Source organism: Nelumbo lutea, chromosome 3 (genome assembly GCF_056320005.1).
Source record: "Nelumbo lutea isolate HS-2025 chromosome 3, American lotus-T2T, whole genome shotgun sequence".
Lineage (NCBI taxonomy): Eukaryota > Viridiplantae > Streptophyta > Magnoliopsida > Proteales > Nelumbonaceae > Nelumbo > Nelumbo lutea.
The window spans coordinates 27,344,751-27,479,152 of NC_142686.1; the positions used below are offsets into that span (position 1 = coordinate 27,344,751).

Consider the following 134,402-nt stretch of genomic DNA (forward strand, 5'->3'; position numbering starts at 1 on the left):
GGTGTTCAGGCCACCAATCCATTTTGGCTATGATCAGGATAGTTACCTGGTGGAAGCCTTGATTAGTGAGGAGGACCCCGTGACTTATGCGGAAGCTATGTTGGACATAGACTCCCTTAAGTGGGTAGATGCCATGAGAGTTGAGATGGACTCAATGGAGACCAATGGAGTCTGGACTCTAGTGGATCCGCCTCCCGGGGTAAAAGCAATTGGTTGCAAATGGATCTACAAGAGGAAGAAGGCCCATGATGGCAGGATTGAGACCTACAAAGCTCGTCTAGTGGTGAAAGGGTATACTCAGAAAGAGGGCATCGATTATGAGGAAACCTTTTCGCCCGTGACCATGCTTAAATCCACTAGGATCCTGCTAGATGTAGTAGCATACCATGACTATGAGATTTGGCAAATGGATGTCAAAACTCCGTTCCTGAATGGAGATCTTATTGAAGATATCTATATGCAGCAACCACAAGGTTTCATAGCTGCGGGTCTGGAACACATGGTATGTAAACTAAAAAGATCCATATATGGACTTAAGCAATCTTCTAGGAGTTGGAACATTCGGTTTGACTCTACTGTCAAAAAGTTTGACTTTGAGCAGAATCCGGATGAACCCTGTGTTTATAGGAAGTCCAGTGGGGATAAGGTTATGTTCCTGGTTCTATATGTAGACGACATTCTACTCAATGGAAATGATATAGGAATGTTGACTACGGTGAAAGTGTGGCTTTCACAGCAATTCTTCATGAAAGATCATGGAGAAGCCTCCTATATACTGGATTTTTGACTCTATAACGATAGATCGAAGTGGATAATAGGATTATCCCAATTTGCTTACATTGACAAGATTGTCAAGAGATACAACATGAAGAACTCCAAGAAGGGAAATGTTCATTTCAGGCATGGAGTCACTCTCTCCAAAAAGATGTCTCCCAAGACCTCTGAGGAGATTGAGGACATGAAGGACGTTCCCTATGCCTCAGCCGTAGGGAGCATCATGTATGCCATGCTATGCACTCATCTTGACATTGCTCAGGTAGTGAGTGTGGTAAGCAGATTCCAAGCCAACCCAGGGCAGGAGCATTGGACTGCTGTGAAAAATATACTTAAGTACCTTCAAAGGATAAAAGAGTTTTGTCTGGTATTCGATGGTAGCTCACTACAGATCCAGGGGTATACTGATGTCAATTTCTAGTCGGATCCAAATGATAGAAAGTCTAAATTTGGGTATGTTTTCACGATAGGATCGTGTGCTGTTTGCTGGAAAAGCAACAAACAGGGGTCCACGACGGACTCCACAACCAAAGCCGAATACATTACCGCAAGTGAAGCTGCCAAGGAAGCCATGTGGATAAAGAAGTTCATTCACGAATTAGGAGTAGTTCCATCTATCACATCACCCATCTCATTGTTGTGTGACAACAATGGAGTGATTGCTCAGGCTAAGGAGCCACGAGCCCACTTGAAGTCAAAGCACATCGAGATGAAGTACCATTTACTGCGGGAGATTGTTGGTAGAGGGGATGTCTTGATTCAGAAGGCAGCATCAGCGGAGAATGTAGTAGACCCATTGACTAAGCCACTAACACAGAAAGTGTTTGAGAAACACGTGGAAAGTATGAGACTTCAGATTTTACCAGATTGGACCTAAGTGCAAGTGGGAGCTGTTAGACAGTTCTATGCCCTTAGCTCCAATCAGAATGATGTACATTATGAATTTATCGTAAATGAATAAAGTACATATTTGATTCATGTTCCTGTGGTGTGTTTCTGTGTAATACCCTTAAACTAGACACTTATGAGACTCGTGTTAGTTTAGAATGTTCACATCTATTGGGTAAGTGGGGAGATTTATCCTGCCAAGGCTGACACTCTCCAGACTGACACTGGTGTGTTGCCAAATGTTGGGGTGGCCTGTCTCAGTGCCAGGGTGAGACCCAAGGCACATGCAGTGTAGGATTAATAGAACCTTTGAACCGGACCAGATTTCCAGTATTGCCCTGGACTCGATTATGATACTGCACTAGGTGTAGGATTGGGCTGTCTTTGATATACCAATCAGTGAGATCCTTAGCGGGGGTCAAAACCTGGGTATGTTGGGACAGTCCGAGAATTCATCTGAGTGGGTGAACATAGTGATAGGATCAGCCCTTTTGTCGGACAAAGGTAATGATCGGCAGTGCACTCTCTCTGATGGAAACCAAACTACCGGTAGTTGATTTCAATCGTTGAAATTTTGTTTTGCAAAATATATTTATATAAGAATATATATATATATTATGGTTTCAAAATGTTTGCAAAAGGTTTTAATTCTCGGGATCCATCTGAGCAGAGAGTGCAACACTATTCCTTGCAGCCGAGGGAGAGGTCTTCTCTTGTCAGGCAGTGTTTGATCATTATGGGCTGAGAGGTTAAGTGTAAGACCATTGAGGGTAATACCTGATGGGCTAAACTTGCATCTACCCATAGTCCCTGGGTGTTATAAGGTGGCTTGGCCCAGGGACCACTTAGGGTAAGTGTTGGGCCCATAGAGCCCATGTGATGGGTTTCAAGGGGTGCACTGTCCATAACAGTGTATTCGGCCAGGCCTTGTAACAAACGCTGGGTTGAACCCATGTGGCTGATGTGTAAATCAATGTTTCAGTCCCACGCCATACAAGGAAGCCTAACTAGGCAGCAGTTTGGAAGGCTAAGTGAGCACATAACCTTAATGGGCCTAAAGCCCATTTTGAATTGGGCTGATTTGATCAGTTAAATAAAGGGCGGATCTAGAATTAAATCAGCTGATAGGATTGGGCCTTAACCCTATCCACTCAGAGAGTCTAGATTTGAATATGATTCAGATCTGAAAACCTCCTAATATGATTAGGAGAGGGCTGATCTAATATGTAGATAAGATAAGGGTTTACCCTTATCACTTAAAGGGAATTCTGATCCAAATATGATTTGGATCAGCAACTCCTAATGGGATTAGGAGCTGATCCTTTTAAGCTTATGAAAGAAGGAAGGGGCGGCAGCCTTTAGATACAAGAACACAACCTGTCTTCAGAGCTGAAATCACAGAAGAGAGAATTAAGCACACCTGCGAAATTTCTCTCTTGCCGCCTCCTTCTTGTCGCCGCCTCACCTGCCAGTTCGATCTCTAGTTCAGTGGGAGAAATCAAGATTGGATCTTGATATTAGTTTATTGTGAAGGGACTGATAGAAAGCTGTGCTCACGTGCCGTCCTGCTATTTCTTGTGAACGATTAGGTTCTTGGGAAGAACACTGCTAATTTTGCTCCATCCTGCACTGTGCCATCTTCAATGGGAGTAGTCTTTGGATCCTTCCTTGGACGTGAACACCTCCATTGGGAGACACTACTTCTCTGTATCAGGTATATCCCTCTCCTACTGCTTTTATTTAGATATAGTTTGGTTCTTTGTTCAAGATTGATCCTTAAAAAATATGATTTTTCTAAAAACAGGGAATATGATTCCCAATGAAAATGAGAGAAATTTTTTAAATTTGTCCATTCGGTTCCGCAAGATCCGGGCGTCTATAGGATGGATCTCCCATCCCTTTATTCGTTGATTCCTCTCGTTGGCTACTGCAGTGAGGCAGGTTTGAGTCTCATATCAAATACGGTGGTTTTGGGTTTTGGAGGTTGCATTTGGGAAAAATTGGAAATCAGGGTTTTTTTATTAGTTGGATTTTATTTTGAAAATATGATGAATAGTGAATGGTAAATTCGATATTTCATTTTTTTCCATTAGTGTTTGCCATGTATTAGTTGTGAGAAAGCTTAAATGAGACTACTCTAAAAAACCTCCACTATAAACACAATCAAGAAGATTAACTCTCATTTTTATATAAGAGGATATCTTGGTCTTACACAACCACTCAACTGTTTTTAACTCAGTGTCTCACATAAATGATGTATGGATATAGGTAGTTTATACACGTGTATGATGGTTCAGGGAGACAAGAAAGGTCAAAAGATTGAGGGAAAACCAAAGGTTACTAATAATCACGAAGTCGAATAGATAGCCAAGCCAAAGTCCTAGGAAGTCCTAATGAAATGTGGGAAAAACTTTAACTGATGGGGCCAACAGTCTATGTTGTTGAGAGAATTTCTGAGAATGCCATGTTACCATAAGAAAAGGTAAATTAATAATTATATATTAATTTATTTTTACTTAAAATTAAAGCATGGGTGTGAATAGATAAACTGCCCAGAATGTGTCCAGCCCACAAACTGTCTCAACAGCAGAGGAGGGAGGGAGGACAAATAACTTGTGAGATCCACCAATTGCGATCTCACGAACCCAATGTTGCACTTTGCACTACCCATCTTAAATATGAGGTCAGAAACTTGTCTTTGTGCCTTTACCAGATCCAACACATTTGTGGTATCCACCTCTTCATCTTCATGAGCAGCTATGGAAAAAATAACCAACGTTAACAGCCTTACGACACTTTTCCTAGCAAAAATCTATACATGTCGATGAAGAAAATTGTATGAAATTTCTCAAATTTGGTTGAAGTTCAAACACACCAAAGCAGCAAACAGAGGTTAGGAAATTTAGGTCTGTGTTCTCAGTTATGCAGGCATATTTATGCCAATAGATCAGGCTTTTTGATTAACTTGATCCCTGTAAATTGGCCTTAAATTCCAACCCAAGAATGCCAAACTAAATTAACACCTCCTGGAATTGAACGCCAATTTAATGGGCCAAGCTTGAAATCAAAAACATTCATCAAAATAGGCTTACCGTTGGACTAAACTTATGCCTCTGGTTAGTTTTTCAGCTGCAAATGAACGCAATACAGCCTGAACCAAGTTAGCCAGATCAGATTCATCTTAATGACATAACCATGTATTGAACTTGTCTCAATCAGTGTTCAAATCAAGGTAACCTTATGGAAGATTTTTGCTAAACATTAACTGACAGAGAGATAACGACTTGATATTAAGGCCTCAAATAGAGATAGGAAGAACTTGGGCCTAAACTCTTGGTGTGATTTTTGTTTTCTTGGGCCATAACCCATGAGTGCTTGCGCGCATATACTAAAGTTTCAGATTCTCCACCGTTACAAGCAAAAAAGAAAAAGTCTGCCAGTTCAAACTCAAGCAAAGCCCATCTTTTTGCTCAAGTCTTCATGGAAGGCAGTACTAAAATAAAGTCCTCAAGAAGAGTAAGCTGTAAGAGCTTTCTCTTGTCCCTTGTTGTAGCCGTGCTTTATACCTGCAATTTGGACTAGGACAACCCAAAACTTGTCTTGTTCAACAAAAGTAGGATCTACGAAGCCCATCGAAAAATCTCGGCCTGACCCAGATCCAGATTAGTACTCAAACCCCCATTCCTCCAACTCTCCACCCTCACCCAAAATGATTATATAGTTATAACCCGAAGAAACTATACTGGTTTGGGATTTAGACCTGGGATGATCATAGGCAACCCATCTCCCTCATACCCCTAACTCCTTAGTAGGATTATGTGGGCGATGGGATTCTTCAGTGAATCACTTGTACTGTGTTTGGTTTGAAAGAATAGGAAGGAAAACCTCTTACTTAATTGACTTAACTTCCCTTCCTTTCCTTTCTTTTTCTTTCAAACCAAACACAGCCCTGTGAGCTAAGCAAATTACCATCGACACCCTTCAATATCTACAACTATAGTAGACAGGACAAATTGTATTAATGTCTGAAATAGTTACTGCCACTAGAATTTAGGTAAATACTTGTTGAATTCATGGTCAATCAATTTTAGAGGAATCTTGACCTGATTCCTATCAAGTATTCAAAGTCCGTGGATGCATCAAATTGAGTGCATCCAGTGCCACTTTCCACCTCAACTTTGAACAAAAAAAAAAAAAAACTGTGAATACAGTGAACCAATTTATAAAAACGCCGTCCTTGTAGCATGTGTGGAGATTGGGGGCTAACTGGCTAAGGTCTAGAGTTGCCAAGTGAAAGGTGCAAGAAGGCCTCAGGACTTAGAGAAGCTGGATCGGCATGGACAAGACCTGGCTTGTTTTCATTTGTAATGGCCTTTTCAACAAAAGTTATGCTGTCGAACATGCTTCCATTCCATGCAAAACAGACTGACCTTCGACCTTGGGTTGGGTTGCTAAGCATTTATGTTTATCCATGTCCACATTGTTTGATTTCTAGTACACTGAAACACACGGTGTCCATCTGGGCTACGTTCTGTGGGAACCGACAACCGACCCCCCAACGAAATCTTGCACGATCGGATGAATTTAACCATTCAATCTGTTTCTTTACTTTGGATCTATTATGCCCAATAATGGCTCAAAGCCTAGTTGATGCTGATGCTATTGCATTGCAGTAGCCATTTTGATCATTGAGCCACATGTGGAGGAAGACTTTATTTAGATGCAAGAAGAGTTTAATTAGATAAGGACCTAGATGTCTTCTTCCATACATGGACAGAAATTGATGGATTGACAAGCAGATAAATCCTGAAAAAGTTTCAGAAATGTGCGTGGGGGATACTGAATTTTTTCAGGCCTTGCCCCAAAACCAATCGGATCCACCATGGAAAACATAGCTCCCAAATCTCTGTGATACCTACGCAAAAGGACCACTTAAGCATTTCAATAGGGCCCTAAATCCGCTTAGCCCTTACTCAAAAGGGAAGAAATAGGACCCAATTCCAGTGAAACACATTAACTTTAGCTTTAGTCCAGCCTGCACTTAGACACTCTTTATTAGGAAAACTACCTATTGTAATGTACCACTATTCTCTCATGTCTCTAAAGTGTTTGTGTCTATGCGTGAGAGAGAGAGAGAGAGGGAGAGAGCCAGGAAATGTGTTTTGGCATGGCTCGGTTTGTAAAGGAACCTTCATTGTAATGTCTCTTTCAACCCACCAAGGAGTCAAGGACCAAGCCATTGTTGGGCCCAGGCTCATGTCGGTGGTTCTCCCTACATGATCAAGACCCTTTTTCTTCTTTCTCTTTCTCTTTTATTTCTTTCCCTTTCTCAGTTGCTCTATTCCCCTCTCTTCTCCTTGTACTGGTTGGTTACAGCTTGTTTCTATGTATTTATTCCCATCTGAACCCAAGTGCGGAGTGCCCCCACCTACTTGGTATCCATCCAGGTCCAAATCAGAAAAATATTATATATATGATATAATATCGTGTGTGCCTGTGTCTCAAATATCAACCAACTACTACGAGTATAGACGGAGAGGGAACGAAAGCCAGAAACTCCAATATATATATATATATATATATAAAGTAAACCCTAAGGACCCCACCAGTTGAAAGTTGAAAATGATTAGGATAGGCCCACTTTGGCAATCAATCCATCACACAATTTATGAATTTCTGACACTGATTCGTTTGCATGAATTGAAGCATATTTCTATGTATGTCGTGGATGGTCCCCCTGGCAGGCTGGACTGGACTGGAGAATGGAACTAAGCGCACGAGGACATCAAAAATATGTGATTGTCTGGGCTTGCTAGTTGCTCCATCCATCCTCTTTTACCTTTTTCATCAATCATCTCCCACTGGCCACTCCACTTTCCACCTGAAAATTAGAAATTATTTATAAGGGTTACAGCAAGCCCACAATTTATAAACTGCGTCATACTTCATACTACGTTCTCTTTGTAATCTACCATATCTGACCCGGCCCATTCCATCCTTGCTTCCATATCTGATATCTGATATTACCGAAGAAATCCCAACTCCACACGCAGACGCAGCTCGATAGACTGACTAAGTGGGCCTTGTCATGCTGGGTTATCGGATAGGATATACGATAGCCCAGTGCATGAACCATTATCCGACAAAGAATTGTACATGGGCCAAGTACGATATGAATTCTTATCAGGAGGGAGAAATGAGTCACTCATCCCTTCAGCTCCAAGCCATTGGAATTTGGAGGGAGGGCTAGGTCCTAGGTCCAATCTTTCATTCTCGGATCCCTTGTCATGGCATAGACTTAACGGAAGTGGGCCTAGGGAGGCTTCAAGATTAAATGTATCAGTTGGGGGCCCACTCCAAAGCTTTTTTAAGAAACTAAAGCAGTTTCTACAAAGTTGAAAGCCCTGCCAAACATCGAGTCTCAGTGGTCATAACCCTAGCTTGGATCCTATCCTCCATGACTGTCATTCCCCACTTGCAATAATATAAACCATCTTTGGCGTGGATCACCTTTGTAGCCCTAACACCACATGGATACAGCATGGGCATTCACATGGACCAGGGGCCACCAAAAATTTGGCCACGCAAGTCCAAACATCAAGATGGGTTTTAACTAGAGCCAATTGGCCATTACCATGTGCCATCCAAGAGTCCATGCGCATACTATTGTCGTATTATCTTTATTGATAGTGAGGCATGTTGATGCATCATCAAATGGTTATTGTCCCTTTCATTTGGACAATTGGTAAGGTTGATAGAAATGGATACATCTCTGGAGGCCCAAAGCTTCCCGAGTACCCGGGGGGGAGGGGGAGGGGGGTCCTCTCTCTCTCTTTCTCTCTCTCTCTCTCTCTCTCTCTCTCTCAACAACAAATAATTGTTTTCCATTTGAATAGGTTTAAGTCTTCAAAAAAGAAAAACGTCTTCAGATATAAGTGGGCCTAATACTACTTTTTTCCATGTAGATGTCCATCACCTATTATTCCAGGCGGCAATGGCAATGGGAGTCTCACAGGACAAGAATTTCCATTTGACAGATGAAATTGAAATTATAAGCATATATAGTGATATTGTCAAGAATATTACTCTTTGCCACGTGGCAAATTTCTCCTGATGGTTCAATGAGTGTGGCAAAAAGATGCCACTTGTTCCCTTTTCTTTCAAAATCTTAGAATACTAAATGGTTGTATGTGGAGAAGAAACACAATCTAGTTGTTCCTTGTTCCTCCTCAAGACTGAGTTATGAAGGTGCGTCTTCTGGGAATTATAGTTCCAAAGAGAAGATTTGAAAAAGATAAACCTCGTTTCTATGTAACTGTTGGGCTTGCCCCTTTCATCCAGACTCATGGAGATCAGATATGGTGGACATGTGTGACCAAATCACTACCCGTTTGACGAAGGATCCTGACGTTAGGGGCAAACTAGGGTTGTAATTGAAGTGGTAATGGGCCAATTTTGGGCCATGTCGACTTCACATGGGTTAAAGAGTATGAATGCCACCTCCTGACCAGCCAAAGAATGCATAGATGTATAATGAGCCTTAGTCTAAGACCAACCTGAATTTATTAAATACATTCTTTACAATGAGGGTTAAGATTTTAGACATAGTGGGTTTTCAAATTATTGTTCATATTCCCTTCTGTTATGTAGAAATTATTGCACAGGGCTCAGTTTTGGAAGAGTACAAATATAGAGATTTTCTAAATATTTCATGCAATTAAGTGGATTCCCACCACAAGTTGTAAGTTATGAATCTAGCATCTGATCTAGGTTTTGGTAATAGTTGTACAATCTGATATAGAGATTAAAATTGATGATTATCCCAGAGGATGTTACATTTGATGGACCATTTAGGTAGTCTTTGCCAATGTGGTTGTTTTCTTGAGAAAATTGGACCCGAGTAATTAATGCATTTTCACTACTTTCACAATCTGAAAGCAGTAGAAATCCATTTCTCTGTATTGTCCAATAATTTCCAAAGAGTGGATCCCACACGTTACATCAGCAGCATAAAAAAGAGCCGTTATTCAAAGTTGGTTCCAGCTATATGGAAGGGTGGACTGAATACATATCTGACCTTTCTTCGCATTTGCTAATAATCCCGTAGTTGAGACGGTCACTTGTGTCCCTCTACTAAAATTTTAAGTTAATGACCTTAATAGCAAACAGATTTATGCATTAATGTAGTGGAAATTGGTTGCTTACACATTATACGGGAATTATGAGGTGGGGACAGAGTGGGTGCGAATGAGTCCACTGACCTTATCATAGAGGGTCCGACAGTCATTCAGGTTTAAGTATGAACCTCTATATATGGACTCTGGAGGGGCACTAAGTGACCATCTCAAATATTGGGATATCGACTAAACAAGTATTGTTTTAACAAATTCATATGTCTCTTGTTAGCATATAGGCTATTATATTATAATAAAAAATGTATAATTCATCTATGTCACTACTCACTAAAGGCAGTTTTTTTTTTTTCATGGGGCAAAGAATATTTTGACAAGGTTGAAGTAGTTTAATAATCTATATATCCGCAATCTCTTGGTTTGGAGGCCCAATTCTCATTAGATTTCATTCTGTGGGCCTCCGGTCCGATAGATTTTAGGGGTCTTTCTGATAATGACTGAAGCTGCTGAACTGAATGGTTTATTGCTTTGCCTTTTATCGATTAAAAGTCATTAAATAGGTTGTGAGTTTCATAGTTGCTGAATAGGAGGTTATTGTTGTATAACTATTTTGTCGGACAAAGCAAATAACTCATTTTTGTTGACACACATTAACCATTACCAAATTGGTTTTTGGTTTAGGGTTCTATTATACATCCTTTCTGTTTTGTTTTCTTTCTATATATAATTTGGAAATTAAATCAGTTCAACTAATTACCTTAAAAATTACTCGGAGCAATATAAGTTATATATTCTCAATTTCATACTATGCTCAAATTTGAGAAATTGGTGTGTAAAGTTATTAATACAAATTAACAAAAAATATTTTATTTGTATGTCTTTTTTTGGTATCATATGTTTGTTTTGATAAACAAAACCTTTCATTGTAGCAAACACCCCCCTTAAACATACCATTGTCTTCCATTGCATTTGAAGGAAAAAAAATCAAAATTTTCGGATATGTACAAGCAAATTTTGGATGACATTGTTCTGACAAAAAAATAAAAAAGGGTCAAAAATCATTAAACGGTTCAAACGATTTAAATGGTTCGACCACTTGAATCAATGGATTACTGACCAAATCAATGATTTTTGGCCAAAAGACAGTTTTGAGATAAAACAGAATCAATCAGGTGATTGGTTCCTGGTTTTTCCAATCCAACCATTCGGTCCAGTCCGATTTTGAAAACCATGATTATTAGATTTATATGCTGTACTAAAATGGCGATCAAGAATTAAGAAAGAGAGAGAGATATTTATTCTTGAATGTGATGTGCAAATTGCACGATCACCCTCTTTCAGCCAAACAAGTAATGACATGATGAGTCGATATCAAGTCCCAGATATGACCCCAATTTGTCCATGCATTCAACTGTTATTAGTATTAGAAGGTGAAGAAGTATTAGTTTCAGTTGTAGCTTTTAAAACTTGGAAAAGGAAATCGGAAAATGAGGGCTACCTTTTGCCACTTGGCATGTTGTTAAAAGTGAAATAATTAGCCATATGACCTGCTTGGTGCTCTTGCAAGACTTAGCCGTTTAAGGCCATAATAACGTGTGAGACTCATGGCCATATAGATCCTTCGCTACACAACCACGGATTAAACTCTATTATCATGTTTTGGTTTATTTCAGCTTTGATAGATTAAGAATATAATATAATGGCATTTACAGTATACTATATATATATATTGCAATTTTGCCTGGGAAATTTCCTAACACAGTAAGACAATAATATTTGATGCCTTTACAATTTTACAGTATATATATATATGTTTGATTCAGCTGAACTGATTTACTTATTGCTTTGGATTTTAGGTGCTAAGTTATTAAATAGGTTATGAATTGTGATAACTCCAAAATGGCCGAGTGACCTGTTGGATTGATTACTATATCATTGAATATTCTTCTATGTGGTTATTATTCACAAAAAAAAATAATAATAATAAATGGTAGGGGTGTCAATGGACCGGGTTTACATTGGACCACATTGAATCAAATTAAGTCAATTTGAACTGGTAAGGGGTCCAATAAGACATTGAATTGGATCAATCCAGATTTAATAGTCCAAAGTATTTATTAGAATGGATTGGACCATGATCTATTTGTAAAAGATTTATATTAGACTGGGTCTCAATCCAGTCCATTGACAGAAGAAAAGAATAAAGGTTACAATGTATCAGGTTTGAATTAGACACAATCTGAATTAAAACCAATTTGAACAGGTTAAACAGCATTGGTATTGAATTGGGCCAATCCAATCCAAAATATTTGTCAGATTAGATGGACCTGATCTATCTGTAATGTATTCATATTGGACCGGATTGAATTGGACCAATATCCGATCCATTGGCATCCCTAAAAAAATTTCCCCTTATTGAGTGAAGTGCATGCATACATTTGTGTTGCTCGCGGATATGGCAAGGACATGGTTATTGGATACAAAATTTACCCTAATGAGGTACTGACATGATACAACACCCTTGTAAACTTTTTGAGGTTTTACAGGTGCACACCATGAAAATAGTAAAATGTGATAGGTGGGTTCTTCCTGTGCCTCTCCATCAAATCTGGCTCCCGGGCCCATTTCATCTTAACACCCCTATGACTGTTGCTGAGTGTATATATTCAGAATTATGACTGGCATTTGGAAAACGTAGATCCCTACTTCCAAAGAAAATCTTAGATACAATCTTTGCAATTCCCAAAAATGAATGTAGTGGTAATGACATCTGGTATTGGGGTCAAAGTTAGAATGGTCAGGTTACAGTTCAATCGGCTTATAATTTTCTAGCTGAGGAAGTGAGGAGCAGCTTGAAACAATCTTAGATCCTTTGGATTTTGTAAATTACTAACATCAGCTCATTTAATTGCTCAAAATATCACCACAAATCCCAACTGCCAAATTTGTAAAAGTGCTTATGAAAATATTGAACACTTTATTTATTTGTTGCACTTTTGCTATACCTGTACATCCTTTAGGTTCTTTTGTAAGTGGTTTAAACATATGTTTACAATAACTGATCACCACTTGTTCTCTATTTTGCCTTACTTTGTGGCTAATATGGAAGAGTAAAAATGAATTTAAACATATATTCTGACAACAACCAATTCACCCTCAGTCAGTTTGGTCCAAAATTTAAAGGTATAATGAGACTTTTCTTAATACTAACAATGTTTTAAGTCTTTAACCCAGGAATTGGAAGCGTGTTAAATGATGGGAGTTTCCTCAATTGTGATGGATTAAACTTTTACCAGTATTAAGGGACAACTACCCATGGGAATTTGCTAGGGAGGATATTCTATTTACATTGAGAATATTATATTACTACTGATATAGTAGAATATCAGACTCTCTCTCCACCATTATAGCGTTGCCAAACTGGAAGTGTCCAATATGGCTGGTTGATGGACTTTTTCATAGTACTCTATAACACTTAGATCAATATTCAGCAATAATCCTTGTTATTTATTTATTTGCTCCAAGGGCTAAACAATCGGGGGTGGGGTAGCTCATCCCCCAAACCCGGGTGGAGGTGGGATTACATCCCAAGTCTCCACTACAACCAACCAACAGCATATTTTATTAATCAGTCGGTTTGTCACGGCATAATATAGGCTTAGTTTTATCTATGCTTGGTGGGTTTATGTTGAGTGGTATTAATTACTATTGTAAATATTGCTAATATGAGTTTTGGAAAAAATGATATATTTATTTGGCAGATCTTCAAAAGCTTAACATATTCTTTGAGGAGGGATGGTCGACCTCTTTCGATGCCTAACCTTGAAACTCTTATACCAACATCCCTTGTGGGGTGGCCCAAGATAAAAGCTAACTTGACTACCAGGGCTCCTCATAGGCACACACGCTTATGGGTATAGTCATGGGGCGACACTGTGCAATGCACATGAAGGGGAGGCTTTGCACATGGGATTGACCTAAGCATGCCCTTATAGTTCGCCAACCCCACAACGCATGGGTGTGTTCACGGCCCAACGGTTGCCTAAACATATCATCTGCATATTCTCCCTTTGGCATGTAAGAGGCGACTCTCATGATCTGAAAAGAGCTAACATAGAGCCCATTGTGCCACGAGGTCATGATCCAATGCCACTGACCTTGGTGGAGCCATTCAATGGGCCAACACATGACCCTTACACACAAAAGGCTTGTCCTATCTGCACATGGCCTTGATGCTACACAGGTTTCTTATGCTACCAAATCTAGCCCCGTATAACTGGTATTAGGACCATTAGTCAACTACTTTCGTAGTTGGTATTAGAGCGAACGATAGAGCTAGTTGAAGTTGTCACATTTTGAACAGCCACATCGTGGGGTATGGTCCCTTGACACTCCCACTTGGGTACAAGCATTCAACACACATCAGGCCTGGCAAGAGGCCATACATCATGTATCCAATCTAATGACTCAGAAGTAGTGCTCATGTGGGGGCAAACGCATGAGTCATCTCTTGGAAGGCATATTGTGGTGGTTTAAGTGGGGGAGTGCCATGCTTCTTTATGAGAATTAGTCACTATCCATTTTGGTGAGGTGTGGGTGGTGCGCCTACATCTTGGTTTCATGACGGATGAGCCATTGTTCTGTACCTTGTCAACGGCACTACTAAGGCAGGAATGACAATCTGAAATTGGTTGGTATCGACAGTTGGTCAAGTAATATCACTGAAATAGCAATATTTGCATAAGAATTGGCCCTCAATTGAAACCACAATATTAGAATGATAGGAATTTGGATACACTTGCTATTAGAGCATGGTGGCACAACAAGGATATTGCATTGAAGGGCATGCTCAGTACATCATAGGTGGAACATTCACAGCATCAACACACATCACACAAGTGAGTTCATGTTTGACAACATCATGGGTAAAAGTTGCCATCACTCGCACACAATGTGGTCGGATATTTGAGGCAAAACAATGGGGCCCCCTTAGAATGAAGAATGTAGCACAAACACAACAAGGTGAAGTGTAGTTTTGAAGGCCAAAAAAGCATAAGCCTTAGCTAGGTTTGATTAACCCAAACACAACAAAGTGAAGTCCGCAGGACAGCATAGTGAAAGGGTTTCCCAGGATGCAACGCCAACAACAAGTGAAGACCTATCACATAGTGTTCAGTACCACCATTGAAAAGCTACCAATAAGTCGGTTGATCCTTGAGGTAAAAAGAACATGAGGCGGACTTCCACGAGGCAACACTCACATATCTTCGAGGGCCAATTACACACACATAGGGGGCATGACCATTGCACAGTTTAACTAACTAGAACATAGCAAGTGAAGTCTAGGTAGGCCGACACGGTGAAATGGTTCCACATAAATGGACACCAACATATGCGAGACCCGGGTTGCCCAAGCGACCATGACTATGGCAACGTGTAGCTAAACTAGAACACAATTGGATTGTGCGAGACACAAACACCCATTCACAAAGGAGTTGTTGTTGGGACAACAACGAATTAAGTGGGGAGCCTATCATTGTTTAACATAGACTTAGCCTTTCCTATTTTTTGTGGGCTGACATTGAGTGGCATTATTGTAAATATTGATAGTATGATTTTTTTGAAAAAGTGATGTATCATTTTGGTAGATCTCCAAAAGCTTAATGTACTCTTTGAGGAAGAGTGGTTAACCTCCTTCGATGCCTACCCTTAGCACTCCTAGACTAACATTCCTTATGGGATGACCTTGGTTAATGTCTAGTATGGCTACCAAGGGTTCCTTATGGGCATAGGCGCTCGTGAGGATAGTGCATAGATCGGCACTATGCAATGCATATGAAGGGGAGGCTTTACACGTGGGCCTGGCCTAAGCATGCCCCTACACCTCGCCAATTTTGTATCTAAATTAATCGAGCTACCATGTTTCCTACAATGCAGAGATGTGTTCATGGCCCAATGGTTGCCTACCCTTTGGCACGTAAAAGTGCCTCCCATGGACTAGCAAGAGCCAACATAGAGCCTTGGCCATATGCCACGAGGTCATGATCCAATGCCACTAACATTGGTGGAGCCACTCAATGGGCCAACACATGGCCCTTACACACAAAAGGCTTATCCTGGCCGCAAATAGCCTAAGCGCCACATAGGTTTCTTCCACTACCAAACCTAACCCCATAAACAGGTTGGCACTAGGGGTGTCAATTGGATTGGATTTGGTCCAATCCAGTCCAATCCAATGTGAGTTCATTATAAATGGACCAGGTCCAATCCAATCCAATGAATGTTTTGGACCAAATTGGACCGGTCCAATTCAATGTCTGGATCGTCCAATCTATTCAAATTCATTTTGATTTAGATTGGTTTCAACCCAAACCCGGTCCATTGACACATACATTCTTATCTCATATCAATGGACCATATATTGGCTTAATCCAATCCAATATAAATTTGTTACAGACGGACCAGGTCCAATCCAATATAATAAATATTTTGGACCGGATTGGTCCAATCCAATATATCTTGTTGGTTTGTCCAATCTGTCCAAATTGATTTTGAATAAATGTGCTGATAAATTAACAAGTATAGCTATGATATAAGGTTGTAAATGTCATATTTCTAATGTAATATGAAATGCGAGTATATTTCTGGTTATTAGTTGACGTTTATACTATTGTTGTTATAGTTGATTTGTAGGTAATAGTGCTTAGGTGCCATTTTGATTGCATTTTTTAGAGGTTTGAATCTAAAAATGCTACTTTTCAGACATCACCCCTTGTTTGGTTGTATCTCTTAAATTGGGTTTGAAACTAATTTTTAGATCTGAAAATCATAGACCTTGGGCTAGCTCTCAACGCGCTCAGACACGTTTCAAAGTCAACCCAATGTCCAAAATATCCTTACAAATTTTCTCAAATGACCTGAGTTACCCTTGATACCCCCAAACCCAGAAAACATTCGACCTCCCTTTCTCTCTGGCTCTCTCTACCCCTGTCTTTTCTTTCTTTCTCTCTCTCTCTCTCTCTCTCTCTCTCTCTCTTCCTCTCTTCGCCATGTATTTCTGCCACCGCCACTGCAACTTGTAGTGGCGGCTCTCTCTCTCTCCCCCGTCTTCCCACCACTGCCCCCATCGTTGTCTTCTCTCTCCCCCAGTGGCAGCTCTCTCTCTCTCTCCTCTAGTGGTATTTCTCTCTCTCCCCCTGTCTTCTCACTCTTGCTCTCCCCCTGTCTTCTCACTATTGCTCTCCCCCTTTCTTCTCTCTCTCCCTCCCCTATCTTCCCACACCGTCACCGCCACCGCCACTACAACAAGCAGCAGTGGTGGTTCGATACTTCGATGAATAATAATAATGCTTTTATTAATTATTAATTATTAATTATTTTAATATTTTTTATTAAATTTACTTGTGTTATTTATCAATTATTAATTATTTTTATTAACTAGAAAATTTTAATTATTTTGTTAATTTTTAAAAATTATTTTAATTTTTATTTGTGTAAAATATTAATTAGTAATTATTAATTATTTTAATATTTTTATAATCATTAATTATTTTTTTATTTTTAATAATTTCATTTATTAATTAGTAATTATTAATTTATTATTTATTATTTGTATTGTTTCAATATTATTTAGAGGTTGAAATTTTTTTTTTGAGATAATGTAAATTGAATTCAACATTTCCAAATTGCATGTTTTAGGGGTAAAATAGTAAAATCAGTAAATTTCAAGTGGTAAAGGGTTGATACAATAGAAATAAACTTATGGATTTAGATCTTCTAAAAAGTAGAAAAGCAACTATGCCTCTTTTCAAATTTCAGACACATTTAATATCTTTTTAACTTTCAGATATGAATTTTCAGATTTATCAAATGCCACCTTAGTTTTAGTTTCTATCCAATGAATAAAAAAGACGGCAAAAGCTGTTACAAAACGTCTATTAGTTTTTGTAATAGAAGTTTGATATTATATATTCTAAGAAAGTTTGATATTATATTAATAGAAGTTTTTGTTACAACAGTCCCCTTTAGCTAAATTTAGTTCTATTAAGAAAATAACTCACACATGGACGGTTGTCGCGTTCTTTAATTTGTCTATGATCATATTGTTTCCTCCAAAGTCTAAACAATAAATGTTTTAAAAAATGACCTAGAATTGGAAACGTTCTAGCCACCGGTTTCTAGGTTGACAGTTCGACAGTTCGATCCAAACAATGGTCTATTCTAATAAAAAAACCATTAAAAACCATTGGACGGGTCAAAGGGGTTGATGGTTCAATTGCTCGGGTCAACAGGCCGTTGATCAATTTAACGGTTTTTGGCTAAAGACTGGGTTTGGGGTAAAATAGAACCAGTTGCCTAAATGGTTCCTGGGTCAAATAGTCTGACCATCCGGATCAACGACGGTTCGAAAACCATGAAAACAATGTAATTGATGCTTTGAGTTGAATGGAATTGTGCAAGGGTTAAGAAATTTTTGGAGAAATTTCAAAACATCATTTAAGCAATTTTATATTTTCCCTTATATCACTTGAAAAATAAATATACATAAATAAATCATTTAAACTTTAGGCCTCATATCTTGGGTTTAGAGGATGAGCCAAAGATCCATGGGCCATGGTCCCCCTCCCCCCCACTCCACCACCACCACCACCACCACCCACACACACACACAAGTAAAAGAGGTTAAGTGTCATAAAAAATAGGAAAGGAGGATAGAGTGTAACACCACCCAAAGTACAGGGTCCATGTGATTTATATATTAAGGCCCCATTCACTTTTCAGGAAGTTATTTATCTATCTAAATGCACATATTCAAGTTAATGTTTTTGGGAAATAAGTGTAATTTACCCATGTTCTTTTATTTTCCATGTAAATAAGGCAATGACCATTTTATCCATAAAAATCCATTATTACAAGGGGCATTTTTGTCCCTTTCAAATGTTGGCAACTTTTCCCCAAGGTGGGAAAGTTATTTACTCACTTAGGAGATGGGTATCACTTACCCGGGTAAGTAATACTCAGGAAAATAAATTTTCTCTGGTCGCCACATGAATCTGAAAAAAGAACATGAGATTTTTGGTCAAAGGGAATCAAAATCCCATTGACCAACATTCCCCCCTCTCAAAATCCAGAAAAAGAATTCCCCCAAGTGATACACAGGAAAAACAAATTTTCCATAAACCCCACATAAATCTGAAAAAAGAGCATGGACATCTTGGTCAATAAACACAAATATCCCATAATCCCATTGACCAACTTTTCTCTCTCAAAATGCAAAAAACGAACAGGCTTTAAAGGATATTTGTGCAAGCAAATAACTTTCATTCCTCTGATCTAATTACGTAAATAGGATTTTACCATATGATGTTGGTTCAAAACTTGCATAGTTTTACATTGAAAGGCTTTGTCTCAAGGGTTGGTTTGGAAAATATGGCACATTAACCAAAAAAAGAAAGAAAAAAAATGAGACTGATCTCTTATATAAGATAAAAGTTTTGAATCTAGCAATTTTATTTGGATGGTCGGTATCTTATTGTCTAATAGTCATTGTCATCACCTAGAGAGAAGTCAAGCTTAATTTGAACTGATGGCTTTGTACCTGAATCATATCCATGGACAGATGGACATACAGAAACAGATTCCTAGCTAATTAATTTAGGCCATAATCAATTTTTTTTTAAATATAGATTGTATAACCACTACCCCCTTACACGACTGTAGCTAGCCCTTGTTTGTTGTCTTCTCTACCAGGAAAAATAGCATTTCTTTCTAAATGAAATATTAATGGGTAAGAGTAATGGTATATTTTTTTTTTCCATTTATTGTCTTTTGCTTATAGTTTGCATTTTGGTTATTAAAATATTCTTGATTTCAATTATAGGTAGAACCACCTAAAAGTGGCCTCAATAGTTTGAATAAGCTTTTCTATCCTCTACCCCCATGATTTACACTCTCAACTAGTTGCAATTATCCAGACCTTTCTAAGCTATTTTTCTCTTGCACTTATCCCTATTGTCGACCAAGTATAAGTTGAAGAAAGCTACATAAAAGAACAAATGAATGTAATTGGTATCAACAATCCAGTTGGTTCTTGTATAATTTATTTAAAAAAAAATAGCTAGATGTACCAAAGTAATACCTCTAATGGCTTATTAATAAAATTAGTAATGACAGTACAATAACATTAATTATAATGTAAATGACGCCAAAAGGCCACTGTTATTGGTAATGGCCTTTTTTGAGTAATTTATTATTATATACATATTTATCTTTGTCAAATCAAAAAATGAGGAAAATTATAGTAATAGTACCATATTTATATAGTGTGGGGTGAGAAGGGATTGAGGGGATGCATGCCATCGAAAAATATATATGAACAGTGAATTCAATCACAACTCCTTCTATTTGAGAGTTAATTTATGACCTATCAATTGTTGCAAATTAAACTAAGAATATTGCTTCACTTATTGTTCTTCTTTCTCTTTATGATGTGTTTGGTTTGAAAGAAAAAGTAGGAAAAGGTAGAGAAACCTTTACAAACCTTGTATAGCCTTAGGGATATGATTTTGTGAGTGATGAATCATCAACTCCTAGGGTTTCACATTTGAACAAATGGATCAGCAAGACAATTGCAAAAAGTTTTTTGGCCAATAAGTTGATCAACATCATATATAGAGGAGATAAGGAAAGCGTGCATTTAAACTTAACCAGGCCAGGCTTTGATATTCCCAATTACATGTGGAAGAATAACATGATAGATCCACACTTTTCCCCTATTAAGACCCAATTGGCCGATCATTGGGTTGAGATTTGCCACATAATAAGGATAATAAGGATTTATATGGAGAATCACGTGTATCCATTTTGGCTTGTCTCTTTGTCCTCCAAGTGCAAAGTAGTGAAACCAAACATATATTACAATTCAGTGTTCAATATCCCTTAATCCAATATTTCAAATAGGACCGGCAATCTTGACCCCAACCCATTTCACCCACCCATTCTATTGATGGGTCAATATGGGTTGAATAACTCATTAGGGTCAATGGAAAAAGGGTCAAGGTGGGTTGGGTTAAAGTCAAGCATCTATTTATACTCACCAAATTTCTAAAAAACAACAGTTGAAGTGACTTGAACTTACAATTCCAAACCATCATGCCACGTTTAATTTTGTGATTAAAAATAAAATAAATAGATTTTATTTTCATGTTCACATGCAATTTTTACAAAAAGCACTTTTGCAAAAACAATTTTATAAAAAGTACTTTTACATGAAAGCACTTTTATAAAAGTACTTTTACAAAAGCACTTTTACACGAAATTACTTTTACGAAAACACTTTTATGAAACCACAAAAGTACTTTTATGAAAGCACTTTTACAAAGTACTTTTATGAAAGCACTTTTACAAAATACTATAATAAAAGTAATTTTATGAAAGCATAAAAGAACTTTTATAAAAAGTACTTTTACAAAAATATTTTTATGAAAACAGTTTTACAGAAGTACTTACTTCTATAAAAGTACTTTTACATGAAAACACTTTTATAAAAATACTTTTATGAAAGCACTTTTACAAAGTACTATTATAAAAGTAATTTTATGAAAGAATAAAAGAACTTTTATAAAAAGTACTTGTACAAAAGTACTTTTATGAAAACAGTTTTATAGAGGTACTTCTATAAAAGTACATTTACGAAAGCACTTTTATAAAAGTTATGCATTTTCTGCAACTTTTTCTGTTGTTTTCTACATTTTCTGTAATTTTTTGGTATTTTTCTACATTTTTTGCAATTTTCTGGTGTTTTCTACATTTTTAAAATTTTTAGTGCTTTTCTACATAATTTTCTGCATTTTTCTAGTGTTTTCATGCATTCCCTACGTTTTTTGGTATTTTTTTTTCAATTTTCTGATTTTTTCTGCAAAAGTTATACATTTTCTATCATTTTTGGTATTTTTTTCATTTTTCATAATTTTTTGGTATTTTCTGAAAAATTTTTATTGCATTTTTTGCATTTTTTTGCTGTTTTCAACATTTATCTACAATTTTTGCATTTTTGGGTATATGTGTTGACCTAACCCGTTTTTGTCACGTGGTAGTCTTGAGAAATGCTTCTCTCAAAAATGTTTTTTTGGATATAAAGGTCAACCCAACCCATTTCTGTCACGTGGCAGTCTTAAGAGAAATGATTTTCTTAAAAATGTTTTTTTTTTATATATGGGTTGGTCCGGCCCGGTTCTTTCAGGTGGCATCCTTAAGAGAGATTATTCTCTCAAAAAATTGTTATTTTTTGGGTATACAGGTTGCCTCTACCCATTTCTGCAATGTGACAATCTTGAGAGATGTTACTCTAAAAAATTTGCTATTTTCAGATATAAGAGTTGACCGATCCATTTCTACCACATGACAATCTTGAAAGAGAGAGAGAGAGAAGGATGCTCTTCTTAAAAATTATTATTTCAAGTATATGAGTGAAGGTAGTTAAGGGTAAATATGAATGAACTAAGTGGATCAAGGTTAGAGTAAATTATTACCCTTTAATAAAAATTGATGATAAGTCATGATGGATTAATATATCAATATAGGTGGATTCGTATTTCGCCCTTACCCAATCCAATTCACCCGCTTGCCACCCTAATTTCAAAAAGTTCTCTTTGTTTATTCTTCATTTCTATGAGCCACAAGAATAGGATCAGAATGGACTAAACCGGTTCTAATCTGATGGCTATCTCTGCCCTAGTCCCTAGCCGTCCGTTTTCAGGGCTCAGTATTTGAAGTTTCACAGGAATCATCCGTCCTGTTTTGGTCTTGCACAGTTGCACCTTGCAATCAGCTCCTCCACAACTTTTTTTGGCCCTATAAAAAGGCGTAAAATGAAAAAGACAAAAGAAAAGAGCGAGAATTATGTATTGTCGGTTTCTATGGGAGACGGGGAGAGCAGTGGAGATCTATTGTAATCCCCAAAATACCCCCTCCCATCATCCATTAACTTCCAAACGAAAAGGACAAAATAGTCATTGTGATATGTAATGTAAACCTGACCAAAGTCAAAAAATCTGCTCTTTTGTTTTGTAGCTAGCTCTGCTATTTTGGTAATTGAATTCCAAGCTTAAAGAGAAGCAAACCGCCTCAGAAAATCAGCATCGGATTTGCTAAAGCGAGTATGCTGGTGCGTGTGTTCCCTTCTAATCCTACATTCATCCCATAAGTTAAAAATTAACCTAAAACAACTAAAATCTGGGTAATCGGGAACCGTCGGTTTGGAAGAATGTTGTTGGTTATAGATGGCAGTCTTTATCATTGAAAATATTTTTAAACGGACAAATGAAAATAGTGATGGGATTGATGTCTTGACACGTGGCAAATCGTGACAAGGTGACAGCGTTCGGGATTGTGCCCTCCTGAGACCTGTCACATGGGAACGTCCTTCCATGTAAGACTTTATTTATTTATTTATGTTTAATAAGAAAACAGGGGGACCCTTTTCTTCAGATAGACCTTATCGATGATCCTATGACGTTATGATCTATGATCTGTCTAATCATTTGTGAAAAGTTAAAGACGAAGAGCTTTCCAGCCGCCCACCTCGTTTGGCTGTGGACCCACAACAACCGAACAACGGGAGGAGATCATCAGTACTGCCACTGCTTGGGTCTCTGCCGAGCTGAAAAATTGGGCCGTCCAACCCAGATTCTTCTCTTGGACGGTCCTGCTTTGATCCGGACTCTTGTTTTTCCACGTCCGTAGATGAATCAGAATCTGATACAGACTGCTTTTAAGAAGGTCGGTTCCTGGTTTGGTCATCAGTCCTGCTTTACTCTATTAATCTAACACCAGTAAGTCAATATGTTGACTCAGATTATTCTAACCAAACGACCAATTCTTGCCTTTCTGGTTTGATTGGATTGAATATCACTCCTTCGCCATCTCTATGGAGATGGGCATCAGATGAAAAGAGAAAAAGAGAAGCAAGAAAACCAGGTAGCTTTGACAATCACTTCTCCAATCCTGTTTAACACTTTTTAAAGGATTGCAGGAAAGGGAAAGATGGAAGAGGCTCCAAATCCGGTTGTGGAAAGACAATGTGCTTTCCTGGTGCTTGCTAATTCCTATCTTGGCGTGAAAGATACAACTCATGAGAACAAAGTAATAAACAGAAAGGAGATGCTTCATCCTGCTTGACGTGTTTTAATTCTAATTCTATTGTCCATAAGCTTGATTCACTTATTTCTTCAAAATATCTTTGTACGCGCATCTGTAAAAACATTGCAAATTTTGTACACTCCAAAATGCCAAAACTAATAAAAGGATTTCATTGTTCGGATTCTATGTTAATTTCCAAGGCTTGAAGCTGAATATTCAACTCGGGTTACACATAAACACTGAAGAAGAAGAAGAAGAAGAAGAAGAAGAAGAAAGAAAATCATTGGGTATGCCGTATGCACTCTCTTCGTTCCCTGTGTCTTGTCCCTCAGTAGTCTAGTATACAGCTCGACCAACTCTAGATTCCTCATCATCTTCTCAACTCAAAACAAGTTGGGTTCAATTTCAAAAATGGTGTTGCTATTGAGAGCATGATCTTCTTTTTATATGGGGTCCTTACTTTGCTCTCGAACAGATGCGTCAAAAGAAAACCTTGTTGTCCACCGGAAAATTGACCCCATAATCTCTCGACAGTCGACACTCTCTGGCCAGCGTCGACGCTCGTTTGTATTATCACACACACCCAAATCTTTTGTGCTTTCTTTCTTTTCTTTCAATAGTATTAAAACATCTATCTCCAACATTTTCACAACCCAAGAACAATGTAATAAACCAAAGTGATGGGCAGCGCTATTAGCATTCCAAATATCACCCTGGAATTTAAACGTAGAACAACGTCAATTTCTCAACACTGTAAATTAAAACATATCAAATCTGAATTTAGTCCTCTTTACTTACGCAGTACTGAGAATCGCCGGGTGAACATTATACTCCTTGGCGAAGACGAAAGGGACGATCCCTTGAGGGAGTGCGGCCTGTACAATTGCGATGTGGAGGAGCTGGCCTCGTAAGCCAACAGCAATGGAAGCCGCGGCCATTACTGCTGGGCCCGTCAGAAACCGCACGGCCATGGCGAACGCGGCAACGGAGTTCCCACATGCAATTATCTTCGGCTGAAGCGCCATAAACAGCCCTGCCCAATCAAAACTTAGATTAATATCTAAACGACAAATAAATAAAAATTATTTCTTTATTTCTTCCGGTAACTGAACAGGTGCAGTTTCAGTCATGGAGCCGACCAACGAAGGACCAGAGGACCACAAGCAACGTGATCGTTGGTCCCACGTGTCGGGCAATGGCCCTCGGATAATTGACACACCTCTTAATTTACCAGAAATGCCCATCTAAGGAAGTTGTCGCTTGCAGTAGTAAATGACTAACCCCATCAAGCGAGCCTCTCAGCTAGCCCACTGATCAATCTTCTTGTGGTTAGAGAAGATCACCAACCATGGCCCACAAATTGAGTGGCCATGATCTCTTTCTTTGCCATTTTCAAATGGCAGAGAAACCAACAATTGAACGTAAGGGACCGTTATTGACGCCGGTCATTCGTATCCGGCAGACTCTCAGGCTGACTCTAACACTGTAAGTGTCTGTACGCGTTGACTGAACTCACCTAAGCTGAACATGGCCATCCCAAGACCGGCGTCGGAGAGTATAGAGATCGATCCCTTTATTATTTGCGGCATCGACACATCCCACCTGAATTAACGACAAAGAAATATTCCATAAGCCAGCAATCCAACAATCATAACGACAAATAGTTAGATAGTGGAAGCTTCAAGGGAAAAAAAAAAATCAGCTTTTCTTCGCCGGGAAACTCACCGGAAGGAAATGAGGGACCAAATAACACCAACAAGGCTCGAATACGTGTTTGGGTTCCGGATGAGCTTGCGCCACACCATAATCAAAATCAGTCGGGTCATGACGCTCGTCGGTGGCATCTGTTTCCCGGCGCCTGAATCCGACGTTCCCCCGGCTTTCGGGTGTAATTCCGCTGTCGAGCTTGAGCCGAGCTTTGACAGTCCAGTTGGCCCTTCTTTCTCTCTGTCCTCTTCTCCCTCCGCCATCGTTCCTCTTCCCCCCGCGAAACTGAAGTCTTCCCCTCCAAATTCCTCTGCATTAAACAAATCAATTTTTGAAAACCAAATAAATTTGAAAAAAATAAATAAATAGATGTTTTTCCAACGACCTCTCTCTCTCTCTCTCTCTCCCTCTCTCTCTCTCTGCGCGTCCTTTATGGCTTTACCTTTGTTTCCCCCATTTTGTGGGTGATCGGCAACTAACATCCGGATCTCCTTTGCGCTCTGATCAGACCGTCCAGACTGCTCCGTCGCACCGAAATCCGTCCCACCAAAGACGTGGAGCCCACCACCTTCGGAAACAGGCGAAGCGCTGGAGCTCCAAACGAACATGTGAAGCTCCTTGGCGTCATGGTTCGCTTTACTCTGTGACTGCACCGTTTGCCCCTGCACTTGCGTCTGCTGCTGCTGGTTCTGTTCTTTCTTCGCGTTCTTGCTCCCAGTAGAAGAAATTTCCGGATTCGGAGCAGGATAAGTGCTCGCCGCCGGCACTGCTGGATAGAATCCGAAACGAGGAGAACTGATTGCCGCCGGTGCGCAATTCTCCTCGAAATTCGATGGCCTCGGCGTAGGACCTCTCGACGAATACAAGTCCCCCGGCCCAAAATTGGACTGCCTCCCAGGAAAACCCTGAAGTCCAATCATTGAATAGAAATCCGAATTGTTAAAATTCGAACCTCTCGGCGTCGGATTCCTTGACGAACTCAAGCTGTAAATCTCTGCTCCGGTTAGATTCGACGGGCGAGGAGTCAATGCCGGAAGCGATCCCGGCCCAAGCGACCTCCTTGACGCATTCGACTTCCTCACGGTCACGTGAAGCTTCCCATCCTCTCCGATCTCCGCATCCGTCTCCAAGAAATCCCGGCCATCGAGCGACACAACATCCGAGTCAACCTTGAAAGAAACGATAGACCCCGCGGTATCAGGGAACTGCTCCATGATCAGCATCTTGGCACCTCGGTATTCGAAGAGAAACAGAAGCAGTGTATACCAAATGATACACTGTAACACAACGACCTGAACCATGAGGCTGCCGGCGTTCTTGTCATACATGGCGATCAAGAGAGGAATCCCCATGACCAAGGTGTTAGGGAGTGTGGAGAGAGAGAAGATGGTGATCAACCATTCAAGGCTTCCGTTCCGGGTGAAGTTAGCCCAGATACCCAGAACAACGAGCATAATTATCTTCTGCAGAGTATCGGCAGCGATGAAATGGAAGTTCATCTTGTAAGGGTTGTTGGTAGAGATGAAGTGGAAGGAGAGAAGCGGAACTGCGAATACGGCGACGAAGCGGTTGATGCCGGAGCACTGGTCCGGCGAGAAAATCTTCCACCATCGAACTGAACCATAGGCTAAGATCATGGCCACGTAGAGAGGAACCATGGCGGCCAAGACCGTGTAGAGATCTTTCCATGAAATCATGTTTGCAAATTATCGGAACTGGTGAGAAACCAGAGATGGGTGGTTGGGTTGGGTTCAGATCTTAGTGGGGGCGAAGAACAACGGTTGATGGCATGAAGCGTAAAATTGAGGACGAGACGAAGGTTAAAATGGGGAGAAAAAACCGTTTATTAACTAACTCTCTGCTGCCGCTGCTGCTGATGAAGCCAAGAGAGATTGCTTCAACTGAAGAGGACGGCCTAGAGAAAGAGAGAGAAGGTAGATGGATAGAGATTAGAGAGAGAGAGAGAGAGAGAGAGAGGTTTGGTTTTACGAGAACGTAACTTTGGAGGGATATAAATAGGGGGAGTGAGGAGGAGAAAATGGAGTGAGGAGTTGGGAGTGTATTGTGTTGGACTGATGATGTATAGCGAGGTAAGTTGACCGCCTATTATGGTTAAGTTAACCAGGGGTTATGAATACAGGTGGCTCATGTTAGAAGAGGACATTGGATTGTAGATGACGTGTTATTAAACATTCAACTTCAATTCCATGGAAGGAGGGATGTACGGGTTACTGCTAGCATTGTTGGATTATTTTAGCCTTGAGCCAATGCAGTTTTTTTTCTTTTCTTTTTTCTTTTTTTTTCCTGCAATGAGCCAATGCAGTTTTGAGAGTATATTTAGTCAAGAAAATACAACTGTACTGTGATTTCATTTTTTTTTTTAATTTCTGATTATAAATATGAATTTGAAATCAATTTTAATTTACATGCCTGAATATAATTCTTTTTTCACTTTAATTTAACAAAAGTTAAGGCCCTTGATAAGTTATTAAGCTTTAGCCTTAAATTTGGTAAAGAGATTCCATTGAAGTAAAAGCAAGTAAACTAAGGAAGCTTTAGAATTTGTTTGTTAAAGCCCCAAAGCAGAGAGTCCAATTTTTGACTTTTATGTTCTTGGGTTTGAAAGTGTATTGGCTTTAAGTTGCAATGTTTTTTAAATGCAACTCATATGAAACGCTTAAAACACTTTTTTTTGCTCAATTTTATTTCCCACACACAAAAGCTCAAAATAAAAATTTATCCAAACAGAGGCTAAATTATGTTTGCTATATTAGGTAAATTTATTAAACAATCAATTGAGGAAATTTATCATAAAGAGACTAGACCGGGCAATTGGGTTGGATGGGCCGGGTTAAGACACTTTGGGTTGGTTCCGGGTTTTGTTGAATTTTGGGTTGGATTGGCAAATGCTAGACCTTAACCCTACGGGTTAGAATTGACCCACGGGTCAAACCCAGTCATCCCAAAAATAACTGAAATTTTATAAAATAAATAAATAACACATAAAAATACCAAAATTAAAGGAATTAATTTTAAAATTTTAAATATAAAATAAAAAACTTAAACATTCAACAATTGAAAGAATAAAAACTAAATAGTAAAGATTAAAGAGCAGAAACTATTAATAATATATAAATAGTCTTAATTAGACTTGACAATCGGATCAACGGGTTGACCCATAATTCAAACTAACCCAGTTTTTTCCAGGTAGAGCCGGGTCATTCTCAACTTCATGTAATTTAATATGAGACCATAACCCTATTTTTTTTGGATTGAATCGAATTTACGGGTGAGATCAACTTTTTACCAGGTCTAAAAGAGAGCCATGTAATCCTAGTCACCCCACAACGTTGTGTTAGCTTGTGTTGTTTAACAAGGCTGATATGGCCCATCTAATCCTACTATTTACGGGTTCAATAAGAGCCTTGGGCCCTCTAATCATCGATAATTTTTTTGTCGACTGTGATATTCAAGTTCCTCTAATAGGCAACTTTTACTGCCTACATAATTGAGTAATGCACATTCAAATCTTCGGCCATATTTAAAACTCCCTTCGAAGAGTTTGATCAATTTACAACTTTTGTCTTAGGCATTGTACAAAAGCAAAGTTAATCAAACTTTACTGAGATCTAAGGGAAGCAGTTCTTTTAACTTAAAGCTGTGTTTGGTTTGATAAAAATAAAAGATAAACAAAAAGTTGAAGGAAATTCACAAGATTTTGTTAAGAATTTTCCCTCAATTTTCTGCTTTTTCTTCTTTTTCTGTCCAACCAAAAATAGACTAAGGGAGCCATCTTAGGTGGCATTTGGAAGTTTGAAGTCTGGTACATCTCAAGTCTAATTAAATTTTAGAGCTTACCTTTGTGTCTAAACGGTATGTATATGAAATCTATTTGAAGTTGTTGAACATGCATATGAGGGGCATTATTGTCATTGAAAAAGTTTCAGCAAGTGCAAAAAGAAAAGGAAATACACACATGCCCAATTAATAGATAAGTGGTGATTCAGCAATTTATTAATCAAAGCAAAATTTCTGTTGTTTTGAAAGCCAAAAAAGAAAATTTCCATATATAAGAGGGCTTGTCAAAACTCAAAAGCATAACCAAACCACTTATTTCATTAGTTCCATATAGAAGTGGCAGTTTTCCAACCTTCCAAATGTCATTTTAATGCCATATTAGGATCTACTTCTAGCATGGGTGTTTTGGTAAAAAAATGGGGTATTTCTATCATTATATGCTTTTTACTCTAATTTTAACTTACGTCGTAGATGAGGTTTCTGAATAGTTTTTTTATTCTTTAACACGCCCTTTTATGAGAAAATTATTAGGCTTGAAATGTGGATAAATACATTGTGCTGAAATTTAATTAATTATAAATTTATGATGGAACAATGAGGATGAAACATTAGATCACTTGATCAAATGGACTCTAATATCACTTTAAGAAACTAATCAACTTAAAAGCTTAAACTATTAGGGGCAGAGAGCTAGGGGTGGCGGAGGGGACCCATGGCCATTCCCCCCCTCCCATGCCATTTTGGTTTTGACTCCTCAAGAAAAATTTAACATGTACTCGAATGCTTTGACTGCGAATTAGTTTGTTTGAGGATTTCCTTCTTAAAAATCTTAAAATGATTGCAATCTTAAAATGTTTGAGGGTTGACCCCTTTGCACCAATCCATACATTAAGATTATGTTTGGTTTGAAAGAAAATAATAGGAAAAGGAGGAAAAAGTTAGGAAAATCTATACAAAGTTTGTAAAAATCCTCTTACATGGGGTTGTTCATAAGAAGGATCAACCCGATCAAACCGACCAACCTGGACCGACTCAATCTGAGTCGTTCGGGTTTTCATCAGCACCGGTCGATTTTGGGTTGTATAAATTCATAAACCGATGGTTCGGGTCGGTTTCAGTTTTCTTGTGTGAAAACCGAAACCGATCTGAACCAAACCGACTTAGTTCCTACTTAACTAAAAACTGAAATATCTGAAAATATATATTCCAATATTTATATCTAAAAAATATATATTATGAAATATGTCAGATATATATTTCCAGAAAATATATATTCCAATATATTTGTATGTATGTATATATATATATATATACATATTTTAGTTTTAAATATATTTCCAGAAAACTAGGTGAACATGGGGGGCATGGATGAACTTAGAGCCGAAACCGACCCAAACCGACTCAAATAGACTAGATCGGTTTTGCTTAACACTGGGTCGATTTCGGTTTCCATCTCAGGTAACCCGACCAGATCATATCGGTTAGAAAATCTCAATAAACCGACCAAACCCGATTCGTGAACAGCCCTACTCTTACATTCCCTTTCCTTTCCCTATCTTTTCCTTCAAACCAAACGCAGCGTAAAGGTGGAAAAAATAGAAGGATTTTTATGCTTATTTTTATTCCTCGTATATTAATTTGTGCCTTTCCTACACCTTACCTAACCCGCTTTGTCTTATTAAAGGAATAAATTAAAATAGGGTTGGGTGAGGATTAAATTGGACAGGCCAAGTAGAGATTCCTACAAGGGTACTGTTGGGAAGAGATTTCTATAAGCACTCCCTTTTTCTTTCTCTTATTCTTATAAGCCTTATACATCCATTTTACACCATACATCTAGAATACAGTCTGTGGGCCAACTGTACTGATAGTTGGGGGAACCCATTTGAAATGAAATAGTACTATTCCAGATATGTGGTGTATAGAGCATTTGTAAGGCATATATGAAAATGCGTTTGTATGCACAGCGTTACAGATCTGTTACTTTTTTTTCTTTGGTGGGAATTCATCTTTTCCTCTTTATTTTTATTAAAAATAAAAGATAGTAATGAAAACCACTGGCTACTACTCACCTGAGAAAAGCTCAACAAATGGAAGATATAAGTTTGCATAGATGAAGAGTTTGAATAATTTATGATGTATGTTTACATCTGAAGTGACTACGGAAGAACACTAATTTTCAGAAAAAAAAAAAGTGTGCTAATTTTAGGAAAACAACATTCCTTCGAATTTTTTATATGCTATTTTGGAATAGAGATCGAGATTGATTCTCTTGGTCAAGGTTTTTAAAACTGAACTGGATAATGAACCGGTCAAGGGTCTGATTTTCAGGTCGAACAGCCTGACCGTTTGTATCGAACGAACGGTCCATTCTAATAGAAAAAATTAAAAAATAAAAATAAAAATCAACCAAACTATTAACGATTTAATTGCCCGGATCAGTAATTTATTAATCAAATGAATGGTTTTTCCGCCCGGCCAAACCATTCCTTCATTTTATATCATTACCCAAAAGTGATGTTATGAATGTTTATATTTTCCTTACCTCCACATTGCAGAAACGCTCCATCTAATCTAATATATAGTAACCGATACCCAAATTCCCCTTGCAAAATACGTTTCCATATAATGGGGTCAAATAAAAGATATTTGAACCAGGGATTGCTTGAAATCCATCAACCATAGCTTAGGCAACTCATGAACTCAAAACAAAAATTAAACAAAAAAAAAAAAAAAAAAGCAAGTAACCAGACTTTGTTTCTTCCAACCCGAGAGGTTGTCTGTTTTTCAAGAGAGGTTTAATCCACAAAGTACTAAAAGGACCACATAAACATATTGTTTCTTTTCATTTGCTTTTCTCCCTTTCATGCATGTTTACTTTTACTTTTGCTCCCCAAGAGTCTATTTCCCAAATAATTTCTCACTACTCATGATTGAGAGCTTAATACAGTAAAATTGGAATCAGGCCGCTTGGACCATTTGTTGCGCAGGATGACAAAAGATTAAAATAGAAATACAAACCTTTAAATCGAAACCGTATTCTTCATCATGTATGTGCTTCCTTCTTGACAACCAAATTTTCAAATCACCACTGATCTAGATGGTCGGACCGTTTAGTCTGAACCGTTTCTATTTTACCTTAAACTTGATCTTAAACCAAAACTACTGAATTGGTTAATAATTTATTGATTCAAACAGTCAAACAATTGACTCGTTTAATCTGTTTAACAGTTTTAGCCATTTTTTATTTTAATTATTTTTTATTATTTTTTAATTTTTTTCATTAGAACGGACCATCCATTCATTCAGACGGGACAGTCGAACTGTCAACCTGCAGAATCCGGATCAGTCTTTTACCCTTGATAATAAACTTTGTTTTTTTCCTAATGATAAAAAAAGTTTCATTGTTTAATAATGAAAATGTGTATGAAGGATCAATACAACACCTTTCCAATTTGACCCAAAGAAAATGATTAGTCATTGGTGGCGTGGAGGAAGAACTTCACTTCTGCTGTCGCTATCCACCTTTTATATGTTTACTCATTTCTTTGTTTCAATGTTAATTTGCTTATTCATTTTTGTATTTTAAATGTGTTTCAATTCTTGAGCCCACCGAAGGTTTGAAGCATCGCAACATATCGGTATATATCGTACATATGTATTATCTTTATTTATTTATTTATTTAAGCTGTAAATAAATTTATATTGATACAAAATTAAAACTATGACAGTGCAAATAATTTGAATACAAATTCTGATTTATTTTTGTTTTAAATTTTAATTTACTTTGTTTAATTGCAATGCAAGTGAAGTGAATTAAGATATGAAGCAGAATAAAGTAAAATCCAAAATAAACTTAAATAAAAAATTGCATTTTTTATATTTGTATCGGTGCAAATAAATTTGCATTGCAACCAATTAATGCGTTTCAATTCTTGATACATTTTGTATATTGAGCACATGAGTCGATCCATTAACCCACCAGTTTGTTCTCGAACTCTGATTCAATTCTCATAATTAAGAATATGTTCACACCATTTTTACAGCCATTTACAGTTATGGATTGAAAGTATCTCTTCATGGTTAAAAACATAACATACAAATAAGAAGATATTCCCAATACGTAATTGCAAGTGGTTATGAATATAGTGCGGGATGCACTTTTATTCATGTGCGGAAAAACTAAATAAAAGTTTTTCCGTTACGTTTACTTGATGTAACTTTTGAAACTAAAACAACAAAAAAAAATAAAGGAAATAAAAAATAAACCCAGATCAAGTCTTCAAGAATTTGGACTCAAACGAAATAGAGAAACTCAATCAAACCCTAGAGTTGGATGGATGCCATCAATGATCATAGCTCTCTTCTTCAAGCTTCAGCCAGGAGCGGAAGCCATTAAGGATTGCAACTTTAGAGCAGAAGTTTTACAAAGAAGAATTGATTTTTCTTCTCAAATCTTCAATGAAGAGCAGGAATCATCTGCAAATAGTAGCTAAGGCTACAAGTTTCATGTTGTTTGAAGCTAATTTTTAAACTTCAGTCAAAGAAGATTAATAGGTATTCTTCAGTTTTGGGGTACGACCAAAGCAATCTAACTTCTGCTGTTGAAAAGCACTTCCATTAATAAATGATTCTGAGCTCATTGTTAGGCCTAGAGGAGTATCCAGCGACACGACTCAGTTATTAAGAGGAGCTTCTGTTTCTTTGGTATTTGTTGTCAATAGCTATTGCATTCAATAATGGTTTGAGATCTAATTTAAATTGATATATATATATATATATATATATTGTTGAATAATGGTTTGAGATCTTGCTGAAATTTCAGGTTGTTGACAGTATTCAGTGTAGTTTTACCTTGCTGAAATCGGGTCTTCAAGTGAGAAGAAGAAGAATAAGAAGAATAAGAAAAATTATTTTTTCTTACGCAAATCATTTATCAATAATCTAACTCCCTGTTTCAAAATTTCTCTAATCTTAAGTTTTCTCTACTTATTTTTTAAAGAGATGGTATTTTTTCTCCATCAACTCGATAATCCAAACTATCTTTATTTATTTATTTAAGTTTTATATTTTAAAATAATAAAAAAATAAAACATTAACGTAGGACTGTGTCAGGACCCTCCTACCCAATTAACGTGTTATCAAATGAATAGAAATGTATATTGATATACACCATTCCGAGTGCAGGAAATCCAAATTCAATGTTAACAGTCTTATTGAGGAATAAATCCCATCTCAGAAAACTTGAGCTAGTTAACCCCATTTAATTTTGAGTTGGGCATTAATTATTTGTAAGTTTTAATCTGGGAAGAGCCATTTGCAACCATTAATATAGAAAAACTATAATTGGATGCTGCTTAATTAGAGTCAGTAATTATGCACGTTAATGATGATTAATCTGATTTTAATAAAATCCCTGCATGTCTTAATGTCTTAGATAAGTACAAAAAAAATGGTTTATCCAAATGAGGAAGAAATACAGGAGATATATTGATTAGAAAAAAATATATATTATTAAACCCACTCTACCTAATCCAAACTACCTACCATCTTCTATTCGGCCCTGAAAGAATGAATATTATTATCAAATCATTTCGTATCTAACAATATCAATTAAATAAAGGGCGGTGTGGGGGAGGGACCTTTTGGAAATGGGAGCTTGTCCACCACAAAATTCCTCTTTAGAATGAAGAAAATAAAAAAATAAATAAAAGAGAAAGTCTAAGCTTGAGTTGAGTTATCAAGTGATTATAAAAATATCTCCAAACAAATGATTAAATAGGATTTTGTGTCAATGGCTACAAATCCAAATATATACGAAGAGTTCTTTCTTAAACAGAAAAGAAAAAGAAAAGAAAAATAATTGTTTAGTGAGTTTATTTGAGATTCTAGGGTTCCGTCTTGGTTCTCTTTCTCTTAGACAACTTGGAAGGATCGTATCCATTAAAAGAGGCCCACTTTTACACCTAACCACCAAAGCATAAAGAGATCAAACAAAAATTTGCTGTGACTTGTGTTCCTTTGCCAGATATCTATGTATCAATCTCTCTCTCTCTCTAAAAACGACACAAACAAGTTGGGTAGACACGTGCTAACTTCTTAGAATTGCGACACGTGGCTTAAGGAGTGTTATTGTCATTGTGCACGTGCAGCGCCGAACCCAGATAAAAGACTAGAGAGTGGAGACTCCATTCTTCCGCTGGTTGTTTCCCTATCAAAAATCTGTTATGGGGAGCCAGCAAATCCCTTCTCATACTTGAATGTTGATCTCTGTATCGTCCAAAAGGCAAAAGCCTCATTTCTTTTTCCATCATCGTACTATATAGCTTTTCTTTCCTTTGTTCCCCCCCTTTTTTTTCTTCTTTGATTATCAAGTTTCAGTCAAATTGATGTCTTCTTATGATAATGGAGTTTCTGGTCCAAATACACCAACATGCATCTTTAATTTCCTTTATCTTGGACACACGACCTTATAAAAATATGTTTTTCAGATGAGCAATTTAACAGATCCTTGTGGGTTATGCATGTTTATGTTTATAGTATGTGTGTATAGATTGGAATGAGTTGTTGCACACTACTTTTTTGACCGGATGATCCATTCAAACTACTTGTTTTGATGAGCTTGCAATTAGATTGCATGTACAAGAAGTAGGGTTTATCTGGTGATTTGTGAAAAACTGAAAAACACTAAACATTAATCAAAGAAAAAAACAACTTAAGAACATCAAGTGGGCAATCCTAGAGAAGAGAGAATTTAGAGATTATAAGAAATCCCATTTGGAGGAGATATTGCCCTTCACGTTAATGTGTGCTTCCATTTCATTTGACCATGTTGTTGTGTGTGGTCATTGATCCATTTTGATTGCTTCTAAAATCTAAACCTACCAACTTACCTCTCTCTCTCTCTCTCATGGGGAGAAGAGAAGTGAGTCAAAAGAGGCGCGTCTGTCGGCCCAAAGGAAGCTAAGACGCGACCATCCAAGCCTTGTCACAGTGCCCAAAAAGCATGGGAGCTCCGATTTCACCCCCATATCCCTACAAATCCCCTAAGCCCACAACCCCACAAATACCCATTTCTCTTATTGGCTCCCCTAAACCTAATTCAACCATTCTAATTCTTCTTGCTTCACAAAATAACAAGTACCAAAGCCCCATCTTCATGTTTGACTCTAAACCTAAGAAATTATCATCATCATCAATAGAGAGCTCTAGATTTTTAGGGGTGGACTGACCTATAAAAACCCCTTTTCTTTACTGCCATGAAATCCAAATCACTCTTGTAACACTTTTCTATTTGGCGATGACTAGGAATGCAATGGGCTGGTCTGCAGCTTGTGAACATGGGTAGTAGGTAGGTGGGTTCGAGCCCAAAAGTTAATTGGTCTCATATGCTTCTTCTGGATCCTCCTTGTTAAAAAGTAAAATACTCTGACTCTATTATGTTTGCTACCTGCGGTGAGATCTACGGCGTTCCCATGGTCAATTTTCAGTAATCTTTTCCTTTTCGGGTTTTGGGTCTCGTGGGTGGGACCCGAGGTATGGCGGATGCCAATTCTTTTTATGTGCTCATGTTCCAATATAATACATCTGGGGACTTTAAATCCCATCTACAACTCCCTAGTTGTTGATTTTCCTTTTCCTTCATTTATTAATTGAGCTGAAACAAACATATAGCGTGATATCTCTATATTCACCCTAAATATGATCAGACAACACATTTGATGATGCTAAATATTCCATTGAAAACTAAAGAATATTGCAAATTGTGTATTTTCTTTGTTTAGAGTATCGGTGAACTAAACTGACATTAGAGTTTATGATTTTATTTGAGCTTAATTAACAAGTTGCCATGTGTCTTCAATCAGACGGGTGACTAAGAAGATTACCAATTTAACAGCGGGTTGGCACATGCCGGCCGGAATTTTTATTGAAATGGAGTTGGCTGGCTGATCCTGAACTTCAAAGTATCGATGCAGAGTATCGAATGATTCAATTCAAAATATCCAATATATTGATAATCCTAAATGCATCAATACTTTGCGATATTTTAAACCTTAACTGATACTTCAGCGATAGCCATGAAAAGAATAAAGACAAGGTGCAAACATTAATAAGGAATAAAGGACTAGTATTATAGTTACTATCAACTATGCATTGAGACCATGTTTTCTGCTTCCAGAGTTATTATTTCACTGTTTCACCAAAGCCAAGGTCCACCATGTGAAGAACATTCTTTTGAGTTGGTGTTGTGTTACTCAGTCAGAGATCAGACTCGCTCTTTCCTCGGTCCTCAAGCCTCTCCAAAATCAGGAGCAGAATTCAAAGGACAGCTAAGGTTTGTATTCGACAATCTCAATTCCTGCATTAACTACTGTTATCAAGATTCTTTAATGGGCCTGAGACAGTTGGAGTCAGTGTTGGTAGTAATTAAGAGAGAAATTAATTTAGCTCCCACTTGATTGGTGAGACTCTTAAATCTCAAATATCAATTGGGTTGTCAGTTGTCACACCAAAGTTTATTCAAGAATTAAACATGACCATTGTATTTGTAGGGTGAGGACCCATTCATTGCTCACTAGTTTCTTTATCAAGAAAGCTTAGAGGAAGCATGGCCATGTCCCATCTCCCATGTAGTAGTACTTCATGTAGCACACACTCAGCCCCTTTATCAAGGAAACTTGGAGAATATTTGGATTGTGGGCCCATTCGAGATATACGGCCACGATGAAGCTGATGCTTTAGATGGATCCGCACTTGATTGGTTGATGATAATCTACTATTGAATCAAGTGACAAGTGGTTTATCTTAAATCTTAATCCACAATGGTTTACTTTTACATAGACCCATCACCCATGTGGGAAGGAGACGATTCCTGGCTAAAAGAAACAATGTCCCTCAAAAAAAGTTGTCTTTGACATGGAGATTAGAGAATGCACTGGCCACTGTAAGATGTGGATTTCTTTCTTTCTTTCTTTTTCTTTTCAATTGAAATATATATAACAAAAAACAGACTTTGTGCATAACTTAGATATTAAAGTAATTAACAAGAAATTCTGAGAGGATGCCCCTCAGTTCCCAAAAGTATTTGATAGCCAATTAGCCATGGTTCAAAGGCTTGAGGGAGTAAATTTTATGAGGATCCTTACATAAATGTCTTCTATCTTTAGGGGGGTGTTCTCCAATATAAACTATTTTTCTTGCTGCCAGTTCGAAAAATGAATCATCAAAAACCATTTGGTTTGAAAAACAAATTGATTCTTACAACAAAAACACAAGTATCATGTTCTTGATTGGATATGTGTTTTCAAAATTCTTGATTTAAAGGGCATGTATATTACAAGATTTGTTTTGTTTTCGGAACCATCAATTTTGATTGTTTTAATTTGTTGACGTGGCAATTTTAAAACAAATGAAGATAAAAACAATTATATATGCTGTAGAACAACCCCTTAGGTAGGGGTCGGCAACATGATTGGTTTTGTTTTTGAAAACAAAAGCAGCTGCTGCCAAGACCTTATTTTTGCTGATATCGCAATTATTTTTAGTTTTAAAAATAAAACTAACCATGTTGCCAAACACTCCCTTAATATGCTCTAGAATTTATGTGGAGAAAGGATATATTTTCATTCATAAAGCTTTTACTTTTCTTTTTAAGAAAATAAATACGAACACAGTAGCCAAAGGAAATATATGATCCTCCAGTCAAACAAATACGAACATAGTAGCCATGGGAATAATTTCAAAATTTCACGTGAACCATCTTTGTTTCAAACGCTGTTGTGCTCACAGATTGAGTGGGGACTGGGGAGTAGTCGCAACTCGCAAGGGAAATGTGCTTTCTGCTATTTTAACGATTAATCTTTCTTCAGCCCAAATATCAACACACTAGCAGGACTGTCAATGCTCCCACTCCGAGTCAATCCAACACACTCAAATCAATTCGTTCCAATTACTCAGTTTCTGGGCTTGCATTTTTTTTTTTTTTATGGACCTGGGCCTTCAACTTGAGTTATTATAAGATTTATAACTGGAGTTAGGATTTGCTCCTCGGCCAAATCCAACTGTGCATTAGGAACATCTCCCATGAATAATAATATATAAGTACGGGAGATATTCCCGATGTGTGACTGGAACATATTGTGAGGTCGGTGTGAGGAGTGTTTTATGAGGAGCAGGTCCGGACTCTGATGCCTGTATTTTGAGTATATTTAAGAGGGATTAATTTTACAGTTTTATCAGCCACAAATGTCCCGAATAATTATGACCCTTTAGAGATATATACTTTTAAAATACTAGCAAATGGACATGTGCTTTGTATGTGAGAATTTTAGATAATGATGATAGTAATAATGCATTTCTATTTTTTCTGTATATTTTTATATTCCTATGTGTATAGAAAGAATTCTTATTTACCACACCTATTTTTTTTTAATACAATGAATATATGATATTAGAAATGTGTCTTGAAGTTTTTACAATTTTTTTGCAGTTTTCATTTTTTTTTTTAATGTTTTTGTCTCTTAAATCCTTATTATTTAATTATGAGATCAAGGGTTGATTCATTTGACTTAGGAGGTTGAATTGTTTAACCCACCACCAAATAGGAAGACAATTTCATTTTTGGATTAGTTTTAAATTTTTTATTTCATTTCCAACATCAATAAAAATAATTATTATTTATTATTTTTGTATTTATTTCTATTTCCATTTAAGATGGATGGTTTGAATTACTTACCCACTACTAAGACAAAAAAATGGTTTTGCTTTTAGTTTGGTATAAATAAACATGGGTTTTATATTATTAAAACTATTGGATATAGATAAAATTGATAGAATTTGTTGGTGAAAAAATAGCTTAAATATAGAACTCAAGGAGAAAAAATGGAAGTTAATACCCTAAATATAAGACTTAGGCCATGTTTGGGAGTGCTTAAAAATAAGAGCTTATTTGGACCGGGACCACACCATTAAGTAAGCCTGAAATAGGTGCTTATTTTTTAAAATAAGGGCTTATTTCCTAAGCCCAAATTTCCAGCTTTTTTTAAGTGCTTATACAATAAGCACTTGTTCAATTTTTTTCTTCCAAAATTATCCTTAATTTAATTTTAAAATACCACTTATAAAACTATCCATAGTTGAAGTGCTTTTATAAAATTACTTTCATAAAAGTGCTTTCGTGAAAATGCTTTTATAATACCTTGAATATAAGATTAAGGGGGTGTTCAACAACATGGTTAGTTTTGTTTTTGAAAATAAAAATAAGTGCAATGCAAGGTGCCAACTAATTAACTAGTTGGTAAGGCCTCCTACTGGTTGCACTGGAGACTTGGGATCAAATCCCACCTACACCAGGGTTAGATGATTATGGGTTTGAGGGATGGGCTGCTCCCTATTGTGTAGCCCCATGGAACAATAAATAAATACCATACAATGAGACCAAATTCAAAAATAAAACCAACCAAGTTGTTGAACACCCCCTTAATGAGAGAGAATTGAATGAGTTGAAAACTAAATGGTTCAAATTACATTTTCTGCCCCAGCAATTAGATAGGATTCAAATTAAAAAGTAGGATTATTTTAATCAAACAAAAATTCTACACTTATTTGATAATTTTAATAATAGTATTTAGTACAGATATAGGTATAAATAATATAAATATAGATGAAAGAAACCTAAACCAACTAATCCAAGGGGCTGCAGCTTCTTGGGTCTCGAATGAGAAGGTAATGGGCCTGAGGCCCAGTCACTTTCCACCTCTCCTACGTTCAAGAAATAGGACCCAACTACAAGAGTGGCGGTTACCCAAACGGTTTTATCTTTTTGTAAAAAGGAAAAAAGAAAAGGAAAACGCCCTTCGGCAATTCCCTTCAACAATAAAATAGTGAGAATTGCATGCTTCAGATAGTAAAACATCATTTAGATTGATTTCCACTTTCACGAATGTGAAAGATGCTGTAGAAGTTGAAATTCTCTAGAAGAGAGACCTCTTGTCAGCTATTAATTAAGCTTCTCAAAAGTCCACGGGGGGAAATGCTTAGCAGTTAGCATAGAATTAGAATATACTCTTTGACCTAAAAAAGCGAAAAACAAAGCACCAGCATCTAATCAGATGATTTAATTAAACCATTCTTTTTGGCTTTAAGAGAGAACCTTCCCCACCTTCAATTTAAAGTACAACCCTCTTTGCAATTGCAACCTTATTCTCGGCCTAGTTGACCTACTATTACTAATGCTCGAACTTTGGCAAGTCATGGAAGCTCCAAATAGAGCTGTCAATGGCAATGAGTTGGATCTACTTGATAAATAGAATTAAGGGTAAATTAGACACTTGGACTCACCTGTTAGTACTTCATCAGTTAAACATTGCATAATATCAAAAATACTCTTCTCGTGTAATTTTGAGATTATTCTACAGAATAAAATGATCACTAAAGAATGGCATCGTCAGAAAATTTAAATATATTATTTGCTGTCCATGTAAGAACGTTATTGGAGAGATGTTCGATTACTTGAGAATGATTTCAGAAATACACGATAAGGGTATTTTTTTGTATTATGTAATGTTTAACTGATGAAATACTAACAGATAGGCACCCAAGTGTTGCAATTGAAAGTTCAAGGTACCTATCTGTCACTACCCCCAAATTACAGGGTACCTATCTGTAGTTTACCCTAGAATTAAACCGACTGAATCAATTATCGTAGTTTCCGATGCATAATTGGGTTAGGATTGGTTCTTGTTATTTGGAATCAATTATATATAAAGGGTCTCGTGGATTTCTTATAAATTTTGTTATATTTTATGTATGAAATGATAAATTTTGTAGACAGAATATAAGATGGTTTTGGTTAAAAATATTTGTTTTATCAAAAAATAAACAGTTTACCATTTACTGCCATTTTTATTATAATTACATTATGAAAAATAAAGTTTCAAGTTATTATTATTTTTTTTTGATGAATAAGTTTCAAGTTAGTATTATTATCATAGATATGTAATTATTTATTATTAGTGTCAAATATAATCAGGTTATTATCCCAATTAGAAACTGGTTAGTGTCAAATACTAAACATTTCTTGCATGATTGCATCCACAATAATCAATTTTCATTCACAGTTAACATATTAAAAAATTCAGACTCCTCTAGCGTCTCCAAGTCACTTATGGTTGCCACTCAACCCCTGGGCCTAATCAAGCTTATTCTCTTCTGTCTGGAGATGGGCCAAAGCCCAACATTAGCACAGGTGGTGCAACTCTAAAAGTAATATGTACTTTTAGAGTTTAGGCTGGCTGAATCAAACCCACATTGGCTCTAGTATGATTTATGCTGGCATTACGGTCCATAACATACAGACCACGACGAGTGTATGTGCCACATACCTGACTTTGCCTGCAAAGAGCATTCGGGCAAACACTTATTTGATTAGATCACATCATTCAACTGGAGGGAGATATCATCATGTCATGTACATTGAAGACATTTGGAGACAAATCACTCTTTTAGGGGTAGGGGTCATCATGGGCTGAGTTGGGGCCGGGCTTAGCACCTATCCCAAGGGTTTTAGCCCGGGCCTGGGTTGAACTGGACCTGGATTTTTAGGGGTAGGGGTCTCATATGAATTGTTTTTCTTGTTATGAGTTCCAAAAACAAATTAAAGCCATCTGGTTTCAAAACAAATTGTTTCTTAAAACAAAATCTTTAAAACATTTTGATTGTATATTTGTTTTTGTCTCTACAATTGAATTGAAACAAACCCGCTATCCGCTTATGATGAAGTAATGTATGTAATATGATAAATTATTCGGTATGGTTGATCGCGATAGTGTAGCGGTTCTATCTTCCCCCTTCTTTTCCTCCCATCCCAAAAGAAAATTAGTGATTTGAACTTATGACCTCAAGGTTATGAGCCTTGCGAGCTACCAAGATGCTCCACCGCACGGCAAGGAAAAACTTTGGGAACTAATGGATAAATAAGAATTGGATACACCCCTATACCATATTATTACAAATAGAATAGCCCATTTACACAAAATGGTAAAGGGGGCTGCCCCCTATGATCGATAATCATAGAGATCAAGAGAGAAATGAAGGGATATTTTGATCCTTACTGATGAGGGCAGATTTGGCCCTCTAGTAGAATTGTGACACGTGGCACCTCGCATAGGCAGCTCGCCATAGGCAGCTCGTCACTGGCAGCTCGCCATAAGCATCTTGCCACAGGCAGCTCGCCATAGGCAGTTCGTCACTTGTAGAGAAGCTCGGTACATGAGTAGTTTGGCGTATCGCAGGATGATCTCCTGCCTGACGACTTAGCCCAGACACTGACCCGCCGACTGACACGGGCGCCAACCTGACAACCTGGCCTAAACATCGACCCGCCGACTGACGCAGGCGCCGCCCTGACAACCTGGCCTAGGCGCCAACCTGGTCGCCTGACACAAGTGCCAAACTGACGACCTCGAGGAGTTCACCACCATACCCCGGTTCTGACGGGATGTGATGAGTCTTACCGTTTGGAGGCTTTCACCCACCTAACCCGCGAGGACTCCGGTATATAAAGACCTCACCCCCCAAAGGGGAGGGGGGATGGGAAAAATGGAGGTAATTCCTACTCTCTAGCTCTCTCGTTTCTGCAATATTACTTTCAAAGCTCTCTACAATCAGAGTGCTAACGTAAGCGTCGAAGAGCCCCCTCGGGAAAATACCCCCGGGTCCTCTGATTCAGTTCTCGCAGGTCCCTCAGCTCCCGCCGCTTACAAAGATGAGCAGATCACCTCCTGCAAGGAGCAACTGGGTTGCACTACGCCAGGGAGCTCCACTTCAGCCCCTGAATCACATGCCACTTGGGAGTAGATGAGCTGACGAGGTACTTAGCTAAAAAAACAATACGTGACCGGAAACGGTTACATCACTTACCAACTGGATCATGTTGCCCACGGCAACAAACATGCATGAACCATTTCACGAAGTATGTGTCCGGATAACCCAAAGTCTCGATAGTTAGCTCTCGGTCTTTCAGTGGAAAAATCATATATTTTCATATACTGATTTGGTCTACTTCCAAGTGGCCGATGACTTAGAGGCCGAATTGAACTTTTGCTGGATGAGGGCTTGGGTGCCGAGCTAACCAAGCCAAGTTGGGGGAAGATTATGTGTCGAGTTAACTGGGCTGAACTAGGTAGGTTAGGTGCAGAGTGCCGAGCTGCCTATTAGGTGCCGAGCTGACCAGAGGGCCGTGTTGCCTATTAGTTGCCGAGCTTACCAGAGAGCCGAGCTGCCTATTAGTTGCTGAGTTTACCAGAGGGCCAAGTTGCCTATTAGTTGCCGAGTTGGATTGATTGTTAAGTTTCGTAGTTCTTTAGAGACCCGCAAGGAATCAATGTCAAAGGACTCGGAGTGGCTAACCCGGCGAGGTCAAGTTGATGCTTAAGTCAATACTCTTATAGTAGACTGCGAGCTAAAAATCACAAAGTATGAGAGCTAGAATATGCTTACTTGCCCCCTATGCCATTGGGGTCGGTGCCTTTATATAGGCATTGTTTGGCGTGGGCTTCATGCACCGCATTCAAGATTTCCAAGAAGTCGTTTAAGTGGTCTGAGATTCCCTAAGGCGACAACCATACACATTGACCACCCTCTGGATCGTTCGGCACGTGGGCCAAATTCCAAGGGTCATGGGAGTGTTAGGATATGCATGTCAAATTTGTCAGCGAACACGTCTCGCAGGTCGCTAGGTCGGTGCCTGGGCCAGGCTGCCAGTTCGCGCCTGTGACAGGCCGCCAAGTTGGTGCCTGGGTCAGGCCGCCCGTTCGCGCCTGGGCCAAGCCGCCAAGTCGGCGCCTGTGCCAGGCCGCCAGGTCACGCCTGGGCCAGGCCACCAGGTGGGACACCAACAACTTGGCTTAGGCAAGTTGTTGCCTAAATGGTTCCGGGTGTCACCTATTTGTTCCGATGTGCCATGTGACGCAATATCATTGGAGGGCCAAATTTGCCCTCATCACTGATCTCTCAACATCTTTCATAAATCATACGGTATCTGTACTCCATTTTTTTCTGTTTTGTTTTTCTTTTTAAACAAAATTTTAATGGTTTCAAAAATATGAATTGTTTTTTTTTTAAATAAAACCAAAATGTTTTTGCTTTTCAAAATAAAATAAATAAAATAAATAAAAACAGTTTGAGAACATGCTTTTGCTTTTTGCTGATGTGACAATTTAAAAAACAAATGAAAACAGAAAGAGTAGTCACGTTGTAGAATGCACCTCTTAATTTTTAAAGAGATTTTCCGAGTAGAAAATAAATCTATCCACAGGTAATAGAAAAGAAGAAAAACACAGAAATTTCTACCGTATAGCGAGAAGAAATGGTGCCTCATAATGGACCTGAAAGGACACTGAGCTTCAAAATCACTCCATTATAAGTTCTTACTTGGCCATAGTGTTTGGTATCTTCCTACATTAGTTAATAGTTACAGTGGGTCTGATTTGATTTGGCTGTGCTGATCAATTTCCAAGCTCTTTAGGCAAAACATATATGCAGCAAGGTTTCAATGTGTGTGGTTTGGTGTTAAAATGGGGTCGATTAGGATATGGAAGATGGGTTTTGGAACTGTGCAGAAAGTTGGATTCCTGTTAGCTTTGTCACTCCAGCAATAATTGCATGGCTTTCAGCCCCCCTTCATTCAACTGAGTATTTGAAAAGGCTGGCACTGACAAACAAGAAATAAGGGGACAAGCTAAAGAGAGTCTTGTTGGGGAGAGTATTTCCTTGTATAGAGTAGGTCTCGGTCCCAGTAGTACCGGAACTAGAACACTCTATATGCTTTAATGAGTGGAAAAAGGTTCTTTACAAATAGAAATCGCATTAGAGAGGAAACAGCCAAGCTTATTTTCGAATGGATAAGTGATGTCAACAATTAATGTGCTTTAATGGAGGCCAATGGACTATCCCACAAAATAGCTCTTCATTCAATAATGGACCCCTAAACCTAAAAATATGGCTCCTGAGCCCACCAGTAGGCGCCCCTGTTTAACAAGGTCAAACTTTTGAAAGTGTTTGTGATTTTACTTCAAAATCAGAGCTTACACCATTTCCCAAGGAGATTTAGAGCAAAAAAAAAAAAATGTACAGGATAGAAAGGAATTCTTATGAAGAGGGAACAAAAATAGATAAGAGAAAAAAAAAATGCTAAGGAAGCCATGATTGAGAGATCTCGAAGAAGTTGAAATAGCTCTTGTATTTATGCTTTCTCTTCACCAGTTACAACATTGTTGCCTACTTTGTTTTCTTTTCTTTTTGAACTTTTTTAGGAACATTACTCCCTACTTGTTGAAAGCCATCCCTTTTAGCTTGGGTTCAATTCAAGACCAAGATTGAAGGTAAACTACCTTCATTACTTGCTTTGTTCATTTTTAATGTAATCTTTGTCTCCTTTAGTTTATCATCTTTATTCTCGCAATCCTGGATTAGAGTGATATAAGTACCGGAAGAGTTTTGATGAATCACAATTCCCATGAATTTTGATGAACATGTCTTTCTAGTATCAATCATTTTTAATTATCCTTTTTGCTCTTTTTCTACTTCAACATTGGACCTTAAATGAAATCCAAATGAACAGTATGAAAAGTAGAAGTGCAAATTCAAATTGGAGTTCGTGTTCTGTGCACCCATGGGTGCACCAGACGCGTGAACCCACCAATCACGTTCAGCCACGTCATCTAGGGGAAAGAAGCATAACGTTAACGCTGTTAACATGGGTTTGGTGGTTCAACCAGAGAAAAACCAGTCACCAAACCAGCGGCCATCAGCAACGAAAACGAGAGCTCCAACAGTAAGTTTTCTGGTCTCCTCTTCTTCTTCTTCTTCTTCGTCTTTCTACTGGTAGTGATTGATCATCTACATGCATATTCTCTGAACCAATGTTAGCTGGTCCCGAAGAAGAACAAATTGCTGCTTTGAGTACCAAAATCAGCATTTGGACCCTAGATTTTTTACACCATTCTGAATGTTTAATCATTTCTCTCTTGCCTGTTTTTTTATTTATTTATTTATTTATTTTGCTCATGGACTTTGGATCTAGCTAGAAACTCTTGGCTTTCAAACCCGTCCTAGGCCTCAACACACCCTATTTTAAACCAGAGACAAATTAAAAAGGAAAAGAAAGAAACTATAAGACAGTGAGTTTGATTGATTGTAATATATACCTGCGATAAGGGAGTTCCGGCGACCTTCGCCATGGTTGGCAATGTAATTAATGTTGGGGAAGATACACTATAGTAGCATAAATGAGTGTAAAACAAATCCCAAGACAATAAGAACTTTTCCCCTAATTTTGTGTGTGAAAATGAGTGTGCCAACAACAATGATAACAAGTAAGCAATTTAGCCAAGTAATAGAAAAACAAATAATAGTCACCACACAATAGCACATCATAATTTTTACGTGAAAAACCCCAAAATCGGGAAAAAACCATGGGACCCATGGTCCGTAAAAGTCTTCCACTAATTCAAAACTTAATGGGTACAATAGTCTTCTCTAGTTGCAACTAGAGTCTTACAAACATCAAGGAAATAATCCTTAGCTCACAAATACAGCATTAACATCACCAACCCATGGTCCGTAAAAGTCTTCCACTAATTCAAAAATTAATGGGTACAATAGTCTTCTCTAGTTGCAACTAGAGTCTTACAAACATCAAGGAAATAATCCTTAGCTCACAAATACAGCATTAACATCACCAAGTGCAAGGTGGATACAACACAAGCAGAGGTTTATATCTCACCAAATTGCTATAAATTTGAACTGAGAAGTAGAAGAATGAAGAATCACCAAATCTGAACTAGAGTGGGATTCTTAACTCCAATACTTAATATCATCAAGAACGAGCTTGAACACCTCCGAGCTTAGCCTTGAATGGAGAAGAAAAACAACTATCTTCTTATCTTCTTCACAAAAAACTCAAAAAATCCAGAAACCCTTGGTTCTCTATTTTTCTCTTTACTTGTTTTCTTAGTTCGGTGGTTACGAACATATGTCGCAAAAATAGAGAACTGAGGGTTTTTGGGTTTTTTGAGTTTTTGTGAAGAATAGAAGAAGATGGTTGTTTTTCTGCTCCATTCAAGGCCAAGCTTGGAGGTGTTTCAAGCCCATTATTGATGATATTAAGTGTTGGAGTTAAGAATCCCACTCCATATCAGATTTGGTGATTCTTCCTTCTTCTACTTCTTAGTTCAAATTTATAGCAACTTGGTGAGATTTAAACCTCTATTTGTGTTGTATCCACCTTGCATTTGGTGATGTTAATGCTGTATTGTGAGCTAAGGATTATTTTCTTGATGTTTGTAAGCCTTTAATTACAACTAGAGAAGATTACTGTACCCATTAATTTCTGAATTAGTGAAGACTTTTACGGACCATAGTTCCCGTGGTTTTTCCCCGATTTTGGGGTTTTTCACGTAAAAATTCTAGTTTGCTATTGTGTGGTGATTGTTATCTGTTTTTCTATTACTTGGCTGAATTATTTACTTGTTATCATTGTTGTTGGCATACTCATTTTCACACACAAACTTAGGGGAAAAGTTCTTGCTGTCTTGGGATTGGTTTTACACTCATTTTTGCTACTATAGTGTATCTTCCCCAACAGCAGAAAAAAAAAAGGTGAAAGCCTTTTTGGCTTCCACTATACTACTCATTTTTTGGAGCAAATAAAATTGGGGTGGGCCCCTTATATGGGTTAGACCCACACCCAACAATTCTCCTCCTCCAGTTCATATGGAGGGCTTCACCAAGCCCATAGTTCTTTTGCAGAATTCAAATTTGTCTCTAGGCAAGGACTTTGTTAACATGTTTGCACCATTCTCACCAGTATGAATCTTCTCAATGTTCAACAATTTCATATCCAACACATCCCGAATCCAATGATACCTTACATCAACGTGTTTGGATCTTGAGTGGAAAGTTGGATTTTTAGAGAGATGGATAGCACTCTGTGGTGGACAATGCAACACACTTCTGAAATTTGGATTGCCATGTAATTGCTCCCCCTACAAAAGTCATTAAGTATCCCGAAGTGGACTTTCGAGATTCAACATCACCAGCCATGTCTGCATCTGTGTACCCATCCAACATGACTTTAGCATTCCCCAACAGCATGAGCAATATCTGGCCTCGTGCACACCATAATAGACATTAAATTGCCAACTGCTGAAGCATAACACACTTTCTTCATTTCTGCTTTATCTTTCTCACTTGTAGGACATTGTTTAGTGTTGAGCTTGAAATGACCTGCAAGTGGAGTAGTCACTGGTTTTGCAATGCTCATGTTGAATCTCTAAAGAACCTTCTCAATATATTTTTCTTAAGATAACCATAACTTCCCATTTTGTCTATCTCGAGAGATCTTCATACCAAGAATTTGTCTAGCCGGTCCTAAGTCTTTCATTGCAAAAGACTTGCTAAGCTCCTTTTTCAACTTGTCAATCTTGTTAGAATCATGCCCAACTATCAACATATCATCAACATAAAGCAAGAGAATAATGAAATCACCATCAGAAAATTTCTTTACAAATACACAATGATTTGAAGTGGTCCTAGTGTACCCATGATTAACCATGAAGGAGTCAAATGTGTTGTACCACTGTCTTGGTGCTTGTTTCAACCCATACAAGTTTTTCTTTAATCTGCAAACCAAATGTTTTTGCCTTTTTCTTTGAATCCTTCTGGTTGCTCCATATAAATTTCTTCTTCCAAATCACCATGAAGGAAGGCAGTCTTCACATCAAGCTATTCAAAATTTAGACTTGCAACTAGTCCAAGCATAACTTGAATCGAAGGCATTTTCACCACATGAGAGAATATTTCTTTAAAGTCAACACCCTTTTTCTGACTAAAACCCTTCACAACCAGCATTGCCTTGTATTTAAGTTGTGAGCCACTCTCATCAGATTTTAATTTATAAACCCATTTGTTTTTGAGTGCCTTTTTCCCCTTTGGTAATTTCACCAAATCATAGGTGTGATTTTCATGCAAGGATTTTAATTCCTCTTGCATTGCTTTCAGCCACTCGTCTTTCTTGTCATGTGACATAGCCTCTTGATAAGTCTCTAGCTCTCCCCAATCTATCAACATCACAAACTCATGTGGAGGATACCTAGTGGTAGGTCTTCTCTCTCTAGTTGATCTTCTAGGTTGAACTTGTGGTGAAGGAATTGAAGGTACATGTACATTTTGTACTTTCTCTGTATTTTCATTTACTATCAACATCACAAACTCATGTGGAGGATACCTAGTGGTAGTTCTTCTCTCTCTAGTTGATCTTCTAGGTTGAACTTGTGGTGAAGGAATTGAAGGTACATGTACATTTTGTACTTTCTCTGTATTTTCATTTACAGGAGTTTCATCACTAACTGTATCATCATGTTTATTTGGTACAGCTCCCCCGTGATCACCATCAACTATAGGTGGGGAAACTTGATCCAAGTTGATTTGAACATCAACGGAGGATTTTGGCTTTTCAATTTTCTCTATATCTTCAATTGTTTGATCATCAAGAAATACAATATCTTTACTTCTGATCACTTTCTTGTCCATTAGATCCCATAACCTGTACCCAAACTCTTCATGCCCATAGCCTATGAAGATGCATTGTTTAGCCTTGTCATCAAGCTTTGATCTTTCATCTCTAGGAATATGAACAAATGTCCTATAGCCAAACACTTTCAAATGACTGTATGATATGACTTTCCCTGTCTAAACTCTCTCTGGAGTATCTCCATTCAAAGGAACTGAAGGAGAAAGATTGATGAGGTCAACTGCAGTTATCATATCCTTACCCCAAAATGATTTAGGTAATTTAGCATAAGAGAGCATGCATCTGATTCTATCAATAATTGTTCTATTCATTTTCTCTACTACTCCATTGTGTTGAGGAGTCTTAGGAACACTTTTATCAAACCAGATACCATGGATCCTACAATATTCTTCAAAAGGACCCCTATATTCACCACCGATGGCCGTTGGTTTGGATCACTCGTTGTGGTATGGTTGCCAGTATGGGATAGGGTTTAGTGGCCGATTTCTGTCTAGTTGAACCGTCGAACCCATGTTAACATTGTTAACACTATGCTTCTTTCCCCCTAGACGATGTGGTCGAACTTGATTGGTGGGTTCACACGTCCAGTGCACCCATTGGTGCATAGAACATGGACTCTTCAAATTGCCTAACCTACTTTGACCCAACTAGACCTACTCGACCCTAAACAAGTTTGAGACAGGCCCAAATTGAGTACTTGTTTGAGAGGGTTTTCATGCAATGGTTTTTGTTGATGTCACATGAGTTGAGAAACCTAGAATGCCATGAAGTTGTGTTTGGAAAAAACCTATAAAGTCTAAAATAGGCTTACTAAAACCACAAAAAATCAACTTCCAGTAAAGCTATCTCAAGTAGCTTTTCCAAAACAGTTCAGTCAACACATCTCAATCAATGCAGAAGCTCTCCCAAATGGACTCTGAGTTTGGTTTAACATGGTTAGGCATAAGTTGGAAAACTCAGACTTTGACCTGAGGTAAGGTCAAGCTTTATGCTCAGGAACCTATTTTAGAATTGGGCCTAAGTTGGCATTAAACTTGGTTCAATCCAACCAAATTCATCCTTTTTTTGAACTCTATTATAAACATCCAAATTTCTTAAATTAGCATTAATTGTCTATTTAGTTTAATCAAATTAAAATCCTTTATGAACTTCTTTTGAAGTTTCCATGCTTGCTTTCCCACTATCTCCTCTCCTTTTCTTCCTAGCATTGAAAAACATTTGATTACTTGTTAATTTTCCATGTCTGAGTTGAACTTGCCAGATGGCGCTGTCCATAACTTTGATGTATGGCAACTAGGGGTGCCAATGGACCGGTTTTGGGTTGGACTCCATTCAAATCAAAATCCATTTGGATGGATTGGACGAACCAATAAGACATATTGAATTTGGACGGACTGGATGGACAAATATGACATATTGGTTTGGACCTGGTCCATCCATAATGAATTTATATTGGATTGAGCCAATATCCGGTCCATTGGTAGAAGATAAGAACATAGGTGTTAATGGACCGGGTTTGAGTTGAAACCAATCTAAATTAACAGGAATTTGAATAGATTGGATAGTCTTTGGATCGGTCCAAATTGGTCCATAATATTCATTAGACTGGATTGGACCAGGTCCATTTGTAATGGACTCACATTGGACTAGACCGGATTAGACCAAATCTAGTCCAGTTGACACCCCTAATGGCAACCACCTTTTCCACACAACAAGGCACCCTCCAATATGGTATTTCAGCAACAACCAAAAATGGCCTCTGGCCTTTATTAGCCTTAATATGTTGAATTTTAATCTCATTAGAGATTAAATCCAATGGGGTTTGATTGATCAATTACATGAAAAACACACCTATATACATGTCTTGGAAAATAGTTTTTTTTTTCTCTTACGAAAATCGGTTTTCAACTTGTCCCACATTGGAAAATTACAAAACTTGTTTTGAGTTTTTAAATAGAAGTTTATTTACACTACTTAGAAATAAAGAGGAGAGTATAGAGGCTTGTTGTTGCACAACGCACACGTGTGTACGACTCAATGAGGTGCTTTAGAGGCGCACTTTGACTTTTGGTGTGAGGCTAACCGTTGATGTTTCAACGGTCACGATTCGATCGTGTGTGATCAATAGGTTCTGTTTAATGTTATTAAATTGTGATTATTCAATGAACCTTTTTTGAAGTAGCACATTCCTTTGCTCCATGACTCTTCATAAATTATTTAAGGAGTGTGAATCAAGCAAGTGCACATACAAGTTTTCAAAATTATTTTTGTCTCTCTCAATTCAATATGTTATTGTCTCACAAAAGGTTTCTTCAGAAGCTCTTCAACTTTGTTGGTTGTAGATTCTTGCCTAAGGCTTTGTTGTATCCTGAGAATGGATTTACCTATGACCCAACAGCAAACTCAATAGTATTGAGTAGGGGCAAATAAGATTCTAAATTTTACTAACCCCAATTTTCCAACACCATTTAGACCCTCCAATACTATTCCTTTCTTTTGCTGCAATTTTATAGCATTCTACTGTAGTTTCCATAACTTTAAGGATTGAGGGAGAGGTGCCAAGCTCCTTCCTGCATGCAACTTGATTATTTATTCCCTTTTATCTTACATGTTTAAACCTTTGATAGGACCACATATATTTGATCAAATAAGTGAATGTATTATAGCACATACAACTTACTAGTTGTGTGAGTAGGATAATTACTATTTTAACCTATGAAGCTTTCATGATGACAAGAATGTCCCTCATACCCATTTTCAAAGACAAGCACTACAATATATAACTACTCTAATTAAAAAAGAAAAATTAGGCATTAAAGTCTAGTTAATTAATTATCTAATTGTTGGCATGTGCATTTGCACATACAATAGGAGAGAGTGGGGAGAGAAAAATAACTGGCGGACAAAAAAAAAGTGTTTGTTTATTAAGCCCATGGTGTGTTCTAGAACGGGCTGAGGTTGGTTTTAGAATGCAAAATATCGCTGCTGATTTTGGAATGCATAAAAATCTTGCATGTTATAGTTCGCACCACACCATAAATAGGACACTCTCTAAAACAAACACACCACTCTTGCTTGTGGCCACAATACATTACTGAACACCCTCCCATGGTAAATATAATTGAAATGGTGTATGGAACAACATCAAGATAATGTTCTATAGTGTTGGATGGACCTCAAGTTTAAAAGCAAATAACTTATATAGGTTCACATAGGATTCAACTAAACCCAAAATACAATTTTTTCACCACTAAGATAAGGGTTTTGAATCCAAAAGCATCTGCTTGTAATTAAAAGATGGGACCTCTAATATATAATGAGAATAAACGAAAGTGGTGGACCAAATCTTTTAAATGGAAAAGCCTTCTGCATGTACTACCTCCCAACAAAATCAACAAGTATATCTCCCATCCAACAAGAATGCCAACTACTCAAAAGGTTGATGCAGGTGTGAAAAGTAAGAGCTTCCATGCGACAATTAAGCATGTATTTGAAAAGATAATTCCTACATGCATGCTTTGTTCGAGTGCCCTAAAATGTTTTAGCTTAAAGAAAGTTCTGCTATATATGGTACTGAAAAAGCATGGTACCTAACAAACAGATAATTAATCCAATCAATTGATGTTTTCGTTCAAATTCGCTCGAGAATATGATTGGTAAAATTATTTTAGGTTTGGTACCATAGAAATTGCATTGAAGAAATGAGCAGCATATGGAGGGTTGAACAAACAAATTAAGAGACTTTAATATTCGATCTTCTTTGTTCTTACTGGCTAAATATTGTTTGATGAAGAAAGAAAAGTAGTCTCCACTTTGTATATTAAACAAATTGGAATCCCTTAAAAGAAGATCATGTTGTCATGTTTAATTAATACTTTTAGAGATTCAATATCGGCCAAATATTCCCAGATCGCACCTGACCTTACATGAACAAAGAACCTTCAATTTACTTATAAAGAAAGAGGAGAAAACCCAAAAGACTACATACTGCCACATATATATTTTACGGAAATATATATATTTTTTTTGTAAAAACACTTGATATTTTCTATAAAAAGGGGAAAAATCATCGAAATCAAGAAGAAAGAAAAAGAAAAGACTGCTTGTTTTTCGTTTAATACTTCAATTATTAATAGATTTACATATTTCAGTGTTTGAAATGCAAATTGATTCATTGTTGCACTCTATACAGAGTTTCACACGTTATATTTAATTTCCATATGGAAAATATGGGCTAGGTTTTGTAGGAAAGATCCCAACTTGACATGATTAATGAAGAAACCTTTTCCTTTTTTTATATTTCATAAATTTCAGACAATCAAATGCTACAAAGACAATTGCATGGCATCGATTCTTTAATAAAAGAAGATGCAACCATTGGGATGATTTTGCTTTCCTATTTTGGGAAATGATATTACCATCTGCCACTTCTCTCTCTTCATTAAGATACCAACAACAGATTTGCAACAAGTTCTAGCTAGAGTCAATATATATATAGCTAGGCTCAAAGGCCTACAACATTACTACCATAAGAATACAACTATCAATTAGATTAAAACTCAATACCCATATATAATATCTTGACTGTCTTTCTGGAGAGAGAGAGAGAGAGAGAGAGAGAGAGAGAGAGAGATTGACCGGAATTCCTTTCAAAGTCTATAATAGAAATTAAGAACACATCAATCAATAGAAAAAAAATAAATAAGATATATAAGAGATGAATGTTGTTTAGACAATCAGGCTTTATATCTTATTTATATTTATAAATGTCTCATACATGCCCATGTGATTATGCCACTATTCTCTACTTCCAAACGGTATTCATACTATATATATGGAGAGTCCAAAACTTTGACACAAATTTAAATAAAAGTTTAATAGAATTATAGAAGAGGCCAAAACCGTCCTTGTCCTTGAAGAAAAATTTTAAACCTAGCAAAAGCTAAGCTTCATCAAATGTGCTTCACTTTTTGTTGTTGTTAAATGTTAATAATAAATGATGGATTCATTTCCAGATACGACCATCACCACCACCATCTCGTCATCAAGCTCTCATTCACTACGCAGCATGGAGCCATGAATGATCCATCCCCTCCAATCATCTTCTCAATTGCGATCTCACGTCAGATAGGATTATATGAAATTAGGATAGGAGCATAGGATAAATGGGTAATGGGTGTGACGAGAGAGAGAGAGAGAGAGGAATGGTGTGTATGGAATATACAGTCATTTGTTCCAATAAGATAAAGGAAAAAAAAAAGTCAGACGACAGACCAAAAAGTAATCTCATCACTAATGAGTAATATATATAATCTAATGGCCTTTCTGAATTGTGAATCCTTCTTTCTTTTGATCTTTGTTTTCTGGTGTTACATGTAAGAACCCCAACAAACCAACCATGAGTGCTCGAGTAACTAACAAGCCGCCGACGGCTGTCGAGACTGGTGGAGCACCGGTGCTGCTTTAGAGAAGGCCAAGGTGGTGGCGGTGGGGTCAGTTGTGTTGGTAGTGGTGGCAATAGTGGGACCCTTGTCGAAGGCGCTGCTCGTCACGCGCTCGCATCTGGGGCACATGGTCAGCGTCGATGCCGGCAACGGCTCACAGCTGTGGGGCGACAACACCGTCGGTGGACCCACTCTCATCGCCCTCAGCTCCTCCACCTCCCTCTGTAGTTTCCTGTTCTCCTCCGTCAGTGACCCAAACCACCTCTTCAGGTACTCACATTCCATCTCCGTCTGCTTCAGTTTCGTCCTACATTTTTTAACAAAAAAAAAAAAAGAAAATTGGAAATCACTTAAAATGACCAAAACATCCCTCTAGCTACTGACCCAAATTCATCCACTCTTCAGAATTCTCTCACATGCTTGATGCATGCACAGTATGACGAAAGTTTAACCCCAACCGTTGGATTTATCAATTGTATTTAGCAGGGCCATGTATGATGAAACGTCAGTTTGAATTGAATGTTGAAGTTACACCACACACTGTTTCTTATGTTAACGTTATAGCCTTGATTTACAAGTAAGTAATAATAAGGGAAATACGTTTTATTAGACGGAAACAGAATCTGATTCGATTATGATATTTTATGGGTGCTGGGTAGGTAGGTAGGAACGGATACGTTATTAATTAGTGAAATTATTAGGGTTAAAATTGTCAAGAGAAAGAGAATTGATTCAACGCAGTAAAGAGGGTACGTAGTTTGCTTGCACCTGGCCCTACGGTTTTGAAACCAAACTTCGACTTGTCGTGGCCTCAGCTTCAGTTGTAAAGCCAACGCTTCCTTTTGTTTCTGCCCCCAATACAAATTATCAAAATAGGAAAATTGTCAGATAAGAAAAAATAAATAAATAAATTGCAATTGCATTGAAGATGATGATCGAAGAGGGTTATCATCTAAGAAAGAGTTACAGGATTCAAGGTCTGGTTCTGTCTGAAGCTCTCTTCCAGGAGACGAGACTGTTCTTTTGTGAGGCGGAGCTTCTTACGGGGAGGACCTTCACCACCACCCAAACCGCTCTCTTCTTCTTCTTCTTCTGCACTTCCTACTTCTTCTGTGCCCGAGGGGATTTGATTTATGTCCAGCTCTCTCGTCACACTGCCACCATCTGTAAGGAAAAAGAAGACTTGAATTAGTGTTTTTCCATGTTTATAAGCAATGAAACCCATCTGTTAGAAACCAGAAAGAAAAATAAAAAAATAAAAAAAAATAAAACACCGAAAATTTATAAGTCGACCGGACTAACTACTAAGAGAGAAAAGATTGATCCAGTAACCTCCAAAAAGCTATAAAGAGAAGAGAGAGAGAGAGAGAGAGAGAGACTCACGTGTTGGCAGAAGGCCAGAGACTCCATCTCAAAATAAACTTGATCAAAAAGGAAGAAAGAAAAGGAGACAAAACGTTACTTGGATGTGAGCAAAAAGAGAGGAAAAGAAGAAAGAAGCAAAATTAAAATGGAAGAAAACCCAGCTATAAACCAGATCCAAGACATACACAAATCGATAGACAGAAAGATTAAAAAAGAAAGGTCTAGTAAAATAGAAGGATTGAAAGAATACAAGTTTTCACATTACAAATCATAAAAGAAGTTGAAAGCCCATAAACAGAGAAGCATGAACTTGAATAAATGAACACAGTGATAAAACTCTTGAAAAACAGGAAACAAAAGCATCAAATTCTCATACCCATAACTCAGAGGTGGGAGAAAAAGGAATAATAAACAATAGATGTTATTTCTTATTTACCTGAGGGAGGAAGAGTAGAAGAAGAAGAAGAAGCTAAACCAGGAACAGATATCGTTAATTCCAAACGTGAAGTTAAATCCAAGTCCGCCATGGGAGCTGCATAAAAGAAGATTGAGATTTGAGAAGCGATTGTTGGAGACGAGAAGGGGTTGGAGTGAAATGGGCGAAAAGTTAAAAAGGTAAAATAGATAACTGAAGGAAAGAGGAGAAGGATATATAGATTGGACCTTGGACGAACCCATCGTTACTTCCCCTAGGATTTTGACCAGGGTCATCAGGTCAAAGAGTCTGACGGTCAGATGCTTGACACGTGTCCACTTCATTGGTATACTGTGGGAGAACTGCCGGCAGGTTTCCAGTTTTGTCGATGCTGAGTCAAGGTTGTCGGTTTGCAGGTCGGCTGGCGAAATGATTGGAAACCCAGACCGGGCTCAGGAGTCAGGAGTCAGGAGTCAGGAGAAGACTCAGGAGTCTCCATGTTTAACTAGAACTAGATCTAATTATGTAACGTGATTTGCCTCCATCAATCCCTATGTGCCCCACTCATGTCTCATCATCTCTTATCAATTTAACATATGTTACCGGATGAAACAAAACAAACGGTCATGATTCAACCAAATGGTTAGTTAAAGACCTGTACAATCAATCTAGAAATATGTATAATCCCCTCCCCATTCGATCTCAACCGTCAACACACTCAATGGAATGTAATGTAGTGATTTGATGAATTGGTTGTGGGCTCAAGTCTATTGGGCAAAATTCTGGAGCCCATGACACTTTTATTAACAAGGCAACGACGACATTGTATCTCCAGAAATCTTCTTATTAAGGGAAATTTTATGATGCGGAAAAGTCATGGTATTGGAAGAAATTTGATCAATCAAAATCTATTCATAAATTTTTAATAAATAACACCGATTGATTATCCCATTTATAATATCAGTTGATTGGTCAAAAAATTTTCAAATATGATATCTTTCGCATAATCATAATCGAACCCCTCTATTAAAACCCTGAACCTTAAGAACAGAAAGAAAATTGAAGATTTCAAGCCCATTACTTACCCTTAAAGTAGGTTCTCATTAATTCGGACTGTGGGCCATATAACTATGATCAGCCCAAGAACGAGGCACACAGTGTGAAAGGAAGACTGGATAAAAACTTGAAAGAATGTTCATTGACTTGTAGTCTCAATTCTTATCATTAGAAGACATGATCAAGAGCCGTTGGATTGGTTTAACTTCTTGACGGACTAAACGGTTTGTAGAGGGCCCACCAAAACTTTAGGATTCATGCTTCAGGCGAATGGACCCATGTCCATGTGAATGGTGGAGGTCGGCCCACCAACGCGAACGTATACATGCAAATCCTACCGTTGAAGAGGTTGATAGAATGTATCCGACTTGGTAGTGGCCATCATCAAATCAAATCATGAAAAGCGCGCAAAACATTTGCATCTCAAGCGACAGGAGTCCAACGTCGAGACAGTTCTGCCACGTCGATCATGTTGTCTAGTGGGGCCGAGAGGATGTACGATCAAAATTATTGTTGACTATGATAAAGCCGTATACTGAATGAACTGTATCATTTGTACGGCAAATGCTTCTCCGTTTTTGGTTTTTTTTTTTTTAATAATTGACGACATCTTTTATTTTGTCATTTCACGCATGCTTGTTGGTTTCGCAGACGTCCTTTGAGTTGGACATTCAAATAATTAACTACAATGGACGGTCAAGATCCAATAGAGCCACAGGAATTGTAGTCGCCTGATGTATGATGACGGAAGATCTACGCACGATGATTAGAAGAGAAAGTAAAAGTAAAAATATTGAAGATCCATAAAAAATAAAAATGTAAGGAAGGATGGTAAGACGGGTCCCACAAATGAACCAACGCTCCTGATTATTAGGGGAGAATGGTTTGAATTCTCGTGTTGCATTAGTCAAGAACGCGGTGGAAGCGTGGAGGGAAGCTTCTCAGAGAAGACAAAAAGGGTAAGTGGGGGGCGCAAAAAGATTGATTAATATGGGAACACTGATAAATAAAAATGGGAACCAGTGGGACCTACGTGTCGCCTTGAAGTTTCTGTACGGCTGATGTCCTTCCATCATATACCGTTTGATGCAATCCCAGTGGCGGACAGGGTGGGCCCACGCTTGTTTCTGTGCTCAATTCTCACTTCTCAGTCCAAAAAAGTTCACTGTTGGGCAATTTGTTTTGGGCTGAGATGACGATAACAGAAACAGAATAATCATAATCTGGCCTTTGACTCTCTGAGAGAAGGCTGAAGGGATGACAAATTTTCCCCGAAAAACCCGGGACGGGTTTTCCCCGATTTTAAACGAGGACGGGACGAAAGGGGAAAATATTTTTGATCTGGGGACGCCGACGGGTTTGTATATAATTTCTTTTAACTCTGTTGAACACGATGGCAAATAAATAAAATATCCAAAATTTTAATATTAATTTTTAAAATATTTCAAGTTTCTTCCAAATTATTAAAAGTTTTAAGATATTATAATCTCATTTTTAAAATATTCCTAAATTTTTATAATCCTATTTCTAAAACATTCTTGAAATTTGATGTATTTTTAAGTTGTTGACATACTTTATAGTTAAAAGTGGGAAAATTTTGGGGATTTCATAACCATAGGTGGTGCCCCTTCCTGAACTCACCCCAATGGCCGTTTTATAGCAGCTGATGGGTGAGCCGAATGAGTTGCTGCTTGGATTCACAAATTGAAAAAATGATTATTGACTTGTGGTTTCATCTTTAATCATATTTTAGAATTAATGTAGATGTTTTCTGAATAATCTGTATCAGTGTTGGTGTAAGACTTGGTTTGAACAGGACGTCCAAACCTTAAAAGCTGGCAACAAGTTGCCTTTCCATGTCCTAGTTAAAAACAACGGTATTTATGTTTTTATGCAGGTTGAATGAATGAACTGCCTATTAACCAACAAAACCGGGATCATTGGTGCATTCCGGTTTTTAGCCTGTTTCAACTCTTCCAACACTGATGTGTATATCATATTTATGAGAATAATCTACCATTATACTTAGAGAATAAGAGTTCATAAGCGTTTATGTGTGTAGATATTAAAAAAAAAAAGAATCAAAGAGACGGTAGGAGTGCAATTACTAAAATTACACAAGCTAATCAACTTTTCATGACTGTGGTAAACTCCATTGAAATTGTTTTACTTTCTTCTTACGATATTTATTTGATTAGATGCAAGGTTCAAAATATCAATATGCCTGATATACTGATAAGGGTGTATCGGGCGAATTGATACAAATTTTGCCAGTCAGACCTCTGATACACCCACTGTAGGGGCGTATTAAAGGAGTCCCGAAACGATATGTATCGGCTAATATTGATACTTTGAACTTGGCTAGATCAATTACTAAAATTTCATCTATTTATGATTCTTATATTATTGCTTATGGATTTTTTTTTGGGTAAATATATGGACTGTTAATAAATCATTTCAGGCATATATAATAAATGTAACACCATAACTGCAGCCATGTGGACTAGACTCTTTCATTAGAGAGCTATTAGAGAGCTATGGGACCAAAGTAAATTGCTCTACTTTGGTCCCATAGCAATTTACTTCTACTAATGAATTTTGTCATGTGGACTAGACCTCTACTTAGGTGGACTAGACCTGTTTGGGAGGGCTTTCAATTGGGCAGCCACTCTTGGCAGGTGGAGGTGGGCTTCATATGAAAAACACAAAAGTTATGTTTGGTGAAAAAATGATTATTGACTTGTGCACAGAACCTAAGAGTATCGATCAACCAAATGCCCAAAATACTTTGGGCTATTATGCTTTGACATAGATTTGATTTTTATAGTCCAATGGCTAATAGTAAAATGTCTATCAAAATTACCCCTAAATTATTAAAGAGGCTGTGACTGTGAGCTCTTAATTACTGTAGGTTAAGTTGGCTTGATTACTATAATCTCAAATAATTTTATTATTTAGTTATTTTATCCATTAAAATAACAAAACAAAAAGTCATTCGGTTCAGTCAATTCAGCTAGTATGGAATGGCCCCTAATTGATCATCCTCAGTGTCCTTGCTTGAGCGGAATGCCTAGTAAATAGGCCAATGAGGAAAGTGAACCCAATATATTGCAAGAAAACATAGTTATATAACCTAATGATCAAAACTGCCTATTTCTTTTTTGTAGTGCAAATGTAAACTGTCTATTTCTTTTTTGTAGTGCAAAATTTGCACCTCATTTAGGTATACATCCGTTTTGTGATTATAATATTTGCACCCCCCCCCTACCTGATACTATTGGACAGTTTTTGTATGCCCTTAACTTCAATCAGTTTTGATGTACTTTTGATATTTAATGTAAATAAATAAAATACATGTTTGATTCATGTTGTGTGGTATACTTTTGTATAAAACCCTAAAACTATATACTTAATGAGACTTGTGTTGGTTTTAAATGTTCACAGCCGTTGAATAAGTCTGAAGAAATTTATCTTGCCAAGGTTGACACTGGTGTGCTGCCAACTGTTGGGGTACCTTGTCTTAGCCGCTAGGGTGAGACCTAAGGCACATGCAATGTAGGATTAATTGAACCCTTGAACTGGACCAGATTTCCAGTATTGCCCTGAACCATGGAGATTGATGGGCAAAATTGGAAAGTTACACCCGACCCCTAGACCCGATTATGGTACTGCACTAGGTGTCGGATTGGGCATATCTTTGATATGCCAATCAGTGAGATCCTTAGCAGGGGTCAAAACCTGGGTATGTTGGGACAGTTTGACAATTCATCTGAGTGGGTGATCATAGTGACGGGATCAGCCCCTTTGTCGGACAAAGGTAATGATTGGGGATGCACTCTCTCTGATGGAAACCAAACTGCCGGCAGTTGATTTCAATCATTGGAATTTTGTTTTGCAAAATTTATATATATGATATATATTTAGTATGGTTTCAAAATTGTTTGCAAATTGTTTTAATTCCCGGGATCCATGTAAGTGGAGAGTGCAGCATTGTTTCTTGCAGCCGAGGGAGAGGTCCTCTCTTGTTGGACAGTGCTTGATCATTATGGGCTGAGAGGTTAAGTGTGAGGCCATTTGGGATAACACCTAATGGGCTAATCTTAAACCTGCCCATAGTCCCTGGATTTTTATAAGAAGGCTTGGCCTAGGGACCACTTAGTGTAAGTGTTGGGCCCATAGGGTCCATGTGATGGGCTCAAGGGGTTCACTGGGCTCTGTAGTGAATTCGGCCAGGCTTTGTAACAAAGGCTGGGCCGAACCCATATGGCTGGTGTGTAGATCAATGCTTGGGTCCCACACCATACAAAGAAGCCCAACTGGGCAGCAGTTTGGAAGACTTTTGAGCACACAACCTTATTAGGCTTAAAGCCCATTTCAAACTGGGCTGATTTAATCAGTCATTATTAAGGGGTGAATCTGAGATTAGGATGAGCCCAAAAGCCTATATGATCTGCAAATAGGATTAAGAAAAATCCTAATCCAAATACTGATTTAGATAAGGGGCAACTCCTGATATGATCAGGAAATCCTGTTCTTATTCATTAAGCAACTGGAGGAAACCCTAATCGAATTACATGAATTCGAACCCAAGGGAGACAGAATACACACCCTACAGTTTTGTGAGATGGGATATCAGAAACTTTAGAAAAAAGAAAAGCAGTTCGCTATCTATTTCTCTAGCTTCCTCCTGTTGTAGCCGTCATTCATCTGTCATAGTTCATTTTCTCTGTTAAATAAAGATCAAGAATAGTTCTTGATATCAGTTTTTGTTGAAATGTTGATTCGGTTTGGTGTTCATTGTCATCCAAAGGATTCATTTGAAGGATTCATTGTGTAGGACGTACCATGTTGGTTATGTTCCACAGTTGTTGTGTCATCTTTAGCAGGAATAGATCTTGGTTCCTTCTTTGGGCGTGAACACCAACTTTGGGAGAAATCTTTTTCTCTGGATCAGGTATAATTACTCCCTTCACTTTTGGTTCAGATCTGATTTGGTTCTGGTTCAAATAGGATCATTGAATCTTGATTCTAAAATTAGGGAATGCGATTCCCAGTTGAAAGGTAAGTAAAAAAATTTTGAAATTTGCCCACCCATTCCGCAACTGTTTTGGCGTCCATATGATGGATTCTACCATCCCTTTCAGTGGTAATATAGGTTTGTGATTATAATATTTGCACCCCCCTACCTGATACAAAATTGCACTTTTTTTCTCATTTCCATTCAGTGGTAATATAGGTTTTGCATTTCAATTTTCAAATACTGATGTGGAATTTGCACAATCTCCACCCTACCTTAAGTGTCTCTCATATTATGTGGCTCCCACATCAATGTGATTCCTATTTCACTCCCAAATAATCAACCATTCTCCTACATTCATTTTCTTTCATATAAAGTGAGGACTAGGTCATTCACACACATACATTCATATAAACATACTTTAGACATAAGCTTTCCACTTAATACAAGTGTCTATCAATCCTTTAAGTTGTGTTTGGATTGAAGGATTCTTTCCCTACTTTTTCCTTCAAAACAAACATAGCCTTAAGAAAAATATTTCTAGTGAATGGTTACTTCGACTATAAAAAAAAAAAAAAAAAAGAAGCTAGGAATACTTACCCTCGTTCTCAAAAATTCTCACTTCAAATGGTATACAATCCATATTAATATAATGACCAACCTTTCTACTCGAGTTTTATTAAAATATATCTACCAAAAAAGATCTTTATTAGAATACAAATATTTACAATAAAACTTGATTTAATCTCTTAAATCAAATAAAAAAACTTAACTAAAATTCACCATATAGATAACAAGTGCAAACAGAACACGACGATGGCCCTGTAGTAAGTACAGGGTGGTCATTATCTGAAGAAAACAGAATAAGTGAAGGTTGAAAAAGGTAAAATACCATAATTTATACTAAGCCAAACCACTACAAAACCAAACAAACGAAGCCTTAACCATGAATAAAGTACTAGTCGGGGATCAAATCATAGAATATTTGTATTGGTAGCCCAAATTCTTTATGGAGCTTGGCATAGAAGAAACCTTGTTGCTAAAAAAGGTTTACAACTAGGGGGCAGGCCAAACTGGGCCCTAGTGTTGATAATGGACCAAGCCAGCCCAATGGATTTTAGGATTGTAATGGTGCAAGTCAAATGAGGGACCGGATCTAGTAAGCACAACAAAGTAAGCACGCTAAATGAGTACTTGATAAATATTTTGACAACTTCAAACTAAAAGTGGGTATTATTTTTTTTAGGGTAGGCTAGGGATATTTTAAGGGACAGGTGTCAAAAAAATTTTTAAGTGCTCATTTAATGTGCTTTCAATGTCATGGCCACCTGAACCAAACTGGTCCAATGATTGGAGCCTATTTATTAGAGATCGCTGGAAGTTCGAGCAATTGGAGTCTATTATGAGAGATTGCATTTCTTGTGACCTAACATTTTTTCAAACTAGTAAGCATGCACGTGTTTTGCATGAGGCAATTATAAATGATGATAATGATAGTGATAATATATTCAAAATTTTCTATAAGTTTTGTGTATTTTTTATTCTACATGTTTATATTTTTTATTTTTTATTATTAATAAAATGCAAATTGCAAAATCCAAATCTAATTACATAAACACCTCATCCAAATATGTGATAATTGGATCAAGTTGTGAAGTTTCAAGTATCATTGATAGGCCTACCTACTTTGTTAGACTGTTCTTTTTGTAGTGTTTTTTTCTTTTTGGTGTATCTTTTTTATTTTGTTCATTTATAAAAAAAAAATTGTAAGATTTAAATAGAGGGAATTGAATGAGATGAAAAATAATAGTTCAATTTACAATTTAAACCTTACAATTAAATAGGGACTAAATTCAAAAATGAGTATTTTAGTAATAAGAAAATTCTACAATTTTATTCATATTTTTAAAAGTAGTGTAAATATAAAATTATGTGTGTTCAATTTTTTCTACATTTTTTTTTATTTTTCTGTCTAAAAATACATGATATTGTACATTGCTTGAATGTTTATTTTGCAAAATTTATGTATTTATGTATTTTATATTTTATATTTTATTAATTTTTATTATTTATTTACGACATTAAAGGTTAACACATTTAACCCAAAAGTTGAACTATTTATTATTAATTTTATATTTCATTTTTGGTTAGTTCTAAATTATGTATTTCATCTTCATTATCAACAAAAATAATTCTTGTTTATTATACTTATTTTTTTAATTTAAATAATAAAAATATCATAAATGTGTCTAATTTTTTGTAATCTTCTATATTTATTTATATTTAAAAAAAAATATTACCTAACAATGACTTTGTAAGTTGATCAATTTGATTCAAATTGTTGAATTGCTTACCCACCACTTGGATAAAAAAGGGTTTTGTTTTTGAGTCAATTTTAAAATATTCAGGTTTATATTGTTAAAAATATTGATATAGATCTATTTGGTACCATTTATTAGTGAAAAATAACTTAAAATATAGGATTTAATAAAAGAAAATGGGATTTAGAACCTTACGTAATATTTGAAGTTACATTTTCAATCCTTACAATTAAAAATGGATTAAATACAAAAGTATAGGCACTTTAGTAACCATTAAAACTGGCATTAAAGCTATAATAACATGACTTTTATACCCTTTCCCAAACAAAAACTTTTTTTCAATTACACATCAATGACTTTTGTTCATTTATAAAAAAAAATGTAAGATTTAAATAGAGGGAATTGAATGAGGTGAAAACTAGTAGTTCAATTTACAATGTAAACCTTACAATTAAATAGGGACCAAATTAAAAATGAGTATTTTAGTCACTTTTTTAAAAATTGTACAAAACTGAATGATCAAACCGTTTGGACTGGGAACCGGTCAGGTCACCAATTCCATTTTGGCTCTAAATCGCTATTTTACAAAAAAAAAACTATTGAAATGATCAAAGAACTACTGACCCAAATGTTTTAACCATTAAAATGCTAGACTCGATTATCATTATTGGGTTTCCTTCAAACTATTTCCAAATTTTTTATTTATTTTAAAATAAAAAGTAAACAATTTGGATCGGTTGTTAAAACTAGATAATTGAACCGTTGATCCGGAAACCGGAAGCCAAAGCAGTTCCATTTTTGGATCGGTTGTTAAAACCTTGATTTAAGTTAAAAGAAAGTTCTACAATATTATTCATATTTTTAATAGTATTGTAAATATAGAATTATAGATGTGTTCAATTTTTTCTATATATATTTTTTGTTGTTTTTTTGTGTGTAAAAATAATTCTGATATGTCACACCTGTTTTTTGTTTAATATGATAAATACATGATATTATACATGTGCCTGAATGCTTTTTTTTTGCAAAATTTGTGTTTTTTCGTTTTTGTATTTTTATATTTTATTAAATTTTATTATTTATTTATGACAATAAAGGTTAACATATTTAATCCAAAAGTTGAACTATTTATTATTAATTTTATATTTCACTTTTGGTTAGTTCTAAAATATGCATTTCATTTTCATTATCAATAAAATAATTCTTGTTTATTACATTTATTTTTTTTAGTTTGATTAATAAAAATATCAGAAATGTGGCTAATATTTATTTCTATTTTAAAAGTTTTACTACCTAACTATGACTTCATAGGTTGATCAATTTTGATTCGGATGGTTCAATAGCTTTGCCACCACTTGGATAAATAATGATTTTGTTTTTAGTGAGTTCTAAAATATATGGATTTATATTATTAAAAATATTGACATAGATCCAATTAGTAACATTTATTAATGAAAATAACTTAAAAAATATAGGACTTAATAAGAGAAAATGAGATTTAATACCTTAAGCATAAGACTTAATGAGAGGGGATTAAATGATGTGGAATGTAATAATTGAAATTACATTTTCAATCCTTACAATAATTAGAGATGGATTAAATACACAAATATGGCTATTATAGTAGCCATTAAAGCTGCCATTAAAAATATAATAAAATGACTTTTATAGCCTTTCCCAAATAAAGAAATAGAGGATAATTTTAGTCCAAACAAAGTTTCACATTGCATTCACACTTTTATATATAGCATAAACAATGATGGATCTCTTATTAAAATTATAAAATTATGAAATCCTCATGAAATTATTGAGTGAAAATGCCAGATTTGCTACCGCTTTTTTGGCATCATGTCTTTCCTGTATTATACTCAAACCCTATGTGAGTGTGTGTACATTAGTAAATATAAATAGTAGAATCGAGTTCAGGTTGCCCAATGGGTGGGATGGCAATTTTCTCCATCCGGCTGAGCATTTGTCTTCCCGATCCAATGGAGATTGCCTTGGAAAGGACGGGGATGGCTGAGCATTTGTCTTTCAATTCTAATTATATATATTAAATTTTATTTATATTAAATATATAATATCATTCATATTATATATAACAATATATGTTTAAAATAGTATTTATACCTTAAAAATTTTTCCTTTATTACAAGTAAACATATTTTTCAAAAAAATAAACACTTTTATTTGAAAATTTTTGGGGATTCAGGTCCCAATAGAGAACTCATTTATGTCGGAGATCAGAGATGAAGGCTAACTTTTATCCCTAACAAGAATCAGGATTGGGAACAGGGAAAAAAAGGGACACAAGCTTGCTGTCCTTCATCAAAAGGGAAAAAAAAAGAGAAAAGATTAGGCTTATGTTAAAACTTCTTTAATGCCTTATCCAAAGTAGCTAGAGTAGCTCAAGCAAAACATCAGCCTTCCAAAAGGCTTTGTCATATTAAAGAAAAACTTAAAACTGTTGACTACGGATATCATCTGTGAAAAGATGCAACACAGGGTGGATTCTGAACTAGAAAGATTGTTATGGACTTGGGGTTGAACAAGTGTCCAATTCATTATCATATTTAAAGGTGCACGGTTTAAATTTGCTACATTTCTTTCCATATGGAAAAAAGAAAATGGGCCATGGGTTTTAGGAGTGGCTGTGGAGTGAAGGCTAGCCGACCCAGAAATCTTTCACATGTCAAGATGGTTTGGGGCATGAAGGGCCTTGTGTGTTCCTCTGATCTGTCCAGCCTCTGCTCAGAAGGACAAGTTTCAGTTTAACTTGGTTAAACAAAAGAAGTCCTAGTTGAGGAAGAGTGATTTGAATGATGGCCCAGTATTTATGTTTAACTGTTATGGGCTGTTATTGTCTAGGTACAAACCCACTTCCACATATTAGGATGGAACATCATCATTCATTTTTGGGTTTAGTGTAGCCCAGGAAGGGGGCTTAATTTGTTAAGAGTATCTGATATAACTTGGGTCTAGATTGCTTTAAACCCGCCTAGCACTTGTAACCTTTCTGGTGTTTCGCTTGCCAAATTCCTAAGAGAATCACGACAGCACCACTCCAATCCAATATGCAGAGTACCTTAGGCTCGGTTTGGAAAGAGTACAAATACATCCAAAATAATACAAAATGCAAGGTTTTGCACTTTACATATTTGTATTTATACTCCTTCCAAACTGAGCCTTACTGAATTAGCAGAATTTGTTAATTGTATAATCAATCCTAATCAAAGCTGAGTTGTTAAACCCCCAATCCTAAACCTAACCAACATGATTTCTTCGTACGTGTTGGGTTGAGATTGGGTTTAATTGTGGTTGGCCCGGTTTACCCATACTGTTTTGTTAGACTTAAGATCAGGGTATCAAGGTTTATTTATTTTAGCATTCTCATATCTACAATAAAAAACAAAACTATATTGCTTTGGGAGTATCATACTTAATCATATCGTACCAGAAAGCTTTGCCTTCAAACATAAAATCGGTTTGCCAACTGAAAATAAGTTTTCTTTTTAAAATATGTCCCCTTCAATTATATTCCTCACCGTTCAGGTAGCCATGCATATTCCCAATCGACCACTTCATGGCCATTTTCCTAGGTCAATAAAGTTCTCGTTGGTGCATTTGTATTAAGTACTAATTAATTAAGATGACAAGAGTTTTAGGACATCAAATTATGGTGGCGTTCGATAAATCGGAAAAGTTAAAAAGATATTAAAAGTGTCTGAAACGATTTTAGAGGATCTGAATCCATAAATTTGTTTGTGTTGAATCAATCCTTTACCATCTGAAGTTTACTGATATTACTATTTTACCCCTAAAACATATTATTTGGAAATGTTGAATTCAATTTGTATTATAAAAAATAATTTTCAACCTCAAAATAATATTAAAACAATATAAATAATAAATAATAAATTAATAATTACTCATTAATAAATGAAATGATTAAAATTAAAAAAATAAGGACTATAAAAATATTAAAATAATTAATAATTAATAATTTACACAAATAAAAATTAAAATAATTTTTAAAAATTAATGAAATAATTAAAAAGTACTAGTTAATAAAAATAATTATTAATTAATAAATAACACAAAAATAAGTTTAATAAAAAATAATTAATGTTTAATAACAAAATATTAAAATAATTTATAATTAATAATTAATAAATAACATAAATAAATTTAATAAAAAATAATTAATGTTTAATAAAAATATTAAAATAATTAATAATTAATAAAAATAATTTATAATTAAGAATTAATAAAATTATTATATTATTATTATTATTGTTATTCATCGCATGTTACAACGGCAATAGCGGTGGTGGGAAGACAGGGGAGGGGGAGAGAGAGAGAGGAGAGATAGCTACGGTGGCGAGAAGACAAAGCGGAGAGAGAGAAAAAAACATAAGATGATGAACACTACGAAAGCCCTCTTAGCAGAAGCCGTGCGAGCCCACTGACGAAGCCATATGTCTTCACAAAAGATGAACCGGTGCCTTGTCCAAACGGGAGAAGGGAATGGCCTCACTGAACTCCAGTGAGAAGGGGGGTATTTCGCTTCTGAGCTTCACAGAAGCCCAGATTGTCAAGTGAAATCAGTGGTGATGCCACGCCGGTCCTCTGCTTCACATCGAAGGGTGGGATAGGTGGCGGAAGAAGCAAGAGGGTAGGGGGAGTTTTACAGAGCGGGAAGGAGCAATCGGCAACATGCAGCGAGAGAGGGAGAGAGAGAAGACAAGGGGGGAGAGAGAGCTTGCAGCGACGGTGGCGGGAATAGAGAGAGAGCCAGAGAGAAGGAGAATTTGAATGTTTAGATTTTCTGCGTTTGGGGTATCAGGGTAACTCGGGTCATTTACGAAAAATTATAAGAATTTTTTAGACATTGTGTCATCTCTAAAATGCGTCTGAACGCGTTAAAAGCCAATTCAAGGTCTATGATTTTCAGAACTAGATTGCTAGGTTAAGAGGTGCAACAAAACAAGAGGTGGTCTGAAAAATAGCATTTTCAGATTCAGACCTCTATGCAATCAAAGGCCACCTATGTCACTCCGTCTTATGTACTCTCTTAGCTAGAAAGCGCATATTGAAGAGTCGACCCCTAAACAGTTTATTCCTGAAGGGTTACCCTTGTAAGAGATTTTACGAGGTGATAAACTGATAATCTTATTTTCTATTTTTAAAGCCCCATTCTGGTCTACAATTTCAGGACCAATATGTTGTTCTGAATCCTCCCCACCACAAAATGGATCTGTTCTGTGAATTCAACAAATAAGATTGTTTTGATCAATGCCTGTTCAACTGTGTAAACCCGTACCCCTCTAGCTAGGATTAGACTGTATTATTACTACATATATATATATATATATATATATGGAAAAAGCATATAAAGTACACAATATATATTTATGGGAAGACAAGTAGATATATGCCTACTGCGTCTCAGTAAATGTGAGTTCTTAGTTTAATTTATTGATGAAAGCAGTTAAATGCGACATTTTCTATCAAAGAGATTATATTCCAGTACTGCTAGATATATAGAGGAGGTCTTATTCCTTTCTTCCACAATCTATCTAATATTTCAGAATTATCAAATGATGAATTTAATTTTCTTTTTCTGTAAATGAAACCGAGACACGTCTCCCATCATTGCACGGAAAAGATCCAAGGCTTTTTATTCTAATTGTGGTCCAGGCTGAGTGCATGAAGAAGTGGTAGAGAGATTTTAGATCAGTTGAAATGGAGCCCAGTTTTCAGATTTTATAGGGGGGATTTTGAAGCTGTTTGATATAGAATCGTCGTAACATATATATGTATATACGTACACATATACATATACATACAGGGCTGAGCAGTCTCTTTGCCGATGGTATTTTGGCATTTTGAGTTTCGAGTTGTTCTACTTGCTTAAATCCATTTTTGTTAGAACCAGAATAGAAATAAAATGGAAAAGCAACCCATAAACTATCAGAAGATTGGAACCAGAAAGCTCACTGGGTCTCAGCCGGTTCACACATTCAAATACCGCATCCAATCTGAGTCCGACAACAGTACTGGTTAAATCCCAATCCCTTCCAAGCTTAGAAACATATATATATACCATGCACAACTTCTCTGAAAATGCCGCTTGGGATCTTGATTCATCCTCTATTAGATAGAGATTGAGTTATCAACTCTTGCCTTTTATTGCTCTCTCTCTCTCTCTCTCTCTCTCTAGATCTCTCTCCCCATTGCTTTAGAACAAAGAAAGCATAACTTAATTAAGATCCATAGAAATAATATATTAGCTAGAGAGTTCTATATAATATTATTTAACAGAGACTCTCCTCAACGCCACAACCCTAAGATCTTCAACAGCCACAAGAGATCGAAGAGACACACCAAACAAACACGGAGAGACTCATAGCTACTACTAGCTCCCGCTCCTGCCCCCGCCCCAGACAGGCAGACACACCCATATACCATTTTCCTTACGATAAATATAAAACACTACTCAGAACAGCAATACCAAACACATACTACGTCACTGCTGCAACCTCTCCTCAGTCCTCAACGTTTCTTATTTGCAGGCTCCTTCTGGGCATTGAAGTAAACAGTCGCCACCGGAACGCCGAGGTCCAGTTGATTTGCAAATGCCCTGGTATTGAAGTTAGCGCGGGTAGCTGGTTGCTGGATCACGGCGTCCTTCATAGAATACCTCTGCCGGAATAGCACCAATATGTACCGGTGTATTCCCACCGGCGGCCGAGGGCCCATGTAGGGAAGTATCTCCTTACCTGTCGATCGACAGACATGAACCCTCCTCCAACTTTAGAAAGGAAAGGGAAGCTTACACAAAAACCCTAAACTATGTGCTTCAAGCTCAGGGCCTCAGGCCATGATAATGATAGTGCAGTCAATCACTTTTTTGATGTACTTCATCTACAAGTGGCACCAACTAGAAGACGCCAGGTGGCAATCACTTATGAACTTTAGTAGCTAGTACTTAAGCCACTGCCTTAATGAAAAGAAAAGATAAATGGCATGCCACTTGGGGCCCCATAGTGAGGGTTCTAAAGAATAATCTGCCACGTGTCAGTACAACTCTCTCTCGCCCTACACGTTAGTCAGCTGTACTACTCATGCACCCTAAATCATTTTGGCCCATTTTCAAATTAGGGTTTGGTGCATGTCAACTTCAAGGCCAGATATTTCAGAAGGCCTAATCCAACGGTTAGAAATTAACCTACAGAGCCATCTGGTATGAATCTTTTTACTCTTCAGGTTAAAACTTAAAAACCGTTAGATAGAAAGGATTTATATAACACCGGGTTGGAGTGGAAGATAATTCCTTCTGTGGTTGCAAGGAGGAGGAGTCCTTCTTTGGTTATCATGTTAGGTGGACTCCATCTCCATGACAAGCCAAAGACCATGCACATACTTTCCCTCCTATTTTACTTCCTTTTTATAGGGTTATTGTATTATATGATGATTTTGTTTGGTATAAGAGATATGGATCCCACATACGAATCCCCTATCATTTGATCTTTGACACGGTTTATATATATGAGTATATTTCATGAGAAACTGACCTTTAGAGGGGCTTGTTCCACCTGGGATATCGACTACAATCCTGAAAACATCAGAAACAAAAAAAAACGGAGAAAACTCAGCATTCTACTTGTTAAAAAGCTTGAGAGAGATCCATGAAACAGGAAAAAGGGTTAGTACCAATGGACCCATTCACGCATAGATGGCTCACTTGGACTAGGGGCATCAGGATCTGTCATCACCTGCATTAACCACCATGAAACTGCTTATAATCAACGTTGGCATCAACACACAAATATCTGCCATCATCAGTTAATAAATTTGCAAAGAAGAATGATGAAGCAGCAAGCAAGCGCTTGAGCATAGCAGAGAGAGAGAGTGAGAGAGAGGACCAGAGTATAGAGATCATCAGTGTGTCCAGAGACGACAACTTTGGGAGGGTTGGTCGCCATTGAGGGTTTAATATCACAACCGTTGGTGACATGCTTGGGTCCAAAGTAGACAGACATGCTAACAGTAGGAACAAACATGTCGACCACATCGCCTATCACTCGGCCCACAACAAGGGGCTCAACAGAAACAGCCATGATCATGAAGAAGGAAGGGGGGGGGGGGGAGAGAGAGAAAGAGAGTTAAAATGTTGCGATGAAGATGAAGAGCATGAAGGACTAGGTGGTGGGGGGGTTTTATAGGGAAGTAAAGTAAGAAAAACGTATATAAATTGAAGGGGGTATGAGGGTGAGGGGAATAATATTATAAAGAGCATGCAGAGAGAGGGTAAACAAAGATACAGAGGTCCCAGGGTTTTCCACGTGTGGAACTGCCTAAGAAGAAAGCCACCATCCGTTATTATCCTGCCGCCACGTGAAACAGCAGCGCTGTTTGGTTACAAAGTTTGATCTTCCTTTTGCAACCACCAGGTGGCTCCATCGAAACTGCTCCCCTTTGGTGGGCCGTATGCGACACCGCCGAAATCTTCAGTTAAAGACATCGATATATCACTAATTCACTACCCGCGACAAATTTGTCTGTACTGGGTCCCACCTCATTTTTTTTTTTTATAGATGATTTTAGGCATCAACTATAATACTATATAGTCTCTATATAAGGTTAATTTAGGGTCTAAGAGGAACAAGATAACCCTAACAAATATATTCTCCTAATAACTGTGTCCTTTGGATACTGGTTTACATTTTTATATAGGGGAAATTGAATAAGCCATAGAAGAGAGAGAGATTAATTACCTTAAACCTTTAGTTACTTCTCATCAGTATTTCTTTCTTTTGAAAAAAGATTAAGTTGGTCAAGAAGGAACATAAGACTGAGGAAGATGCCAATCTAATCCTTAATTTAGTATTACTATTATAATTAAGTATTAGCCATTTTGTTATATATAGTCACAGGATAAGGCAATTCATTAAAGAAAAGGGGCATACACCGTCCATCCGAAGCCAAGGAAGAGGAGAGAAAAACCAGCATCCTTTTTCATTGCTTTGATAATGGGAGATTTCATCATTTAATGCTAATTTGATTCAGTACTCTTCTTTAGAAGGTTTATAGTATATACTCAAATATATATTTCCTCAGGTGATATACAGACCAGATTTTACGGATCGACTTTTGCTTTCTGAAAATGGTATTTGAAAACCATATCTACAAGATTACAATCTTTTCTTTTCTTTTTTTTCAAAATACGAAATTATAGCATTTTTCTTGTGGACGCTCATCTAATTTTAAAACTAATATTTCTTTAATGCATGATTTTTGTATGATTTTTCATTCATTATAAAATGGTTTTTTTCTGTTCTTATAATAAATTGATGCCAATGTACGTATCATGACTTTTCTAATCTTATAAAAGGGTTTTCCAGAGGGACTTGTACTTAAAAGAATAGTTTAGAGCAAACACCTTTTGATTCCTGTATAATATATATCTTTTATGTAGAAGTCTGTTCTCAAGCTGCATGTAATATTGACAATTTGCGGTAAAAAACTTATTTATAGAAAAGGATTTTTAACTTTCATTGACAACCTACTAACTTATAATTAAAATTAAATACACATTCTTTCTTTGGAATTGGATTTATATTGTGCTTGTAAAGCATTCTTTTGGTTTTTACTTTACACCAAATAGTGTAGTTTGAATTCATTATCTTTACATTTAAATCATGAGAAAGCGCAAATTTTGCTTGAGAATACGTTTTTAACCAATCAAAACCCACCCATGAATTTTGTCAATTATTTTTCTAATATCATATCTTTTCCATATCATAATCAACTGATCAATAAACTAGAATCATAAACGTGGTAATGAATCAGGTGTTATTTATCAAAATTCATGGGTGGGTTTTGATTGGTCAAAACTCTTTCCCATATCATAGATTTTCCTTAATCAAAAAGCAATGTTTTTAAGTATTTATTTCTTTTCAAAAACATTCACTACTATCTCTTAAAATTTATCTTGGAGATACTATTTGTTTATGTTTGTAAAACCTCTATGTTTTTTTCTTTTTTTTTTTTAATAAAGCCCGAGGGCCAATTCATTCATTGAAAACTATCAGTTACATCTGAATTACAAATATCTTTCAAAAACTCTGGAATTGAAGACCAAATTTTCGATAAGGAGCAAGACAGCACAAACTCTGCTAGTTTGTGGGCTGCCTTGTTATCTGATCTGGGAGTCAATGTAACTGAACAATTAGGAAGGTGTAAAACCTCTATGTTATTTGCATTCACTTACAGTGGTTTATTTAACTTATCCTTTTATCTTTCAATCCTTAACAACAATAATAGTAATAGCAATAATAGGAACAACAATAATAATAGTAATAATGGTGATGATTAAAATCTACACTAAGAACATGGGTTATGGAATGAAGTCCCAAATATGAATAATGGGAATTTGTCTTAATTCCAAGATTAATTGATTTCTTTTAAATAAACTACTACCTCCATGATTTTAAATAACTATTATTTAAAAGACTATTTAGTAAGGTAATGAGGCGTACGCCTCAAGGCAAGGCTGAGCCATTTTACCTAGACTAGTTAGCCTCTTTTGGTATACCAAAGGCCTAATCACCAAAATGAAAGAGGCATGTGCCTTTTATCTAGAGGCTAACTACTCTAAGCAATATCAGTCATCCATTAATTTCTTCAAAAAAAAAAAAAAGTAGCATTCATTTGTTAGTTTTAACAAATAAATAAAGAATAAAATAATTAGCTTTTTACTCTGCAGTCGTTTAGGGGGTAAGGTAAGAAAACCATCCATTAATAATTCTCAATCAACCATTTTCTCAACTGCGATTGATAACTTTCAATAATAACAAAATAAAAATAGAAAATAAATATGCAGAATTTTATTAAGTTCATCATTATAATCATTTCTCCAATAAATTGGTATGGAATATAAATGTACATTTATCACCAAAAGCTTTCTTTTCATTAATTGTATTGCTATTTATAGGCTGTGTTTGGTTGTAATGCAAATGCAAATATGTATATTACATATTTATTCTTTTTACCGCTCATAAATGCAAACACTGTTCAGATTTTAAATCATTTGCACTCATTTTGTTTGTTTGAAATTGGTGCTAAGTGTGGACCCTATTATTAAATACTCTAACTACCTTACGCTCTAATACCTTAACTTTGGTTAAAAAGTTGATCATCAAAAGAATATAAATTGTATCAAAAAAATAGGTACAATAATATTTTCCTTTCAAAGTACAAAAAATATTAAAAAATATACTTTTGATCTGATAATCATTACTTTTTTATATGTCAAACAAATGCTCACAAACACAAACAACTATATAAATACCCTGATTCAGCATTTATATTACAAACAAACGGAGCTTTAGGTTCAGTTTGGAGTACAAATACAAATATGTATAGTGCAAACCTTATTTTGTATCATTTTGTATGTACATGCACTGTACGTATTTGTATTTATACCCTTTCCAAACTGAACCTTATTTTTTTTGTAGACTAATATCTCATAATACCTAGACTAATATCTCTAGACAAAATAAGTGCGTCCCTGTGTATTCTCTAGACTAATATCTCATAATACCTAGGCCAATCTATAGATTCTACATAGATAGGGCTTATTATGTAGTTATTGCAGAAAAATCAATTTTGATAAAAGAATTCTACAATTGATTGACTCCTAAAAAGATGAGAAATACCTGATTGATATGTCCCACAACCACTCAAATCTGTCACTTTGCATGCATGGCTAATGTGGAGTGTTATTATTGTTTAAACTGCACTATCATAGTCATCAAGTGCAGAGTTTATCCCGTGTTGGTAAAGATGTCCTATCATATTACAAAACCTTAAACAATCTTGTACACATAAATCTTGTTTTTCTAGGAAATATGCGTAAGCCCATTGAATAATACAAGAATATTTTGGTAATAATGAACATATTTATGTGATTACTTGAAAATTTCATACTATGTTTGTTTTGAAGGAAAAGGTAGAGATATTTATACAAGGCTTGTAAAGGTTTTTTTATCTTTCCTTTTTTTTTCCTACTTTTTCCTTTAAACCAAACACAGTGTAAAATTCTAAATTGTAGAATGACCTCTAGACTAGAGGTGCAACTTGAAATAACCTGATCAAAGTTTAACCGACCAATATATAAGACCAGAGTTGGGATTTGCTCCTTACACCAACCTCATAGCACTTGAAGGTACATAATTGCAACATCTCCTTATCATTCATGGGGAGATAATGTTCAAATGCATGCTTACAACATGCTGTGAGGTTGGTGTGAGCCACATTATGTGAAGAGCAAATCCAAATTCATAGGCTCAACTCAACTGGCACACTTAAATATCTCAACAAAGATGCATGTGATGTAGGGCTGTAAACAGGTTGGGTCTGATCCAAAGGACCCAATGGACCCAAACTGATTGGACCAGTTCTGAATCCAGGAATTTGAACCGATGGGTCAGTTTTAGGTCCTGATATAATATCTCAATTATTATTAGTTTGAAACCAATATATATATATATATATATATATATATATATATATATATATATATATATATATATTAAACATATTTATTTGTTTATTTATTATAGTCGGGTCAAACCCAATTGTCGCAAGAACCGATCGGATCCAGATCAGTTTCGAGTCCTCATATTTCATGTCAGTTCAGCTTCAATTCTAGCTAGTCTTGACCTAGACTCAACCCATTGACAGCCCTAATGTGATGACCATCAATGCTCCAACCAACATCAAGTTGGCCTGTCTTTTTGATTCCATGGAATCTGGAAATATTTACTTGTGCCAATCCTTGAACATATGGGGGTGCTCTACGACATGATTTGCTTTTCTTGTTTCTGGTTTAAAAAATAAATCAAAATCATCTGATTTGGGAACAGATTGTTTCTCAAAATAAAAACATACACAATTTGTTCTTGGCTGTATAAGTGTTTTTAATTTTCAAAACTGAAACCAAAACCATGTTCTTGAATTTCTGATTTCAAAAACATGATTTCGTCTGATTATTCAATATCATGTTTCATACATCTTATAATTATTTCAATACAAATTTTGTTTTTATTTTAAAAAACATTATTTTAATGATTTAAAAAATATATATTATCTTCTAAAGCAAAATCAACTTGCTTTTGCATTTGGTAAAATTCAATAACATGGTTTTTTTTGCTGATGTGACGTTTTTCTTTTTTTTTTTTTTTGCGGGGAATTAATGTTTTCATTAATGTAGTGTTACCGTTGAGCCATTGTTCATCGCTACTTCCATCACAACCACCACTGTTAATGCACTGTTAATGAAAATAGAATTCAAGGTTTTTCTTCCTAATGCTATGGTTGGTCATTGATCTAAACTATCATCATGGTATAACAAGCTATAGTCTTTCCTCCATAGCCATCCACTTAACGCCAATAATCGATTTCTTTTCCATGAACTGATTCAAGTGTACGTTCATTGAAAGAAGTGATTTAAAGGAATAAATTGATGTGATGCATATTTTGATATTAAATTTTGGGTAAATTTCTTAAATTAATTTATGATTTTATTAATTGATTAATTCTATTCTTATTATTTACAAATTATTTTAAATACCTTTATTATTTTTGACAATCCACGTTATTATTAACCTTTAACACAAAAACGATAAAATGTCAAAATTTTCCTTCTTTATTCTTTAAATTTTCAAAATAAAACTCATCTTATAAAAAAAAAAATTAAGAAATCAACAATGACGAATCGTATTTGCAGTTGAATTCGCAGCTGCACAGCCTTTCTTCAGGTGAGCTCCTCAAGCTTCTTGAGTAAAATCTTGCAGCTATGGTCAATTTCAGCCAAGGTTGCTTCCCTCTCATATTGTTGTTGTTGTTGCAGAGCCTGTAAGGATGCAAGTTGCTCCTAGAGTGATTAAAGTGTGTTGCGGATGTTTAAAAGGCTCTCAGCTTCATCGTCTTCTTCATCACCATCGTCAAGCTAATGGAAACCATTCTCTCAGCATTCGTACAACCTCAACCGGTCATAGAGGTGTTAATTGGACTGGATTTGGTCCAATCCGGTTCAGTCCAATGTGAGCATTTACAAATGGATTGGACCAAATTCTGTCCAAATCCAATATAAACCAAATCCAATCTAATTCATTAAAATGTAAATGGATTGGATTGGATCCAATCCAAACCGAATGAATCAATGAAATATCAAAAATTATATAAATAAACAGAACATATAAATAACTCAAAAATATATTGAAATGAAAAAAATCTGAATATTACAAAATATACCCTTTTAGCATTTTGCAAAAATACTTTTATAATAATACTTTCATAGAAGTGCTTTTATAAAAATATTTTTGTATAAGTGATTTTATAAAAATACTTTCATAGTTTTTAACAAAATGCTTTCATAAAAGTGTTCTTGTAAAATGCTTTTGTAAAAATACTTTCATCGTAAAAATATTTTTTATAAAATTACTTTTATAAAAATATTTTCATAAAAGTACTTTCATAAAACTGATTTTATGAAAACTTTAATTTTGGTTGATTTTAAATTGAACAATTCACACAAATAGGGATATGAAACAAATTATTTTGAATTAGCTCAATTTAATAATTATAATAAATCATCCAAATCCTATTTAATAAGATTTAGATTGGATTGGATCCAATACAAAATCGATCGATTGACGCCCATAACCGGTCATACATCACTCGTACAATCCAAAGTCCAAACGCTCCAATGTTGGGCTTCCATAGCCGTTGTACATCGTCAATTCATCTCGGACGTGGTATCCCCCGTCGAGTGAGACTCGGAGATGAATCCGTGAATCAAACCTCAGAAGTCAAAATCACCAGGATTCGATGAAGTTGTAATGCATCTCCAGGATAAACCAATTCGAAACCATCGGCTTATCATCGTCCTCGGTTCTATTTCCATCACTGTAATCACTAATCAGTACCTCGTCTCTTTCTAGCCTTATTCGATCTCCGTTCAGAATTAATGGGCATCTTGGATTAAAAGAAAAATCTCGCCCAGATGCCTTTGGAATCTAGATGAAGCCCTCCCTCTCTCTCCTTCCCTCCCTCTTTTCTTCTACTTCATCTACTATCCACTTCCACCGTCATCAGCTGCGTACCTGTGCCACTGACCGCACAACTTCAAAATCTCCCTGTTTTCTCTCTCTCTCTCTCTCTCTCTCTCTCTCTCTCTCTTATCTTCTTTTTCCTTCTTTCCCTTCAAATCTGAAAGAAATGTAGAATCTGAAAGAGAGACAGTAATTGAGACTTGAAAATAGTTTCTTTGTAATACCTTGTATCGAGATGATTTTGTAAACCCTAGTTCAGAGTTTGAGCCCACATTCTCTGTCTAGATCATCATCCTTAATATTCAAAGTTTGCTCTTGTCTCTCCAAGCGATCAGGTTAAGTTCAATCTTCCAAGAAGCTAATAGGGTAACTCATCAGCTTGCCTGTGAGACTAAGGTTCTCTATAATAGCGGCCCTTCAAGTTATTTCTTTGTTCAAGTTAAAAGAGATCCAACTAAAGCATGCGACCCATTTTCTGGGCGATTTTATACGATGATGCTCTTAGCAGAACAGGGGAAGTGTTTTATCGATCTTCCTCTCTAGTTCATTCTCCGGTAGGAAAAAGATTAACCCAGGAAAAACACCATTCTGGTTGCATAAGTGAGTCCCTCCTCACGAAGAAAAGGCGTTTAAAGAAAGAAAAATCCAACACTAGAGAATCGACCCTTGTAATTAGCTTTGAAGGAGAAGATGATTAAATCGGTCTCATTTTTCTTGCTCTCACTTGCTTTCTTTCTCACTTCCCAACAAGCCAAGCCCATCATTCAACAACCTCAGCCAGGCTGTTCGGTTTGAAGATCCAAAACACGTAGGTACCAGCAAACATAAAATCAAAAAGAACACGCTTTTGATCTCTCCCTTTGTTCTTTGCTTTTCTTTTCTCCTTGTTTTCCCTACAGAGACTGAGGAGCTACTCTTAAATAGTGACCATAAGAACCTTTTGCTCTTATATAGGATCGTTGTTTGCCTCGGCAGTGACACGCTTCCTCCGCGTCGCAGCAAAGATATCACTACTCTTAAATAGTGACCATAAGAACCTTCTGCTTTTATTTTTACTTATCAAATGGCTAAAGACAAGACCTTAAAAGTTCATTATGTGTTGAAAGATACTCCTAAAATGACTTGTCAAATGACAACTTCATAAATGCCTCTTTGTCCATCTATCTACTGCATATTGTCTATTATGTCCTCCTCTTTAAAATCTATTCCCAATTATTTACTTATAATAAGGGTGTCTTTCTTTCTTTCTTTTTGACACCCAACCAAACTTGCTCAACTGCTTATCCTCCAAGCTTCTCTATTTCTTCATCCACAGAAAATATCTGAGCAAGGAACAAATCTAAAGCAAAACAATGAATTTGATGTGATACCTTCTCTCCTCCTTTCCGTTTTGGATCTTACTTAAATTAGTTCAATTGCTCCGCCTGCTTTCATATCTTCTATCACACCATTTTCAACACTTGAATAAGGAGCAAATCTGAAATAGAATGAACTCAATTGCTCCTCCCATCCCTTCTCTTGACCTCATGTTTGAATAGGTTTCAGGTAGACATTTTTTTTTTTAATGTTTGAATAGATTTGAGATCTGAAATGGAAGAGCAGGAAGGCTTTGAAGGCTTTGAAATAATCAATAATTTAAATATAGAAATTATAAAATAATAACTGAATAAAAGATTCAAAATTGAAAGCTTTGCCTTGCACTCTATCTAAGAACTAATCCATTAGAATTTACCTAAATCAAACCCAAATTTTGAAATTCAATTGGGAGTTCACATGTGAACCGTGCAGCCATATTGATCTCCCTCTAAAATCCTTTTCTTCAAACAGGGGCTTTGATTTGATAGACAAAAACATTTAATATTAGTAAGTAGTTGTAGACAAATCATCCCTCCACAAAAGAATGAGAGGTCATTATAAGGATTACTTGAGATAGCTTGTGGTCCCCCCACCCAACTGAATATAGCAAAGGAATATTTTGGGTCCAACATGTGCCCATGGCCCAACCCAACCTACTACTTTTGCCACCTGGCCCCTAAACTTCTCTACCAGCTACAAACTATATTACATGCCGATCCACCTATCATCATATGTGGACAGGCTTATCCATCAGATCAATCAACAAAAAGGACATGTGTCACAAATTAATCACTTAGATTAGTTAAGGGCTTTCATGAATTGGTTGGTTGGGGTCTTATAGCGCAAGTCCTATCATGGATGAGTCATATCCTTCGTCAATACTACGTGATCCCAAGCTGTGAGCTGTGAGTACTGAGTTATCTTGGTTTGACTCTGTTCATCCCCAATATGAATAGGAGGGGAGTAGTGATACTAATAGGCTGAGACCTGAGATAACACGAGCTGTGTCGACGTTGACGTTCTATACTTTTCCCGTGAAGCTTGGGCTCTGTTTGGCTGAGACAACACAAGATGAAAACCTTTACTCCCCTCGGCGCATTTTAGTGATCCCCCTCCCTCTCTCTTAAAGAGTTGCATCAAATTACACATTTCTACGTTGCAATAAACGACAAAAAGTGAAATTATACTTCTATCCATGAGATTGATAGATACACAAAAGACAGAAACGGACAAAATTACAGGGGGGGAACTTCGAGTCTAAGCTTAAAATAAAAAGAACAAAAGTAGAAAAGTCAAAAGTAAAACTGGAAGGATGAGATCATACAAACATTAAAAAACAAAGAAAGTGATACAATGATAAGTCCGAGAGGATATGGAAGGATGTTGGCGGAAGATTGGCCGTCCAGCTCAGATGAATCAACGGGTAGTGGCATCCCATCACCCTTTAGAGAACATGACTGAGGATCTGAGCCGTTGGTGCTCATCATGAGGGCCCTGAGTACTGCAGATACTGTGGGAATGTACGCAGTTCGGTTCTTGGAGAGCAGCCACGTCAGACCCATGAAACCACAGTCTCTGTTCCGCATCTTGGCGATCCTGTCCGACTCTGACTTACTGGAATTCCCACTGTTGTGCTCGTTAAGCTACAGTAGCAGATTGGTAAAAAAGAAATTTTCGTAAAAATGTAAATTAATTGAGAAATGATACAATGCCCTTTCTATCAACTTCCTTCTTAATATATGTATGGCCAGGATCATGCAGAAAACATGGGATGGCCCACCAAGTTGAACTATATCATGAACGTTACTCATCAATTTCAATGGCCAACTAAAGGTGGGCCTTACTTGAAAGCCCAAACTGACCAGGCAATCTTAGTGGGTCCAAACAGGTGAAACCAAAGCCCATCGCAAAAGTTGGCTCCACCTCAATGGGCTTCATACACCCACTAACAGTCTTGCCCCTAATTAATTCACTAAAAAAAGAAAGAAAAATTAGAAAAAGAAGCTAAGAAAGTTCAGTTCTTCTGTTCCTGTAGAAAAAAGAATGTCAAAATGAATGAGGGAAAAAACTTTCCCAATTACCAACCAAGGAATGGAAGAAGAGATGAACAAACCCAAAAAGCTGCTTCTTCTTCCTCTCTGTAGTTTGTTCTCTCCAGCATAATAGCAAAATAACAATCGAAAGAAAAAAAAAAAAGGGAAATTTAAGCTCACCTGGTAGAGTCTGTTCAAGCACTTGGAACACCCAGAAAGATTAGTGTAGCCATTGATACTTAAGCAATCCTTCTCAAGCTTCTTCACAGTGTCACCACCAAGCAGGTTGCCTTCCTTGGACACTGAAAACGCATTAGGACAGCTCCATGGACGCAGCCTTATACCACAATAACAGTACACCAAGTCACAAGTCGCGTTTGGCCGGAACAACTCAATCCCCTTCCCTTTTAATGCATTCTCCAGGCTGCCCACACACGTCTCCGAGTCATCTGGCAGCATGGGCAAGTCGTATGGCTGGGCGGGCATTCTGGCCGCCCGCCCCAGAGCCGTTACAGAATAAGCAGAGTAGAGCCAAGCGGCTAGCACGGGGCAGCAGCGGCTCCGTTTCAGACCTGCTGAAGGATGAACTTTGTTGTCATTCCCCCCGCAAGCCTTGCTTATACTCTGGAAGAGCTCATCGGGGAGGTCTAGTGGGCAGCCAGCGACGTCGGATTGTTCGGGGAAGGCTGGGATCGTGGATGGAGGAGCTTTAATGGGAAGGAAGGGCTGGATCGAAGATGAGTCTGGTTGGGGCAGTGCGGGCACGGCGGGGAGAACGAAGAATAAGGCGAAGAAGAAGCAGCAGCAGCCATGGTGAAGAGGGTTTGGAGACATTTTCTTCGTGCTTTGTGTGAGAGAGAAATGTGAATCGAGAGAGAGAGAAGAGGAGACAGAGATGATGGTTGCTTGCTTTTCTACGCCCAAACCCAGAGTAAGGAATGAGAGAAAGGATTGGGGAAAAGAGAAAAGAAAGGAGTTAAAAGCCTTAAAGGAGATGGTGGGACTGGAGAGTGTGGACAGTAGTGGTGGATTGGTTTATTTCCCGCTAGTCGCTAGATATAGTTAGGGATACTTGAATTTTAGTTATAAGGAATGAACTATTTGAAGAGAAAATTTGGTTCCATATGTGTTCAATAGATATGGTTCTATTAAATAGGGATTTTGGGAAGATCAGACAATGATCATTGATCATCCACAAGTGGGTCTTGGTTAGGGTGTATCACTTGTATGATATTGAGTGTCTTATTTGTAAAACCAGACACATTTATTTTATTCGTTTAAGATCAATGAAGTCATAACATGCTTATTTTATTTTGATATATATTTTTGAAAATCTACCTGGTAGGCCAGTTGGATGGTGGTCCCCGCTCTCTGTACTTGGCCTACGTGTCCCCGCCCATGTGGTGTGGCAAAACAAGAGTCTGAATTTGCAGAAAAATTTTAGTTCTGGATTGGGAGATATCAAGATAATAAGGCAAAGGACTTAAGACAAGGGTTATTGATTATGGTTTTTACTGCAGAGAGTAGGAGAATATGTAAGCTTAAGTGTTATTATAGTCTGAAATTAGTCTACACATTGGAACTATTTTGAATTATAAATGAACAGAATCCAATGGGATCACATCCATTTCATCACTGTTTTCTTTGATTACTAGAAAAAGGACCAACCAAATTGCAGTATTTGAAATTTAAAAAAAAAAAATCTTATTTTATTGTACGATTACACTATACAGAGTCATGACTGAACAATGCATTTGGAAATTGGCATCTTGCACACCCCCCCCCCCCCCCCCGCTCTTCAAATCAGTAGATTTGCTTGCACAAGGAATTCTCCCTATGAAATATGAATAGCAGTTAAAGTAGATTTGAGATTTGAAATTCAACAGTTTCAAAGGGTGCCCCCCTAATGCATGAATGAATATAAAAGAACTGGGACTGATCATCCATAGCCTGAAAAATCCAGGCTGATCGCCTTATTCAACCTCAATTCAGGCCAAAATCATGAACAGTAGGGATTGATTAATACTGATATAGGAGAAGGTGAGACCAGATGAACAGAGTTGGTCCATGTTGTTTCCTGGGAGTCGAGAAAATGCTAGAGTTGGGATGAAACAGAGAAACGCCTTTCAACTTCAACAGCCAGTGATAGATTCATGAACAATGAAGTGATGCTGTGAGCAGATAGCTTTCCAAGCTCAATGCTTGGCATTTTCTATCATGATGTAATCAACAATTCCTGCCTTCTTGGCTTTTCTTCCAATTACTGACATTACCCCATTACACATTACACGTGATTGATTCATTTGTTTGATTTTGATTACAAATAAATCATTGTTTTATGGGTCTTCAAGCACAAAAATAGTGGGCCAAGGCCCATTAGACCTACCTTTGGTGGGAGATCAGCAAAACTAAAACTATGATCATCAATTCATCGTATGGCTTTTAAGTTTTTAATTATCAGCTAGGATTTTACCTTTTTTCTTTTTTTCTTTTTTTTCTCCATCAAGCATCTATTGGAGTTCTCCAGTATCCAAATGAATAAAAAACAAAAACTGAATGGTATACATCGCCCTTGTGTTGATTTTTGGCAATATTTAGGTGGGACCCATTTAAATTCTCGGTCTGAGATCTTCTCTGCTCATGCCATTTGGCTATATTTGTATTGTATACAATTATGTAATGTTTGCACTGAAACACGGTCTGACTGCTCAGGTGTCTCTATTTCACTTGCATTTACCTCTGAAGGCATCTCTTCTTGAACTAAGAAATTAGGGGGAATAAGCAGCTAGTAAACAACTATAAAGCAATTCAGTATTCCTTTCTCTCTCTCTCTCTCTCTCTCAGAAATGAAAAATCTCTTTATTGAGGCCTTATTGAGAGGCTGGGAGCCTTGGAATGAATGGTATAATCATAACTGTTTGCGTTGAACTTTGATTTTTACGTGATCTGGGGACCAAGATGTGACTATAAAACACATCATGTGACCCATATGAGCTGCCCCTGTTTGGACCTTTCCTAAACAATTTGGCTTGGCCCCATTTCTTGATTGCTTGCTTAGGTGGTACTTGATAAATGTGCTGATCAACTCAGAACGTAGAACAGTTCTGAGTCTTACGCTTGAAACAACATGACTTATCCTTTCAATCTTGGCCTCTTCGTTCAATCCCAATTCACCCACCAGAAAAAAAGGAGAAATATAATGAAATAACTGCAGAGTTCTTTCAGTATCAGCTTGATTCTTGGCCTTAGAATCTCCCCAGTGGGACCCAGAAGATGTTTGTGAATTTGTCCAACAGCCTTTCAGCTTTCATCTCATTTCAATTACTTCAACAGGGTAATTAGTACTTAATTATGCCATCAAGAAGCATCATTATCCATTTAAAAAGAGAAAAATTAACTTGATTGCTTCTTCGGCCCAAGGTCAAGAATCCCTGTGATACATGAATATAATAAAAGTAAAGGCTGGAAAGAGAAGTACCAGGTATGAGTCGTCGTATACATGCATGCCATATAGGTACACTCTGGTCTCTGGATGTTGTACAGCAGATTTGTCTTGGTGGGGCAGACCTGCATGGCTCAGTGTCTCGTGTGATCTTTGTGTTTTGGCCTTGGGGATGATCTCTATATGGGACTTGTCCAGCTCTTGGGTCCCACTCTTGCTGTATCTGTGGCACCCCATTCTTGAATGTGAAGCTCTTAAGTATATACTATATATAGGGCTTTTTTTTGTGTTTAATCTAATCAAGATCTACTCAAATCTCCTGTTTGGTTCTTTTGATATAAGTAGTTCATTTCTCCCATAAATAATTGTATTTTGCTTGTTAACTTTGAAAAGCACAAAGATCCGCTTTTAGTTTTAGTTTTAACTAAAGACTTAGGCTATATAAATTCCTTGATGATTCTTTAGGGAATTGAGGGAAGGGGGGACCAGGGAATTTGGTTTCTGACCTTTTCTAGGGCACCTAATAAGGAATAAAGAGGGACAGGTTATTAAAAATAAACATCTATGTATCTTATGAATTTGATATATGTATTTTAAGAAGAATGGAGGCCTTAGCACGCGTTTCTAGACTACAGACTAAAGCTGTTAATGGGTCCAAAAGGGCCATAAAGAAGACACTTTGTGGGTCTCCACTCCATTCATCTCTTCAGTTTTTTTTTTTTTTTTTTGGTAGGGGGGGTGGATTTCATTTACTTTTGCTTCAAAGATTCACTTCATGCGCGTGAATGATTCTTTGGTTTTGGATCTCGGGCTTGATGGGCCTTCATTTTTTGGATCTCTGACCCATTATCACGAGGGTCCCATTTCCTTTTAACAATTGGTTTTTTATTAACTAGAGCTAGGGGTAGGGGCCGGTAGCAATGACCTGCCAGGTTGGATAAAGTAGGCTTCATGAAAGTTTTCATGACATGGACTGAAGTCTGAAGCATCTGCAGTCAAAAGTTTGTTGAGGTTGGGCTAGGCATTTTAATTCCACTTCCGCCTAGATTTGAAATGACACTCCCCCCAACCAAAGTCATTTCCAATTTTGTTTTATGGGTTGCCAAGTTCTACTTAATTACAAAAGATAGAACAGGTAGGTTGTTGAAAACAAAGTATTTGTGGAATTGCCCCCTCAATTCTGATCTAGGTTACTTGGTGACCCCACAAGTCAAATGGGTGTCTAAAGGGAATGATTCTGGTTGAATGGTCAAGATCTTGGGGTATTGGATGGATGGTGGAGATTAAATCTGGATAATGATGAGGTGTACAATGGACATATGTGGGATTTTAGTTTCTCTTTCAACCCTGTGACCCAAACAGGATATAGGGAAGATAGACGACCAAGCGGATTCTGTACCTATGATCAAGTTGGTTTTTCCAAAAGACGCTCCAATAGAAGGGACTTTCTAGGTTTTATTGATCTAAGGCTGTCAATGGATCGGTTCTATCCAACCCACCGAACCGAACTGAACCAATTAGATCAGTTCAATTTTGTGCTGATTAATAATTGGGTTGGTCATGTATATTATTTGTTCCAAATTGATTATTTTATGGGAAAATCTATGATGTGGAAAAGATATGGTATGGGAAGAGTTTTGACCAATTAAAACCCACTCATGAATTTTGATAAATAATACCTAATTGACTATCATGTTTATGATTCTATTTGACTGGTCAGAAGTTTTTCAGATATCACATCTTTTTCATATCATAGTCGAACTCTTATTTTATTAATACTATATAAATGTTTTATTAACTTTTTTATAATTTTTTTTGTTAGGTCATACTCGATTATTAATCGAGATGGTTCTGGGTCTATGATTTTGTCCTGATTAATGATCCATTCAGGACTAGGACACACTATTCCAACCTAGATTTAAACCCATCAACAGCCCTACACTGATCTAGACTATAAAAAAAGGGTACAAAGACCAACATTGAATTGTTCTCATCTTGGAGGTGATGCTATCCGATCCAAGATGTTCTGAATCGATGACACAATTAGATAATTTTTTCAATTGGGCGAGGCCGAGGTGGAAGGATGAAGCCATGCACTAAGATCTGCAATTAGGAGAAAGGTTAAAGGCCCAAGGAGTTATTCCCCGGGTAGGTATTCCGACACTCATGTCAGTTCAGTAGAGAAAGAGGTGGTCGGGCCGAAAAGGTTGAAACAATGCTAGTTCGGGCTGAAGAGGTAGTGCAGAGAAGTATTCAAAAAGAGTTCTTCTAAAGTCCTTTACCTCGAGCAAGGAGTACCTATTTATAGTTGAGTGTTCGTTTCCTAGATGGATAGGGCTTCCGGGGTTGTGGGGATGGGGTCATCCGTCAAGGTCTTCGGGAGGTTTCCTCTTCCCCAACGAAGTCTGCTTCCTTGTCCATGCAGGGCACTCCTTAGTTGTGCTCTTCCGTTACACGTGGTGTTGATGTAGCTTAAGAGAGAGGATGGCCGCGGAGGTTGCCACGTGACATCCTTGGCCAACTCAACCATCAATTGAACACCATTCCCCCATTTCCAAAGTCGAGGAGTGTAGTGCTCAACCGCGACTAGGCATGGAAGAGCTCTACGGTCTTCAATTGAGGAAGTTTAATTTCTTTGAGTTGACTGGCCTAGAGTTAGGCTAGTTTGCTGGGCGAACCGACCGGTTCAACACTCATGCCATTTCCGAGGTGGGTCAGTAGACACATTGCTTTGTCTTCCCGAGGTCACGCACATGTGAAGGGCAACATCGAATCAGTGTCATTGATCTGGTTTGATTTGAGCCGTTGGCTGCCTTTATAAAAAGGGGGTAGGTGAGCCATTTCACTTTGTCATTTGAAAAGAGTCTATGCCTTAGAGTTTGTCTGAAGTCCCTTGCTTGATATCTTAGGTGTATCGAACATTTTTTTCTTCTGCAACATGTCTTTCACTTCATCTTCCATGTCTTCCCTTTCCACAGGGTATACTTCGGGGGTGAGAGCAGGGGTAGTCATTGGCACGAAGTGAATGAGGTTAGGGCACCGGAGACCGATGCCAATGTAGCCGAGGTTAGTGGCAAGGGCGGTACTGAGGTCCGAGAGACTGATGCCAATGAGGCAGTCGAGGCCAATGTGGAGACTAAAGAGCGGTTTGCCTTGGCTTCGTGTAGCCTTTCCCTTGCCGACCTGGTTCGGATCCGGGAAGTGTATCGTATTCTCGAAGAGTATGAACTTAGGCGTCCTAGGATTGAGGAGAGGGCCACTTCAGCCCATCCTGGAGAGATTTGTGTATATGTACACAGTTTGATAGCCAACCTTAGGTTCCCTTTAGATCTCGGGGTAGTGGTTGTGTTAAGGTGGTATTGGGTCTTGCCTATTTAGTTGACGTCGAACTCGTTTTGGTACCTGGTCGGCTACTCTGCTATCCATTAAGCACTGGAAGGAGGGTGTTTTCTTTGTGAAGTGCTGAGGAGGTTGGCCATTCTCCCTCGCCCTATCCATTCCAAGGACGAAGGATAAGGGAACCTCCCAGACCGAGTTGTTGAAGGAGGAGTTAGCTACTATGAGGAGGATAGTGTATGTGCATATTGGGGAATACACATCATCCTGATTGCTAACCATGACTGGGCTGATGTGCCCTTCGGCCTATCAACCCCAGTCTGGTCCATGGGTTGCATGGTCTTTCTTTTTCTTTTCTTTTTTTTGTGAGCTTGTCTAACTCTGAGGTGAATTGTGTAACTCGAATATGGCTAGTGCTGAGGAGAGAGCTTGGCGTACGAAGCCCACAATAGCAAGGAAGGCGCAAGCAGCTGGGACTTCGGGCACACACCTTGGGGGAACAGAGCTTCAATGGCGCTCAATGGAATGTGCACCTCAGTAGGGGAAGAGACTGAGGTCAACAAAGGAGGTCAGGGTGGTTGACTTCGAGGAGGCTACAACTCAACTAAGGTGGTTTTCATTGCAGAGGGGGGATGCTATATAACACGCTACAGTTGAGGGTTCTACTAGTGTGTACATGCCGTAGTGGTCGGTTCAACTGAAGGACACCCTTGAGATGGAAGGGGTGGCCAAGAAACTTGCCGGGTGTGATGCTCCCCGACATCAGGAAGGAAGCTAGTAGTCACATTAGCAGCTTCCTGGAGAGCACGACTCTTCATCAACTAATGGCAGTGAGTTCGGCTTTACTTGATGTTCCTTGTTTATGTTTTCATCTTGTGCTAACTGTCCGATGTCTTGCAATCTGTTTGTCCGTTCGTCAACCTTGTCGATCGCCTTTGCGGGTTGCAACGATTTTATGAGTCGTGAAAGGTAGAGAATGCTCAGATGAAGGCAAAGTTAGCCAAGCTAAAGTGCGGCGTCAAGGAGAGAGATGACACTATCCATAAGCTAAAGGGCAGCATTCATGATCTCAAGGAGGCACGTGATGCATTAAGGAGGGGGCTTGAGGAGGCCAAGGCAAAGATTGCTCGGGTGAAGGAAGATGGCGTCTCCGAGTATAGGGCTTCGAAGGCCCATCAAAACGAGATGGATGACTATGCTACTAACTCCTAGCAAGAGGGGTTCGCTCTCTGTTAGCAGAGGGTGATGTGTCACTTCCCGGAGGTGGCCAAAGTTGTTCAGGGGTTCAACTCGTTTGATGCCGAAGAGCCTAATGAGAATGCCGCTATAGCAAATGCCCGGGAGCGAGCCGAGGATCCCCTAGCACAGTTGATGTCCTCTTTTTTCTCTTTTTCTGTATACAATTCAACATGCTGAGCTTAAATCAATGTATCAACTTTTTCATTAATGGAAATTTAGCCTTTCTACCTAAAACTTTCTATGTTATTTTATTCTTTTCCTAAGTTGTTGCGCTTTGGAATTAGGTAGGTCGGTAAGGAGTGTAGGCCGTGCTTTTGTACTTAAGCATAGTCGGAGGTCTTCAATCCTTACTGGCTGAGGTCTCTGGTGTGGTGGCCTCAGTCTTACGCTAGTCAAGGTCTCGGCTTAATGGCCTCAATCATATTCTGGCCAAGGCCATTGGTCTTTGCTGGCTGAGGTCTCTGGCTAGGTGGCCTCGATCTTATGCTGATTGGGGTCCCTGGCTTAGTGGCCTTGATCTTATGCTGATCGAGGTCTCTGGCTTAGCCTCGGTCTTATGCTGGCCAAGGTGCTTCCAAGCTCTCAATATTGTCGAGGAGCTCGGTGGCACTTGGTTTTGGAGAGTTGCACATTCTTTGGTTGAGCTAGCCATGGTCCTCGATTAGGTATGCTCAGACTACTAGTTGGATGGGTGTGTGGAGTTCGATGGTCGTCCTTTTTCCATATGTGACAGGGACGTTGTTCTCGCAGTGCTCGTCGGAGGCTTGTTTTGGCCTCGACCACTTGTGGTCGGTAGGGTCTTTTGTGGGGTTGTCTTTGTGCTGCGATCATTGGTCAATGTAGAGTTCAACTGTTGGAGTTTAGTTGGACTGTACGCGGGCGTTTGGTCATTCGTGCTTGAAGAGGATTCTTTATTTATTGAATTTGTATAGTCTGATCACTGTTATTGTTCCGTGCCGATGGTTGTCAACATTATAGTTCTGGCACTCCTGCTCCTTGGGTAGATCTTTCGGCCTAGTTTCCCCTTTTAAGGGTCATCCCACCTTGGGGAGCTCGAGCTAGGGACTCGTCGGCGTGGTGTGGTGCTATTCTTCCCTAGGCTTGTGTTCTTTTGATGTCGATGAATCAACAAACATATCCACGTTGGACAAGGTCTTCCAAGTGGTGGCAGAGGTCATGGCAGCTCTAGATGTTATAGCCATGGTTGTAGTGGAAGTCATAGAACTTGTCTCAGTTTCTCCTATAGTTTTGGGTTTTCATCTTCTTGTGCCACTTGACGAAGCTGCGGTCATAGATTAGTATCAGTATGTGGTTTCACGAAGCGTTGGGCAGAGTGAAGCAATGAAACGTTGACGACGGGGTCCTCAATTTGTGGTTAGGTCGGCGATCTAGCCTCTTGGTTTCTCGGTCTGGTCTTCAACCGTCGTGGTCTATGCGTTTCCGGTTGTGCCGGTCTTCATCCTCCCTGTGTAGCTTGGGCCTCTTTGACATTCATATACTTTTGTGCGTGCTTCATGAGCGTGGCCAGGGTTGGGCGGAGAGTTCTTTTGCAAAGAGAAGCTGAACATCGAGGAGCGTAGTCCGCTCATGATGGCGGTCATAGCTATTGATTGGTTTAGAGCTTGGACCTGGAGGGCCTTGGCCTTGAACCTTGTCAAATGTTCTCTCGAGGTCTCTCATTTCCTTTGTCGCACTTGCATGAGGCTGGCCGATGTCTTCTAGTGCCTTTGGCTGGTGGTGAATTGTGCTAGGAACTACGTCTGTAACTGCTCCCAAGAGGATATGGACCGTGAAGGAAGGGAGGCGTATCAGGTTCTTATGACTCCATGGAGGGTGACAATGAAGGCTTTGCACATGAGGCCTTCGAAGGAGTCGTGTAGCATATATTGCCTTGAACCCCTCAATGTGGTGGTTGGGGTCCGATGACCCATTGTACTTCTCAAACTGAGAAGGTTGCCATCTGGCTGGGAGGAGTTCATTGACGATCTCTTGGATGAAGACGGGCTATTGACCGTGGTGCTACTCTATTGGTTGAGCTTTCGAAGGGGCAACACTTCTATCCGCTTGGTTGTGCTTTAGTTCGGCCAAGCGCTCTCTTAGTTCTCTGATTTTGATGTCTTTGTTGGCTGGGACCCCATTCATAGACTTTTCCCCTTTTGGGATTGTAGGTCGATCTTGGATCGAGATAGATTTAGCTATTGAGATTGGAGGTTGTTGCAGATGTTGGTCAAGCCGTTATTTTGTTGGCACCTAGGCGAAGTGGTGGGATTTACTATGGGCATCGTGTGTGCGAGGCTAGGCTAGGGAGTTAGATCCTCTAGATGGCTGCAGTCGTTTGCGGCAGGACTAGGCCCTGTGCCTGTTTGCATGGTGCCTTTTGGGGTCCTGGGTGCGAGGATTGACTATAGTAGGCGCCTACGTAACAGGGCATGTAACTTGGGGAGGGTGAGCTAGTTGCCCCAGCATCTCCATCTTAGCTAGGATGTGGTCGACTTTTTGTTGCATGGCTTGGAATTGCGCGAGGTCAACCGTAGCCTAATGTTTGGGCTCCTGAGATAGAGAGTTACGAAGTGAGCAAGATCCCCGTGATGGGGAAGGGCTCCGGCGCAGTCGGATGTGTTTTTAGGCATGGTTGTTTTAAGTGTGCGGAAAAGTGTTTGGAAAATGACTTTTTGTGTGTTTCTCATAGATGGCGCCAATCTGATGCTATCCGATTTGAGGTGTTCCGAGTCGAGGTCACAATTAGATAATCCTGCCAACTGGACGAAGCCACACACTACGATCTGCAACCAGGAGAATGGTCAAAGGCCCAAGGAGTTATTCTCCGAGTAGGTATTCTGACGCTCAAGTTATTTGGGTAGAGAAAGAGGCGGCCGGGCTGAGTAGATTGAAATAATGTTGGTCTGAAATGAAGGGGTAGTGTAGAGAGGTATTCAAAGAGTGTTCTTTCAAAAGTCCCTTACCTCAAGCAGGAAATACCTATTTATAGTTGAGTGTCAATGTCCTAAATTGATAGGGCTTCTATGGTTGTCGGGATGAGGTCGTTTGCGGAGGTCTTTCGGAGGTTTCCTCTTCCCTGGTAAAATCTACTTCATTGTCTATGTAGGACATCCCTTCTTAGTCGTGCTCTTCCATTACACATGATGTTGATGTAACTAGAGAAAAAGAATAACCATAAAAGTTACTATGTAATATCTTGACCAGCTCAACCATCACCCAAACAGTGATATTTAATATGTAGTGGATATTTGATGGAAGTATCTTATATTTGATTAAATATGTACAATGGATATTTAATGTTATATGCTGTTAATGGGTTAATTGACCTTATTGTATCCGATCAAGACTAAATGCTTGAGGATAAAAAATGGTGGCCTGGGTCGTAGGATTTGATGGTTTGGAGTTTAATGGAAATCGATTATTTGTTTTTACATGTTCAGATCATGGGATATTTTAGGTAATGTTTGGAATCGATGCCGTTTCTTCAATGTATTGGTATGCCATTTTCAAATTCCATATAACTCCAATGGATAAGATTCTATTAAAGAATCAAATTTGGATCTAAGTATCATCCAATTGGGTCGAATCCATTTGCATCCCTAACGATTGGTTGGGACTTGGGAATCCTGATATTCAGTTGTTTTGATGGCCTGGAAATGAGAGGAAAGTAAAATTTTAACTGGATTGCATCAGCAAATTTTGGTTGGGTTCGAAAGTCGAACTACATCAACGTAGGATTTTAGTTAGGGGTGTAAATTAGGCAGGTAAGGTCAATGTTAACTTCGGATTGAATTAGGATTGCACTCAGGTTGGGTTCGAGTTAGTTAAATTTTTAATTTCATTTGTCAAATCTTCTTATTTATTAATCTCAAGGGTTGAGATTAATTCAGTTTTTAGTATTATTACATATAAAACAATATAATTATCATGCTTTAAAAACACTTTGCCTTTAAAATTTAAAATTGTTGACATACATACATATTCATACATTTATAAATGCATAGTTGCATACATAGTGTTTACATACATAAATACATAATTATATAATATTTATATATACAAATATAAAGTTAAATCAGATTTGGGTTCTGTTAGGTTGGCCAAAAGGCCTCAATCTTAATCCAACCTGAACTTAATTTTGTTTCATGTTTTCAACTCTAACCCTAGTACAAATTTTAATCCAATCCAACCCAATCCAAGTTGGAGCCAAAGTTATATTGGGTCTGGCTAATCCAGCCTTAGTTCAAATGTGTTGAGAACATATCACTTAGGGATAATGTGGCAGGTTTGGGGAGGGTGTTGTAAATTCTAGGCCCTACTTGTCTCCCTAAATCTCCCAACTTGTATCCGCTTCCCTAAAACCCTCCCTGACTCTATCCTCTCTGCATTCAAGGGTAGGTAGGGAGGGTTCAGTTTAGAACCTGCATCTAATTTCTATTTTTTTTTTGTTATATATAAGCAATAAATAATTAAAACAACACAAAAAAACAAGATTTTCAATCATTTGATTAAAACATGTAAAATAATAAAAGACACATAAACTATCAAATATCCTTTACATAAAAATCAAAATATTATTAAAATCATTACTTAATATATAAAATTTATATGCTTTCCAACAATACACGGGTAAGGGAGGATTGGGTTTACCCTAATACTGTACCTTACCCGTACCTGTACAGGTCGTAGAATCTCAAAACCCATTCTTAATGCTATATATGTTTGATTTGAAGGAAAAAGTAGGGAAAGGAAAGAAGAGTTAAGGAAACCTTCACAAATCTTGTATAGGTTTTCCTAACTTTCCTTTCTTTTCCCTACATTTTCCTTCAAACCAAATATAGCTAAGGAAAAAAAAAAGAAAAAAGAAAAAACCGCTCTGACAGGGTGAGTGGGAGCAGGTACCCACTGGGTAGGTTAGAAAAATCTCCATCCTTAATGCCACCCTAACTAGCCCAGGTTACGGTTACTAGTTTTTTTTCCAGTATCATGTCTTCTTTTTTGGTATCATGGTCGACCTTACTAATAAAATGATCTGACAATAATTTATATGAACTATGAAATTTGTACCAATACTTGAATAATAAAAGAAAAAATTACATTCAAACCAATTTTACTAACAAATACGATATAAATTTCAAGAACGAATTCAGATCACCCTTTCCATTGAAAGTCGAATTTTAATTCAGGCGACCCAAAACCACATAATTAAGAGGGTATTTCCAAATGTTAGATTGATTATCCAGGTCTTGGGAAGGGCGGACTGGATATATAAATTTATTATTAACTTTTAGCATTTTCTCACAGAAAGTGGCAACTCCCACTCGCAGATCATAAAGCTCACTTTTCATGCTTACGAGCCTTAAATAAAATTTTAATCTCTTATAAAAAAACATTATAGGATCTCTGCTTGGATTGGTGTTAAGAATGGATATATATAAGGAAAGCGAGGCAATGATATATATAGCTGAGATGATGAAGGCACCCTAAATGAAGAATCACGTACATACGTAAGTTGAGATTTTAAATCATCCCCTCATAAAGATTTCTCCCACAACATCCCACAACATATCCATCATGGAGACCGATCTACTCTCACACAGGGCGCCTCACACTGACATCACACGCCCATTTCTAACTGCTTTATTCCATTCCTGGTTAACAATAACAGATACAGCACTTACAATTAAAAAAAATGTAATTGTCGTAAATTACTTTATGATTATTCTATGAAATTGAAAACCCAAAAAATAAAAGTTGTCAAGGTATATACCCCGGCATTTATGTTGCTTGATTCCCTAATTAACTATATATCCATAGTACCGATCCAACTGATTCCAAAATTGGAACAGGAACATTTCAGTAATGACCAGTTGCTGACCGAATCCCAAAAAGTGTTACTTAATTTTACTATGGTCAAATCTGGCTGTGGCTGACAGGTGTACCAACAACATGGGGTTTTAAAATAGAAATTCCTACTTCAGAGGGTGCAGTCTGTCTGTCTGTCTGTCTGTCTGTCTCTCTCTCTCTCTCTCTCTCTCTCTCTCGTTCCTCTCCCTCCTCGCCTCCCATCTCACCTCTATCTCGAGCCAGACTCCTTGCTAGCTCCCTCTCCCTCAAAGCCTTTCTCTCTCTGTTTAGTTTTTTTTTTTTTTTTTTTTACTTTACCTGTGTTCGGTTCTTTTCAGACTTCTCAAACTTCTCCTTGGACGATAAGGACATGGATCACTACTCGAGGCCATCTCTCTCTCGTGTGAAGTTTCTATTGCTTGAAGCCCTAACCAGCAATCACAGTAGTTTCGGCTCTCTCTTCTTTGCCTTTCTCTTGGTGAGAAACCCTAAAATGTTTCCATTAGTTGTTTTTTGTGTTGTCAATTAAAGTTTTTTCGCTTTCTTTCTATTTCTTTTCTTTTCTTTTTTTTTTTCTGACATGTAAGCTTTTGTTTTCTTGGTTTATACATTTCCAATCTGATGTAACAATGATTCATTGAGTATATAATTTCCCTTTGGAGCTACATTGATATCAGGTTTTAGTTTTTCGGAATTATTCTTAATCTGTTAACTGAGAGTTCTACTTTCCTTGGTTATTTGTTGTGAGTTGTCATTGTTCTGTTTTATCTCTCCATTTTTTTCAGCTTCGAGAGGAGTTAATGAGGTGGTTAAGAGTATTCAGCGCTGCAACAAAGGGTATGTCTTATTATATTGTCGGAATGATTTCTTTTTAATTAAAACCAAACAATGTGATCCGCAGTTCTTACATGCTAACCTGTATGAAATACCTAAGCATGTGGATGTCCCTATATACATGGTAACATGACCCTTTCCATTGTTCGGAATATGATTGAACCTTGTATTACTTATAATACCTAAACATAAGAACCATCTTGTGGAGACCCATGTTTATCACTTTTTCTCAAGTAGCTTGGCTTTTGTGTTATAGCAAGCCACCCTATGAGCATGCCCATCAGAAGAACGATAAGGATTAGTGGATGAACTAAATGAATTGTTCCTTTGTCTTTTAGCTAGTTTTTTTTTTTTTTTTAATTTTATTCATAGATTCAAAACTGATACAAGAATATTTGAACCAGCAAACAGTGATGTGGAATCATCTATTCCAGTTCCATTGTCTTGCGATTAAAACTTTATATCTAAAATCCTAAGTAGATGAGGCATCTTCATTTTAAAAATGTTTCTTTTTGACTTTTTCAGAATAAGAAGCTAGAATCAGTAGAGGAACACTATAAACCCGGATAAAGCTGGAATCAAATTTGATAATTATTTCTTCTTTTTTTTTATGTAAAAGAATCTAAAGCATTGGTTAAATGGATCAACCCAATGACTAGATATGATCATATGATTGTGAGAATCAATTCAGAATCTGCTTATCAAAGAAAAGAAAAGATCAATTCTGAATCTGCTTACAATTTTGGCACTTTATAATTCCAACCAAGGTTCAAAAAATCGATATAATGTGCCTCGTATCAAGCGTAACGTATCGCATCTTTTGGGCCCCGATGCGCCTATTTACAGGTGTTTCGGGACCCACTATTTTCTAATGAAAAACATGGATATTAAACTACCCAAAAGCCAAATTTTGAAAAAAAAAATAAGAAAAAACATATTTCTGCGTGGTTCAAAGTGCCGATATGCAGAGGCATATTGATACTTTGAACCATGATTCCAACAACATGTACCTCAATTTTGATTGTTTATTTGATCCATAACTTTATAATTGGTAATAAGGATTTTTTTTCTTAGCTTACACCTTATATATGTTTCTATCTTTTTTTTTTTTTTTTTTGTGCATTGGCTTGATGTTGTGCAATGGCAATGATACAGAATGAATGCTTATTGAAAAGCTGGCTTCACTCAAGCTATTCTTCAAGTGAAGGGGTCAAACATATCTCATCATTATGGAGCTCTTTAAAGAACGTTTTCAGTTAAACAAAAGTTATACCTAAACTACTAGCATTGCTTTCCATTATTTTTTTTTTCTTTCAATAATCTGCTATAATTGCTTATGCTTTCATTTGACATTTGGTTCTAATGTTTGTTAATATGTATAAGTTTATTGTTTTGTAGAAAATATCGTAGTGTATGCAACTATACATTAAGAACTTAAAGAAATTGAGGTCCCTGGATACAGAAATAGGTTGTAAGAAAGGTCATAATGAGAGTGGTTAAATTACAAGGAAAATGCACTTCTAGTTGCTAAATATTGTCATGCATTTTGTGCCTCTTTCCAACTGATGGTTTAACTTTTTTTAATGAGTAATCAAAGTGTGTGTCATGATGTACAAAAAAGGCCTAGCAGATATAAGCGTTACAGTGTACTACACCGTACACCCAAAAGAAAGGACCTATGGACTAAACCTCTGTGCCTCAACCTCTTTAAACTCATTGAGAATAAGGACAAGCCCATTAAGAAGCAACAACATATGCATAGAGGTACTGATAAAAAAAATTCTACACGTAGATATACTTTTAGATGGATCCATGGCTACCTCTACCAAGTTAAGTTAGCTTCTTAAATGGATCCCCAGAAGTCTCACACAGTTGCTAAAAAAAGGGGTTTTCCTAATTTTATTTTAATGGAAAACTTATGATGCCTCATACACCAGAACTCTACCCTGATGAAAAAGTCGTATGCCTTCTGCATTTGTGAGACTGTAACACATGGTTAGTATATTAATCTGTATTGGATGCTTATATGTGATAGCTGAATCTTGGAGTCATTTTAGGCTCTGACCATTTAACCCTGCATGTGGTACCCTGCAAGTAGATGCCAAAGGTTAGGTCCATATCTATTCTACCACTTCAAAACCCTGGCTTGCCAGGACCCTCACTGGGCAATGGCCCTATCCTGTATCCTGCATGTGTACTTAATGTTTGTGGGCCCGTATATTTGATGGTTATATATGTGTTAGCCATTAGTTTATTCTTGGTATCCAAGCATTTTAGATAATGACAATTTAAGCATGCATCCTGCACGTGTCTCATGCATTTGGGCTGTTAGTAGTCTTCTCACAAATTAATGGGAGATGCCTTGTATGTCTAATTCAGTGCCACTGCAAACCTTTTCTGCTGAAATGGCGCTGCAATTCCCCTTATCCATTTATTTTTATTATCCATTTTCATAGTCTTCTGTGCCTACTTACGCCAATTGTTTGATGGAGGGTAGCAAAGATGAGCTCTGTCCACTAGATAAGCTGTCTACAGTTTGCAAGAAGATGAAATCCATCAATAAATTGCATGTGATTGATGGTGGAGATCACCCCAAGATTGAATAAAAGCACCTACAATCAAATGGATCAACCCAAGATAGAAGCTGAGGATAAGGCAGTCAATACAATTGCAAAGGTTGTTGGTGAAGCTTTGAAGAGTAAGTGATGTGTGATGTCCTGTAACTCATGTCCTTGACACATGTATCCATTCTATATCACTTGGACTTTTTGATATTTCTATATCACTTTGGTATTCCTTTTGTTGGAATAACGTTGGATATTCATGGTTAGTTTATTAAAGATTGTATCCATGTATTGCCATTGTGGTGGTGTTGAAGAAATTGGACATGACCTGAACTTAACGATGGCAATTGGGCGGGTTGGATTGGGTTTGGTTTGGGTTGAGTTTTAACCCAATCCATCTAATCCACCAACCCATTAATGATCCAATTATATAAAATTAAATGAGTTGGATTCAACCTAAACCCGCTTTGACCTAATCTAACCCGCCCAAACCCATTAAATTTACATTTATGTACTTAAAACAAAAAACTTCCACTTCACAAATAAGTTGGGCATGGCTTGATGGTAATAGTAATTGCTAATTACACTAGTGGTGAAGGTTCAAATCACATTATATGCATGTTATTTTTACACAAGCGGGAAGCCATTTGGCTATGTGCAGGTTTCGGGTTTGATCGAACCACTTAGGTTCAAACTGGTCAGACCAACTTGAACTATCTAATTGGATTGTCTTCGAGCTAATCACATCAAGAGTGGTTGAATCGTTTGGATTCAAATCAATTCGGTTAGACTGGACTAGTCTGATTCAATCAATGGTGTATTGACTTGGATCAGCCCATATCAGGTTTGTGCACGGGTTTGGAATTAAATTGCCTTTTCAAAGTGGGTCAAGAGAAGTAAATTGGACAGGTTTGGATTTGTGTCGGGTTGTATAGATACGAGTCAGACCAGACGATCCAAATAGGGTCAAAGCAAGCGAGGGTGGATTTTGGGTCAAATTGGGGTTTGGGTCGAACCATCTTGTCAGGCCTCGTTTTGGATTTGGGTCGACCAAGATTGGCTTGTCTTGTGTTGGGTTTGGTTCAGATTGGGCTGGTAGACCCAAATGAACCGAACTGAGGTGATCGGGTCCGTTCATATTTAGACCAAGGAGGCGTTTGATAGATCTGAAATCTAAAAAGTTACAAAGATATTAAAAGTGTTTGAAATCTGAAACGAGACAACTATTTTTAGAGAGAGGGAGGGAGGGAGGGAGAGGACGGAACTTGTTGTTGCTAGTTTGTCGAAGGAGTTGTAGTGGCGCGAGAAGAAGAATAAAGGGAGAGAGAGAGAGAGAAGGTAGGAACAACATTTTCAAGGGTATTTTGGACTTTTGGCCATGTTTGAAATGCATCTAAATGCGTTTAGCGCCTGGCCCATGTTTTATTATTTTAGATTTGAAAATAATTTTCAGACCCAAATTCAAATACACTTCCAAACACCTTTGACGTCTGAAAAGCAACATTTTCAAATTTGAGAGGTTTGAAAAGTGTTGTAAAACACTATCCAAGTTGAGTAGGTCTGAACTTTGGTCAAACTGATTTGAATTTACATCAATTTGGGTGGTGTATTGATTCAAGAAAAAATTAATTTTAGTCAATAATTAATAGAAAATTAATTCATTAATTATAAACTATTTCATTCAAATGAAGAAAATTAAAAAAATTGTTAAGGAATTAATATTTATATCTTTAGTGGTTAACTCAATGGTTATTCACAACCCAACCCATTTAAATTGACCCAATAGGTGATCAACCCATTTCCAATCCACCAAGTAAATAGACGGATTGGGTGAGTTAGGTGGATTCAGCGGGTTGGGTGAAAAATTGCCATCCCACTTGAACAATAGCCAATCCATTTAAATTGACCCAATAGGTGATCAATCCATTTCCAATCCACCAAGTAAATAGACGGATTGGGTGAGTTAGGTGGATTCAGCGGGTTGGGTGAAAAATTGCCATCCCACTTGAACAATAGCCATATGAAAATCGAAGAACGGTTGTCCAGTCCAATTAATCAAATACCTCCTTGTATTGGATAAGAAATTTCTTTCATGAGGGTAACTTTGTAAAATAAGATCTAGGTTAGTACTTTATTTCAACCCAAAGCTATATATATGTGCATTTTAATTATAGAACCATCATCAAATATCATATTTTAGTAATTAAAATTTCCATTAGACCACAGAAAACAAATTTCCACGATCGAGCAATGACAGACCAAAAGGAAACAAAAGCACAACAGCAAAGTAAACAAAGGGAAAAAAACATAAACTAATGATTCCTGTTGGCTGTGCCTATGCTTCCCAAGCCTATCCTATGTGGCAATATCATCCCGCTAACCATCTAGGAACCTAACAAAACAGTTCTTGATCCAAGAAGCCCCTCAGAGTTGTAAAATGAGCTGCCATGTTTCAAGCCTCCTAACAAAACTAAATTTTATATTAATCTCTTCTACCAATTGTAAAATATCTTGAATAAGAAAAAAATCTCCTTCATGTAGACACTTGACGAGTTTGACAAACTGCTTATCATCAGCCACCCTCCACGATTGTCCTGTTAACACCCAACTTTTTAACCAAGACAATACCTTTTGCTATGATCACTTCAGTTTGTTGGAACAAATTGCCTGGACATGAGCCAGACTTAACAGCTTAACAGGAATCCTGACTATTTCTTACCACAACTGGAATTCTGCAGTATTTGAGCTAACAAAGCCACCGTCTATGTTAAGCTTTATCCGTCCTTGTTGTGGCAACCAAAAAATAGGCCTGATCTTTGCAAGTTTGGCTTCAAAACCATCTTACCTAAAAACATTTGATAAAGTAAGAAGGATTTATATTAGCATTCTCAATTCTCAAATAAAGCAAGATTATGGGATTTCTGAATGTTCCAAGTTTTAACTTCCAAAGAATCAAAACTGATTGTCACATGCTTAACCGTGATTCAAAAGATCCCTTGTGAAACCTGAAGTACCAATTTACCAAACCATGCACACCACACCTTACATGGTTTTCTCTTAGCAGATTGTAAAATTACCATTTATGCATGAACAAATGAAGGATATAAATTAAATTACATTTACTGATGCGGTAGTTTATTTTATGGTAAATCCCATAGTTGACAAGGTGTCTAAGTGACTCTGGGTGATCTAACAAAAAGGAAAGATGATTCTGAACATGATGTTTGTACTTTGTAATAGAAGAAATTCATTTAGTTTTTAATTCATTTCTATTCTTTTTCTTCATTTTTTTACTCTTAATTATTTGGTATTACTCGCCCATGCTGAGCACGGGCACCCCTCGCTAGTATTTATTTATAACACATGGGTTTGCAAATTTCAAACTTTCATGTAAATGACCAGTTAGTTTGATAATTATGGAATATAATCGTCAATAGTTAAATGGGTGGAGAATATATACTACCAGTCTGTCCACTGATGAGATCATTTTAGGTCCAGTTGGTGGAAATGGTTAAGGGCGTGCAAGTATGGTATTTATTCATGGTGGCATAGGTTCTTATAGAAGCACATGAGCCACGAACCAATCCATGCAAAGGGGCAGTTTCCCTATTATTTTCCTTGACCATGCATATATGTGCAATTGATAGTGGGCATGAATCAACCAGACCGGGTCCAGCTCTGACTTTGTGTCAGGCAAGGTGAATCCTGTGCCTACTCTAACAAAATCAGGCTAGATACTAAGAAAAATTGAACTGGGATTGTCTTATCGGCTATAGCTTCCAAAGAACCAGACTCCATGTTTGATAAGGGAATAAGTGCAGAGATAGTAAAGTTTCCTCTGCTATTTCTTTTGTTGGACAAGCTAGTCAAGAATCAGTCTTCGGTGTTCACAGCCCCCAACTCCCTTCTTTGTCTTTCTCAGAGTCTCATTCACTCAGATCGACACAGGCATCAAGTTTGGTGTAATATATTCGAGTACTGCTGAAGAACATACAAAGCCATATTATGGTCATACCACTACATTTTCATTAGATTCTAAATACTAGATTAAATACTCACCAGTGAATAGTAGTATTATGCCAAATTCTGTTTGTAACCTAATTTCTACATTGTCACCTTCGTGAACAGCAATTGTCTGTCCTGGAAACTCTCCATTTATTGTGAGAAGAGGCTTTGTGTGGCAGAGACGGGTCACATTCTTCCACTCTACCTGAAAAACAAATTATTGCATTTCAGCTCTTCCCTTTTGGTTGGAGAGAGAGAGAGAGAGAGAGAGAGAGAGAGAGAGAGAGAGAGAGAGAGAGACTGACTGAGAGATGTTTCTCCTTGCTTACATTGAAATGAAAGCGTTGTGGTTGGCAATGATGTAGATGGAAAAACCCCGATAAGTAACAAGACTCCCATCCATGCACAAAAAAGAGGGATCATTAGCAAACCATTAGAATGGTAGTAACTCTCCATCACCACCACTCCAAACACTCTGTACTATGAATTAAAGTTTACACATTGAGTTGCAGGTTTGCACTCCACATGCATATATATACGTTGATTTACATATTTTATACATGGAGAAACAGGATTGATGTAGCCAACCCTATATAGTTGGGACAAGGCTTAGGTAATGATGATGATGATGATCTACATATTTTGTATATGGATTGGTAGGTATGAGAGACAATGAACAGGTAAAATGAGCTTTTTCTGAATCAATATTTTAGGGAAGTCTCGCGATTCTTCTTTAAAGTAAGTTTTTAAGAAGAAGAGACAAGGCCTATTCTTCACTCCATCTACTGCTCCTCTCTTATTCATATAACATAATATTTTCACAGTTAGAATCTTTTCACAAGCACTTCTCCGTCTTGTTCATTTTTTTTTTTCTTTTCTGGTTATACTGTGGATTCTTCTACTATCAACAAATTGACCTTTCTGTTCTGGTCGGTTGGTGAAGTTGCAAAAGACCAACCAAGATTGGCAGAGCATCTATGGTAGATACCAGAACCATCATCCTTTAGTGTATTCTTGCCCTGTAATAAGCATAAATGTGGCTGTCGAACTTGTCAGTAGAATGGAACCTGGCAGGAAGCAATAGAAACAAGTAATCATATTTTCTTTCAATTCACTTGCAGAAAATGAGTCACAGTCTAGTTGATCACTTTATACACTTGTTGCCTAATATGGCATTTTAATGTTGAAACTACCTGGATATGACTGATTGAGAGATATGATATTTGGAGGAAGTTGATTCACAATGGCAATTAGAATATAGGCAATTATTCTAACTGTCCTCTCAAACTTTGTAAAATAAAACTTACTGACTTGACTTCTTCTGTTTGGGGGGGGGGGAAGGGTATATGGTGTAACCATATCAACCAAAAATTTGATGTGATAAGCCATTTTTGCAGTAGCAAGCGGTGTCTTTGGATTAGGCAAATTCGGTGTCAGTTGAAAATGCCAAGTGAAACAAATTAGAGTTTCATTTGAGTTAGGAATTAACAAACACTTGTTTTCTAGTAGGGGATTTTACAAATACAATAGTTACTGAGTTCAGGTTTTCAAACAACATAATGAATGAAGTAATCAAATTAGTGTTCTCTTGTATTTCCATAAAGGAGGTGGAGAATGAAACACAAATCCTCTTTGATTAGGTATTAGGTAATAGATTTTACCCTGATAAACCTAACTTTGATTACATTTCAGAACCAAACAACAGGAGTTTCTGTTATCCATTTATGAAAATCAACCATAATTTAACCGCCAAAGTGTGGGAGGATATAAAAAAACTCATTTACCTGGCAATTGGATCTTCCTAACTGTCTATTACGTGTGAGACCTTGGCCATGATTTGATTCATTTTCATATAGAAAAGCATGATGAAAACTAGTATTGACTCAGATACATGAGATACAGAAGCTGACTGGCCTTGTTGGCTTGGATGTAATGAGCTACTCTAACTGTCTATCCTATATATGAAATTTTCTTCTATGTAAAATATAATATCTTTCCTTCACTTCCTTTTCATCAGTTGAATGGTGAAGTTTAATTTAAGGAGAAAAAGGGCATAAGCATGATGATATCGTCAACCAAATTCAGTTGACAAATGGTTTAAGGAATGGCATTTGGTGACTTTGATTTAGTCAAACATGGTTGCAATTGGAAAAATGCTGAGCATGAACCTGTATAAAGTTCTAAACTGATTTTGGATGAGCAACCAAAAACATGCCAAAAAAAGCCTATGTGGGCTGGTGAGTTTATGACAGCATCAGTTTTTGACACGGATCTTACATATCGAAGGTGATTAAGTTTAGCTTAACATGAGGATGGGTGAATTAGGAACTTTTTCCTCTATTTCACAGAAGATGGTGGAGAATACTGAACCAAGTAAATCAATAGCTGAGAAACAACCATGTGGTTGAGACAAAAGCTACATAAAAGTGGTAACATTGGTATGGCAGGCCCGTGGTTTATTAGACCAACTTTCAGTGAGACAATTTCCATGATATCTCATCTTGTAGATTTTACCCTGATAAACATAACAACCATCACATTTTAGAACCAAGCAATAAGAAATTCCAGCATCCACATTTATGATATCTAAATATATGTTTAAGTGTGACATAAATAGCCTGAGAGAAATACTGAAATTGAATAGACCAATAAAAGGTAAGACAGTATAAACTCCCCCTTTGGCTGATAAAATATTCTACTAATTGTCATTATGAAAAGATTATATAGTAGCTTAGTTCTGAATCTATCAAACAGAAAGCGCTCTCCCATGCATGAATTGCTACATTTTCATAATAGAAGAACATAACGAAATTTCAAAGGGAACCCCTGAAGTTAGATGTTGGAACTCTCCTTTATCCATCTGCAAACAATCCCCTCTCCAAAATCCAGTCCTCGATCATTGCTTGAGAGCTCAAGGACTGATCAGCAGGGACAAGGTGCCCTGCCCCTGAAACAACAACATGAGTCAAGCTCCCCCATTTCTGCACGTACCCGGCAAGCTGTTGGTTTACTTTCCAGACCTTCCTTTCTGCCATTAGAAATCTCTCCAAGCCATCCCATTGCAATTCCTTCACCCACGCTTCCGTCGAAACTACCCCATCTCTCAAATCGAACTGCCCCTGGTACAGCAAAACCTTACTCTTCTTCACCAACTCTTCGACCATGAATTTCACACTCTTCATCACATCTTCGTGCAAAGCTGCCTTCACAGCCTTGCTGCAGTCTTCCCAAACTATGGATGTCTCCACGCCCAATGCCTTCTTCACCTCTTCCATCTGCAAGAAAGCATGAACCACATCGGTTTCATAAGGCTTCATCCTCCTCAGATCATACAAAGTGCCCAACCCTGTGACGTTTTGCAGCCAATGCAAGACCCTATTACGTGCATTCGTCGCTTCACTCCAATTCCCCCCTTGGATCAACCTCACAGCTTGGGACTTAAATTCCTCGAGCTGGTTCTTCTGTTTCTCATTGATCAGGCCAGAGAAGTATGCAGTCACAGCATGGGTGGCCACTTGAGTAACGGGGTCAGTCATCCCATTCCCTATTGCAACTCCCCTTAAGTTGAACCGGCGGGAAACGGGCAGAAGAGAATTTTGTTGAAGGATGAAGTACCCAATTGCAGGAACATATTTTCCGGCATAACTCTCACCAGTGATGTAAATTGGGCGAGACTTGAACAATGGATATAAGGAGATAAACGCATGGAGTGCAACAAAGAGATGCTTGGCAACGGTGTCTTGATCCTTGGGTATCTCTTCAAATGTAGAGGCAACACTGAACCCAGTTCCAATTGGGTTATCAAGGAAAAGCAGGCCGAATCTATGATTCCAAGCACCGGGATTTGGTTTGAGAATTGGGTCTTCGCCATCCTTGTAATCGGAATTCAAACGCCAAGGGCCGAGCTCAAAGAAGTTACCGAGCAAGGAGGAGCAGCCGGGGCCGCCTTGGAGCCAAACGAGGAGCGGAGTTTGAGAGGGAACTGAAAGGGGACTTCGGGCTTCATAGAAGGCAAAGAAAATGGCGGAATTAGAGGTTGAATTGACTGGAAGGTACCCGGTTTTGGTCGGAAGGGCTTCTTCAGGAAAGAGAGGAGCTGTGTTTGCCGGAAGACTGGCCGAAAAGAGGTAGAAAAAGCAGAAGACGATGAAGTGGGAGAGCTTGACGATAAAGTTGGCGCTTGACTCCATTTACTGGTGCCAGTCCTCTGCGAGCGTACGCGGCCTCAAGGAATTACGAGGGACGTGCTCCATTTGGTTTTGACTGTTACCCGACCCACCCTTATATGATACACCTATAATCAACGGGTCAGGTTTAGTATACGTCTACGGTTACGGTTTACCCTACTCCGATCAACTAGTAGGAATGGCAGGGGATCATATTCTCCGTCCCCGTCCCCGACTCGATCTCCGCTGGGCATAAAAGTTGTTTCCATGGCTCCATCCCGATCCCCGATCGGAATAGGTTTTTTGCAGGAACCAAATTTTCGAAATGTTTTTAATTAATAGTCTTTTCTGAAAAATAAATTTATTAAAATAAATAAAAAATTTAAAATAAAAATAATGTATTAAATATGTTTTGATATATATATAATTGGGGTAGGGGTAGGGTGAAGATCTTAATCCCCATCCCCATTCTTGACCCTGATTGAAGATCCCTATTAATCTCCATCCCCAACTCCATCGGGTTGGGAAAATCGGGTCCCTACCGATTGGCATGCCTATATGGGTGTTACTAATGTTTATCTCAAAAATATGTCTGCACAGCAAACAGATCGGCTCGCCGATGTTTAGAGTCAAATCCAATCTTGAGATATTATTTCTAATGTTGCATTTTACTACTAAAAAATTAAATTAAAATTAACTAAAATGTTTTATTTTATTGATCATTGATGGAATGAATTAAAAATAGATTCAATGAGATTTGAATTTCATGAGCTAGTAATGAAAAATGTGGTATTTCAATTTGTAAGTAATGTAATTTGTCATCATCAGAAGCCCTAGATAAGAACTAAGTAGAGAAACCCCAAGCAGAGGGAATACAACGATCACGTTGGATAAGATGATAAACAATGTTTAAGGTATTAGAGCAACCAAGACACCCCATTAATGGTATGACAACACTTTACAAAGGCAATGTAAGTTCATACACTTGCAATGAACACAAAATGCCATTTAAGACTTGCGAGAACATAAAATACCTTATGTGACTTGTGATAAGCATAAAGTGCCATCCAAGACCTACAATGGGCATAACACGACATCACAATCCTGTGATGGACACAAAACACCATCCGCACCCTGCGATGAGCATAGAATAGCAGCATATGCTGTGATGAATGTTAGACAAAGTTCAAAGCTGGCAATACCTATTCATAAGCGACTTATGCGTCTTACAATCACGTCAAACTATGACAAATTGACAAGGCGCCTCAAGGATGGCTAATGAGACGCTCGACTACGTTATCCGAGCAAACACCTTATCCCTAACACATGGCCATGAGAAAACCCATGAAAGGGTGTAACAAGCACATACTATATGAGAATCCTCAAGAAAAAAGAGACTTTATTCCTAGAGGATCTCGTTGGACACGTGACAAAATTTTAGTAGACTTTATTCAATAATTAATGTAAGAATAAAGATCACTTTTCCTAATATGAAAATTTCTCTTTTAGACTCCTCTCCTTGTAACCTTGGAATTACCTCAATAAAAAGGTAAGAGACAAGCCACATGATACAAGAATTCTTGGAATTCACTAGTTGAAACCCTAAACCTTTTTCTCCTCCAGAGAATTAAGCATACCCTCAACCCTGACTTGAAACCGATCTCATCTTCATCCTTTAAGGAACCATTCTCTATCATCTTACCACGGACCGAGAGATTACTTGGAATGAACATATCTATTTCTTTTATCCTTTTTACTAATGTGACAATTGTTTTGATTTCCAAAACAAAATCATACACATCGCCGAACGCACCCTACTTTTTTATCTGGGTGAAATTTAAATCTAGTTGAATCAATTATTATTATTATTATTATTATTATTATTATTATTATTATTATTATTATTATTATTATTATTATTTTGGTTTATTGAGCTGTACAATGAGGGGAAATTGGATTTGCTCTTCGTTGAACGCCCCTCACACCAACTTTAGAGCACATCGCAGCTAAGAATTGGGAGCATTTTCTATTAGGGCTAGTTACGGGTCTTGTTGGGTGCGTTTATTGATGTTTTTCCAACTGATCCGACTTAGTCGGGTTACCTAAAATTGAAACTGAAACCGACCCCGTGTTAAGCAAAACCGACATGATCGGTTTGAGTTGGTTTGTGTCGGTTTTGGCTCTACTTAGTGGTGATTTAGTTGTTGTTCAAGTGTTCATTTTTGGCTCTACATTCCCAAAGGAAACCAGCATTTCTTTGATGTTTTGTGACTCATCCATGGATCCAGTTGTGGAGGGAGCAGAGTTTGAGAGACAACTTAGTTAAGTAGGTTGTAATTAGGATAGAAACAACTTAGTTAAGTAGGAACTAAGTAGGTTGTAACTACTAACTAGGAACTAACTACTAAGTCGGTTCGGTTCGGGTCGGTTTTGATTTTCACACATGAAAATCGAAACCGAACCGAATCATCAGTTTATGATTTTTTATAACCCGAAACCGATCGGTGCTGAAAAAATCCGGCCGACTTGGGTTGGGTTGGTCCGGGTTGGTCGATTTAGTCAGATTGGATCTTCGAACAGCCCTATTTTCCATGAATGATAATATACAAATACGGGAGAGATATTCCCGATGTGTGACTAGATGACTGTAAGGTAAGTGCGATGAACACTTTGTGAGAAGTATATCAAAACTCCATCAAGGGGATCCACTTTATATTTTGTATATATATTTACACCGTACATATTTGTATTTGCACCAAACTGAGCCTAATCAATTTATAATTGGTTCTATAATATTAGACCTAAAAACCAACCCATTATGAGTTTGGTTCTGTCTGGATGGGTAAACCCGCGAATGGGAGAAGGACACATCGACCATCCCAACGTTAACGTGTGTTTGAGCATTAACATGGTTTGGTTGGTTCAATCGGACACAAACTTGTTACAACAAAAGGGGTTTTAAATATGGTTTTTAAAGCGAATTGGTTAGGGGTCCAGTTATCAGTTCAAACGGTCCGATTGTTCAACCCGAACGGTTGGCCCGTTTTGACAAAAAATAAAAAATTTTGAAAATTTGAAAAACGGTCAAAACTATTCGAACGGTTAACCGGCCGGTTAAGTGGTTTGCTTACCAAAATCAACGGTTTTGGGGGAAAACGGAACCAGTAAGGTGACCGGTTTCTTATTTTTTTGGTCCGACCGTCCGGTCCGATCTAGTTTTGAAAACCATGGTTTTAAACCTCATTTCTTCATTTTTCTTTCCTGTTTCCCCTCAAGAGCTCCTTCCACCGAACCCTACTCTTCCTCCATCAGCGGCAACAGAGCTCCGGCAGTTCATCGGTGGCAACAAGGAGAACCCGTGTTCTTCTTCTCTTCTTCTTCTCCTCTTCTTGAGACTCCTCCGAGAGCACCTACATCTAAGTATGACTTAAGCAATAAATAAACCAGGATGAAGCAAATCATGAGCACAACGTTCCTCTACTTACTCTCATTTCCAAACCCTTCTTCTCTAAGAACATCCTCACCACTTATGACACAAGTACCCAACATGTAATCCAAGCATTTCCTTGAACCAGAGAACTCATTTAGCAAGAACCCTTCAAAAGGATACTTGAAAAGCGAAATGCAATGCATGAAGATCCAATAATTTGGAATCTCATTCTTTTATATGAAGTAGCCGGAGAACAGGAAGAATTGTTGATAGTGCTTCAAACTAAGTGGATTTAGTGGGCGAGTTACTTCCAAATTGTTAGGCATTATTTTGAGTTAGTGAGCCATGTTTTTTCCACTTTCTAATTTAATTGCTTATTTTTAGCTAAGGTTAGTTCAGCTATAAGTCTATATATTTGGACCTCTGATGTTGTTTTTTTACATGAAGAAAATTGAAATCAAAGTGGCTTTGTTTCCAAATTAGAATTTATGTTCTTTTTTCCCAACAATTTCTTTGGCATCAGAGCCATGTTGGGTCTTTATCTGGGCAAAGGGTAAAGTAAGAGAAAAGAGAGTTCTGCCATAGGAAGCAACGGAGCCAATTCATCAGCTCTGCCCCTAATTTTAGTCTTCAAAGGGGAGAATTATCACTTCTGGAGTCTCAAAATGAAGACCATGTTCAAGTCTAAAGAGCTATGGGACTTGGTGGAGAAGGGATTTGAAGACACAAATCCAACCGAGCCTGATCAACGGTTGCGAGAAACCCGTAAGAAGGATGCAAAGGCTCTGTTCCTCATTCAACAAGCCCTTGATGAAGAAATTTTTCCCAGAATTGCAGCAGCTAGCACCTCCACTCAAGCATGGGAGATTCTGAAGCAAGAATTCTTGGGTGACAAGAAGGTAATTACTGTTAAATTACAGACTCTTCGTCGTGATTTTGAAACATTGGCCATGAAAGAAAAAGAATATGTGCAAGTATTTTTGTCTAAGGTGTCTAGGATTGTTAATCATATGAAGTCATATGGTGAAAGTGTTAGCAATGAAACTGTTGTGAGTAAGGTTTTGAAGAGCCTAACCTCAAAGTTTGATCATGTAGTTGCTGCAATTGAAGAGTCTAAGGACTTGTCTACTTATACTTTTGATGAATTAATGAGTTCTCTGTTAGCCCATGAAGTTAGACTAAGCAGATCCTATGAAAAGGTTGAGGAGAAGACTTTTCATGTTAAGGGGGAGTCTTTCTACATGGGAAAGTCAGAAAATTCTAGAGGCCGGGGACAGAGCAGAGGTGGTCGAGGTCGTGGTGGCGGCAAAGGAAGAGGCCAATTTGGTGATCAACGCCAACACAAAAGCACCATCCAATGCCGATATTGCAAGAAATTGGGTCACAAAGAAGTAGATTGTTGGACCAAGCAGAAAGATGAGCAGAAACAAGCCAATTTTACAGAGAAAGTTGAAGAGGAAAGCAAGCTATTCATGGCTCATTCTCCTATTGATGATGCTTCCAAAGGAGTTTGGTTTTTGGACAATGGATGCTCCAACCATATGTCTGGAACAAAGTCTCTTTTTAAAGAACTTGACAAGTCACAGAAAAGTGAAGTTCAACTCGAAGACAACAAGTAAATGCAAGTTGAAGGGAAAGGTACAATTGCCATCAAAACCTCACAAGGTAATGTAAAACTCCTCCATGATGTGCAATATGTTCCTAATTTAGCTCATAATTTGTTGAGTGTTGAGCAATTGATGGATGGTGGATACCCTATTTTGTTTGATGATGGTCGTTGTTCTGTCCAAGATAAGAAAACAAGGCACAAAATAGTTAGCATTCCTATGGCACAAAATAAAATGTTTCCGTTAGAAGTCTCTGAAGTCAGAGATTGTGCCTTGATAGCAAGAGCTAGTGATGCAAAAATGTGGCATTTGCGTTATGGGTATTTAAATGTGAAAGGGCTGAAATTGTTGGCTCAAAAAAATATGGTTGTTGGGTTGCCAAAAATTGATGATCTTGATTTTTGTGAAGGCCGTGTTTATGGGAAACAAAGTAGAAATTCATTTCCTGTAGACAAGTCATGGAGGGCTTCTGATTGTCTTGAATTGGTACATGCTGATGTGTGTGGACCAATGAGTATTGAATCATTTGGTGGAAGCAAATATTTTTTGTTATTTACTGATGATTATAGCCACATGGGTTGGGTGTATTTCTCGAAATTCAAATCAGAAACTTTTGAAACTTTCAAGAAATTCAAAGCATTAGTGGAGAAGCAAAGTGGATGTTGTATAAAGGCACTCCATTCTGATAGGGGTGGTGAATTTACTTCTAATGAATTTAATGTTTTTTGTGAGGAAATGGCATTCACAGGGAGTTGACGGCATCGTACACACCAGAGCAAAATGGTGTGACTGAGCGGAAGAATCAAACGGTGGTTGAAATGGCAAGAAGCATGACAAAAGCAAGTGGTGTTCCAAATCAGTTCTGGGCAGAAGTAGTGGCAACAATAGTTTATCTTCTCAATATCTCACCTACAAAGTCTGTCATGAACCGGACCCCATATGAAACTTGGAAAGGTAGGAAGCCACGGGTAAGCCACTTGAAAATTTTTGGTTGTATACCCTATGCCTTGGTTACTTCTCCAACCCGCAACAAACTTGATGAAAAATCAAAAAAATGCATTTTTGTTGGTTATAGCCCTCAATCCAAAGCATATAGGTTGTATAACCCTATGGGTGGCAAAGTAATTATTAGCAGGGATGTTAAAGTTCATTAAAGAAGAAACTTGGGCCTGGAACAATGACAATGCAACACCTACAGCACCACAAGTTACAGAAGATGCTAGTATAACTCCTGTACCAGAACCTCCAGAACCAGCTAGTCCATATGCTGGTAGTAGCATCTCAACCATTTACTCATCTCCCCCCAGCAACAGTAGCGCATCTACTCCAACAAGCTTGCAGTCCTCATCTTCAAGTTCCTCTAGTGAAACACCTCCAAGAAAATTCAGATCATTGAGGGATATTTATGCTTCATGTAGCTTTTCTTTGTATGTTTCAGACCCCACTTGTTATGATGAAGCTGCAGATAGCCAAGTTTGGCAGGACGCAATGAAAGAAGAGATGTCGGCCATTGAAAGAAATAAAACTTGGGAATTGAGCAATCTACCGAAAGGCAATAATGTTATTGGGCTCAAGTGGGTGTATAGAACAAAGTATCATGCTAATGGTACTATACAGAAACACAAAGCTTGGTTGGTGGTGAAAGGGTACTCTCAGCAGCAAGGTATTGACTTCGAAGAAACCTTTTCTCCGGTTGCTTGCTTTGAAACGATAAGAACCTTTCTAGCCTTTGCTGGACAATTAAATTGCGTTGTGTACCAATTTGATGTTAAATCCGTCTTTTTGAATGGAGAACTTGATGAAGAGGTGTATGTTTCTCAACCTGAAGGTTTTGTTAGTGACGATGACAACAAAGTTTACAGGTTAAAGAAGGCTTTATATGGCCTAAAGTAAGCCCCACGAGCATGGTATAGGAAATAGACTCCTACTTTCAAGAGAATGGATTTGAAAGGAGTAAAAATGAGCCAACACTTTATGTGAAGAAGCAAGGTAACTCTGATTTTTTGGTGGTGTGTCTTTATGTTGATGACATAATTTATACGAGATCTTGTGAGTCTCTTGTTGAGGAATTTAAGTCTTGCATGATGAAAAATTTTGATATATCAGATTTGGGTTTGTTGCTTTATTTTCTTGGTTTGGAGGTCAACCAAAGTGCAGATGGGATTTTTATTTCTCAAAGAAAATATGCTAATGATTTGTTGAAAATGTTCAATATGTTAAACTGCAAAGCAGCTCCAACTCCCATGAATGTGAATGAGACACTCATAGCTAATGATGGCACTGGAATGACGAGTGTGAAGTATTTCAGAAGTATGGTTGGCGGTTTAAACTACTTGTCTCACACAAGACCTGATATAGCATTCCCTGTCAGCGTTGTCTCTAGGTTTATGCATACCTCAACAATACATCACCTCGGGGCAGCAAAGAGGATCCTTCATTATGTTGCTAGAGCTGTTGATTTTGGAATTTGGTACTCAAAAGTATTAGATTTTAAACTTTTGGGTTTTACTGACAGTGTCTGGGCAAGTTGCTTGGATGATAGAAAAAGCACCTTGGCTATGTTTTCTCCCTTGGTTCGGGTCCTCTTTCATGGAGTTCAAAGAAGCAAGAGATTGTGGCCTTGTCATCATCAAAAGCGGAATATGTTGTTGCAACAACATCCGTTTGTCAAGCAGTTTTGCTAAGGAGATTGTTAGCTAATTTTTGCCAAGTTCAAGAAGGTGCAACTCAAGTGTTTTGTGACAACAAGGCAACCATTTTTATGGCGAAAAATCCAGCTTTCCACAGCAGAACAAAGCACATTGATATTCGCTATCATTTCATCCAAAATCTAGTTGCTGAAGGAACAATAGCAATGAAGCACTGTGGATCAATGAGTAAGTAGCTGATGTTCTTACCAAGTCACTGCCACATGCCAAACATGAGTACTTTAGATTGCAGATGGGAGTAACAAGTTTTGAAACAAGGGGGAGTGTTGATGGTGCTTCAAACTAAGTGGACTTAGTGGGTGAGTTACTTCCAAATTGTTAGGCACTATTTTGAGTTAGTGAGCCATGTTTTCCCACTTTGTAATTTAGTTACTTTTTTTTAGCTAAGGTTAGTTCAACTGTAAGTCTATATATTTGGACCTCTGATTTTGTTTTTTTGCATGAAGAAAATCGAATTTGAAGTGGCTTTGTTTTCAAATTAGAATTTCTGTTCTTTTTTCCCAACAAGAATGACCCCAAAACGCCAGATACCACCGAGTTACCAATGATGAAATTTGGCACAAGGGCGCTGAAACAAACCACAACCGAATTTGCTGTGTAGAGAATCAACCAGATCAATGTAGCAGGAAATACATGAATTCCATGAAGTTCCGATTAAGACCCACCAACCAATACAGTGGAATGGAAAATAACAGAGCCAGTATGAGAATAAATGGCAGGAAAACAAGCCCATTGGCGATTTCATAAGATGAGATCCTATAGCTTCCAAAGGCTGTCTCCCTCATCAAGATATCCCTCTCTTGCAGGAAAATGGGTAGAGCTTCTGTGGTGGAAGATAACAAGAATGTCAATGTAAATGCAAACAGACCTACTCTTTCTTCGGCACCCACAGGATCATCTTTCAGATCATATATAAAAGATTGAACCCAAGACCAGCCAGGCGATCAGCATTTGAATTGTTCTACGGGCAAAGAGCTCCTTGGTTCGAAAGATGTTCTTTGAGAACCTATGTGTCAGCACAATCGTTTCTCGTAATCTAGAGTTAGCAAAACCGCAAGGAAGATCGATCCCAACATGAACTACTTCTTCATCAACTACCTTAGATTGTTGAAACAACTGCTGCAGAGTGAACCTACCACTTCTGAACTCACCTTCATCCCCTCTCCTGGGTGGTTGCGGCAATTGTGGTTGTTCTCGTTGCTGTTGTTGAAGGGTTTCAATGGCATCAATGGCGTAGTCGGCGACATTAACCTGAAGAGGGAGTTGCAAACCCATGGACCGTAAATGCATGCTCAGCCGATCTACAGTCCCGTGGTGCAGGACACAGCCATTGGCCAACAAAAGAACTGAATTGAAGAACTTCACGATTCGGAACCCAGGCTGATGAACACTGAGAATTGTCGTCCTACCCCTCGTCTCAGCCATGGTCTTCAGCAGCATGTCCATGATTTGGTTATTGGGATTTTAGTATATAAGGGCAACTTTTGGGTCCCAACTCCTAACACTGTTCATTTTCTTCTTCTTATAATCCATTCATCAGGGCCGCTGCCCCCGCCGCCTCCGGCAACGTTGTCGGAGATGGGCGGTGGCGGCAGCGCTGGTGGTAGTCATTGACCAGCTCTGCATTTCCCCTGCTCGTAGTTTTTGCGGATTTTCAATCTATTTATCAATGATTTTGATTCAAGTTATTCCGTTATTAATTAACCCAGTTCTGCACTTCCCCTGCTCGCAGTTTTTGTAAACGACAAGAACCAGATGAACGTGTTAGATGTGAACAAGACAAACTACGAGACGTGCAACGAGAACCATCCGGTTCACAATTGGACCACTGACACAAGGAGAGATGTGGTTCCACTCAATGTCACCAAGACATACTACTTCATCAGTGGCAAAGGATTCTGCTACGGCGGCATGAAAGTCGTCGTCCACGTCGAGAAACTGCCTCCACCGCCAGCATCTTTGCCGGAGAAGACCAAGAATGGGTCTCCGTCCAATTACGGAAGCCAGATTATTTTGCCAGCTGTGTTCGCCAGTGTTGCACTCTTGTGGGACAACTTCATTGGGTTTTGGTACTAGTAAGACGTAACCAACTGCCCCACGCTCCCCCGTCCCTAGCTTGAGTTTGTGAAGGAGAGTTTGATTATAAATGTTTGAATGAAGTTTTTAGAAGGAAGGGAATTTCAAATTTGTACTCTGTAACAGTGATTGCGGTCTTTTGTTAATTGATGTCCCGCAATTTAAAACAGCGATGATTGTAGAGCTGAGCGTCAAGGAGGAAGAAAGCGTCGGTGGATTGGATCATTGAAATGTTTGTTTATTTATTTATTTAGTCATAGAAGGTAAGAGTGTAACACAACACAGTCAACCAGTGTCGGAGGCAGGCAGGTGGTTGGAAGTGGCATTCAAATCCACCAGTACCGCCGCTGCCGCCGCCACCTCCGCCCACCTCCAATAACGTTATTGGAAGTGGAGGTGAAGGTGGGCGGAGGTGGCGGCGTTGGGCAGAGGCAGAGGTAGAGGCGGAGGTGGGCGGAGGTATTGCCAGATGTTGCTGAATGCGGTGATGCTGATGAATGGTTTGTAAGAGGAAGAAGATGAACAACGTTTTTGCCCTTAATTGATATTATTTTTAAAAAGTTAACATATTTTTTAAATTTTATTAAAAATATTACTTTTATTGATATTTGGACTCAAAAGTTACACTTATCAGCTATAATCCCGTTATTATTTACAGGAGATGTTCCCAATGTACGGTGGGATGTGCCTATGAGGTTGTTGTGAGGCACCTTGTGTGAGGAGCAGATCCCAATTACACGTCAACGCCAATTGACACATGTCGTTTCTCGCCACTTGAGATGCCACGAACTCGATCATCGCCTATTCAGGCCCCCGCGACATGGCTTAGGCCTAGCTCCTCCACCAATGACTTCACCCTAGAGAAAAGGAGAAGAAGAAGAGAAGAGGAGAAAAAGAACATTGGTTCTCCTTGTCATCGTTGGAGGTCTCTTTATCACCGTCGATGAATCGCCAGAGATCTGTCACCACGAATGGAGGAAGGGTAGGGTTTGGTGGAAGGAGCTCTCCAGGGGTAACAAGAAAGAAAATAAAAAAAAATGAGGTTTAAAACCCCTTTTATTGTGATTGGTTCATGTTCGATTGAACCAACCAGACCGCATTAACATTGGGATTGTCGACGTGTCCTCCCATTCACAGGTTCATGCATCTAGTGCACCCACGGGTGCATAGAACGTGGACTCGATAATCAGGTTTGATGTGACTATATTTGACTTCTGCAATTATCTATGATAATAACAACTTCAAACTTCATTTTTTGTTCATTACTAAAAAAGAACCCCATTTTTTATAATACCTTAATGAAAATGACAATAAATATTGAATTATTTATATATTAATAAAAGAAGTGTTTTTGAATAAATTATCTTATACACTATTTATGGCATTTAACCTTTTAGACATACTAGTAAACATGTATGTGCATTTTCACGTGGCAGTATCTTTAAGATAAAACTATTTATAATTGATGGATAATTTTTAGATAGTTATAAGTGGGCAGTTTCTAAAATAAGAGTAAAGGACATATATACCCTCTTTATGCCCATTATATATTTAAACAAGGGAGATAAAAAACGTCCAATGAAAATTCTAAAAAAAAGGGGCATTCGCTCTATTATAGATAGTATAGATATAATGTATAAAATACAAAATAAAAAATATATATATAATTAACAAAAAAAACTAGAAGACAACTAAAAACCATAATAAGTTAAGATCTTAATTGTTTTGGAAAAACGATAACCAATCCCTATCCAATTATAATTATAATGGGGAAAAACGATAACCGAAATCAATATTATTAGTTCAGTTGGTTTTGGATAGACTCGACCTATTGATAGCTCCACTCACAATTCACAGCCTTGGTGAAGTTACTGTAACCTGCCAGAGACCTTACCTCAGTCGGCAGTTTGGCACCTTCAAATCAAATTTCGAAATCAGGCCTGCATAATTAGGCACCATTGACAGCCTTAAATAACACAAAGATATTGAAAATTTTGTAAATATAAGCTTCACTAGAATAGGTTTATTTTATTTATTTATTTTGTTTCATGGAACTAGACAACAGGTGTAACCCATTCCCATAACCATGGTACGTACAGCAGGAATTTATCCTAACTCTCCACTCTCCACTATAACCGGCGAAACACCTTGGCAATTGAACCACCATCAGTTTAAATTCTATTTTATTTGATTGGGTTTGAGTTGAAAGTTGAAACAAAGCCATATCAAATGGGACCAGTTAATATCCCTGTATACAGCCGAAAGTTTTCAATGTACAACCTCATTACGTAATATTGTATTAGCAGATCTTGACCTTTGATTTAATGGGCCCCCAATTCCCCAATTCATAGCCAATGACGCAGTAGTTGAGACTTTTTTTTTTTTTTTGACAAGTAAAATGGAAATATATAAATTAAACGAAGTGGATACAAAAGATTGGAGAAAGGATGGAAAGAAAGAGAGATATGATCCTGCGCCAAATTTTTACACCATTTAGCAACGCAGTAGTTGAGACTTGAGAGGGTCATTGGGCGTCCCTCCAAATGTGGAGGTGCAAGATCAAATCTGCATGATTATAGAGTCGAGTCTGGATTTCCTACATGCAATAATTCTATACACACCTATCAATATAATATGGCAGTCAGATATGGGAAATATCTTATCCTCTTACATAGGAATGGATTCAAACTTGATTTGAGAAAAAATGTTTTATAAAAATAAAATATTATATATAAAAAATATTTTTGTTTGATATTTAAAAAATTAAAAATTATAATATTTTTATTATATATATTATTTCTTCACTGAGACGAAAAGATTTGCAACTGATAGATGCATAACCAGCATCGTTTTACAAAGACTCACCCTCCCCAAAACCAATATCAATATTCTAATGGTGAGGACAGCCCTCTGAAACTACAAACCCACAACAAGTAACGAAAAAGATTTTAATAGTGAATGCTGAACATTACTCAGCAGTCTATATTTAAACATAAACATAGAAAAAACATACATAATCATTTCTTGTAGTTGCAAAGATCTCCAACACAATATATAAACACCACAAAGGACCGATGCAGAGTAGAGTCTGTCTTCCTTTAAATTCTCACCAGGCACCATTTTGTCCAACTCAGTTCTAACCCCAACTCGTTAGAGGTAGCAAAGAGATGCTGAAGTTTGAATGAAGTTGATACACATAATGGCTAAAGCTCTATAGTTTTCTCCAGATAGGAGGGGTGGGTCATGGTGGGACGAAAAGGTTCAATATTCTTAAACTAAGATTTGCTAGGGCAAAGGAAAACCAAAATAAATTAGATGAGCCTCATGAGGAAAAAAAAAGAGATCAAGAGATATATATTTAGGAGCTTGGTTTAGGGTTTTGATAATCAAGAGAATTTGGTTACAAACCCGAAGAAGGGTATACAATAAGAAGGCAGTGAGAAGAAATGTGAAATAGTGAAAAAATGGAATTATCTCTTGCAGATGGCTTCAGCTCCTGGATGAAAATTGAAGAGAAAATTCTTCTTGTCAATGACTTCTTCCCATAGCTGAAGAAGAAAGGGCTAAGTAGTGTGGTTTGCAATGGTTTGTCTCCTGTCTCTCAAACGGAGAGTAGTCGAACTTTCTTTTCTTTACATTTTTATTATTTTTAAATTTAAAAATATAAAATATAAAAAAATAATGGGCCAAATTCACGTTTCATAATCTCTTAAAACAAGGGTGCTGTGCAAAGCTTATGTGCAGTAATGTGATTGGAAGTGCACCCTTGCATACACCAAAGCAAGTGCAGAAGATCTGAACTCCTTTTAGAAGGGTTTCAGTGTTGATTGAGTTGCATTGACTAAGGCTGCATTTGGCATTTTTTATTTTAAGGACTTATCCCTTTTTGTAGTTAGAATGTCTCTATAAACACTAAATTTTTAAGTACAAAAATAGGATTAAGTCCTTAAAATAATTAGAAATGCCAAATGCAGCCTAAGCCTGGGAAAAGCTACACCAAAAATAACTTAGAAGGCCATTCTCTTCTCTTGAAAGTGTACTTTCGGCTTTTCACCAAGCATAGCTTTATAGCCTTTCATACCGGGCCTACCTTTTTAGTTTTTAATACAAGCCACTGGTGAAAGTCCTCCCGGACGATAACTTATGTTGTGTTTGATGAGAAATAATGTTTTGCCACATCACATGAGTGTCACTTCAATTAGAAAAAAGCATTTGTGGGATTGATAAAGTTAAGCTCTCAAATTTGATGTTTTGATAAACCCAAAACTACTATATAATATAACCAGAAATAGCAATTAATGGTACCAAAACAAAATCATAATTTATTATTCTAATGAACAGGCTTAAGTTGGGGGAAAAAAACATACATCGAAAGCATGATTTAGAAATTAGTTTCCAGATTCCACTCCAACGGAACTAGAAAGCCACTCCAATGATCTGATTCATTGTCATTAAAAACATGATTTGAGTGATTATCATATACAGAAGATAATCAAGATTCACAGAGAACCTATGAAAAGTGGCACTGGACGCCCATTCCTCGGGTCCAAACAAATCTTTATCCAAAACCCAGTTCTCGATCATTATCTGTGTGTTTAAGGGCTTATCAACATGCACAAGGTTTCCTGCTCCTGAAACAACAACATGAGTCAAGCCCTCCAACCTCTGCACATATCCAGCAATATCCCCATTTACATCCCATATCTTCCTGTCTACCATTAGGAACTTATGCAAACGGTCCCACTTCAATTGGTGTACCCATGCTTTGTTAGAAATTGCTCCAGTTTTCAGATCAAATTGGCCATGGTAGAGCAAAACCTTACTCTTTGTCACCAGTTCATCCACCATCAACCTTGCACTCTTCATCATATCTTCCTGTAAAGCATCACTCACCTCATCGTTGCATGCATTTGAAATCACGAAATTAGTGCCCAAAACCGCCATTACCTCCTCCTTTTCAAGGAACTTAATAATCGTAGTATTTTGAGGGTGTGTTATCCTACTGAGATCAAACTTGGAAGCTAAATCTGTCATGTTCTGCAGCTGATACAACACATCCTTCCTTACTTGGTTTGCTTCTCTCCATTTCCCCTCTTGGGTCAGATTCACAATCTTGGCTTGAAGTTCCTCAATCTCAAAGCTTTGCTTCTCATTGATCAGGCCAGTGTAGTACGCAGTTGGGGCAAGAGTTGCCACCTGAATAACTGGGTCAGTCCAACCACTCCCAATGGCAATTCCTCCTAAATTCAACTTGGAGGAACTGGGCAAGTGGGGATTCTTTTGTAGAATGTAGTGCCCAAGTGCAGGAACAAACTTTCCAGCATCACTCTCGCCCATGATGTAAATTGGGCGAGACCTGAAAGATGGGTTGAGCCCCATAAATGCATCGAGTGCAACAAAAAGATGGCTAGCAACAGTACCTTGGTCCCTTGGTATTTCTTCAGGTGTAGCAGCTACACTAAAACCAGTCCCAATTGGGTTGTCAACGAAAACTAGGCCGAATTTTTTATTCCAAGAATGGGGATTTGGTTTGATAATTGAATTGCGGTGCTCAATATCGTAATCAGAATCTATGATCCAAGGGCCAAGCTCATAGAAGTTACTGATCATCGAAGAACAGCCAAGGCCACCTTGGAGCCAGATGACAAGAGGTGTTATAGACAGATTCGAATTAATGGGAGATTGGGCTTCATAAAAAACATAAAACATTGAGGAATTTGAAGTTACATTCACTGGAAGCATCCCAGCTTTAGTGGGAATAGCTTCGTTAGGAAACGCTAGAGCATTTGCCTCAAAAATGTAGAAAAGGAAGAAGAGGAGTTGGTGGATGAGCTTCATGGTGGTTAAGTTGGGAATTGCCTCCATTTGCTTGGGCTGTCTAGATCGAGGAATCATATGAACCAGGGAGACTGGATGCGTGTGTGTTCCTTCCAGCAAGGTACAACTACCTTTGTTTATTATTAGATCCCTACAAGCAAATAAAGTATCAAGTCAGATGATGATTTTAGAATGTTTCAAAGGCCACCCATCAATTCAAGGCTCTGATTATTACCTAAATCAATTTAGATGTATATAAAGTTTTCTTTAATTTTATTTTTATTTGTTTCTGCCACTTGTAATTAATGCATCATAATCGGTTTGGTCTGTATTTTAATCCCAATTAAAATAGGGTTACAATTGGGTTTAATTGTTCTAACTTGATCAATACATGAAGGAATATACATACATAGGACTACAAACAGAAAAAAATTGGATAATGAAATTCCTAAAGGGTATATCCAAATTAAATCTTATCTGATAATTAAGAATATGAGAGCTCCAAATTCAATTTGATGTCCGATGGATATATGAAATATAAATTCAAAGTCATTTTATTTATATATTTGAATATTCAATTTCGTTTTATTTGATCAAATCAAATCAAACAATATTCAAATTCAATCCAATTGATGAATGTATAACATTTTCAAATCCGACCCCTTAGGCCCATAGTTAACCTATACATTATTATGAATAAAACGAAGTAAAGATTACTTTTGCAGTTGATGTCAAGAATAAAATGAACTGAAAATAATTTCTATCAGGTTTTAATGTATGATCTTTACTAAACATACAATGGTTAAACTGGTTTTATTAAAAGATACAATATAAATTTAATTAAGGATGACAATTTTTCATTTTAAACAGGGGTGGAACCCCACCCTGAATGGGACAGGTTTTTCCGATCTTAAACGGGGATGGGGTGGGGCAGAGATGGGGTTTGCATATAATTCCCCATTACTAGGAATAGGATAGGGGATTTTGTCTATAGGGTGAGAATGGAAAGGGGTACCCTGCCCCATTGCCACTCCTAAATTTAATATACATACATATATAAATAATATCAGATCAAATTTGATTTATCCTTAACCAGATTGAATTCAAATTCAAATAATAATAAATGATTTGTTGAAAACTTAAAAGATACATAGACTAACAAAATTGAATCCATAGTATAGAAGAAATCAAGATCACATATAAAATATGCTATGACATTGAGGAAGATCATCTAACCTCTTTGCTAAGAAGTGAAGATTGCAGGAATGGGCAAAGTAAAGGAAGGATTTAGATCAATTCATTCTTATAATTTCAAAATTAAATAAAAGAAGATAAGGACCATTTGGAAACATGGAGAAATATCAATAGGGGTTGTAGGAATTTTAAGGCATAGGATGCGATGGCTCACCTCCGCCACCCCTGGCTCTGCTCCTGGAATAGAGTCTCTGTGGTTTCTTCTTTCCTCCCTTGTTTTTTAGTGGCTTGGCTTGTGTCTTTTAGAGAATTTTATAACCAAAAAAATTCAAGTTGTCATCAGCTATAACTTCTTTTTTTAACTAAATAATAACTATATATAAATAAAATAAACCAATTAGTGGTTATGACTTATGTAAGACTGTGTAATGATTTCTAAAGTTTTGAGGACCATATTCAGCATATCTTTACTAAAAACAAACCTTACATATCCTAAGCATCCAGCCATTTTTAGTTTTGACTTGTCATGTAAATCTAATTTTAAGAAATTGTAAAGAGTTTTTTTTTTTTAACCCGATACAAAGTTTGAGGATCAAATGCCTTGCTTTTGCGTTGATGAGGGTTTATGCAACATGGCATTGGCCCAGAAAAAGAAATAATCTGGCAGGAAAGAATCAGCATGGACCATTCAAATAATTTGTTGAGATTGTGTCATGAAGCTTATTTTTGGTTGGTGATCTTCTGTGGTTCTCCACCCTAATCTCTGTGAGAAGTTCTCATCCTTTAGACCTATTTATAAAATCTTACGAACGCAAATAATTTGGTTTTAAACTGTTCTGAACTTCTGGTTTCTAAAATCACAATTAATCCGTTTAAAAACAGTTTGACATCTAATACCTAAAAAGTAGGGTCTCTTTGGTTTGTAATTGGAATCGGAATTGAAATTCTTCAGAATTGGAATTGAAATCAATAAGAATGATATTTCATTCTCAAGGGAGGAAAGGTAATGGCCATTCCCTCAAATGAGAGAATGTCATTCCAGAAGGAATGGGAATGGAATTCCAATTTCACCCAATCAAACAATTAAAATCAGATAATCCATTCCGATTCCAATTCTATACTGCTATTCCTCGGAACCAAATGGGGCTTAATCTTTTCATATCTTTAAGAATGCCCCATTTAGGTTTTCACTTGAAATGATAGAATTACTAATCTCTATTATCTTATATATATATATATATATATAGATATAGATATATATCTTCCATCGGTTTCCAGGTCGACGGTTCCACCATCCAATTCGAGCGGACGACCCCTTCTAACAACAAAAGTTATAAGCAAAAAATTACGGAACCATTATGGCCACAAGTTTTCAGGGACAATTCAACCGTTCAGTTCGAACGGACAACCCGTTCTAACAACAAAAATTAAAAAACATCAAAATCAAAATCAACGGGTCAACAGTTCGATTGCTCAGGTCAATGGGTCATTGACCAATTCAACGGTTTTTTACCAAGGATTAGGATTGGGGTAAAACGGAACCTGTTGCCTAGACGGTTCCCAATTAAAAAATAAAAAAATAGCAATTCGACCATCTGGTTCGAACAGATGGTCCATTTTGACAACAAAAATTACAAGCAAAAAATTGAGTTTGTGAGGTCCATTAAGCAGTATCATACGTGTTATGTCATTTGAGTATATGACTCATACGACCCAAAAACGGAACCGCTCTAGCCACCGGTTTTTGGGTCGATGATTTGATCGACCGTTCGATTCGAACAGATGACCCGTTCTGACAACAAAAATTAAAAAAATAAAAAAAATGGTCAAAAACCATTGAACGGGTCAACGGGACAAATAGTTTGACCGCCTGAGTCAATGGGTCATTGACCGATTCAATGTTTTTTGGCCAGGGGCCGAGATTGTGATAAAACGGAATCGGTCGCTTGGACGGTTCTCGATTAAAAAAATAATAAAATTTCCAGAAACAATTGGACAGGTCAATGGGTCATTGATCGATTCAACAGTTTTTGGCCAGGGATCGAGATTAGGGTAAAACAAAACCGGTTGCTTGGACGATTCCCGGGCCAAAATGTTCATCCGTTTGGGCCAACAGTGATTCAAATCTTTCTTCTACTGTGGGCTTTATTCGAGCATGTGCAGTATGTTCTTTTTTTTCATTTTTTGCTTTTTTTTGTGTTTGTTCTTCTTCTTCAAGATCCTCCAAAAGAGTCTAGGGTTTACCACCATTTTATTTCTTCCCTTTTGCTTTTTCTTTGTATTTTCTTGTGCAATGTTTTTTTATTTTCTTACAAGACGATATTCTTTGTCTTTTTCTTTGATTGCATGTATGTTTAGCTTTCGTCTCAAAGCGGAACTTTGAAATTGATTTTTTGATTTTTTTTCCTTGGTTTTTCCAATTTGGTGGATTTACCGCCATTTTTTTCTATATTTAAGGTCACTTGGATTTATCATTCATGGTTTTGGAATCCCTTGCAATGTCCACCCTTCCCATGACTATGACTACAAAGTTACTTCGTCCATTATTGACATCTAGAAAAAATGACCCGGAAATGGAACCATTCTGGTCACTGGTTTCCAAGTCAACGGTTCAACAATTCAATTCGAACGAATGGCCCGTTTTGACAACAAAAATTAAAAAATATAAAAATAATTAAAAATAAAAAATGGCAAAAAACCGTTGAATGGGTCGACGGTTCAACCACCTGGGTCAATGGGTCGTTGACTGATTCAATGATTTTTGGCTAGGGATCGGGTTTGGGGTAAAATGAAACCGGTTGCCTAGACGGTTTCTGGGCTGAACGGTCCTAATATCCGGGTCAATGAGGAGTTCTCGATGTAAAACAAAGGACAGTTATGAAGTAGAACTCAAAACTATCACTATATGATCGTGTTCTTTTATATGAGATGCTTTGCTAAAGCAATATTTAAAAAACGAGCACATGATGATCTCTTTTAAGTCTTTATATGAGTTTCAAGACTTGAATACTTATAATTGCGAGTTTCTTATTAATAAACCATTGTATTTTTTTTAATTTAACAAATAGAAATGTTACAATTCGCTAGCATGTTTAAATTTGGAATTAATTCTCTCGTTTTATCAATTCCAGGAACCTATATAACCTGTTAGAGACCAAACATTGAGGACAAAAGGTACCACATCTGTTCCTCTTCCCATTAACAAAAGATTCGACTATGATGGTGTTTGGTATCGATGTAGCTTTTGGAAGAAACGGTGCCAGTTCAGCATTAAAGATGCGTTTAAAAGAAAAACGCCTAAAAAGTTATTTGGTTGAGTCGTATATATGATAACTGACTATCTCGAAAATCATGTGATCCATTTATTAAAAAAAACACCAATTTTGACATTTTTCATTTCAATACCAATTTTTCACTGTTTGGTTTATATGGCGCCTAATGGAGTATAGTGGCACCTATTAGCACTGAGGTGTAAAAAAACCATACAAAACGTTTAAAATAGATTTTGTTTCGTTTTTCAAAACGTTTCTCTTATAAACGCCATCGATAAAACAACCTCTATGTTATTACAAGTACTTATAATCAATCAAACGGTATGACAGACAAATGGTAACTAATCAGGTGGTTATTTGTCAAATTTATCATAGCAATTGATCAAGGCCTTTGGGTAATTTCAATCCCTTTACAGCTTTACTTGGGAGACCCTAACCCACAGACAGTAAAACGAAACTTGAGTGGTTTAAGTAGAGCCCAACCTGATCTTATTTAGTATTTTGCACAATTTTCCACCAGAATGTAATATTTCTCTATATTAGATCTTGGAATCTCAAGAACAACAAATTAAGGATTGTTGATGGCTCATAAAAAAAAAAAAAAAAAGAAAAAATGATTGTGAAGTAAAGCCTCCAAAGTAGATATTTTTTATTAAGGAAGATTATGAATTATATATGATAATAATTCTAATGGATGGCATTGGTCTCAATCACATGTGTGAGTTAGTATTTAAACTTTCAAACATGTCACTACAGTATTCAAACTTTAAAAAAATTCTCATTTTGATCTCTACCATTAGTACAATATATCCAAAATACCCTTTATTATGTATACTTGAGGACCTTTTTACCCTTTTCAAATAGGTTGCCCTTAATATTTCTCCAAAACCAACCATTGGTTGAAGCTGAACAGTGAAGACTGGGTGTCTCCCTGCCACTGCTTGCTGCTACAATCTACACCGATAGGAGAAGGGTTGAACGGCTGGACAAACGGAAACCCAGGTATTATACTTATTTCTGTGTTTATTTCGGTTGAGGAGGGCTTTGTCTTGGGCGATGAAGAAGAGGGAGAAAAATGAGGGTTTTGAGGGAAAATTCATGGTGGTTTCACCCAAGTGTGGCAGGGAAACAAAGAGAGAGGAGAGAGAGGAGTGATAGGATAGACAAAAGCCCAAATATGATATCGACAGACAAAGAGAGAGAGAGAGGTATTTAAAATACTTGCAGCAATAACTGGGCTACTATGTGACATTTCAAGCCTATTAAAACTTATTTTTTTTATTTAAAAGTCAATTTTCATCAATAAAATGGTCGGTAATGCAAATATAACTTATATTAAATTTAGATGTCTAAACATCATAAGTAATTACGGCTTTAGAATTAAGATTTGATAACAAAAAAATTAAATTTTATTTATATGAATAAAAAATTTTAGCATCCGATTTAATAGTATTCCTAGAAACTTTTTTATATTGTGGATTTACAGAATTATGCAACCATCTTCAAGCTTAGTATCTTCAATTAATATAAATGGTTGTTCTGCATGTATAATATACTTTGTTAATTCTTGTCTCATTTTTTATTGTGAATATTTAAATGTAAATGTACCAACCATCTTCAAAAAAATTTAATTTCTCTCCCTTCTTCTTCCTTCTCATGTTTTTGATGTGCCTTCAAAACCCTTAACAGATCGTTTGACCTTCTTGGCGCAACCTTTATAGTGCATATCAACCTTCAAGACCACAATAATCGAGCCATCATCCTTTTTTCCCTCTGCTAACCTTCTTCTTGCCTTCATCCTTGTTCACCTTCTACAAAAAAACAAAGCCAAGAAAAAATGAAATGAGATCACGATCGTTTCAAAACTTCAACCTAACAAAGAACAATTTGAGAGTGGGGGAGGGAGAAGCTATTAATGACGCCTTGACAATTAGTGAGGGGCAATTTCATAGCTTTATCGGTTTTTCTTTGGTCAATGATGGAAGGGAGATTTTATTGAATTCAAATTTAGGGGAGGTTTTTGTTAAAGTAACACTACAAGAGAGATTTTTATGATTGTTAGAAACTTCAAGAGAGGCTTTTGCATTTTATCCTAAGGGGCATTTGTTTTTTAGATTTTGAGAGGAAAGTTGGTCAATAGGCTTTTGATTCCCATTGACCAAGAATATTATGTTTATTTTTCAGATTAATGTGGGGAATAGAGAAAGTTTATTTTCTTTGATACCCATCTCTTAGGTGGATAAATAACTCCCACTTAGGAAGAAAGTTGTTAATACTTGAATCAGACAAAAGTGTCCATTTTAATAATGAATTTTTATGACTAAAATGGTCATTACCTTATTTATTTGAGAAATAAAAAAAACATGGGTAAATGTACTTACCCGAATAAGTGTTTCCTAAGAAAAACTTATCCAAATAATTACATTTACCTGGATAAATAATTTACCAAAAAACTAACGGGGCCTAAATTAAAGACAATTCTTTTTTCTAAAACATGATAATTATGTTCTAATGCTAATATTAAACTAACATGAATCTTTAAAAATCTAAGAAATTAATATTTTAACAAAAAAAAAATAGAGAAATTAAACCACCAAACCCAACTGGGTCTTAGCCCAACCCAAAATTTTAGGATTGAGTTAGGATTGGGGCTCAACAACTTGAATTAGGTTAGGATTGAACTCAATCAGACCTAACCGGCCCAACTTGCAATTTTCTTCGAATCTCATACCCTTTCGGTTGAGTTATATTGACGGCAAGGTTTTCGTTTACTCTGAGTAGAGTTTAAATTCTAATTTAATAGGAATTCATACAAATTCTTTGGGTATCCCGTATCATACCCTTTCGGCATCATAAAAATTACAATATTAAATTTTCTATGGATTTATAAGAGTTTAGTTTAAATATTATTGGGTTTGGGTTGCAGTTGAAAAAATATTACTTTCAATAGAAAAGGCATGGGATTGACCAAAACTTCATACCATTCATGGTAAATTGGTAATGGCCGGTGGGGATCACGTGCATCACCGTACTATAGCACCGACTATTATAGAACCCACATGTTCAATCTTATTGGATCCATTCAACGTCCCGTACCCGAATCCATTCTAACGTACGTTAACGTTAGCCATCAAACGGACCCTATTCGGGTTGCAAACAAACGTGCGCGCGGATGTTTGTGCAAATCTACTTGGAAATTCCCCCCCAGAAGAAAAAATTAAGAAGAATAAGAAGAAGAAAAAAGGGGATTTTTACACCGCACCCCCAAGAAAAAACGCATGTGAAGTGAAGGAAGGGGAACAGGGACAAAGCACGTGCAGTGTTATTCTGTTGTTGAGTGAGGAATGGAAATCCAGACCAGACACACCACATCACACATGGTGAAGAGAATGAAGGGAGATACTTCGGATTCTTATTCACCCTTTCAAATCCAGCAAAGTCCATTCTATTAATTCCGCGGTCCTGCTTCAAGACTCTAGAATTCTCTTTTTCAGTTTTCCCTTCTTTTCTTAATTTCTATTGCATACAATAGTTTCAGAAAATTCCGAAAAAGAATCACTGTGTATATATAAAATACATCCCTCTTCGGCTGGCATTGTATTTGTTTAGGCAACCAAAGCTTGTTTCTCTTGGTTAATCTTTCTTTCGTAACTGCTCTTGATTTGTTTATGAGTTATTGTTGAAGCCTAATCAATCGTTGTTGGCT

General features: G+C 37.4%; 4 protein-coding genes, 1 long non-coding RNA gene and 3 pseudogenes across 7 annotated transcripts; 1 reads left to right on the top strand and 7 right to left on the bottom strand.

Moving 5' to 3' along the window:
- Positions 1–24,080: 24,080 nt before the first annotated feature.
- LOC148863826 (auxin efflux carrier component 3-like) lies at positions 24,081–27,688 on the bottom strand. The gene is made up of 5 exons (XM_088980506.1): positions 26,083–27,688; positions 25,659–25,950; positions 25,450–25,535; positions 24,732–24,966; positions 24,081–24,646 (listed from the first exon to the last, which is right to left on the bottom strand). Exons 1-5 carry the CDS (start codon positions 27,335–27,337, stop codon positions 24,580–24,582), a joined length of 1,935 nt encoding a protein of 644 aa, XP_088836632.1. The 5' UTR covers positions 27,338–27,688; the 3' UTR covers positions 24,081–24,579.
- A 28,537-nt stretch (positions 27,689–56,225) lies between these two features.
- LOC148863827 (homeobox-leucine zipper protein HOX3-like) lies at positions 56,226–58,461 on the bottom strand. Its single transcript, XM_088975277.1, has 4 exons — positions 58,276–58,461; positions 57,442–57,638; positions 57,243–57,322; positions 56,226–56,781 (listed from the first exon to the last, which is right to left on the bottom strand). Exons 1-4 carry the CDS (start codon positions 58,364–58,366, stop codon positions 56,445–56,447), a joined length of 705 nt encoding a protein of 234 aa, XP_088831403.1. The 5' UTR covers positions 58,367–58,461; the 3' UTR covers positions 56,226–56,444.
- A 14,449-nt stretch (positions 58,462–72,910) lies between these two features.
- On the bottom strand, positions 72,911–74,844 carry LOC148863828 (protein MOTHER of FT and TFL1-like). The gene is made up of 4 exons (XM_088980163.1): positions 74,577–74,844; positions 74,365–74,426; positions 74,226–74,266; positions 72,911–73,430 (listed from the first exon to the last, which is right to left on the bottom strand). Exons 1-4 carry the CDS (start codon positions 74,775–74,777, stop codon positions 73,204–73,206), a joined length of 531 nt encoding a protein of 176 aa, XP_088836289.1. The 5' UTR covers positions 74,778–74,844; the 3' UTR covers positions 72,911–73,203.
- A 9,438-nt stretch (positions 74,845–84,282) lies between these two features.
- LOC148863829 (putative GPI-anchored protein At4g28100) lies at positions 84,283–86,283 on the bottom strand. The gene is made up of 2 exons (XM_088981506.1): positions 85,340–86,283; positions 84,283–84,769 (listed from the first exon to the last, which is right to left on the bottom strand). The coding sequence occupies exons 1-2, from the start codon at positions 85,991–85,993 to the stop codon at positions 84,419–84,421; spliced, it is 1,005 nt and encodes a 334-aa protein (XP_088837632.1). The 5' UTR covers positions 85,994–86,283; the 3' UTR covers positions 84,283–84,418.
- Positions 86,284–99,181: 12,898 nt separating this feature from the next.
- LOC148863830 (uncharacterized) lies at positions 99,182–102,718 on the top strand. The gene is made up of 3 exons (XR_016110397.1): positions 99,182–99,501; positions 99,809–99,860; positions 101,013–102,718. It is a non-coding gene; the product is annotated as an uncharacterized LOC148863830 (long non-coding RNA).
- Positions 102,719–109,103: 6,385 nt separating this feature from the next.
- LOC148863831 (serine carboxypeptidase-like 50 pseudogene) lies at positions 109,104–110,867 on the bottom strand (annotated as a pseudogene). Its single transcript, XR_016109167.1, has one exon. The product of XR_016109167.1 is annotated as a serine carboxypeptidase-like 50 pseudogene (transcript).
- A 2,996-nt stretch (positions 110,868–113,863) lies between these two features.
- On the bottom strand, positions 113,864–121,544 carry LOC148863832 (ABC transporter G family member 5-like; annotated as a pseudogene).
- Positions 121,545–124,708: 3,164 nt separating this feature from the next.
- Positions 124,709–128,640, bottom strand: LOC148863833 (serine carboxypeptidase-like 50 pseudogene; annotated as a pseudogene). The gene is made up of 2 exons (XR_016110398.1): positions 127,639–128,640; positions 124,709–126,381 (listed from the first exon to the last, which is right to left on the bottom strand). The product of XR_016110398.1 is annotated as a serine carboxypeptidase-like 50 pseudogene (transcript).
- Positions 128,641–134,402: the final 5,762 nt, after the last annotated feature.

Excerpts from the sequence above, each read along its gene's own strand:
- LOC148863826 (XM_088980506.1), bottom strand. The coding sequence starts at position 27,337 with ATGATTTCATGGAAAGATCTCTACACGGTCTTGGCCGCCATGGTTCCT. Across the intron at positions 25,536-25,658 it reads TGGTCCCTCATTTCCTTCCG|GTGGGATGTGTCGATGCCGC; the intron begins GTGAGTTTCCCG and ends TCGTTAATTCAG. Across the intron at positions 24,967-25,449 it reads GATGGCCATGTTCAGCTTAG|GGCTGTTTATGGCGCTTCAG; the intron begins GTGAGTTCAGTC and ends TTGATTGGGCAG.
- LOC148863828 (XM_088980163.1), bottom strand. The coding sequence starts at position 74,777 with ATGATCATGGCTGTTTCTGTTGAGCCCCTTGTTGTGGGCCGAGTGATA. Across the intron at positions 74,267-74,364 it reads ATGCGTGAATGGGTCCATTG|GATTGTAGTCGATATCCCAG; the intron begins GTACTAACCCTT and ends TGATGTTTTCAG. Across the intron at positions 73,431-74,225 it reads TGGAACAAGCCCCTCTAAAG|GTAAGGAGATACTTCCCTAC; the intron begins GTCAGTTTCTCA and ends GTCGATCGACAG.
- LOC148863829 (XM_088981506.1), bottom strand. The coding sequence starts at position 85,993 with ATGTCTCCAAACCCTCTTCACCATGGCTGCTGCTGCTTCTTCTTCGCC. Across the intron at positions 84,770-85,339 it reads GCTTGAACAGACTCTACCAG|CTTAACGAGCACAACAGTGG; the intron begins GTGAGCTTAAAT and ends CTGCTACTGTAG.
- LOC148863827 (XM_088975277.1), bottom strand. The coding sequence starts at position 58,366 with ATGGCGGACTTGGATTTAACTTCACGTTTGGAATTAACGATATCTGTT. Across the intron at positions 57,323-57,441 it reads AGAACCAGACCTTGAATCCT|AAACAAAAGGAAGCGTTGGC; the intron begins GTAACTCTTTCT and ends TATTGGGGGCAG. Across the intron at positions 56,782-57,242 it reads TTTCAAAACCGTAGGGCCAG|GACGAAACTGAAGCAGACGG; the intron begins GTGCAAGCAAAC and ends TAAAAAATGTAG.